This window comes from Brachyhypopomus gauderio, unplaced genomic scaffold (assembly GCF_052324685.1).
Source record: "Brachyhypopomus gauderio isolate BG-103 unplaced genomic scaffold, BGAUD_0.2 sc46, whole genome shotgun sequence".
Lineage (NCBI taxonomy): Eukaryota > Metazoa > Chordata > Actinopteri > Gymnotiformes > Hypopomidae > Brachyhypopomus > Brachyhypopomus gauderio.
Window position 1 is genome coordinate 851,970 of NW_027506872.1, and position 144,179 is coordinate 996,148.

The window sequence follows — 144,179 nt, forward strand, 5'->3', positions numbered from 1 at the left end:
CCTACACTGGCGGTGCAGATACATACGTGTGTGCCTACACTCGTACGGGGCAGATACATACGTGTGCGCCTACACTCGTACGGGGCAGATACATACGTGTGTGCCTACACTGGCGGTGCAGATACATACGTGTGTGCCTACACTCGTACGGGGCAGATACATACGTGTGTGCCTACACTCGTACGGGGCAGATACATACGTGTGTGCCTACACTCGTACGGGGCAGATACATACGTGTGTGCCTACACTCGTACGGGGCAGATACATACGTGTGTGCCTACACTGGCAGTGCAGATACATACGTGTGTGCCTACACTGGCGGGGCAGATACATACGTGTGTGCCTACACTGGCGGGGCAGATACATACGTGTGCGCCTACACTGGCAGGGCAGATACATACGTGTGAGCCTACACTCGTACGGGGCAGATACATACGTGTGTGCCTACACTGGTGGGGCAGATACATACGTGTGCACCTACACTCGTACGGGGAAGATACATACGTGTGTGCCTACACTGGCGGTGCAGATACATACATGTGTGCCTACACTGGCGGTGCAGATACATGTGTGTGTGCTTACACTGGCGGGGCAGATACATACGTGTGTGCCTACACTTGTACGGGGCAGATACATACGTGTGTGCCTACACTTGTACGGGGCAGATACATACGTGTGTGCCTACACTCGTACGGGGCAGATACATACGTGTGAGCCTACACTGGCGGTGCAGATACATACGTGTGCGCCTACACTGGCGGTGCAGATACATACGTGTGCGCCTACACTGGCGGTGCAGATACATACGTGTGTGCCTACACTGGCGGTGCAGATACATACGTGTGTGCCTACACTGGCAGGGCAGATACATACGTGTGTGCCTACACTGGCGGTGCAGATACATACGTGTGCGCCTACACTGGCGGTGCAGATACATACGTGTGCGCCTACACTGGCGGTGCAGATACATACGTGTGAGCCTACACTGGCGGTGCAGATACATACGTGTGTGCCTACACTGGCAGGGCAGATACATACGTGTGTGCCTACACTCGTACGGGGCAGATACATACGTGTGCACCTACACTTGTACGGGGCAGATACATACGTGTGTGCCTACACTTGTACGGGGCAGATACATACGTGTGTGCCTACACTGGCGGTGCAGATACATACGTGTGTGCCTACACTCGTACGGGGCAGATACATACGTGTGTGCCTACACTCGTACGGGGCAGATACATACTTGTGCGCCTACACTCGTACGGGGCAGATACATACGTGTGTGCCTACACTCGTACGGGGCAGATACATACGTGTGCGCCTACACTCGTACGGGGCAGATACATACGTGTGTGCCTACACTCGTACGGGGCAGATACATACGTGTGTGCCTACACTCGTACGGGGCAGATACATACGTGTGTGCCTACACTGGCGGTGCAGATACATACGTGTGTGCCTACACTGGCGGGGCAGATACATACGTGTGTGCCTACACTGGCGGGGCAGATACATACGTGTGCGCCTACACTGGCGGTGCAGATACATACGTGTGTGCCTACACTCGTACGGAGCAGATACATACGTGTGTGCCTACACTGGCGGGGCAGATACATACGTGTGCGCCTACACTCGTACGGGGCAGATACATACGTGTGTGCCTACACTCGTACGGGCCAGATACATACGTGTGCGCCTACACTCGTACGGGGCAGATACATACGTGTGTGCCTACACTGGCGGTGCAGATACATACGTGTGTGCCTACACTGGCGGTGCAGATACATACATGTGTGCCTACACTGGCGGTGCAGATACATACGTGTGCGCCTACACTGGCGGTGCAGATACATACGTGTGCGCCTACACTGGCGGTGCAGATACATACGTGTGAGCCTACACTGGCGGTGCAGATACATACGTGTGTGCCTACACTGGCGGGGCAGATACATACGTGTGCGCCTACACTGGCGGGGCAGATACATACGTGTGAGCCTACACTCGTACGGGGCAGATACATACGTGTGTGCCTACACTGGTGGGGCAGATACATACGTGTGCACCTACACTCGTACGGGGAAGATACATACGTGTGTGCCTACACTGGCGGTGCAGATACATACGTGTGTGCCTACACTTGTACGGGGCCGATACATACGTGTGTGCCTACACTCGTACGGGCCAGATACATACGTGTGTGCCTACACTGGCGGTGCAGATACATACGTGTGTGCCTACACTCGTACGGGGCAGATACATATGTGTGTGCCTACACTCGTACAGGCCAGATACATACGTGTGTGCCTACACTGGCGGTGCAGATACATACGTGTGTGCCTACACTTGTACGGTGCAGATACATACGTGTGTGCCTACACTGGCGGTGCAGATACATACGTGTGCGCCTACACTCGTACGGGGCAGATACATACGTGTGTGCCTACACTCGTACGGGGCAGATACATACGTGTGCGCCTACACTCGTACGGGGCAGATACATACGTGTGCGCCTACACTCGTACGGGGCAGATACATACGTGTGTGCCTACACTCGTACGGGGCAGATACATACGTGTGCGCCTACACTCGTACGGGCAGATACATACGTGTGTGCCTACACTCGTACGGGGCAGATACATACGTGTGTGCCTACACTCGTACGGGGCAGATACATACGTGTGTGCCTACACTGGCGGTGCAGATACATACGTGTGTGCCTACACTGGCGGGGCAGATACATACGTGTGTGCCTACACTGGCGGGGCAGATACATACGTGTGCGCCTACACTGGCGGTGCAGATACATACGTGTGTGCCTACACTCGTACGGAGCAGATACATACGTGTGTGCCTACACTGGTGGGGCAGATACATACGTGTGCGCCTACACTCGTACGGGGCAGATACATACGTGTGTGCCTACACTCGTACGGGCCAGATACATACGTGTGCGCCTACACTCGTACGGGGCAGATACATACGTGTGTGCCTACACTGGCGGTGCAGATACATACGTGTGTGCCTACACTGGCGGTGCAGATACATACATGTGTGCCTACACTGGCGGTGCAGATACATACGCGTGCGCCTACACTGGCGGTGCAGATACATACGTGTGAGCCTACACTGGCGGTGCAGATACATACGTGTGTGCCTACACTGGCGGTGCAGATACATACGTGTGCGCCTACACTGGCGGGGCAGATACATATGTGTGCGCCTACACTCGTACGGGGCAGATACATACGTGTGTGCCTACACTGGCGGTGCAGATACATACGTGTGTGCCTACACTCATACGGGGCAGATACATACGTGTGTGCCTACACTCGTATGGGCCAAATACATACGTGTGCGCCTACACTCGTACGGGGCAGATACATACGTGTGTGCCTACACTGGCGGTGCAGATACATACGTGTGCGCCTACACTGGCGGTGCAGATACATACGTGTGTGCCTACACTGGCGGTGCAGATACATACGTGTGTGCCTACACTGGCAGGGCAGATACATACGTGTGTGCCTACACTGGCGGTGCAGATACATACGTGTGCGCCTACACTGGCGGTGCAGATACATACGTGTGTGCCTACACTGGCAGGGCAGATACATACGTGTGTGCCTTCACTCGTACGGGGCAGATACATACGTGTGCACCTACACTTGTACGGGGCAGATACATACGTGTGTGCCTACACTTGTACGGGGCAGATACATACGTGTGCGCCTACACTCGTACGGGGCAGATACATACGTGTGTGCCTACACTCGTACGGGGCAGATACATACGTGTGTGCCTACACTGGCGGTGCAGATACATACGTGTGTGCCTACACTCGTACGGGGCAGATACATACGTGTGCGCCTACACTCGTACGGGGCAGATACATACGTGTGTGCCTACACTGGCGGTGCAGATACATACATGTGTGCCTACACTCGTACGGGGCAGTTACATACGTGTGTGCCTACACTCGTACGGGGCAGATACATACGTGTGCGCCTACACTCGTACGGGGCAGATACATACGTGTGTGCCTACACTCGTACGGGGCAGATACATACGTGTGTGTGCCTACACTCGTACGGGGCAGATACATACGTGTGTGCCTACACCGGCGGTGCAGATACATACGTGTGTGCCTACACTGGCGGGGCAGATACATACGTGTGTGCCTACACTGGCGGGGCAGATACATACGTGTGCGCCTACACTGGCGGTGCAGATACATACGTGTGTGCCTACACTCGTACGGAGCAGATACATACGTGTGTGCGTACACTGGCGGGGCAGATACATACGTGTGCGCCTACACTCGTACGGGGCAGATACATACGTGTGTGCCTACACTCGTACGGGCCAGATACATACGTGTGCGCCTACACTCGTACGGGGCAGATACATACGTGTGTGACTACACTGGCGGTGCAGATACATACGTGTGTGCCTACACTGGCGGTGCAGAAACATACGTGTGTGCCTACACTGGCGGTGCAGATACATACGTGTGTGCCTACACTGGCGGTGCAGATACATACGTGTGAGCCTACACTGGCGGTGCAGATACATACGTGTGTGCCTACACTGGCGGTGCAGATACATACGTGTGCGCCTACACTGGCGGGGCAGATACATATGTGTGTGCCTACACTGGCGGTGCAGATACATACGTGTGTGCCTACACTGGCGGTGCAGATACATACGTGTGTGCCTACACTTGTACGGGGCAGATACATACGTGTGTGCCTACACTGGCGGTGCAGATACATACGTGTGTGCCTACACTGGCGGGGCAGATACATACGTGTGTGCCTACACTGGCGGTGCAGATACATACGTGTGTGCCTACACTGGCGGTGCAGATACATACGTGTGCGCCTACACTGGCGGTGCAGATACATACGTGTGCGCCTACACTGGCGGGGCAGATACATACGTGTGTGCCTACACTTGTACGGGGCAGATACATACGTGTGTGCCTACACTTGTACGGGGCAGATACATACGTGTGTGCCTACACTGGCGGTGCAGATACATACGTGTGTGCCTACACTGGCGGTGCAGATACATATGTGTGTGCCTACACTTGTACGGTGCAAATACATACGTGTGTGCCTACACTGGCGGTGCAGATACATACGTGTGCGCCTACACTCGTACGGGGCAGATACATACATGTGTGCCTACACTCGTACGGGGCAGATACATACGTGTGCGCCTACACTCGTACGAGGCAGATACATACGTGTGTGCCTACACTGGCGGTGCAGATACATACGTGTGTGCCTACACTCGTACGGGGCAGATACATACGTGTGTGCCTACACTGGCGGGGCAGATACATACGTGTGTGCCTACACTGGCGGGGCAGATCCATACGTGTGCGCCTACACTGGCGGTGCAGATACATACGTGTGCGCCTACACTGGCGGTGCAGATACATACATGTGTGCCTACACTGGCGGTGCAGATACATACGTGCGTGCCTACACTGGCGGGGCAGATACATACGTGTGTGCCTACACTGGCGGTGCAGATACATACGTGTGTGCCGTGCCTACACTGGTGGTGCAGATACATACGTGTGCGCCTACACTGGCGGGGCAGATACATACGTGTGTGCCTACACTCGTACGGGGCAGATACATACGTGTGCGCCTACACTCGTACGAGGCAGATACATACATGTGTGCCTACACTGGCGGTGCAGATACATACGTGTGTGCCTACACTCGTACGGGGCAGATACATACGTGTGTGCCTACACTCGTACGGGCCAGATACATACGTGTGCGCCTACACTCGTACGGGGCAGATACATACGTGTGTGCCTACACTGGCGGTGCAGATACATACGTGTGCGCCTACACTGGCGGTGCAGATACATACGTGTGTGCCTACACTGGCGGGGCAGATACATACGTGTGTGCCTACACTTGTACGGGGCAGATACATACGTGTGTGCCTACACTTGTACGGGGCAGATACATACGTGTGTGTCTACACTGGCGGGGCAGATACATACGTGTGTGCCTACACTGGCGGGGCAGATACATACGTGTGCGCCTACACTGGCGGTGCAGATACATACGTGTGCGCCTACACTGGCGGTGCAGATACATACGTGTGCGCCTACACTGGCGGTGCAGATACATACGTGTGCGCCTACACTGGCGGTGCAGATACATACGTGTGTGCCTACACTGGCGGGGCAGATACATACGTGTGTGCCTACACTTGTACGGGGCAGATACATACGTGTGCGCCTACACTGGCGGTGCAGATACATACGTGTGCGCCTACACTGGCAGGGCAGATACATACGTGTGTGCCTACACTGGCGGGGCAGATACATACGTGTGTGCCTACACTTGTACGGGGCAGATACATACGTGTGTGTCTACACTGGCGGGGCAGATACATACGTGTGTGCCTACACTGGCGGGGCAGATACATACCTGTGCGCCTACACTGGCGGTGCAGATACATACGTGTGCGCCTACACTGGCGGTGCAGATACATACGTGTGCGCCTACACTGGCGGTGCAGATACATACGTGTGTGCCTACACTGGCGGGGCAGATACATACGTGTGTGCCTACACTTGTACGGGGCAGATACATACGTGTGCGCCTACACTGGCGGTGCAGATACATACGTGTGCGCCTACACTGGCAGGGCAGATACATACGTGTGTGCCTACACTGGCGGGGCAGATACATACGTGTGTGCCTACACTTGTACGGGGCAGATACATACGTGTGTGCCTACACTGGCGGTGCAGATACATACGTGTGTGCCTACACTGGCGGTGCAGATACATACGTGTGTGCCTACACTGGCGGTGCAGTTGGAACCCCGTCTGCCCTGATGTCTCCCATGACTCGGGTGCCAATTTACGGTGCCGTGAGAACACTTTCTTTCTTTCTTTTTTTCTTTCTTTCTTTCTTTCTTTCTTTCTTTTTCATTGCAATGTCGTTAAATATTTGGAAGCCTTTGGGAAAGATGCATTATTCATCCCGAATTATGTTTCATTTGGAGAAAAAGGCAGAGGCACTAAACAGCAGGTGGGGGAGGGGTGTGCCCTCCAACAAGCACAGCAGCGATTCAAAGATGCGCGAGCTGCAGCTAAACATCAGGCCGCATCGCTGTATTTGATTACTCGATTGGCTGGGAATACACAGCAAGTCTGATCTGAAAGTCATAAATAATGAAGCTGTGAGAGCACGTGGACCTGGGCGTGAGAACACAGCCACCGCCCACGAGAGCAGCGACGAACGCTGACACTGAAGATATAACCAGCAGTCCTGCACAGACAACACAAACGTATAGATACGACAACGTAACACAAACGTATAGATACGACAACGCAACACAAATGTATAGATATGACAACGCAACACAAACGTATAGACACGACAACGCAACACAAACGTATAGATACGACAACGCAACACAAACGTATAGACAATACAACACAACACAAAAGTATAGATACGACAACACAACACAAATGTATAGACAATACAACACAAAACAAAAGTATAGATACGACAACACAACACAAAAGTATAGATACAACAAAACATTGGTTGTTCAGCATCAGCTGCCCATCTGTTATACGTTTGTTGTAAAATAAGTGACATTTTAAAGTAACTGGTGGCTAGGAAGCGCTGATCCAGTAATATCCGTCAAACATCAAATATCAAGCAGCCATTGCCACGGCTGACAGTTAGTGTTGGGTCTCTGGGACGTTCACCCTGTTCACGTTCACTCATCTGACTTCTCGGGTTTTTTTTTTTGTAGAACATTGCCAAGCTGCCAACACTGTTTAGAAAACAGTTCGCACATGCTACTGAAAGCTTGACTTCAACGCTTAAATCCCGAATGGCTGGTGTAAATGTTCGTGCTTGTCGCATAACATTGTGTCTGCTATTTAAGAGTTTTGGTTGTGTTCAAATGCTGTGTAATTTGCCGTAGAGGTCTGGTGTGGTGTAAATGAGCTCAGCTCATAGGGAATGTGTTCTTTTGTGGTATTTGTGGATCTCTTCATAACCCACAACTATCTCCTCACAACCCACAACTATCTCCTCAAAACCTCCAGGTATCTCCTCACATGCCCAAACACCTACCCACTTATAGTGTTCAATGGAGTGTGCTCACTGAAGTGTGTTGAGTGGAGTGTGCTCAGTGAAGTATGCTCAGTAGAGTGTGCTCAGTGGAGTGTGTTGAGTGGAGTGTGTTGAGTGGAGTGTGTTCAGTGGAGTGTGTTCAGTGGAGTGTGTTGAGTGGGTTGTGTGCAGTGAAATGTGTTGAGTGGTGTGTGTTCAGTTGAGTGTGCTCACTGGAGTGTGTTCAGTGGAGTGTGCTCCTGATCTGATTCACCTATGAAAGATGGATGGTGTACTTTGAATCATTCACCACAGAAACAACTGCCATAAATACACAGCGCCTTTCAACCATGGTGTGCTGAAAAATTCATGGATTTAAGTCATGAATTATGACATGGCAATGTCAGTACCATGGGAGCCAATTGAAGCAGGAGCTCTCTCTCTGTATCTCTTTCTCTCTCTCTCTGTCTGTTTCTCTCTCTGTCTCTCTTTCTCTGTCTCTGTCTGTTTCTCTGTCTCTGTCTCTCTCTCTATCTCAGTGCTAGACTGTGAGCCACCACGTCCCTGTCTTGTGTGGATAGTGGTGGACACAGACAGTTCTGTGTACATCAGGAGATGGGGATGGTGCTTTTGTGTCCTGCTGTGCCACAGTCAGCTGCCAGGGACTCTGGCTTCTCCTTTAACAGTTTATGTTTGGATGTTTTCTTTGCCAGTAGGGTGTTTCTAAAGAGTATTAAAGCTCTTATTGTGAGGGGTGGAGCTCTGCTTTGTAGCCTATTGTGAGGGGGTGGGGCTCTGCTGGGGAACTTATTGTGAGGGGGCGGAGCTAGGTATAGAGGGGTGTGAGAGATGCTAATTTTTAATGTTTAAAGTACTAAATATTTGTGATATTTTGTAGTGTTCTTACCTTCTGAGAAAAGGCTGGATGAAGATTGTCCTCCCAAGTCATTTTTCCTGTACCTTGGCTTTATCCTGTGTTCTACAGTTAGCCTAGCATAGCATTCTACTGTTAGCCTAGCATAGCATTCTATTGTTAGCCTAGCATAGCATTTGCTTGATTTCTTGTAATAATAATTCAAAATTATTTGTTTCTTTCTTTATTCTTAACATCTGAGTAATGTAGATTATTTTTACTAATTTATTTGGTTCTGTTAGGGTTTACTTTGGTTTATCTCATTTTAAAACCTTTGTAGGAATTCAAGAGCTCCAGTTAAACATTAATCTCTCTCTCTCTCTCTCTCTCTCTCTCTCTCTCTCTCTGACACACTTCCTCTCTGGGAGCTGCAGAGCAGGACAAAGGCTTCTGAGCAAATGCACACACACACACACACACACACACACACACACACACAGACACACACACACACACACACACACACACACAAAGCCCAACTGTGAATAAAGAGCCTAAACTCAAAGAGGAGACCCCTATATTTTTAATCTGGCCTGAAAACCTTTCTCATCTGTACGTGGCCTACTTGGGCCATGATGGACCCACACTCCTTCCCTGCCTCTGGAGGGTGAGGAAGACCTCTACATCTTCCTCAGCAGAATGCTGGACCACTTCCTTTGCATTGGATGATTACCTGACAGAACTAGTAGGGAGGTGGGCATTTCAAACATAAGTATTTGTACAATCACCTCATCTTCAAGGTCTCTGGGGCTAACGCAGAGAAGCACGCTGACAAGCACATCTGAAAACAGAGGGAGAGGGAGAGAGGGAGGAAGTGAAAGACAGAGAGAGGATGAGGGGGTAAGAGGAAAAGAGAGAGAAGGAGATAGATAGAGAGAAAGAAGGAGTGAGAGACAGGGGAAGAGAGGAAAAGGGAGTGAGAGAGAAAGATTATAGAGATAAAGAGAGAGAGAGGAAGAAAGCAGAAGTGAGAGAGTGAGATGGATTGTGGTGGAGAGAAAGATGGGGAAGGAGAGAGCTGAAGAAGCAGCACTGTGCCTTCACTCTCAAAACCCCGTCAGCTTGCACATTCCACAGCTTGGGTTCAGGCGTTCACGTTTCACGTGTGATACGCCACACAACGTTTAACTGCAGACCAGGCGCTAACATGTATGAAGCCTGCCTTACAGCTTTGGCACATGACAAAATATATACCACAAAACTACATACCACATGCTGGCCATGGTGTGGAGCACCTCCATGCACCTGACTTCTTAAAACAATATGTCACACGTGTGCTGCACATAAGAAGCTCACGGAGACCTGGCAGGACGCAAACTGACCTGTACTGACCTCTACTGACCTCTACTGACCTCTACTGACTTGTACTGACCTGTACTGACCTCTCCCGTTACTCCCGTTACTAATAGGGTCAGCGTTTGTGGGACTGAAGACAAGAGATGATGACTCTCAGACACACAATAGCATCACAAGCAAATGCTACACCTCATAAAGGGCAGGTAGGGTTGGGGTAGGGGACAGGTACGCACACAGTCAGGTGCTCTGAAGATCTAGTTCAGACTGTATACAATGGTGCAGAAAGGAAGCCAGTAGCAGGAAGAAGCTGGCGTCTGTGTGAAGTCTGTCGGGGGTCTGCTGGGGGTCTGTCGAGGGTCACAGGAGGTGTGATGTGTGACACAGAGCCCCCTTCTCCTGACCACACACACTTGTGTTGGGTGGGAGGTGTGATGTGTGTGTGGTCAGGAGAAGGGGCCTGTATGTCAAATGTCACACCTCCTGCCCAACACACAGGCCACACACCATGCTGAGACTAATTACTGAAAATGATCCCCTCAAGACGTTGAAGACGCTCCCCTTCAGACGCTCCCCTTCAGACCAATTGCACATCCCCCTCTCACTCTGCCTCCCCCCTCTCTCCCCTCACCTCTCTCCCCACCTCTCTCTCTCTCTCCCTCACTCTCCCCACCTCTCTCTCTCCCCCCTCCCCTCTCTCTCTCCCCTCTCTCTCTTTCTCTCCCTCTCTTTCTCCTCACCTCTCTCTCCCCTCCCTCTCTCTCCCTCTCCCCCCTCTCTCTCCCTCCCCCTCTATCTTTCCATGCTGTGGTGACCTATATTCAGGTCTTGGCCAGTGTTCTGTCCGTGTTCTGACATGTTTTTCTGGGGCAGGTGTCCCGTATCTACCTGTCGCTAGTGCTTCCACCTGCCCCCACTGCTGGGGTGGTTTGAATCTGCCTCCCCTCCCCCCAACTGCTGGGGTAGGGTGGGAGGGGGGTTCAATCCCAGCTGTGCCATGTGCCATTAATGCTGGGGGTATTTGGAACACAAGTGCCCATATTCGTAGTGAGATGGCAGAAGTAGGTGGTGTCTGTCATCTCCATCTCCATTCCACCCATCTGCATGGCTGCAAGATGATTAGAGTTCTCCTGTCAGCACTGTGGTCAGCAGTGCTGCATGTTCAGTAGTTAGAACTTCTCCCAGCTTCTCTAGAGCAGGTAGAATGTGTAGAACATGTATAACAGGTAGAATATGTAGAATATGTAGAACATGTAGAACAGGTAGAATATGTAGAACAGGTAGAATATGTAGAATATGTAGAACAGGTAGAATATGTAGAACATGTAGAACAGGTAGAATATGTAGAATATGTAGAACAGGTAGAATATGTAGAACATGTAGAACAGGTAGAACATGTAGAACAGGTAGAACATGTAGAACAGGTCGAATATGTAGAACTTGTAGAACAGGTAGAACATGTAGAACAGGTCGAATATGTAGAACATGTAGAACATGTAGAATATGTAGAACATGTAGAACAGGTAGAATATGTAGAACAGGTAGAGAACAGGTAGAATAAGTAGAACATGTAGAACAGGTAGAATATGTAGAACAGGTTGAACATGTAGAACATGTAGAACAGGTAGAGAACAGGTAGAGAACGGGTAGAATAAGTAGAACATGTAGAACAGGTAGAATATGTAGAACAGGTAGAACATGTAGAACAGGCACGGACGTAATTTGGGGGGGGGGGACATGTTTTTTTCAAAAGCCGGTTTTGGTCCCCCCCAGTTTTTACGGTTAAAACCAAATATTTAAATGGCGACGAATCCATGTCCCCCCACTTTTGAAATCAAAATTACATCCATGAGAACAGGTAGAATATGTAGAACAGGTAGAGCAGATAGAGCAGGTAGAATATGTAGAACAGGTAGAATATGTAGAACATGTAGAACAGGTAGAACAGGTAAAGCAGGTAGAGCAGATAGAGCAGGTAGAATATGTAGAACATGTAGAACAGGTAGAACATGTAGAACAGGTAGAGCAGGTAGAACAGATAGAGCAGGTAGAATATGTAGAACAGGTAGAATATGTAGAACAGGTAGAGCAGGTAGAGCAGATAGAGCAGGTAGAATATGTAGAACATGTAGAACAGGTAGAGCAGATAGAGCAGGTAGAATATGTAGAACATGTAGAACAGGTAGAATTTGTAGAACATGTAGAGCAGGTAGAGCAGGTAGAACAGATAGAGGAGGTAGAAAAGGTAGAGCAGGTAGAATATGTAGAACATGTAGAACAGGTAGAATATGTAGAAGATGTAGAGCAGGTAGAGCAGGTAGAATATGTAGAACATGTAGAACATGTAGAGCAGGTAGAATATGTAGAACATGTAGAACAGGTAGAGCAGGTAGAACAGATAGAGCAGGTAGAATATGTAGAACATGTAGAACAGGTAGAGCAGGTAGAACAGATAGAGCAGGTAGAATATGTAGAACATGTAGAACAGGTAGAGCAGGTAGAACAGATAGAGCAGGTAGAATATGTAGAACATGTAGAACAGGTAGAATATGTAGAACATATAGAACAGGTAGAGCAGGTAGAACAGATAGAGCAGGTAGAATATGTAGAACATGTAGAACAGGTAGAATATGTAGAACATGTAGAACAGGTAGAGCAGGTAGAGCAGATATAGCAGGTAGAATATGTAGAACATGTAGAACAGGTAGAATATGTAGAACATGTAGAACAGGTAGAGCAGATAGAGCAGGTAGAATATGTAGAACATGTAGAATATGTGTCACGTAGGGCAACGCCCCCTCTCGTAGCTGTCACTCTGGGTTCCCTTGTGTCTGTGTCCCGTGCCTGTTTATCCCGCCCTGCTCGTTGTCTCCGTGATTCCTCGGGTGCTACCACGCCCCGTGTCATTGTTATCACCTGTTCCTTGTTTCAGTTCTATGTATTTAAGTCCCGTCATTCCCCCAGTCGAGTCATCCGTGGTTTTGCTCTATCAGTCGGTTTGTGCTTTCACGTTCGTTGTTTTTCTAGCCCTGTATTTCCCGTCATCTGTTTGTTCCTGCCTGGTCCGTGAGTCTTCCCTGTTCTCGTCTCGTCATGCCTGTTTCTTGTTCTTGTTCGGACTGCTTGCACGTTATGACCCCTGCCTGTTCTATCGACTCTGGTTTTGGTATTCCCTGTATTAAATCTCGCTCATCTCTGCATTTGTGTCCGTCTCCTCGCTCCGTGGCGCAAGCTACGTTACATAACCACGGATCTTACCAGGACACAGCGAGAGAGCGAGACTCCGGTGAGTTTAGTCGCTGTAACGAGTTGTTGGCTGCTTCCGTGCAGTTTAACTCTCATGTGTTACAGCGCGAACGAGCCGGAGACAGGAATACCCCTGGCGCTGTGGGAACACGGAAGTCTCGTCGCTCTCAGAAGAAAGCGCAGTCAGTTTCGGTTTTGGCTGGCTTTCGCGACGAGACTCCTATTGAGCGCTGGGAGTCTGCCCCGCTTGGCGAACACCACAGGCGTGAGCAACCTGTGGTGCAAGCAGCGGGCAGACGGAATGAGCGCACAGATGAGCGTTGGCTTAACCCTCGGTTTGCTCTCGATGACCACTGCGAGCTCCCGACGCCTCGGAGGAGGCGGAGCCGTCGCAGAGAGAGCAACCGAGAGGCTTCTGTGTCTGTGTGTTCTTCCAGGCTCAACCCGGACCCCGTGGAAGAAGACCTCCCTCCGCTGATCCCGGAAGCCGCTCCCCGAAGGCCCCCCAAGAATTTTTTGGGGGGGAGTACTAGCCACTCACCCCAGGAGTGGCCGGCTCGGAACCCGGAGGACGTCAGCGCGGCGGACACGCCCCCCGATGACGTCAGTGCGGCGACTCCGCCCCCCGAGGACGTCAGTGCGGCGACTCCGCCCCCCGAGGACGTCAGTGCGGCGACTCCGCCCCCCGAGGACGTCAGTGCGGCGACTCCGCCCCCCGAGGACGTCAGTGCGGCGACTCCGCCCCCCGAGGACGTCGGCTTGGCGTACACGCCCCCCGAGGACGTCGGCTTGGCGTACACGCCCCCCGAGGACGTCGGCTTGGCGTACACGCCCCCCGAGGACGTCGGCTTGGTGGCTCCGCCCCCCGAGGACGTCGGCTTGGCGTACACGCCGGTTCCTGTCCCCGCGACCCTGGAGAGGTCGTCCACGCCGGTTCCTGTCCCCGCGACCCTTGAGAGGTCGTCCACGCCGGTTCCTGTCCCCGCGACCCTGGAGAGGTCGTCCACGCCGATTCCTGTCCCCGCGACCCTGGAGAGGTCGTCCACGCCGGTTCCTGTCCCCGCGACCCTGGAGAGGTCGTCCACGCCGGTTCCTGTCCCCGCGACCCTGGAGAGGTCGCCCGCGCCGGCTCCTGTTCCCGCTGCCCGCCTGCCGGCTCCTGTTCCCGCTGCCCGCCTGCCGGCTCCTGTTCCCGCTGCCCGCCTGCCGGCTCCTGTTCCCGCTGCCCGCCTGCCGGCCCCTGTTCCCGCTGCCCGCCTGCCGGCCCCTGTTCCCGCTGCCCGCCTGCCGGCCCCTGTTCCCGCTGCCCGCCAGCGGGCCCCGCCTGTTCCCGCTGCCCGCCAGCGGGCCCCGCCTGTCCCCGCTGCCCGCCAGCGGGCCCCGCCTGTCCCCGCTGCCCGCCAGCGGGCCCCGCCTGTTCCCGCTGCCCACCAGCGGGCCCCGCCTGTCCCCGCTGCCCGCCAGCGGACCCCGCCTGTTGCCCTTGGGACTGTGCTGCCCCCTGTTGGGCATGGACTCCATGTACTGTCTGCTCCGCCCTGTGTTCCTGCTCCTGTGCCCGGGTTCCCCATGTTCCCCAGTCCTGTCCCTGGTTTTGTTTTGGTTCCTGTCCCTGTGGTTGTGTCTGTCAAGGTCTGTGTTCCTGTTCCCGTGTCTGTTTCTGGTGGTGTCGTCTCTGTCCCTGTCCCTGTGTCTGTTCCCCAAGTCATCACCCACCTTGTTCCTGTCCCAGTCTCTGTTATTCATGCTGTCTTTGCCTCCGTGTTCTCCTCTGCCCTGTCCTCTGGCCCAACTCCCGTGTCTGTCCCCTGTCCTGTCCTGTCCAGTCCTCCTCCCGTGCCTCGCCCGGTCCCTGCCTGTGTGGCCGTGCCCCGGCCCGGCTCCTGGCCCATCTCTGGTCCCCCTGTCCCTGCCGTGCCCCGGTCTCCATGCCCTGCTTTCCCCCTGTCTGTTCCTCCGGTCTGTCCTGTGTCCGCTGTCCCTGTCCTGTCTGCCCTTGCGTGCCCCAGAGTGGCACGCTTTGAGGGGGGGTTCTGTCACGTAGGGCAACGCCCCCTCTCGTAGCTGTCACTCTGGGTTCCCTTGTGTCTGTGTCCCGTGCCTGTTTATCCCGCCCTGCTCGTTGTCTCCGTGATTCCTCGGGTGCTACCACGCCCCGTGTCATTGTTATCACCTGTTCCTTGTTTCAGTTCTATGTATTTAAGTCCCGTCATTCCCCCAGTCGAGTCATCCGTGGTTTTGCTCTATCAGTCGGTTTGTGCTTTCACGTTCGTTGTTTTTCTAGCCCTGTATTTCCCGTCATCTGTTTGTTCCTGCCTGGTCCGTGAGTCTTCCCTGTTCTCGTCTCGTCATGCCTGTTTCTTGTTCTTGTTCGGACTGCTTGCACGTTATGACCCCTGCCTGTTCTATCGACTCTGGTTTTGGTATTCCCTGTATTAAATCTCGCTCATCTCTGCATTTGTGTCCATCTCCTCGCTCCGTGGCGCAAGCTACGTTACAATATGTAGAACATGTAGAACAGGTAGAATATGTAGAACAGGTAGAATATGTAGAACATGTAGAACAGGTAGAGCAGATAGAGCAGGTAGAATATGTAGAACATGTAGAGCAGGTAGAATATGTAGAACATGTAGAACAGGTAGAGCAGATAGAGCAGGTAGAATATGTAGAATATGTAGAACATGTAGAATATGTAGAACATGTAGAACAGGTAGAACATGTAGAACAGGTAGAACAGATAGAGCAGGTAGAATATGTAGAACATGTAGAACAGGTAGAGCAGGTAGAATATGTAGAACATGTAGAACAGGTAGAATATGTAGAACATATAGAACAGGTAGAGCAGGTAGAACAGGTAGAATATGTAGAACATGTAGAACAGGTAGAATATGTAGAACAGGTAGAGCAGATAGAGCAGGTAGAATATGTAGAACATGTAGAACAGGTAGAATATGTAGAACATGTAGAATAGGTAGAGCAGGTAGAGCAGATAGAGCAGGTAGAATATGTAGAACATGTAGAATATGTAGAACATGTAGAACAGGTAGAATATGTAGAACAGGTAGAATATATAGAACATGTAGAACAGGTAGAGCAGATAGAGCAGGTAGAATATGTAGAACATGTAGAGCAGGTAGAATATGTAGAACAGGTAGAGCAGGTAGAGCAGATAGAATATGTAGAACATGTAGAATATGTAGAACATGTAGAACATATAGAACAGGTAGAGCAGGTAGAACAGATAGAGCAGGTAGAATATGTAGAACATGTAGAACAGGTAGAGCAGATAGAGCAGGTAGAATATGTAGAACATGTAGAACAGGTAGAATATGTAGAACAGGTAGAGCAGATAGAGCAGGTAGAATATGTAGAACATGTAGAACAGGTAGAATATGTAGAACATGTAGAATAGGTAGAGCAGGTAGAGCAGATAGAGCAGGTAGAATATGTAGAACATGTAGAATATGTAGAACATGTAGAACAGGTAGAATATGTAGAACAGGTAGAATATATAGAACATGTAGAACAGGTAGAGCAGATAGAGCAGGTAGAATATGTAGAACATGTAGAGCAGGTAGAGCAGGTAGAATATGTAGAACAGGTAGAGCAGGTAGAGCAGATAGAATATGTAGAACATGTAGAATATGTAGAACATGTAGAACAAGTAGAGCAGGTAGAGCAGGTAGAATATGTAGAACAGGTAGAATATGTAGAACATGTAGAACAGGTAGAGCAGGTAGAACAGATAGAGCAGGTAGAACAGGTAGAATATGTAGAACATGTAGAACAGGTAGAATATGTAGAACATGTAGAACAGGTAGAACAGGTAGAACAGATAGAGCAGGTAGAACAGGTAGAATATGTAGATTATGTAGAACATGTAGAACAGGTAGAACAGGTAGAATATGTAGAACATGTAGAACAGGTAGAACAGGTAGAGCAGGTAGAGCAGGTACAACAGCTGAAACAGATGGAGTAGCATAGCCCTAGTAACACCAAGGTCACCAAGGACATTTAAGGAGCACACTGTCGCACTGTTACATTGTTACACTGTTGCATTAATATACTGTTACAATGTTATACATGTAGAACATGTAGAACAGGTAGAATATGTAGAACAGGTAGAATATGTAGAACATGTAGAACAGGTAGAGCAGATAGAGCAGGTAGAATATGTAGAACATGTAGAGCAGGTAGAATATGTAGAACATGTAGAACAGGTAGAGCAGATAGAGCAGGTAGAATATGTAGAATATGTAGAACATGTAGAATATGTAGAACATGTAGAACAGGTAGAACATGTAGAACAGGTAGAACAGATAGAGCAGGTAGAATATGTAGAACATGTAGAACAGGTAGAGCAGGTAGAGCAGGTAGAATATGTAGAACATGTAGAACAGGTAGAATATGTAGAACATGTAGAACAGGTAGAGCAGGTAGAACAGATAGAGCAGGTAGAATATGTAGAACATGTAGAACAGGTAGAGCAGATAGAGCAGGTAGAATATGTAGAACATGTAGAACAGGTAAAATATGTAGAACAGGTAGAGCAGATAGAGCAGGTAGAATATGTAGAACATGTAGAACAGGTAGAATATGTAGAACATGTAGAATAGGTAGAGCAGGTAGAGCAGATAGAGCAGGTAGAATATGTAGAACATGTAGAATATGTAGAACATGTAGAACAGGTAGAATATGTAGAACAGGTAGAATATATAGAACATGTAGAACAGGTAGAGCAGATAGAGCAGGTAGAATATGTAGAACATGTAGAGCAGGTAGAGCAGGTAGAATATGTAGAACAGGTAGAGCAGGTAGAGCAGATAGAATATGTAGAACATGTAGAATATGTAGAACATGTAGAACAAGTAGAGCAGGTAGAGCAGGTAGAATATGTAGAACAGGTAGAATATGTAGAACATGTAGAACAGGTAGAGCAGGTAGAGCAGGTAGAACAGATAGAGCAGGTAGAATATGTAGAACATGTAGAACAGGTAGAATATGTAGAACATGTAGAACAGGTAGAACAGGTAGAACAGATAGAGCAGGTAGAACAGGTAGAATATGTAGAACATGTAGAACAGGTAGAATATGTAGAACATGTAGAACAGGTAGAATATGTAGAACATGTAGAACAGGTAGAACAGGTAGAGCAGGTAGAGCAGGTACAACAGCTGAAACAGATGGAGTAGCATAGCCCTAGTAACACCAAGGTCACCAAGGACATTTAAGGAGCACACTGTCGCACTGTTACATTGTTACACTGTTGCATTAATATACTGTTACAATGTTATACATGTAGAACATGTAGAACAGGTAGAATATGTAGAACAGGTAGAATATGTAGAACAGGTAGAACAGGTAGAGCAGATAGAGCAGGTAGAATATGTAGAACATGTAGAGCAGGTAGATTATGTAGAACATGTAGAACAGGTAGAGCAGGTAGAGCAGGTAGAATATGTAGAACATGTAGAACAGGTAGAATATGTAGAACATATAGAACAGGTAGAGCAGGTAGAACAGATAGAGCAGGTAGAATATGTAGAACATGTAGAACAGGTAGAGCAGATAGAGCAGGTAGAATATGTAGAACATGTAGAACAGGTAGAATATGTAGAACAGGTAGAGCAGATAGAGCAGGTAGAATATGTAGAACATGTAGAACAGGTAGAATATGTAGAACATGTAGAATAGGTAGAGCAGGTAGAGCAGATAGAGCAGGTAGAATATGTAGAACATGTAGAATATGTAGAACATGTAGAACAGGTAGAATATGTAGAACAGGTAGAATATATAGAACATGTAGAACAGGTAGAGCAGATAGAGCAGGTAGAATATGTAGAACATGTAGAGCAGGTAGAGCAGGTAGAATATGTAGAACAGGTAGAGCAGGTAGAGCAGATAGAATATGTAGAACATGTAGAACACATATGTCAAAGTCAAGGCCCGCGGGCCAGATCCGGCCCGTGAATTGATTATCTATGGCCCCCTGGATGATATTTAATTACTATTAGAACCGGCCCGCAGGCCACAGCTGCCCGCTGGTGTTTTGCACGCACAAGCACTACATTCCCCACAATGCAACGGTAGCCCGCGAAGTCACTGCAGCGCGCACAAGTGGCGAGGGTCAGCGCGGCGAAAATAACGTAATCGCAGTGGTTTAGCTGGTGCGAGACCGTCTCGCGCGCTGTCGAATCACGAGGTCGTGCATCTCTCGAATTTTGTACTTTGCGCGCGCCGCGCCTCAGCGCAATGAACAAAGTCATGTTTGCAGGGTTCATGCACCTTTACAAGGTGGAATTCGAGCACTTGTACGTCACCTTCAAGGTCCATTTCAATATTTCCCAGCACGTTAAACTTAATTAAGTTAAATATTTATACATATACTCGAAATGATTCGAAATAATTCGCTTTTTATTCACATTATTTAATGGTGGTTTATTTTCAAAACGCCCAATCTTAACGTCTTCACGTTCTCTCATGTTTCGTCCTGGAATTACAAGAGGCTCGTATTTGTTAACGTAATAAAAGAGAACTGTTCAGTCAGATAGCTATTTGTTGTGAAATTAAGTAGTTACAATTTCAAGCATTTTCAAGTACTTTAGCTTAAATTCCAGCACTTTTCAAACCTTTATTACTTTATTCATGTTTGCTTGTTGAAAAATATTTTCACTTGAAATTACTGACAGATGCATAAGAAAATATTGCTTTATTCATTTAAGCATTAAATAATATACACTGTGTTAGGTCTTGATTCAGTAGGCTATGTGCAATCATTTTAATATGTTTTAATAAACATTGAACCAGTCCGGCCCTCGGCTTGTAACAAATTAGTTTTTTTGGCCCTCGGTGTATTTGACTTTGACATCCCTGATGTAGAATATGTAGAACATGTAGAACAAGTAGAGCAGGTAGAGCAGGTAGAATATGTAGAACAGGTAGAATATGTAGAACATGTAGAACAGGTAGAGCAGGTAGAGCAGGTAGAACAGATAGAGCAGGTAGAACAGGTAGAATATGTAGAACATGTAGAACAGGTAGAATATGTAGAACATGTAGAACAGGTAGAACAGGTAGAACAGATAGAGCAGGTAGAACAGGTAGAATATGTAGAACATGTAGAACAGGTAGAATATGTAGAACATGTAGAACAGGTAGAACAGGTAGAATATGTAGAACATGTAGAACAGGTAGAACAGGTAGAGCAGGTAGAGCAGGTACAACAGCTGAAACAGATGGAGTAGCATAGCCCTAGTAACACCAAGGTCACCAAGGACATTTAAGGAGCACACTGTCGCACTGTTACATTGTTACACTGTTGCATTAATATACTGTTACAATGTTATACAGTTATAATGTTATACAGTTACACTGTTATACTGATATACTGTTACACTACTGCACTGATATACTGTTACACTGTTACCCTGATATACTGTTATACTGTTACACTGTTACACTACTGCACTGATATACTGTTACCCTGTTACACTACTGCACTGACATACTGTTACACTGTTACTCTGATACTGTTATCCTGATACACTGTTACACTGATATACTGTTACACTGTTTTGATGATAAATATTTAAGTTGTATGTTGTAATGCTGTAAATATGTACCTGTGTGGATTATTAACCTGTTAAAAACTAAATTACCTGTGTGTATGTGTGTGCGTGTATGCGTGTGTGTGTGTGTGTGTGTGTGTGCGTGTGCGTGTGTGTGTATGCGTGTGTGTGTGTGTGTATGCTGTGTGTGTGTGTGTGTGTGTGTGTGTGTGTGTGTGTGTATGTGTGTGTGTGTGTGTGTGTGTGTGTGTGTGTGTGTGTGTGTGTGTGTGTGTGTGTGTGTGTGTGATTTAATCTGTTTTTTTTGTCTGGATTCTACCTTTTCCATCTCCATCTGCAGTCTCACTGCCGTAAACAGGAACAGAGAGCTGATCCAGGAACAGTAAACCATGAACAGAGACCTGATCCAGGAACAGTAAACCATGAACAGAGAGCTGATCCAGGAACAGTAAACCATGAACAGAGACCTGATCCAGGAACTGTAAAGATGAACAGTAAAGCAGAAACTGAAGTAATCGCATTGATGTGCGCTACAGAGACTGATCTGAGAACAGCAGGCAATTGTGGCATATATTGAGGTTCCCTTACGCTGTGTAGGCACTCTTGTGAAGTCTCACATTCATCTTCCACAGGAAGTGAGGACTGCATCATAGGAGGCCATGCATTGCATGATGGGAGGGTTGCTGCCAAACAGCAGATTATTATGCAATAATTATGCAAATAGCTGATTTTGGCAAATTGCTCTGACCACGCCTCCCAAAGGAGGTGGAGGTGGAGGGGGTGAAGCAATAGGAGGAAGAGCCGTGCTGGACCAGCGTGAATGCAGTTTGAGACCAGCAGAGAAATACTTCCTGCCTCAGATAACTACTTCCTGCCTCAGATAACTACTTCCTGCCTCAGAGAACTACTTCCTGCCTCGCTGCTGGATATTCGTACGCATGGCAGGAAGTGGGAATAAATGTATCGATTTCAGTATGAGATGATTTACTTGATTACTTAGATAAAAATTCTTTTCTGACAATTAGAACAGATCATTTCTTCTTTAAAAAAATTATTTAAAAAAATATGTAACAGCAAGACAGCATGTCACAGTTTTGGGAAGTGCGACGCTAACGTTACCAGCATTCCGTGATGTTTTTGTCCTTTCTGTGCAGGCACAAGAGAGGGCACCTTGCTGGATCTCCCATCCTCTTCCGCAGGCGTTCAGTTGGCCGCCTGTGCTGGCAGGCAGGACCCGATTCTCTGTGTGAGGGACAGAGGGCAGGGCTGGAGACGTTGTTGCCCACGCCGTTGTGCTAGCGCGCCGCGGCTCTGAGGCCGGTTGGAGCTCTTCCAGCGGGCACGCTGGGGGGGGGGGGGTGGTTGTGAAATGCCAGGCCTCCTCTGCCAGCACTGCCCTGTGCCCAGGGGCGACAACACAGGCCCGCCTCCCCGCCACACAGGCCCGCCTCCCCGCCACACAGGCCCACGTCACACTAGCGCCGCGGTGACGAGCTCCCCTGCCAGGACAGCCCAGAATGGAGACAGGACAAAGGCTGCCATGGCGAAGGGGTGGGACGTGAGGGGGAGGGGCGTGAGGGGGAGGGGCCTCGGGTTATGTATTTTTGTGTGAACTATAGCTGATCCATACATGTAGTGTAATATTTATATTTATATGATCTCAGTAGCTTTACTCAAGTTCATGACCTTTCCCGGAAGATGCTGAAAGATGCTGATGACACAGTTGTGTCTGAGAAAAACAGACTCGGTGTGTTTCACGCGGCCACCGCCTCCGCCGTCCCGGTATTACCGCATTCAGAACCAGCAGCTGCGTGTCACGGGCGCCCAGCACGAGCCGGACCCACACGTCCGGTCCACAGCACGTGCGCGCCGTCCAAACTCTAGTGCTGCGGTTCGCCTTTGAACTCGGTCCTCAAAGACCAACACGGAGGCCACGCGCGAGGTCCAGGCGCGAGGTCCACCTCGGCACAGTGCTGCTGTTCGCAGATCAGTTTGGCGCCGCTGTTAGTGCGCAGTGAATAAGGCTGATATTAACTAGGTAGAGGATTGAAGTTGTCCGGTGGTCCGGTGGTCTACCGTGATGTCGCACGTGAACGCCGCGCGCTCCGCTACGTTTATTTGCGCTTGTCCGACAGGAGCAGCACTGACATAAGTGTTACAGCCCAGTGTTACAGACCAAATAACGGACCAAATAACGGACGAATTAACGGACCAAATAACGGATGAATGCTCCATTTACGCACAGGTCGAGGTCGGCAGCACACAAACGCAGAGATCAATTAATTTCAGTTTATTGCTTTTTATCGTTTTAAGTTTATTTATGTTTTAATTGTTTAATATAGTGCTCAAGACTATGAATACTGAAATGTGCTGTTGTGTATCATTTAATTAAAACAATGTTAAAATGCAGACAAAACAAATGCGAAATGATTCGGTTTTATGGCGTTGTAAATTTAGTTTATTTTGAGTTGTTTAACGTGGACGACGAAATGTATAAATAAATGTATAATTATGATCAATATTGAGGGAAAAAAAACATTAGTTTTACACGAATATTTGTGATGTTTAAAATCAGAAACTGGTTCATTGCCTGCAGCAGATCCTAATGGCGCTTTCGTAAGAAGAAAAGCCGCAGGATTGTGTAACTATTTTTAATAAGTTCGATTAAAAAATTATCGAAATTTTATTTATATGATTTATTTTTTAAACAGTTTCTTCTGAGTTAATTGGTCTTTACGCTGTAATTGCATACCACCTTTATTTAACCGCAAAGTTTCTTTCTATATATTTTTGTGTGCGATTCAAAATATTTCCCACAAATATTACAGTGGGGAAAAATCTTTCCATTAAACCCGCGCAGAAAGCGCAAAGGAGAGTTTGTGTTTTTGAGGCGGTGTTGAACGAGTCTGTCTCCCGAAGGTGCGGAACCGCTCGGTGCTGCAGGATGTGAGCCGCGTGTTGCCCGCATGTGTGGTGCACAGTTATTAACCCGATCCTGTGTTATTACATGGTGTTATTAACCTGATCCTGTAGACATCTCGGCCCGTCCACACACCACACGCGCTACCGCAAAGATCAAACCGAGCCTGACGCGGGGAACATCTCCGGACTCAGTGCTGACCCGTCTTCATAACGGGATCAGCAGACTTATTTTATTAGGTCATGCTAATACAGATTTTAAAGAAAATATATAAAAAATTCAAAAACGTTCCGAATGTAAAAACATTATAGTATATATTATAATATTTTAGCCTTTCATAATATAATGATGAAATTATATTAATGCAAAACGAAACAAACACCGGCCTATATTTTAAATTAAAATTTCAAAATACATTTTGTCTTGAATGTATAAATTGTCTATTAATTAGTAATGCACATCAAAAACATTTAACAAAAACCTGAGCACCACGCGACTAAATGATCCTCACGTATATTATGAGAAACACGGGCGTCTTATTTTCTTTCCTGTTTCACATTTATTCTTACATTTAAATATTCTAATCGCTAATAGCGTCATTTAGCCTTAAAACACATATTTTCTAGTAGTTTTAGGAAATCAAAAAGCTTATTCCGTATTAATATAATGAATTACAATAATCTACCGGAGATCGAACAGTGGAACAATGACGGAGCGCCTCGCGCGCTGACGGGCGAGCAGGAGCTGAGCGCGTGAGCTGAGCGCGTGAGCGGAACACAGGGCGTTTGCTGCCATCATGTGGCTGGACTCGGAAGTGCTGATCGGGTGCCACACACCCCGATGGAGCAGCAGAACGGATCATGTCTGAAAACACATCCCAGTTTACAGTAGTTCTCCGTTTTCCGGAGAACTCCACGCATATACAAAATATACACATACTCTTCAGTGCTGCTTGAAGGTTTGTGAACCACCCAAACATGGTCAATGTTTTAAAAAATTTAAATAATCTTATGAAATGAACATCCAAATCTCACTGTGTAGAGCAGTCCTTCCACACAAGAGACAGGAAAATATATTTACTTTCAATATTTATTCAACAAAACGAATCACTTAGTAGCTTGAGTCTCCTCCATTGCTGCAGCAGTTGAGAGGCTGGAGACACGTCTGTCTTGCACCGCCCTTTTCAGGTCTCCACAGCATGTCTGTGTGATTGAGGTCCGGACGTTGACTGGGCCAGTCCAGAGTGGAAATCATCCTTCTCTTAAACCTTTCCTTGGTACTTTTGCTGGAGTGCTTTGGGTCATTGTCTTGTTGTATAATCCATTTCCATATTAACTTTTGTCCAAAAATGGTGCCTGTGGCCAAATAACTGATTTAGACCCATCTGTCCAGAGAATGGACGTCCAGAAAGCCTGTAGTTTGTCCAAGTGCTCTCTGGCAAAGTGTAAATGGGCAACTTAGTTCTTTCTTGAACACAGAGGCCTCCATCTAGCAGCTCTCATGAATGTCATCTCTCTGTTGATTTTTCACCCGATTGTAGACATGTATATTTATCCCAGATGCTGCCAGAGAGGTCTGCAGCTCTCTGGAGGTGATGTGTGTGTGTGTGGTGTTTGGGTGGGGCAGTCATGGTCTGGTGGTAGGGAACTAGTCTTGTGATCAGAGGGTCGTGGGTTCTATTTCCAGGCCTGAGGTCATGACTGAGGTGCCCTTGAGCAAGGCACCTAACCCCAACTGCTCCCCGGGCGCCGGGTTAGGAAGTGACAATAAAGCAGTGCTGTGTGTTAGTGTGTTAGTCAGCTTGCATAGCGTGTCCATTATTTTACAGCCAACTCTCACGCATTGAGCGTGAGACACACGCATTTGACTGTCTTCACACGCTCTCACGCCACACATCTGATATCTCACACCAAAAAAATCTAGTTTATTTACCTCTGATCCACATATATGATTCTATGAGTTACTAGTTCGCTCTGGCGCCAACCACTCCAAGTCTCCAAATCTCAGTCCAAGTGATCTTGAAAAGTTGGCAACCCTGCAAAATGTTTACTAATTACTTGTATCAGTTGTGATTACAACTGATTACTTGTAATGTTTAATAAATACAGGATTGCACAAGCATTTCCCTACCTTACAATGTAAAATTAATAATGTCAGCTATATCAAGTGTATCACAATGAAAAATATATCTTAATGACATCATTAAAACAACCCTGTTTTCATGACTAAAATTTATTTAGAAACACAATATGCTATGGGGGAATATTTCATGTCATTTTTCATTTAAGAAACACATTACTTCAGTTTCTGTTAAGAAATAATTGTGAATTTATACCCTGGTTGTCCACTAGATGTCACTGTGGCGTGTGATGATTCGAACATCTCACAAGATCTAATCATTTTCTGAATCAATTGGTTCATTGATTCAATCTCCCAAAAGGCCCACTTTTACCATCACTAGCTCTTGTAGCTCCCCAGACTGATGGGCTTTCACCACCTTCTTCCTGATGTCCTTTGATGTCTCCTTTCCTCAGGATTGTTTATCTACTTGTTTTACACCTTGGCACAACAGTGGTTTGGTTGGTTTGCTCTCCCTTTTAATCAGTGTTTCTCACATCACAGCCCAAGGATGTCTCATTTGATTGGTCTGCTTAATTGATTACTTGAGCATTCACATGTGTCACCTGAGTCTTTTACCTAATTGACTTTACCAGTGCAGCTGTGGTTCATCAACTTTTACACAAGCTCTGATTCCATGTTTCATGTAGTCTGCTGGCTACTCACACATTTCCTTCAAAACAAGTAAATGGGATTGATGAACATACACCTGACATTTCATATACAAAAACTGGCGATGATTAAATATCAACCATAGTAAAACAACAGAAAACTCTAAACTACCGGAGTTCATAAACTTATGTAACACACAACACCAGCGGCGTATATACACAGAACACACCAGCCTCTCACACACACATGCCTTTGAAAAAGTATTCACTTTATTTACAGGTTTGTCTTGTGTTCTGGATAAAAACAGTGGCTCACTAAGAAGAGATTTTCTCTCCACACACCCCGATGGAGCAGCAGAACAGTGTGTGTGTGTGTATGTATGGGTGGGTGTGTGTGTGTGTGTGTGTATGTATGGGTGGGTGTGTGTGTGTGAGTGCGTGTTCATCTTCTTAGTGACTCTCTCCCTTCTTCCCTACAACCTGAATGACACAAAACACAAAAACATGTTAACAGCTGGATACCAAACCACACACACTCACACGTGTGTACATACATACACACACCCCACACACACACACGTACATACACACACCCCACATACACACGCGTGTGTACATATACACACACACACACACACACGTGTACATACATACACACACCCCACACACACACGTGTACATACACACACCCCACATACACACACGTGTGTACATATACACACACACACACACACGTGTACATACACACCCCACATACACACGCGTGTGTACATATACACACACACACGTGTACATACACACCCCACATACACACGTGTGTACATACACTCACGCACACACATGTACATCAGGGATGTCAAAGTCAAATACACCGAGGGCCAAAAAAACTAATTTGTTACAAGCCGAGGGCCGGACTGGTTCAATGTTTATTAAAACATATTAAAATGATTGCACATAGCCTACTGAATCAAGACCTAACACAGTGTATATTATTTAATGCTTAAATGAATAAAGCAATATTTTCTTATGCATCTGTCAGTAATTTCAAGTGAAAATATTTTTCAACAAGCAAACATGAATAAAGTAATAAAGGTTTGAAAAGTGCTGGAATTTAAGCTAAAGTACTTGAAAACGCTTGAAATTGTAACTACTTAATTTCACAACAAATAGCTATCTGACTGAACAGTTCTCTTGTATTACGTTAACAAATACGAGCCTCTTGTAATTCCAGGACGAAACATGAGAGAACGTGAAGACGTTAAGATTGGGCGTTTTGAAAATAAACCACCATTAAATAATGTGAATAAAAAGCGAATTATTTCGAATCATTTCGAGTATATGTATAAATATTTAACTTAATTAAGTTTAACGTGCTGGGAAATATTGAAATGGACCTTGAAGGTGACGTACAAGTGCTCGAATTCCACCTTGTAAAGGTGCATGAACCCTGCAAACATGACTTTGTTCATTGCGCTGAGGCGCGGCGCGCGCAAAGTACAAAATTCGAGAGATGCACGACCCCGTGAATCGACAGCGCGCGAGACGGTCTCGCACGAGCTAAACCACTGCGATTACGTTATTTTCGCCGCGCTGACCCTCGCCGCTTGTGCGCGCTGCAGTGACTTCGCGGGCTACCGTTGCATTGTGGGGAATGTAGTGCTTGTGCGTGCAAAACACCAGCGGGCAGCTGTGGCCTGCGGGCTGGTTCTAATAGTAATTAAATATCATCCAGGGGGCCATAGATAATCAATTCACGGGCCGGATCTGGCCCGCGGGCCTTGACTTTGACATATGTGATGTACATACACACACCCCACATATACACGCTTGTGTACATACACTCACACACACACACATGTACATACACACACCCCACATACACACGTGTGTGTACATACACTCTCACACACACACCCCACATAACACACGCGTGTGTACATACACTCACACACACCCCCCACATAACACACGCGTGTGTACATACACTCACACACACACCCCACATAACACACGCATGTGTACATACACTCACACACCCCACATAACAGACGCATGTGTACATACACTCACACACACCCCACATAACACACGCATGTGTACATACACTCACACACACCCCCCACATAACACACGCGTGTGTACATACACTCACACACACACCCCACATAACACACGCATGTGTACATACACTCACACACACATGTACATATACACACCCCACATACACACATGTGTACACACACACACACACACCCACACATGTACATATACACACCCCACATACACACATGTGTACACACACACACACACACCCACACACATGTACATATACACACCCCACATGACACACGCGTGTGTACATACACACACACACACACACACACACACACCCCACATGACACACGCGTGTGTACATACACACACACACACACACACACACACACACACACACACACACACCCGTTTGAAGTCGTTCATGTTGGTGGCCTGCACTGGCGTGTACACACACACACACACACACACACACACACACACACACACACACACACACACCCGTTTGAAGTCGTTCATGTTGGTGGCCTGCACTGGCGTGCCTATAAAGGTCAGGTAGTTCACTTTGGTGGTCTCCTCCTCACCCAGATTTGACTTGATAAACAGCTGCAAAGACAGAATGAAACAAATGAAGAGGAACACAATACTGATGTATGCAGATGAAACACCCACGTCTAGTGTAGTACTGTACACAGTGCTGTTCAGGGTTGGGAGGTATTGACCGTATTTCGGTATACCACGGTATTTAAGAATGGTGACGGTATTGTAAAATGGTGATGATATATTAAACACGTGACGTGACGCGCCAAATCCGTACTTTAAAAAATGGGACGTTTAAGACATTTTGCACATCCTAAAAGAGCAGTGGGAGGGGCAAGCATTTGGAGCACGCTGACTGGTTATGGATTGGGGTTCTCACTGAAGCAATCTTACAGATAGAACAAGTAAGAAGGCACAATGGTGATCGTTAGCTGTGAGCTAATTTCAAAGAAAAACACCACTGCTGTAGTTTGGCAGCATTTTGGATTCGTTCCAAATGAAAAGGGAGAGCCAGCAAACCTAGATGAACTGGTGTGCAAGATCTGCCTACGAAAAGTCATTGCAAAAGATGGAAATACCTCAAATATGCATGTTCATCTTAAAACTACGCACCCTTCAATTGCCATACAGATCTCGAAATCCAAGAGCCATGTAGCAGCTGCAAGAAAAGCCCTGACTCAACTATCACAACAGACCTTAAATGGAGCTTTCGCTAAATCCACTAAATACAAAAGAGTCAGTGCACGATGGAAGGCATGCACATTAGCGGTGTCAAAATATCTCGCTAAAGAAATGGTATTATTTCATACAGACATGATAAAAAGGCTTGATTGTCAGTACGAGTTACCTGGTAGGAAATTCTTTTCTAAAACAGCAATTCCTGACTTGTACAACAAAGTTCGACAAGATGTCCAGGCGCTGATGTCGAAGGCAGACAGTTATTCGTTAACAACAGATATGTGGTCGTCAGTGAATATGACACCATACATGTCATTGACAGCCCACTTCATCACACCCGATTGGAAATTACAGTCTAAATGTCTCGAAACAACCTTTTTCCCGGAAGCTCACACCGCTACCAACATTACTGATGCGCTTGGTGAGGCGCTTAGAGAATGGCAACTGGATGAGAATAAACTCGCGGCCATAACTACGGATAACGGAGCTAACATTGTAGAGGTGTTCAAGCTCTTGCACTGGCCGTGGTTAAACTATTTCGGGCATAATCTCAACCTCACTATTGCAGCGGACTGCAAAACCAAAGGCAAAAAACAGAGCGGGCTCTTGGAGTGTGCCGTACCATCACTGCAGCCTTCTCACACATTTACATTTACGGCGTTTAGCAGATGCCCTTATCCAGAGCGACTTACATTTTTATCTCATTTTTATACAAGTGAGCAATTGAGGGTGCACAGAAAGAGAGAACTGAAAAAGAAGCAAGTGGACTTGGGCCTTCCTCAGCACAGCCTAATAACGGTAACGGGTCATTATTTACAAACCCATTCCATACTGTTGTAGTTTATCTAGGCCTATGCTGAAAAAAAATGTGTTAGTACATTCACAGATATTTTGTCTGGAGAAAAATGTGTCCAGTTCATGTGTACTCCCCATGCTTAAGCTGTGCAGCGAAGAAATGTTAGTTGCCTCAGACAACGATGTGCCGCTAACCAAAGCACCTAAAGCTGCGATCATTGTCAAGTTGGAGGACAAATACGAAAATGAAGATGTCAGAAAATTGCTGCGGAAGTGCACCTTTCTCGACCCTCGATCCCGTGATGGATATGAAGCGGACGGCACTTCTTTTGGTGAGAGGAAGAGATGTTAGCGATGAGATCGGAAGCAGCAGTGCGTGCAGTGGAAGAGTGTGAAGACATAGGGCAGGAGGAAGACACGCAGTCTGAACCGCTTAAAAAGAAAGTAAGTTTGGGCAGCCTCTTGCAGAAAACAGCGGCAGTCAGCGCACCTAACATGCAGAGGATCAAGCAGCAGCTGAGCTTTCTGCTTATTGTAGTGAGCCTGTAATTAACGGGGATGAAGACCCGCTCATTTGGTGGAAAGCAAATGAAACCCGCTTCTCAATGATGTCGAAGTTGGCCAAAAATTACTCATGTGTTTGTGCCACAAGTGTGCCATCAGAGCGGCTGTTCAGCACAGCAGGCAATATTGTTACCCCTTCTCGTAGCTTGCTCAAGCCTGACAAGGTAAACCAGTTAGTTTTCCTGGCAAAAAGCCTTGAATAAATATAAGAATATGCTCCTCTCTAGTAAAGGATAGCACAGTTTTTTTGCAGCCACCATTTAAAGAGAAATACGTCACTTAATTGTTCGTATAATCTACAATGTTAATCTGTTATCATTTTTCGTTTAATCTAAAATGATCAAATGATCTACTTTATTTGTTCATTCATCTTTTTTATTTAAAGTAAAAAATAATGCTAATGGCTTATTTTACACAAGGACGTGCTGTCTGTCATTATTCCATAAATCCATAGTGCTAATGTGTTGGTATATAACAAACCCCACCCGAGAGCGCGTGCGCACACCCGGTAATATCGTATACCGCTATTTAATTTGAAGATGTGACGGTATGACGATATGAAAAAGGTCAATACCGCCCAACCCTAGTGCTGTTACAAGATAGCTGAAAACACTGCAGTCAGTCAAGTTGCCTTTGCAATTCTTCCAGGGTATCTGCACATTTTAAAATCTCAAATTCAATGACTTTTAAGACCTTTTTAATACCTCTCACAAGAACAAATAATACTATTACTGGGGATGCAGGTGTGTTCCACATCGTTGACCGGGGGGGGTTGGCGAACGAGAATTGTTGACGTTGGTGAGGCCGTAAACTCCAACGCTAGGAATCTAGCACTAGGACCCTGGAGCGGTTATTTTCTGCATTAGCGCTAGATTCGGCAAAGTTCACATCGCGCCAGAACAACTGAACAACACACACTTATAATAATTTAATGCCTCCCCTCATAAAATTCCAGACATTTTAAGACATTTTTAGGCCTTGAATATGGAAACCTAAATTTAAGACATTTTAAGACTTTTTAAGGACCCGCGGGTACCCTGTCTTCACCACTAGGGGACAACCACAACCCTAACCCTAACGTGGGTAAAACCCTTCAAGAAGACATGAACAATCCACTTTATCAATGACACAGTGGACACAGTGGACATTGATACTAAACTATTTACATGTTAAGCCCAACTTAACAAGACAAAGTGTCCTTCAAGCTACAAACCTGCCCCTACACCTACAAACCTGCCCCTACACAGACAAACCCATTCCACGAGAGTAGAGGAGAAAGAGTAGAGGAGAGAGAGAGAGAGATAGTGTGTAGAGGAGAGAGAGTAGAGGAGAGAGTGTAGAGGAGAAAGAGTAGAGAGAGAGTAGAGTAGAGGAGAGAGAAAGAGTAGAGAGAAAGAGTAGAGGAGAGAGAGTAGGGAAGGGTGAGTAGAGGAGGGTGAGTAGAGGAGAGAGAGAATAGGGGAGAGAGAGTAGAGGAGGGAGAGAATAGAGGAGAGAGAGTAGAGGAGGGTGAGTAGAGGAGAGAGAGTAGAGGAGAGAGAGTAGAGGAGAGAGAGTAGAGGAGAGAGAGTAGAGGAGAGAGAGTAGAAGAGGGTGAGTAGAAGAGGGTGAGTAGAAGAGGGTGAGTAGAAGAGGGTGAGTAGAAGAGGGTGAGTAGAAGAGAGAGAATAGAGGAGAGAGAGAGTAGAGGAGAGAGAGAATAGAGGAGAGAGAGAGAGTAGAGGAGAGAGAGAGTAGAGGAGAGAGAGAGAGTAGAGGAGAGAGAGAGTAGAGGAGGGTGAGTAGAGGAGGGTGAGTAGAGGAGGGTGAGTAGAGGAGGGTGAGTAGAGGAGGGTGAGTAAAGGAGGGTGAGTAGAGGAGGGTGAGTAGAGGAGGGTGAGTAGAGGAGAGAGAGAATAGAGGAGAGAGAGTAGAGGAGGGTGAGTAGAGGAGAGAGAGAGTAGAGGAGAGTGAGAGGAGAGAGAGTAGAGGAGGGTGAGTAGAGGAGAGAGAGAGTAGAGGAGAGATAGAGTAGAGGAGAGAGAGAGAGAAGGAGAGAGAGAGAGGAGAGAGAGTCGAGGAGTGAGAGTAGAGGAGTGAGAGTAGAGGAGAGAGAGAAGGAGAGAGAGAGTAGAGGAGGGTGAGTAGATGAGAGAGAGAGAGAAGGAGAGAGAGTAGAGGAGTGAGAGTAGAGGAGAGAGAGGAGAGAGAGTAGAGGAGAGAGAGAAGGAGAGAGAGAAGGAGAGAGAGAGTAGAGGAGGGTGAGTAGAGGAGGATGAGTAGAGGAGACAGAGAGAGAGAAGAAGAGAGAGAGTAGAGGAGGGTGAGTAGAGGAGAGAGAGAGAGAGGAGAGAGAGAGTAGAGGAGGGTGAGTAGATGAGAGAGAGAGAGAGAGAGAAGGAGAGAGAGAGTAGAGGAGGATGAGTAGAGGAGGATGAGTAGAGGAGTGAGCACCAGCCTCACCGTTACACTGTTGACGTTCTGGAACTTGACGTAGCGGAGCGAGACCAGGCTGTCGTCCTTGTAGTCGTCCTGGGACAGCTCCAGTGTCTGTGTGGCCTCACTACGCTCGGCATCATCAAAGTCCATTGAGCGGGGCAGGTTGATGAAGATCTTTACACACTTCGGGGCTTGAGCTGGTGGGGAGGAGAGAGGGACAGAAACACAGGGAAGGAGGGATGAGGGAGAGAGATGGAGGGACAAGAGATGGAGGGATGAGAGACAGAGATGGAGGGATAAGAGAGAGATGGAGGCAGAGGGATGGAGGGAGAGATGGAGGAATAAGAGACAGATGGAGGGATGAGGAAGAGAGATGGATGGATGAGAGACAGAGATGGAGGCATGAAAGACAGATAGAGGGATGGAGGGAGAGATGGAGGGATGAGAGACAGAGATGGAGGGATGAGAGACAGAGATGGAGGGATGAGAGACAGAGATGGAGGGATGAGAGATAGAGATGGAGGGATGAGAGACAGAGATGGAGGGATGAGAGATAGAGGGATGAGAGACAGATGGAGGGAGAGGGTGAGAAGGGCAGAGTAGCAGACCTTCTATAACAGCTTTGGTTTACAAGCCCTTATGAGTTTGTACTGAGCTCTTTGCAGTAGTTAACGGGGCCTTCAGAGATTGTTTTTGATGGCTTTGTAAGATGTTTTTGGTTAGACGCTTTGTCTACAGTGCTATGAGATTAACCATGTTACTCTCACATCACAGTGGACCCAGCTCTGAACACAGGAGAAACTCACAGGCCCAGCAGAGTCACTAACACTGTGCTATGTTCTCCCATCTCAAGAGTCACTAACACTGTGCTATGTTCTCCCATTTCAAGAGTCGGCAGTCTTGGCCTGGTGGTTAGGGAACTGGTCTTGTGACCAAATGCCATAAAATGTAAAAATGTAAATGTAATGAGTCACTAACACTGTGCTGTCTTTCAGCAAGCACTTTCAAGGTCAAAGTCAAATCAAATTTATATATATATATATATATATATATATATATATATATATATATATATATATATATATATATATATATATATATTGCTTTTCACAACACATGTCACAAAGCAGCTTTGTGGGGATTAGGAAGAAACCTTGGGAGGACCAAGACTCAAAAGGGAACCCATCCTCCATTGGGCGGCCCATTAACACAAAGGTCACTTTGAAGGTCATTCTCAATTTATTCCAGCACCTTACAGCTGTAGTAAGTAAAATAATTACTTCACTTTTTTGCTAACATTTTAAACTAGCAGCTACCGGGACAAATCCTAACCACGCTAGCAAATATTTTATTTAATGGTAGATTATTTTCAATCAACAAGCTTAACGTTTTCTCATTCTCTCAACTTTTGCGCTTTAAGAGAGACGTCACCACACAGCCTTAGACTGGTCCATTCGTGTGACCAATGAGCTCCTACAAAGGAGTCTTCACAGGACAGGCCTAGCGAGGACCGGTGCGACTAGCTGTTCGATGGGAAAAAGTCTCCGCTACTATGACAGTCTCCCTGTGGTTCAACAACAATCCAATCGGTGTCTAAAACAAATATAGTGAGGGGCGCCTCCGCCCCCTCTCTGACTGGCCTTGGTCCAGATATTCCTGCAAGTGTTTGTACGTTTGAAAACGCCTGTGCTAATGTGCTACAGTCAGACAGAGAGAGGTGAGTAGCCTAGGCCCATTAAATAAACAGAGTAAATGTAGCAGCGGATGATGAGAAAAAATGAAAAGAAGATTGACAACTTCTTCGTTAAGAATGTTAAGGCCTGATTAGTCCGAAAATCATAACCAATGCTCTGACATGGAGCCATCAACCTCACAGGTTATGTCAAGCCCTAGTCCGGAGACGGCATCAAGTTCACTCCATACGATCGACTCCGTGCCAGAGCCCAATGAAATTAAAAAGGGTAAAGTATATACCAGGGGTACTCAACTGGCGGACCGCGGTCCGGATCCGGACCCGAACACAGTCCTGTCCGGACCCAATCTCATTCCTGATTAACTGGATACGGACCAAAACAAAACCGGAGCATTTATTTCAGGGCTATTGACAAAACACTCCGTCACGAGTGTTACGTTTGCCACCCCCGCTCAACAACTTACGTTCGCCACCCCCTCAACAACTTAAAATAAGCCTGCCTGGTTGACGCTTCACGAGCGGCGCGAGGGTCCGCGCGGCGAAAATGACGTAATCGCTGTGGCTCCGCGTGTGCGCGAGTGCCTCGCGCGCTGTCGGTTCGCGAGGTCGTGCACCTCTCGAATTTTGTAACTTCGCGCGCGCCGCGCTTCAGCGCAATGAACAAAGTCACTTTTTCAGGGTTCATACACCTTAATAATATGGAATTCAAGCACTTGTACGTCACTTTCAAGGTCCATTTCAATATTTCCCAGCATGTTAAACACAATTAAGTTAAATATTTATATATACTCGAAATAATTCACTTTTTATCACATTATTTAATGGTTGTTTATTTTAAAAACGCCCAATCTTCACGTCTTCACGTTCTCTCATGTTTCGTCCTGGAATTACAAGAGGCTCGTATTTGTTAACGTAATACAAGAGAACTATTCAGTCAGACAGATATTTGTTGTGAAACCAAGTAGTTACAATTTCAAGCATTTTAAAATACTTTAACCTAAATTCCAGCTCTTTTCAAACCTGAAACACATAGCAACATAAAAATTGGTCAGGTAAATGTTCATTCCCCTGTTTTGAGGGGTGTTTCTACCACACATCGTTTCGGAGAACGATGACGCTCGCGAAAGTATAAAAAATAAACGCCTCCACCGTTCGTGCAGGGTCGCGCGAGGTGGGTGGAGTCACGCGCTACAGTCACTCGCGAAAGTACCAGGCTTTACGTTCGTTTAGATTTCTCTTCGCGACGGTATCTAAATTAACAAGAAATATCAACGACACTAGTTCTAATACAGCACTTACACACACTAGTGATGAATTTTTAAACTTTTTAAATAATAAAATAGATAATATCCAACTACAGAGTCATAATACATCGCAGCCTAACCTCCAATCCAACCCCAGTAGTTTAGTTATTTGTAACTATGCATCCAAAAATATTACTGCGCTAAATGGCTTCAATCCTATATCGCAAAAAGAGCTCACAACACTGATTAATTCGTCTAAGCCTACTTTATGTATATTCGACCCAGTTCCAACCCGTCTATTTAAAGACCTACTCCCAGACATTGCAGGGCCCTTACTTAATATGATTAACTCATCCCTTAACCTAGGTTACATGCCCAAACAATTAAAATGCGCCGTAATTAGACCCTTGATTAAAAAACAATCTCGATCCGCAGATTCTAGCCAACTATAGACCCATTTCTAATCTCCCATTTATCTCTAAAATTTTAGAAAAAGCAGTTTCCAATCAGTTAAACCACTATCTCCAATCAAATAGTATCCATGAAAAGTTCCAATCAGGATTTAGACCAAACCACAGCACTGAAACAGCTTTATTCAGGGTAGTGAATGATCTACTAATATCGGCCGATAATGGGCTCGTCTCGTTCCTTATACTGTTAGATCTTAGTGCAGCTTTTGATACTGTAGACCACAACATTTTGCTGGATAGACTAGAAAACACGGTAGGTATTAAAGGAGTCGCACTCTCCTGGTTTAGATCATATTTAACTGACCGCTTCTAATGTGTAAGTGTTAATAATAAAACCTCTAAATCTGTGCAGGTTAAATATGGTGTCCCACAAGGGACAGTCCTAGGACCACTTCTATTCACACTGTACATGTTACCCTTAGGCGAGATTATGCATAAGCATGACATCAGTTTCCATTCCTACGCAGACGACACTCAGCTATATTTATCGGCAAAACCCGATGATTTAGGCGCAAACAGTAAGATTGAGAAATGTGTAGAAGAGATAAAACATTGGATGGCGTGTAACTTTCTAGCACTAAATCCCGATAAAACAGAATTAATAATAGTTGGGTCTAGGGCTGCGAGAGATAAGATACATAATGTAGCATTGAATCTACATTCTTTTACTATAACCCCCAGCGCAGAGGTAAAGAACTTAGGTGTCAAAATAGACCCAGATCTCTCGTTCGATACACATATTAATATTATAACTAGGGTAGAGTTCTTTGACTTACGCAACATTGCCAAAATTAGAAACATATTAATATTAGTGATGCAGAAAAACTAATCCATGCATTCATATCCTCTCGTTTAGATTATTGCAACAGTCTCCTAGCTGGATGTTCTGGTAAATCGATAAACAAACTCCAGCTGGTTCAGAACGCAGCAGCACGAGTTTTAACAAAAACTAAAAAGTTTTATCACATTAGTCCCGTACTATCGTCATTACACTGGCTGCCAATTAGATTCCGTATTGACTATAAAATAGTTTTATTAACATATAAAACGCTGCATGGCTTAGCTCCAGACTATCTTAGTGAACTTATTGAACAATATAACCCAGCGCGTTCACTTCGCTCGCAGGACGCAGGGTTATTAACTGTTCCTAGGATCAAAAAGATCACAGCAGGTAGAAGAGCCTTTTCTTTTAAAGCTCCACAACTGTGGAATAATCTTCCTGCCTTTTTTGGGACTCAGACACAGTCTCAATGTTTAAAACTCGACTAAAGACTTATCTGTTTAGTTTGGCCTTTGAATAATCTGTTACATATTTACCACATCACATATATTTTTTCTCAGAGGTTCACCTGGGGAGTAACACTGCAGTTGGAGCCTACAATACCAGCATCACTGCTCTGACACGGAATGAAAGCCTGGCGTTCATCAACAGACATTTACAGTGACAATATCAAAACCCAAAACTTTCATTTTTACCTTTTACTTAGTCTGATTGTGTGATTTGTGTGTGAATTGTGTATTTGTCTATATTGTGTGTAATTTGTGTGCTAACGGGCCGCCCAATGGAGGATGGGTTCCCTTTTGAGTCTTGGTTCTCCCAAGGTTTCTTCCTATTCCCCACCATCATAGGGAGTTTTTCCTCACCACTGTCGCCTTTGGCTTGCTCATTAGGGTTCTGGACCCATAGTATTGTTAACCTTGTAAATCCTGTAAAGCTGCTTTGAGACAACATGTGTTGTGAAAAGCGCTATACAAATAAACTTTGATTTGATTTGAATATCATAATTGAAAATAAAAATAATAATAATATAGTAAAATGAAAGTAGATTAGTAGATTGAATTATAAACTCTTGATCTGGGAATTATATGGTATCTTTTTATTTGTGTAATTATGCTGTCTCAAATAAAGCATTTGCTGCTCTTGGGGACCAGGACAGTAACTGGCTGGAGAAAATCATTGCTCTGGGTGCTGATGGTGCTGCTGTTAATTTGGGGAGCAAAGGGGGTGTCACAGCCCTTTTACAGCAAGAGGCAGGTGACCACATTGTGCCTTTCCACTGTATGACTCACAGGTAAGACTAGAAGATACGGTATGACTGACACTCTAAAACCACTGTGGGTTATTTTCATTTATAGAGCAGATGTATCTACATTTAAAATTTGACTAACTGTTCAGATTGGAATTGGCAATGTTGTCAGTGCAGAGGGACTATCCAATGACAGGGGGCAATTGTACGACCTTCTACATTTAATTTGGAAGACATACCATTTCAGCCCAAAATCAAGGAGAGAGCTCAGGGTCATTGGGGCTGACCTGGGGGTAAATGTGCTGATGTCCAGTGGGGTGAAGGGCACAAGGTGGCTCCCACATGTTTCAAGGGCCCTGGAGACCTTTCTTAAAGCAGGACAGTTCACTGCTGTGTACTACCATATGGACCATTTGACAGGCTCTTCTGCCAATACAGACATTGCAGGCAGAGCTACAAAGGCCAGTGCATTCTTTCAGAATTTTCCTTCATTAGAGCCACTTAAGCCATTGTTACTGATTATATTTTAGTTTTTTAGGAATTTAGTTCATCAATGTTCTATGTGAATCATGTTTACTGCTGTATGATACAGGTTAAGAAATCAATGGAAGGTATACCATTTTAATGTAGACATGTTCAGTGGCATTAGTAAGTTTAGCCTCCTACTCCAGAGGAACGAGGTCATCCTACCACAGGTAAGGAGATGAAGAGGGATGTGTACATTTGAATTGTGTTTGTAGTCATCTTCAGTTGTGTTAATAATGTTATATCTATATCTATATCTGTTATATCTATACAGGCAGTTTGCGGACTTGAAAAACTGCTAGTGACCACAGAGGCAATGGTTGCGAGACCCAAGCCTGGTCTAGTGACCACAGAGGCGATGGTTGCAAGACCCAAGCCTGGTCTAGTGACCACAGAGGCGATGGTTGCGAGACCCAAGGCTGGTTTAGTGAGCACAGAGGCGATGGTTGCGAGACCCAAGGCTGGTCTAGTGACCACAGAGGCGATGGTTGCGAGACCCAAGCCTGGTCTAGTGACCACAGAGGCGATGGTTGCGAGACCCAAGCCTGGTCTAGTGACCACAGAGGCGATGGTTGCGAGACCCAAGCCTGGTCTAGTGACCACAGAGGCGATGGTTGCGAGACCCAAGGCTGGTCTAGTGAGCACAGAGGCGATGGTTGCGAGACCCAAGGCTGGTCTAATGAGCACAGAGGCGATGGTTGCGAGACCCAAGGCTGGTCTAGTGAGCACAGAGGCGATGGTTGCGAGACCCAAGGCTGGTCTAGTGAGCACAGAGGCGATGGTTGCGAGACCCAAGGCTGGTCTAGTGACCACAGAGGCGATGGTTGCGAGACCCAAGGCTGGTCTAGTGAGCACAGAGGCGATGGTTGCGAGACCCAAGGCTGGTCTAGTGACCACAGAGGCGATGGTTGCGAGACCCAAGGCTAGGTCTAGTGACCACAGAGGCGATGGTTGCGAGACCCAAGCCTGGTCTAGTGACCACAGAGGCGATGGTTGCGAGACCCAAGCCTGGTCTAGTGAGCACAGAGGCGATGGTTGCGAGACCCAAGCCTGGTCTAGTGAGCACAGAGGCTATAGTTGCGAGACCCAAGCCAGGTCTAGTGAGCACAGAGGCGATGGTTGCGAGACCCAAGCCTGGTCTAGTGAGCACAGAGGCAATGGTTGCGAGACCCAAGCCTGGTCTAGTGACCACAGAGGCGATGGTTGTGAGACCCAAGCCTGGTCTAGTGACCACAGAGGCGATGGTTGTGAGACCCAAGCCTGGTCTAGTGACCACAGAGGCGATGGTTGCGAGACCCAAGGCTGGTCTAGTGACCACAGAGGCGATGGTTGTGAGACCCAAGCCTGGTCTAGTGACCACAGAGGCGATGGTTGTGAGACCCAAGGCTGGTCTAGTAAGCACAGAGGCGATGGTTGTGAGACCCAAGGCTGGTCTAGTGACCACAGAGGCGATGGTTGTGAGACCCAAGCCTGGTGGAAGACTGTCAGAGTTCCTGGCTGACATGAGGCTGCAGTGGAGGCAGCAGCAGGAAGAAGGTGAAATGGCAATATACAAATTCCAGGTACGTGTGGTTCTGTCTCCCATTTAAACAGGACCGTCTATTTGTACAAATATTTCTGATATTTAACTCTCAATCTATATTCATGGTTTATGCAACACACAGACAATAACACTCAAAGGAGGAGCATCAAAGTTGGCAGGAGACGGTGTTGCTGCCAGGGATCTTAAAGTAATGGATGCAACAATCAAATCCACTGTAAAACATCTGAAAGCAAGATTCAGTGGCCTCCTAGGCACGTGTAGTCACCTCTATTATAAATACAGTCATGGCCAAACGTTTTGAGAATGATACAAATATTAATTTTTACAAAGTCTACTAGGGGTGAAACGATTACTCGAGTAATTAGAGTTACTCGATTACAAAAAGTGATCGAGTAATTTTCTGTGCCTCGAAGAATCGTTTATTTTAAAATGGTATTTCGCACTGACTAATTTTAATGTAGCGCAACACGCTTACGTCACCCACGCGGCGGAGGTTTTTAGTTGAGAAGCGGGAATACGGAAGCAGCGAGGGAAAAGAGCGACAACGTACGTGAAGAAAAGGGCTATAGGAAAAGACAGAAAATGTCGAAAGTATGGGAGCATTTTAGGTTCGAAAGCAAGAACAATACAGTGACATGTATTCGGTGTAACATAGTCCTTGACTACCACAACAGCACATCTTCAATGCTGCACCATCTTGGCCGAAGACACGCAGAATGGAGCGGTGGAGCCGGGACAATGTAAATTTTATTTACAACAAATTAATGAGATTAACATTAATGTACCTTAATAACATAACGACAGCTCTGTGGAGTGCTGATTTTCAGCAATACTGTCGAATGTGTGGCTAGTTTAGTACAACGGAGACAAGTTCTTAATAACTTAATACAGGCATTATGTAACAGCGCTGTGGAGTTAAGACGATAAGACGATAAACAATAAATAAATTAAAGATAGCTGAGCTACTTTACCTTAGCAGTTACTTTAGCAGGAAAGAATATTATACTGATATACTGTAGTTTTGATACAAGAAATTCTAAGTTGAAAGTAATTGAATTAAATTTATTTACTTGTGGTATTTATTTCTATTTGCATTTACAATTTGGAAATGCATGTTGTGAATTTAAAAATATAACTTATCTAAAAAAGGAAACCGATTGGTCGTTATTAAGTGAAATGTGTTGTTTTCTCTTTTGTATTTTTAATTGCTCCTTAACCAAGCAATTCTGTTTTATCCGATTACTCGATTAATCGAATCGATTTTTCAGTACTCGATTACTGAAATGCTCGATAGCTGCAGCCCTAAAGTCTACTGCTTCAGTTTTTATAATGGCAATTTGCTTATACTCCAGAATGTTATAAAGAGTGATCAGCTTAACAGCAATTAATTGCAATGTCAATATTTGCCTAGAAAATGAACTTTATCCCCCAAAACATATTTCAACTTCATTGCAGCCCTGCCTTAAAAGGACCAGCTAACATCGTTTCAGTGATTGCTCCATTAACACAGGTGTGGGTGTTGATGAGGACAGGGCTGGAGATCAATCTGTCATGATTAAGTAAGAATGACACCACTGGACACTTTAAAAGGAGGCTGGTGCTTGGCATCATTGTTTCTCTTCTGTTAACCATGGTTATCTATAAAGAAACATGTGCAGTCATCATTGCACTGCACAAAAATGGCCTAACAGGGAAGAGTATCACATCTAGATTGCACCTCAGTCAACAATCTATCGCATCATCAAGAACTTCAAGGAGAGAGGTTCCATTGTTGCCAAAAAAGCTCCAGGGCGCCCAAGAAAGACCAGCAAGTGCCAGGACCGTCTCTTAAAAGTGTTTCAGCTGTGGGATCGGGCTACCATCAGTGCAGAGCTTGCTCAGGAATGGCAGCAGGCAGGTGTGAGTGCATCTGCACGCACTGTGAGGCGGAGACTCTTGGAGCAAGGCCTGGTCTCAAGGAGGGCAGCAAAGAAGCCACTTCTCTCCAGAAAATACATCAGGGACAGACTGATATTTTGCAAAAGGTACAGGGAGTGGACTGCTGAGGACTGGGGTAAAGCCATTTTATCTGATGAATCCCATTTCCGATTGTTTGGGACATCTGGAAAACAGCTTGTTCGGAGAAGACGAGGTGAGCGCTACCACCAGTCTTGTCTCATGCCAACTGTAAAGCATCCTGAAACCATTCATGTGTGGGGTTGCTTCTCAGCCAAGGGAATCGGCTCTCTCACAGTCTTGCCTAAAAACACAGCCATGAATAGAGAATGGTACCAGAATGTCCTCCGAGAGCAACTTCTCCCAACCATCCAAGAGCAGTTTGGTGATCAACAATGCCTTTTCCAGCATGATGGAGCACCTTGCCATAAAGCGAAGGTGATAACTAAATGGCTCAGGGAACAAAAGAGATTTTGGGTCCATGGCCTGTGTAGGTACCATGCTAAACCAGCAGGTGGCAGTACCACTGGCAACACATGGAACAAGCTTGCTTTGACGGAAGTAAGGGTGTGTCTACAGTTTAGGTGTTTAAATACCCTGAACAGCCATTCATCTCTCTCTCTCTGGTTTGACTGACATCGAGGTTAGACCTATTAAAGAGAGGCTCCGTCATTTCTTTCTCTCCGTTTTTCTTTGAGAACACGCGAACTTTGTAACGACTAACGGCAAACAGCTGAAAGTCATACTACTTCATTAACGAGCCCGAGTTACGGTGCAATCTAACCAGCAACCGATCAACGTTACCGCGATAACAGATTCACCGAACTACTTCAGTTAAGCTTGATGACGCGGCCACACGGACTGAAACAAAGGCGATCAATTCCCTGTTGTTAAACCGTGAACGAGACTCTCATTCTCAGAAGGACGATTGGACGAACACACCTGGACGTCGCTTTTTATCACTGAGGAAACCACCCAAAACCCTCAGCACGTGAGACTCTTACCGCTGGGCATAGTTTATCAAAGGGCAAAGTTACTTGAACTGTGGAGTTAACGAAGTTTTCTGTTAATACATTCCGAATGTGTTTAACTTTATTTTCATAATCCTCATTGATTTGTACACACAAAGTCCATGTTTTTATTTATCTAATTAATGAACAACTTGTAGTCTTCCCCATTTTCAGACACACCACATTAATTTTTAGTTATTAAGCCAGCTCCATTACCCTTTGTTCTGACCACGTTGGAATAAACCAGCTGAGCTCATTAACATAGTCGCGCTGCCCTACTGTTTAAAGTCGGCGCCATTTTAGTTGCTTTGTTCTCCATAGGAGAACTGAGACTACAACCCCCGCCTCCTCACACCCGCACAAGCGCGCGCGCACACTACTCTCCTCCCCTTTTTACACACACACACACACACACACACACACACACACACACACACACACACACACACACACACACACACACTAGATACCCAGTCTTCACTGTTAATATACTGATACCTGTTGATGCTGTTTGTGTTTTAGAATAGTTGGTTTTAAATAAATGTATCATTTATTTTCACCAAATTGTCTGTTGATGTCATTCAAAAGTGGTTGTTGCCAAAACCTCCAAAGAATTCATAGTTCAATCCTTCAGATACCAAACCATTAAATACCCTTAGTTGATAACTAAACTTGTGGTTCTGGTATAATTAGAATACGAGACTGATTCTAAATTAATGAGACTGATTAATAATTAAGGTAAAACAAATTATATCTACTTTAAAGGATTAGTAGGTGAAACCCCTACATAATTGGTGCCCCGTGTGAGGGAGATTTCTGGCTCAACCATATTTGTTTGATATCAACCATATTTTCATATCACAGGCTTTCAAGCCATTAGAATAGGACCATCTCCAAATTCGCCAGAAGAGGGCGACAGAGCGCTTCCCAAGTCTTCCTATAGAGGAAAGCTAGTACTTGGTAACTACAGTTTGGTGATAGTGTTCTAATTTGATTACCATTTGGTTACTATTCACATTCATTGAGCAATCAACTGAAGATCAGTATATTTATTTTACTCATTTAATTTCTGATTACTTCAATAGTAATTCAGTTGCTTTAATTTGTGTGGCATCCCACTGATTTCCCCTGTACTGCAGAAGTATTAGGATAATTATTTAGCACAGTTATCAGACTTCACTGTCTTTGTATAACTTCACTGTTGCAGTCTTTGGTCCAGTGTGCTAGTGTTTAGTTTCAGAGACCATAATCACCTTTGGCACAATTCTTTTTACCCCAGTTTCAATTTGGCTTGTCCACCTAGGTAATTACCCTTTTTACCTGCCCAGACACAAGGTCCTGGCACAATAGCTAAGCCAGATTGTACTGAAGCTGACTTGATTTTGTCCCTTTTTTTGAGCTAGTCTATAAGTACATTTAGACTAACCATGACTTTTCTAAAACAGAATACTTGTCAATCTTTGCTTCAGATGCTTGAACCAGGTAGGAAGGATGTTGACAAACCTCTAAAGGACTACTTTGAGGAGACCCCTACCGTTCCAGATGTAGTTTTTAAAATGTTCCTTCTATGTCAGCAGCAGGCTCGCTTAGAAGTAGAGGCACTACGCAAGGAAAATAGACTCCTCAAACAGGATAATGCTAAGCTCAGTTCTGAGGTTGAGAGCCTTCGCCACAACCTCCAACTGACCACTCATGCGCTGAATGACGTGCTCACCGTAAGTGAACGTCACACGGGCTTAACAGAAACTGCCCGCCTCCAAAGGGAGAGTGAGCTTGCTCGTGCGAGAGCGCAAGATTTCCTTGCAACTAGATCTGGCACCTCTAGACCTTCTTTATTAGTTACAGTAGAAAGCCAATATAGTCAGCACTCCACAGGTGATGATGCACCTGTCGTACATCCTAAGGCCCCGGCTCCAGTCCCCATGAGTCTTAGGTTAGATGTAACTAGTTCTTCCTCAGAGTATCCATATGATACTACTGACGGTTCAGCTTCTGAAGCTCAAAGTGAAGCCTCTGTGGAGAATCACCCTCCTAGAGCAGATGCCCCGTCTGCATCCTCTTGCTACGAGTCAGCAGAGCCCTCTTACTCGTCCTTAGCTTCTGCCCCCTTACTCTTGAGTAACAAAGAGAGTAATATTAATCCTGCTATGTATTTTGGCCTTCCTTATTCTCTGCATGATGTCCAGACCAGGGACATCCCGTCAGGTACAGCAGCTAGGAAGCCTTACTTAAAAGCTGAGCATCATTCCACTGACCCACGCACAGGCTGGGAGAGTGACGTACATGTTCCAGCTTCTTCCTCAAGGAGAAATGCAGGTATTTCTCAACTTGAGATGCGCAAAGGCTCACTGTTGCCCCCTATGGACAGAGACCAGGAAGGTAGAAAGCATGCTGGTGACCATTATCCTCCGCATGATGTCCAGACCAGGGACATCTCATTAGGTACCACAGTTAGGAAGCCTTGTATGAACGCTGAGCATCATTCCACTGACCCACGCACAGGCTGGCACAGTGACGTACATGCTCCAGCTATTTTCTCAAGAGGAAGTGCAGAAATTTCCCAACTTGAGATGCACAAAGGCTCACTGTTGCCCCCTATAGACACAGAGCAGGACGGCAGAAGGCATGCTGATGTACACCACTGGCAGAACGTACAGACAAGGGACGTCTCACCAGGTAGAGCAGATAACAGTCCTTACCTAAACGCTGAGCATCATTCCACTGACCCACGCACAGGCTGGCACAGTGACGTACATGCTACAGCTTTTTTCTCAAGGAGAAATACAGATATTTCTCAACTTGAGATGCATAAAGGCTCATTACTGCCACCTAGGCACAGAGAGACAGGAGGCAGTAGGCATCATATTGACCAAGAGTTACAACACTTGGACAGGGAAGGTCCACCTTCCTATTCTAATAAACATGTCCTTGAACATTTCCCTCGTTTAAAGCTGTTAGATTCACTAGCCAAGGACATGGAGCCATTTGACCCAGCAAGTTCAAACTACCATGTTGAAGACTACCTCAAAGAAATTGAGCGTAGCCTCTCGGACTTGCCTTATGCAACAGAACGAGAGAAAGTGAAGCTAATTTGGAAAACCACCTCTAGATCAGTTTACACGTTCATAGAGTCACAGCCGTTTTCCATTAGGGACAGTTACACTCAGCTTTGTAAAGCCCTCGCTGAGGAGTATTCCACTTTCTTTGACGAAGCTTCAGCATTCATGTCGGTCATTAAAATTAAGCACAAGCGTTCAGAGCATCCCAGAGATTACTTTAATCGCTTGAAACAAACATTTTTCCAGGGAAGAAATGGACCAGGTCTCACAGAAGACCGAACCTTCAAATCCCTATTTTTGCACAATCTCCACCCTTGTGTGAGAACCCATGTCACACTTTTAGCACGCCAAGGTGACCTGTCGATGCGTGAGATCAGAAAGACCACGCAGACAGTTTGGGAGACTGTTGTGCAGCCCAGTATGCTTGAAGGAGACTCCAAAAGGCTCCAAGATCCTCCCTATGTTTTCCCTGTAGATTCAGACACTGTTCTTTCTGCAAGCCCCTCTCACTACTCTCATCACAGGGACAGAGCCAAGAGGTGGAAAGAGAGGCAGAACCAGTGGAAGGGGGGGACAGCCATAGATAAGGATCAGTTAGTGGACCTCCAGCCTGAGCCAGGAGGAGGTAGAACTGACTTTATATGAAGTTACATGTAAACCTTCAGCCTGTAAACATGTAGCTATGTTTCCAGATCTCTAACCCTTTAAAGGGAGATGTTCCTGGCATCATCTCCGCCCACATCTCTGCATTTTCAATGCAGTAGGTTGTCTACTAAGGGGGGTGTACCCGGCGTTACCTCCTAACTGCTATACTACATTTTACCCCTCACACATCTTGTACTCTCTTCTCTACCAGCATAGCAAGAGCTGTTAAGTTTTGAGACGCTATATGGCAGTCCAGCTTTGTCTAACAAGACTAGTGAAACCGTTTCTCAAATGTGCACAGAATATAGGAAAGCGCATCCGCTACCACTGTGATGCAGACTTGGCGAATAAGTCTGGCATAAAGTGCATAACTATTCGTCAGAACCACTAGAGTTGTTTTTGCATGATGACAGCTCCTGATGCTCAAGTCTACACTTAGCAATAGCAGCATTAGAAATGCATTTTGGTTGTTTAAATACTTCACTGTCACAAGATAGGATGAGGCATTACACCTCAGTTAAACCCCCATTTACATTTTACAATTTACAATTACCTTTAGATCCCACAAGGAACCACACTCTAACTAGACATTAACCCAAATGTCCGTCGTGGTCCAACGAGATCCTTCACTTTAAACATTGTTAGGTTTGTTCCAGCCAACAGACTAACACCAACATGTGCTAACTCCACACCTTTCTCCATGCCTGATGTACTTCCTCTCCTCCATCAAAGGCATTTAACCCTGCATGTGACCTTGTTTTCTTTGTATAAAGCCAAGAGAAATCTAAGCCATGCATTATTCTTTCATTGTTTTTCTTGATTTGGTTAACCTTAGTTACTGTTCAAGAACTGCCCAGTAGTGAACGTGTTGCCCAGATGTGTGTCTACAGCATCTCCCAGCCATCTCATGGATCATGCTATGAGCAGGATGGACAACTTGACTCATGGAATTGATCACCTCCCAGTGGATGCTACAAGGAACATGGACTGCATGGATAACCTTTTGTGCTCTTCAGGACTGTGACGTCAGCCCCAGTCTGAAGACCAAGGGGGGAATGTAGGTACCATGCTAAACCAGCAGGTGGCAGTACCACTGGCAACACATGGAACAAGCTTGCTTTGACGGAAGTAAGGGTGTGTCTACAGTTCAGGTGTTTAAATACTCTGAACAGCCATTCATCTCTCTCTCTCTGGTTTGACTGACATCGAGGTTAGACCTATTAAAGAGAGGCTCCGTCATTTCTTTCTCTCCGTTTTTCTTTGAGAACACGCGAACTTTGTAACGACTAACGGCAAACAGCTGAAAGTCATACTACTTCATTAACGAGCCCGAGTTACGGTGCAATCTAACCAGCAACCGATCAACGTTACCGCGATAACAGATTCACCGAACTACTTCAGTTAAGCTTGATGACGCGGCCACACGGACTGAAACAAAGGCGATCAATTCCCTGTTGTTAAACCGTGAACGAGACTCTCATTCTCAGAAGGACGATTGGACGAACACACCTGGACGTCGCTTTTTATCAACGAGGAAACCACCCAAAACCCTCAGCACGTGAGACTCTTACCGCTGGGCATAGTTTATCAAAGGGCAAAGTTACTTGAACTGTGGAGTTAACTAAGTTTTCTGTTAATACATTCCGAATGTGTTTAACTTTATTTTCATAATCCTCATTGATTTGTACACACAAAGTCCATGTTTTTATTTATCTAATTAATGAACAACTTGTAGTCTTCCCCATTTTCAGACACACCACATTAATTTTTAGTTATTAAGCCAGCTCCATTACCCTTTGTTCTGACCACGTTGGAATAAACCAGCTGAGCTCATTAACATAGTCGCGCTGCCCTACTGTTTAAAGTCGGCGCCATTTTAGTTGCTTTGTTCTCCATAGGAGATCTGAGACTACAACCCCCGCCTCCTCACAAGCGCGCGCGCACACTACTCTCCTCCCTCCCCTTTTTACACACACACACACTAGATACCCAGTCTTCACTGTTAATATACTGATACCTGTTGATGCTGTTTGTGTTTTAGAATAGTTGGTTTTAAATAAATGTATCATTTATTTTCACCAAATTGTCTGTTGATGTCATTCAAAAGTGGTTGTTGCCAAAACCTCCAAAGAATTCATAGTTAAATCCTTCAGATACCAAACCATTAATTACCCTTAGTTGATAACTAAACTTGTGGTTCTGGTATAATTAGAATATGAGACTGATTCTAAATTAATGAGACTGATTAATAATTAAGGTAAAACAAATTATATCTACTTTAAAGGATAAGTAGGTGAAACCCCTACACCTGGAAACTCCCCAGATCTTAATCCCATTGAGAACTTGTGGTCAATCATGAAGAGACTGGTGGACAAACAAAAACCTACAAATTCTGACAAAATGCAAGCATTGATTGTGCAAGAATGGACTGCTATCAGTCAGGATTTGGTCCAGAAGTTGATTGAGAGCATGCCACGGAGAATTGCAGAGGTCCTGAAGAAGGGTCAATACTGCAAATATTGACTTGCTGCATTAACTCATTCTAACTGTCAATAAAAGCTTTTGTTACTCATAATATGATTGCAATTATATTTCTGTATGTGATAAAAACATCTGACAAACACACAACAACCAGAGGGCAGCAGATCATGTGAAAATATAATATTTGTGTCATTCTCAAAACTTTTGGCCATGACTGTTACAACAATATTATGTGTTCTGGTGGTAGATCTTTTGTTCATGTGAACACTGATTAGCTGTGTAATCCACATCATTTTCAGAAATGGTGTAAACACCAAGCTTGCAAAAGAAGAGTTTGTAGGCTTGAAGCAGTTAATTTCCAGGATGTTCAAAGACAAGACCTACCTCAGCCTTTGGGAGCTCATGTTGACCAGAGAGCCGTACTGCTCAGAGTACAAGGTCACTTTTTGTTAATGTTCTTTCTTAAGATTGTGTCAGTTTCGCTATCTAACACACATTGCTTAAATACAGTCCCTGACATAAGTTCTGTCGCTTATACATGTTGTGGAAACAAAAGCTTATAACCTGACTTTAAATTCATCGATTGGTTTTAGAAATGACTCATATGAAAGCTGAAACCCTCCCAAAAGAGATTTAATTTACGAAAATAAATTTGCTTTACTGCAGAAATATTGATCATTTAATGAACACAGAAAGGTTTTGGCAAGACAAACGCTGTCGCCTTGTCATATAATGCACCCAATCCTAGTTTACAGCCTCACCTGTGCTCACTAATTGATTGGTTAATTAGTGGGTGTGTATAAAAAGAACTCCAGCACCCCAGACCTTCACTTGCACTGCAACTTGACCTCTGACAACATGCCAAAAAGCCTTGATTATCAAGATGCTGAAGACCAAATCCACTGCAGAGGTGGCTGGCACCTTTAATGTGTCTCAGCGTCAAGTACAAAGAATTAAAAAAAGATTTGAAGAGACTGGAGATGTTTTTGACAAGCCCAGGTCCAGCAGACCCCACAAGACAACAGCTCAGGAGGAACGTTTGTTGGTAAGAAAATCCAAAGCCAGTTCCTCTGCAGCAGAGCTCCACCAGGCCTGGTCACCTTAAGTCCCTGTGTCAACTAGAACAGTTTGTAGGATTCTGTCTCGAAATGGCCTCCATGGTCGAATCAGTGCCCAGAAGTCAGCACTAAACAAAAGGCCCACAGCCTGCTAAACGGATGGACGCTGGAAAAGTGGCAGAAGGTGGATTTCTCAGATGAATCTTCAGTTGAATTACACCACAGCCATATTTTCGTAAATTAAATCTCATTTGGGAGGGTTTCAGCTTTCATACGAGTCATTTCTAAAACCAATCGATGAATTTAAAGTCAGGTTATAAACCTGACAGGTGTTGCCAAATATTATGGAGCTCGTAAGGTGACGTCATGTAAAAAATATAATAACGCGTGGCCACGACTTACTAACGCATGCGAACGACTTACTAACGCGTGCGAACAAGATAATTAAGTATTACTTTATATAAAGCCAGGTTTACCTTCCTTGGGCAGTCAGTTCGCGAACATCCCTGGGATCTGCTTGCTTTGCTGTGAAAAAATAAACTTTGTTGCCGCGTGTGAAAGGCGACGTTAATATCTCGTTCCCACGCGTTAATAAGTCGTGGCCACGCGTTATTTATTTATTTTTTACATGATGTCACCTTACGGGCTCCGTAAAATATAGTAAAATCCATAAAATTTTTTTTTTTGACTGTCATGTCAATGGATTCAATGTAAACGCAATCCGTAAACGCAAGAAGCCGCTTTCGCCATTCCAGATGGCTCAGTCAAAACCATTACGTCTTAATGAACCAATACATACATCAGTGGCGAAAATTATTGTAAAAATACCAGGTTTACGTGTTTTTATTTTCTAACATGAGCTAAAGCACAGGGTAGACTCAAACGACAAGCGTTTACAACTTCATCTTCAACCTTTTCAGCCCTGGTGCGAATGTGATCCTCACACGTCCCTGGATTCACCAGTTACAACTACAGACACACTAGAAAAAAATCTTGTTTCTTATTTTATGTCACCGTTAACTACACGGGGTTGACGCGAACTTAAATAGGTAGATAGATGGGCCTATTATCACAAGAGCTTGTGGTTAGATCTGACAGTGTTCAACGCTGTAGCGAACGGCAGTAACTTTGTTTTACCGCAAAATATGAAAACGATTGAAACCATTAATAACCCAATTAAATACACCCAATTAAAAATGTACGATCTGGTAAATGTAGTGGTAAATGTACGATGTGGTAAATGTAGTGGTAAATGTACGATCTGGTAAATGTAGTGGTAAATGTACGCTCTTCTGACTTGTCCGCGGTGTAGCACTAGGTCCTGCTTCTTGTCCCGCTTAGCAGTAAATGAATAACATGAATGAAGAACGTTCGTATGAAGCTATTTGGCCTCTATGAAGGTTCTGGGCGGAAACTGCTGGCCACTGTCATTGAAATAGCCAATTTCGGAAGTACTCTGTTTGCTAATTAAGTCAATATGATAATTAAAATATAATCTCCCGACCCCCCCCCCCCCCCCCCCCCAAACAAAAAACTCATCAGATCTACACGATTCATGTAGGTCACCCTTTTCAACTTCAAAACGGCGAATTTCGCCGAAAGGTGACAGATTTTCATGCCTGTGTAAATGTCTTGAATGTATTTTTCCCCAGAACATCTTGCACCTTGTACACATTATGCTGGTCCTCCCTGTCTCAGCTGCAGTTTGTGAAAGAGGGTTCGCTGCACAGAAGAGGATCCAGTCAGACACTAGAGCATCCCTTCATTCAGACACAGTGGAAGACCTCATAAGAATCAGCGTAGGTCGGGGGTCAGCAACCCGTGGCTCTAGAGCAGCATGCGGCTCTTTGGCCCTGCCCTAGCGGCTCCCTGGAGCTTTTTCAAAAATGTTTGAAAATGTAAAAAGATGGGGGAGAGAAATATATTTTTTGTTTTAATATAGTTTTTGTAGGAGACAAACATGACACCAACATTTTTAACGTTTTCCAATGCCGTAAGAATGTGTAGAATATAATCAATGCTCAGTGATCACGACTTCCTCCCAGAATGACATACCAGCTGTTTTCATCCATCAGATTTTTGTTTTTTCATCCCTTCTTTGCTCATTGTTTCTGTTCGTGTAGGGGGTGTATATAATTATGGTATATAATTATGTAATTTAAATTTTGCTTATGATCATTATAACAATTATTATTTTATTTTTCTTGTTTATTATATTTTATTATTATTATTTTATTATTATTACATTTTATTTATTTTTTGTGTTATCTTATTTTCTATCTTTGAGTGGGTAGGGGGACGGGAATTATATTTTAAGGTTGGTGTACAAGGGTTGAATGTTTGATATTGGTCATTTCCCTCTGTAGAGGCCACCCCTTGATATATTTTCATTTTAACGTTTAAATAACGTTAATATAATAATATAAACATACGAGTACAAAAAATGTGTAGAATAAATTAAATTAAATTTCAACATTTATGTCAACGAAGATTTGCACCATAGCCTGCGACACACGTTTCTATTAGCAGGTCGAGATGAGGCAGGTGGCTGTTGGAAACACACCGGCGCGTAACTTCACAGTCGTGTTTGCAGGGTTCATACACCTTTATAAGGTGGAATTAAAATACTTGTACGGCACTTTCAAGGTCCATTTCAATAATTCCCAGCAAGTTAAACTTAATTAAGTTAAATATTTATTAGTGGTGGGCCGTTATCGGCGTTAACGGCGTTTGTTAATTTGACACTCTTATCGGGCGATATAAAAATTATCGCTGTTAATCTATTCTTAAAGTTGGGTTGGGAACTGGGTCAAAATAGGTAAGCAAAGTGATGACTTTCACCTTGATAGTTTAGCTCGGGTGTATTCCTAACCAAATTGCACAGTAGGGGGCGAGAACGAGTTTTCAAACCTGTGAATTACAAATCGCACATGTTCTTACATGAATGCAGCCACGAAGTCGCCAGGTTAGCTTAATGGAAAATTCATTTTTAGGAAGCTTCCTAATGGAGACATTGACAAGACTAAAGTTGTTTGCACCTTATGCAACGCGGAATTAGTTTATTGTAGGAGTTCTACCAGTTTGAAGTACCATTTAAACACAAAGCACTGATGCAGCCCAGGGGAAGAGTCACCGCCGCCGAAAACAGGTTAAATGTTGGCTTACATTTCAAATCTCATGTTTGGCTGAATAAACATGTTATCAACCCCTTTTAATGTACAGTATGTAGGCTTACAAATTCATGTTTAACTGAATAAACCGTTGAACACGAGTAGCCTACATTTTATTGAGCATGTTTTTTTTTTTCAAGTATCAAAGTAGAACAGCTTTCTCAAACAGTCATTGATGCATTTTGGAAACAGGAGATGAGCCCCTGGTCTAACGCACCCTCTGTATTAAGAAACCCTATCTCAAAAACTGACTTTTAGTCATTACTTGGGTAGCACGCATATGAGCCATTTTAATCTAGATTAATCTAGATTAATTTCAAGATTTCAGTGAGATTAATCTAGATAAAAAAATTAATCTATGCCTACCCCTAATATTTATACATATACTCGTAATGATTCGAAATAATGCGCTTTTTCGTCACATTATTTAATGGTGGTTTACTTTCAAAACGCCCAATCTTAACGTCTTCACGTTCTCTCATGTTTCGTCCTGGAATTACAAGAGGCTCGTATTTGTTAACGTAATACAAGAGAACTGTTCAGTCAGACAGATATTTGTTGTGAAACGAAGTAGTTACAATTTCAAGCATTTTCAAGTACTTTAGCCTAAATTCCAGCAATTTTCAAAGCTGAAACACAATGCAACATTAAAATTCGTCAGGTAAATGTTCCTTCCTCTGTTTTTGAGGGGTGTTTCTGTATACTACCACATATCGTTTCGGACAACACTGCAAAGAATGTGATGCGCCAAGTTTAAACGCCTCCACCGTTCGCGGAGGTTCACGCGAGGTGTGCGGAGTCGCACGCTACGGTCACTCGCGAAAATATCTTAATCTTAAAACTAAAATGTTGCCCTCCATGTATGAAGACACTAAAGAAATAGTTTTTAAATAAATTTTGTAGGATAGAGTTTAGTTTGTTAAGACTATTATTTGTTCTATTATTTTGTAAATTTAGAGAATCGTGACACTACTACAGAATACACTGCAGGGAGAATAAACATTTAATCATGAATGCTCATTATGTATTTGTAGCTAACTTAGCCATTTTGATAGTAGGCTAATATAGATACATACAGCATGTGTTGCCTTCATTATAAGGCTTATATAAGGCTTTTAGTTTTTTGCGGCTCCAGACATATTTGTTTTTTGGTCCAATACAGCTCTTTCAACATTTTGGGTTGCCGACCCCTGCACAGGAGTTGGCCATCCGAGGGGCATGTTACTGCAATGGAGGATAATCAATCAGACACTGAGCCATGAGATGTTCACTTTGAAGCCCTTAAAACACTTAATTTAGATTTCATTTATATTGAGATGTTTTCAGTTTAAACTTCAGCTCAATGAAGCACTTTAAGCGCCAACACTTTTTCAGTAAGTTACATTTCTTGTAGCATTGTTCTTCAAATAAAGAACTTTATGTTCACCAAATTGTTTGTTAATTATTTACAAGTCAATATTGTCTATATGGACAGCAAAAAAAAAAAAAGTGAAACCGGTAAAACTGCGGTATTAAATGTGATGCAGTTGAAAAATTTGGGTGCACCTAACTTTTGTGCTGGTGCACCTAAGAAAAAAAGTTATGCGCACCAGTGCAAAAAGTTAGTCTAGAGCCCTGAGCGGTCATGAACAAGCTTGATCAGCCAGACCTTTACATGAAGGATGATACAGTCTAGCCAAGAGCCGTTCAGTAACGTCATCTAGTGATCTATTTAGTCAGATATCTATTAATTTTCAAGCATTTTCAAGCACTTTAGCCAAAATTCCAACACTTTTCAAATCTGCAAAATGCAACATTAAAATTAAAGAATTTTTACGAATACTTATAAACCCTGACGTCACCCGTATGAACCTTGACGTCACCCTTACAAGTGCCAAACTCTACCCACTCACAGAAGCTGCAGGAACAGTCTTACTGAAGTCAGAGGCCTACAGGAGAAGATCAGCCTTACCCAAGTCTGAGACCTGCAACTTCATAGAGAAGAGCTTCACAGGCTGAGTGAAGGCCATGGTGATGAGGAGCTGAGGAGACACACACACACGCACGCACACGCACGCACGCGCACACACGCACGCGCACACGCACAAACAGGTGGAGAAAGAGGATCAGACTTCACACACACACCTGCAGATAACATGAAACACAAAGTACACTCTGCCGGAGTTCTGCAGCACAGCCAGTCTGTCTCCCAGACCCCATTACCCTTATTTTCACCTGCAGGGGTGATAGTGGGAAAAATTCCTGAGCCTGACATTTTTTTGAGCGGGGGGGTGGGGGGTAGGGTGTTGTGGAAGTGTACCATATTTTTAATATTTAATAATTAATCTTTAAATTAATTAATAATAAATAAGTCAGGTACTCATTATGGTGAAATAAAAAAAACAAATTTCTATTAATATTCTGAGAAAATGCTGTAACCTAAAGATTCTGTTAACACAATTAGACACAATATGTTAAAAACAGGCATGATTAATTATTTATTCATTACTGTTAGTAAATCAAAGGATACCAGACAACTCAAAGAATTATGCAAATAAAGTTTAAAATAATTACAAGTATTATGATTATAGTTAGTTTTAATATATAAAATATTTAATAAATATTTTGTGTTGGATTATTAGGACATACATTTTGTGCTTTTGTTCATGTATTACACCTTACGCCGTAAGGCGGCCATGATGAACCAGATCGTCTGACCACCTGTACCGGCTCAAAAAAAACACTTTCTTATAATTAAACTTCATCAGAATAAAGATAAAATACTGAATTTATCTTGTATCTACCTCTGAAGTTCTTCCGATGTCTGAAATACAGGCGGTCCCCGGGTTACGACGTCAATCCGTCGTAAATCGATTTTCGGTGTAAATCGGAACATACGTATATTCTGTACGTAAATAACGTACTATACGCAGTTATCCTATCCTAAAGCTAGCCTTTTGGCAAATACCTTTATCCGTAGCTTCATTTAACTAAGGCTAAAAGCCTATCCTGATGCCGCGCACACCAAACACCAAATTCCGTTTACGACGCAGAACCACTTGGGTCCAAACGAGGCTTTATATGGTAAATGGGAGATGTGTAGTAACCACGGAAAATCGTAACTCGTGGACCACCTGTATGATGATTATGTCGATTGAATCGGAGCAATAATGTCTTCGGCACGACCAAACAAGTTGAAAACATAAACTGACCAAAACAAACTGGACTTAAGGCAGGAGGGAGGTAGCTTTTTTACGTAATGTCCGAAAATCAGAAGGCGGGATGACCCGCAAGTCAATCAAATGACACCGCCGTCATCCATCCAGCGCTGATGAGCGCCAGTGAGAGGATCATATTTCATCCTCAAAACAGATAGCACGCGCGCGCATGTGGTTTATTATTATGATTTGACGGATTTCCCCCCCAAAAAATTAAAATGACGGAAATCATGGTGACGGAGAACTTTAACTCATGCACTAAGCAAACCTTTTTTTTTTCTCGCGTATATGTCGGTACGCCGGAATTCCGGCGTGGTGCCTGAAAACTATCAGGCCTGCACCTGGACTTCCAACGGGCCGTGGCCAGCCCAAAGAGTGTTGCCATGAGAACGGCCTTCTGAGATGTGCGTGGCCGTGCCAACATGAACCAGCCATTAACGTCACCAGAGTGATCGCTGCCATACTGATGATGTCACAGGCATGAAGATGATGGCACTGTCATCCAGTAACTTAGTTGATACAGCGTTAACGAGTTTTCATTTAACTAGGTTATGCTTTAATTGCATGACATTTATCATGATGAAGTGATGGGCCTTCTTCACTCAAGAAATCTCTCTTGGTTTCATTTATAAATATACGAGGCGAGATGCACTACGCATTACTAAAAAGTTGTGCTGTCAATTCCAGGTGCCGCGATTAAAAGTCCTCACCAGGATTTTGCTCAGGCTTCCTGGATTGTGTTGATTCCACTAATTTTACCTGGATTGCTAATTAGGAAATCTAGCAAGCTTGAGCAAAATCCTGGCGAGGACTTTTAATCGCAGCACCTGGAATTGACATCACTACTAAAAAGCTGATGAGCCAATCAGGATGTGCAGAGATGCCAGTTAAAATGTCATCAGGCTGTATAGGCTGAGCTAAATGAAGTGAAAGCCTGTGACGGGACTGGCCAAGCAGGAGGCTCCGCCCCCACTGTGATCCAGTGACGTGTTTGGCTGAAGGGCGGGTCGTGTGTGTGTAGCAACTCACCTGTTCATCGCAGTCTGACTCCAGGTAAGTAGAGTCCTTGCTCAGGCAGTTGTCGAACCCACATTCATCACTTTCATTAAGACACTCGCATCCGGCTTTATTCACAAACGGCATCAGGTCCATCTACACACACACACACACACACACAGCCACACAGGAAGCCACTGTGAGTTTTAATCAGATATAGTGCCTTATCACTAGTGTGCAGGCAGAACTCTCTCCATGAGTCCGTTAGGCGTGTGCAGGTGACACACAGGCAGGTCTGAGTTACAGCTGGTGTTACCCTAGATACCCCAGCGCGGTGATACCCCAGGCGCGGTGATACCCCAGCGCGGTGATACCCCAGGCGTGGTGATACCCCAGGCGTGGTGATACCCCAGTGCGGTGATACCCCAGTGCGGTGATACCCCAGTGCGGTGATACCCCAGCGCGGTGATACCCCAGGCGTGGTGATACCCCAGGCGTGGTGATACCCCAGGCGTGGTGATACCCCAGCGTGTTGATACCCCAGTGCGGTGATACCCCAGCGTGTTGATTCCCCAGGCGTGGTGATACCCCAGCGTGGTGATACCCCAGGCGTGGTGATACCCCAGCCGTGGTGATACCCCAGCCGTGGTGATACCCCAGCGTGCCCACTGCACACACACTCACATATCCTCTGGGAATGTCCGAGTCCTCGCCACTCCCGGGATCATTCTCCACGTGCTGTCTGATCTTGTCCTCCAGGCCCGCTGCGTCCGCACCCTGGTACTGATCCACTCGGACCTTGTTCCGGAAGAACAGGAACGTGGGCGTGGCCGAAATGTTGTTGGCCGCCGCTGTTCCCTGAGGGGGCAGAGAGGGTGGGGGGCGTGAGGTGGGGGGCGTGAGGTGGGGCTGAAATGGCCCGTGTCTACTGTCTGCTTCAGATGGACATGAACCTCTGCCTCAAGTGAAGCCTCATCAAGAAACACAGTTACTTTGTCTTTAATGAATATTTCTGTGTGGTGGAGATCAACACAACATGACTGAATCTATACATGATCTATATTTCTAGATAGATACCCCAACCCCAACCCTGTGTGGTCGAGATCAACACAACATGACTGAATCTATATATGATCTATATTTCTAGATACCCCAACCCTAACCCTGTGTGGCTGAGATCAACACAACATGACTGAATCTATATATGATCTATATTTCTAGATAGATACCCCAACCCTAACCCTGTGTGGCTGAGATCAACACAACATGACTGAATCTATATATTATCTATATTTCTAGATAGATACCCCAACCCTAACCCTGTGTGGTCGAGATAAACACAACATGACTGAATCTATATATGATCTATATGTCTAGATAGATACCCCAACCCTAACCCTGTGTGGTCGAGATCAACACAACATGACTGAATCTATATATGATCTATATGTCTAGATAAATACCCCAACCCCATGTGGTCAAGATAAACCCAACATGACTGAATCTATATATGATCTATATTTCTAGATAGATACCCCAAACCTAACCCTGTGTGGCTGAGATCAACACAACATGACTGAATCTATATATGATCTATATGTCTAGATAGATACCCCAACCCTAACCCTGTGTGGTCGAGATCAACACAACATGACTGAATCTATATATGATCTATATGTCTAGATAAATACCCCAACCCCATGTGGTCAAGATAAACCCAACATGACTGAATCTATATATGATCTATATTTCTAGATAGATACCCCAAACCTAACCCTGTGTGGCTGAGATCAACACAACATGACTGAATCTATATAGATTATCTATATGTCTAGATAGATACCCCAACCCTAACCCTGTGTGGTCGAGATCAACACAACATGACTGAAGCTATATATGATCTATATGTCTAGATAAATACCCCAACCCTGTGTGGTCGAGATCAACACAACATGACTGAAGCTATATATGATCTATATGTCTAGATAGATACCCCAACCCTGTGTGGCTGAGATCAACACAACATGACTGAATCTATATAGATTATCTATATGTCTAGATAGATACCCCAACCCTAACCCTGTGTGGTCGAGATCAACACAACATGACTGAATCTATATATGATCTATATGTCTAGATAAATACCCCAACCCTGTGTGGTCGAGATCAACACAACATGACTGAAGCTATATATGATCTATATGTCTAGATAAATACTCCAACCCTGTGTGGTCGAGATCAACACAACATGACTGAAGCTATATATGATCGATATGTCTAGATAGATACCCCAACCCTGTGTGGCTGAGATCAACACAACATGACTGAATCTATATAGATTATCTATATGTCTAGATAGATACCCCAACCCTAACCCTGTGTGGTCGAGATCAACACAACATGACTGAATCTATATATGATCTATATGTCTAGATAAATACCCCAACCCTGTGTGGTCGAGATCAACACAACATGACTGAAGCTATATATGATCTATATGTCTAGATAGATACCCCAACCCTAACCCTGTGTGGCTGAGATCAACTCAACATGACTGAATCTATATATGATCTATATTTCTAGATAGATACCCCAACCCTAACCCTGTGTGGCTGAGATCAACACAACATGACTGAATCTATATATGATCTATATTTCTAGATAGATACCCCAACCCTAACCCTGGGTGGTCGAGATCAACACAACATGACTGAATCTATATATGATCTATATTTCTAGATAGATACCCCAACCCTAACCCTGTGTGGTCGAGATCAACACAACATGACTGAATCTATACATGATCTATATTTCTGGATAGATACCCCAACCCTAACCCTGTGTGGTCGAGATCAACACAACATGACTGAATCTATATATGATCTATATTTCTAGATACCCCAACCCTAACCCTGTGTGGCTGAGATCAACACAACATGACAATCTATATATGATCTATATTTCTAGATAGATACCCCAACCCTAACCCTGTGTGGCTGAGATCAACACAACATGACTGAATCTATATATGATCTATATTTCTAGATAGATACCCCAACCCTAACCCTGTGTGGTCGAGATCAACACAACATGACTGAATCTATATATGATCTATATGTCTAGATAGATACCCCAACCCTAACCCTGTGTGGCTGAGATCAACACAACATGACTGAATCTATATATGATCTATATTTCTAGATAGATACCCCAACCCTAACCCTGTGTGGTCGAGATCAACACAACATGACTGAATCTATATATGATCTATATGTCTAGATAGATACCCCAACCCTAACCCTGTGTGGTCGAGATCAACACAACATGACTGAAGCTATATATGATCGATATGTCTAGATAGATACCCCAACCCTGTGTGGCTGAGATCAACACAACATGACTGAATCTATATAGATTATCTATATGTCTAGATAGATACCCCAACCCTAACCCTGTGTGGTCGAGATCAACACAACATGACTGAATCTATATATGATCTATATGTCTAGATAAATACCCCAACCCTGTGTGGTCGAGATCAACACAACATGACTGAAGCTATATATGATCTATATGTCTAGATAGATACCCCAACCCTAACCCTGTGTGGCTGAGATCAACTCAACATGACTGAATCTATATATGATCTATATTTCTAGATAGATACCCCAACCCTAACCCTGTGTGGCTGAGATCAACACAACATGACTGAATCTATATATGATCTATATTTCTAGATAGATACCCCAACCCTAACCCTGGGTGGTAGAGATCAACACAACATGACTGAATCTATATATGATCTATATTTCTAGATAGATACCCCAACCCTAACCCTGTGTGGTCGAGATCAACACAACATGACTGAATCTATACATGATCTATATTTCTGGATAGATACCCCAACCCTAACCCTGTGTGGTCGAGATCAACACAACATGACTGAATCTATATATGATCTATATTTCTAGATACCCCAACCCTAACCCTGTGTGGCTGAGATCAACACAACATGACAATCTATATATGATCTATATTTCTAGATAGATACCCCAACCCTAACCCTGTGTGGCTGAGATCAACACAACATGACTGAATCTATATATGATCTATATTTCTAGATAGATACCCCAACCCTAACCCTGTGTGGTCGAGATCAACACAACATGACTGAATCTATATATGATCTATATGTCTAGATAGATACCCCAACCCTAACCCTGTGTGGCTGAGATCAACACAACATGACTGAATCTATATATGATCTATATTTCTAGATAGATACCCCAACCCTAACCCTGTGTGGTCGAGATCAACACAACATGACTGAATCTATATATGATCTATATGTCTAGATAGATACCCCAACCCTAACCCTGTGTGGTCGAGATCAACACAACATGACTGAAGCTATATATGATCGATATGTCTAGATAGATACCCCAACCCTGTGTGGCTGAGATCAACACAAGATGACTGAATCTATATAGATTATCTATATGTCTAGATAGATACCCCAACCCTAACCCTGTGTGGTCGAGATCAACACAACATGACTGAATCTATATATGATCTATATGTCTAGATAAATACCCCAACCCTGTGTGGTCGAGATCAACACAACATGACTGAAGCTATATATGATCTATATGTCTAGATAGATACCCCAACCCTAACCCTGTGTGGCTGAGATCAACTCAACATGACTGAATCTATATATGATCTATATTTCTAGATAGATACCCCAACCCTAACCCTGTGTGGCTGAGATCAACACAACATGACTGAATCTATATATGATCTATATTTCTAGATAGATACCCCAACCCTAACCCTGTGTGGTCGAGATCAACACAACATGACTGAATCTATATATGATCTATATTTCTAGATAGATACCCCAACCCTAACCCTGTGTGGTCGAGATCAACACAACATGACTGAATCTATACATGATCTATATTTCTGGATAGATACCCCAACCCTAACCCTGTGTGGTCGAGATCAACACAACATGACTGAATCTATATATGATCTATATTTCTAGATACCCCAACCCTAACCCTGTGTGGCTGAGATCAACACAACATGACAATCTATATATGATCTATATTTCTAGATAGATACCCCAACCCTAACCCTGTGTGGCTGAGATCAACACAACATGACTGAATCTATATATGATCTATATTTCTAGATAGATACCCCAAGCCTAACCCTGTGTGGTCGAGATCAACACAACATGACTGAATCTATATATGATCTATATGTCTAGATAGATACCCCAACCCTAACCCTGTGTGGCTGAGATCAACACAACATGACTGAATCTATATATGATCTATATTTCTAGATAGATACCCCAACCCTGTGTGGTCCATCAGTGGTATCTGGTGTCGAGTCCCTCACCTGACACACATGGACATCAACTTCGAGGAAGACCACTTGCGGGTAGCGGCTGCTCAGCATGTTGAAGGCCGGCGCTATTCTCACACACGGGCGGCACCTGTTCACACACACAGCGGACAGTGAGACTCCGGGGCGACCCGCCAGCGCGGAGGTGCACGGTTATCTTACCCCGCCATGGTGAACTTCACCACGGTCAGTCTGGAGCCGGCGCCCGCCAGCTCGGCCTGGAACTCCGGGTCGGTCGCGATCACCTTCACCCCGACCATGATGAGACTGCTGGAGGTTCAGCCCGCGGACGGCGTCGCTGCTGCGGAATTATCGCGGAAATATCGCAGAAATGTCGCCGGTGTGTCGCGGGTGTGTGACGGTAACGGCACGACGCTGCTGCTCCACTCACGCGCTTCCTCGTACGGCCCTGGCGACGTCACACACGCCGACCAATCAGAACCCGAGACGTGCGACGTGTCACGGGGGAAATACCTGAAAGCGTGAGCAAGATGTCGCAAATGACAACAAAAGTGAAACAAGAATGTCGTAAATGCGGCTGGACGGGCTGGTTAGTCAGACCTCATGTAACCGTGACATACGAGAATTATACTGTTTTAAACGGGATGCATCGGGTCTAGTATATTTTAAACATAATAAATGTATTGTATAATAAATCATTATTAAAAGTAAAAAATAACAGCAAGTACAAACAAATGGATAAATATAACGACTAATGAATAATAAAGAAATGTACAATGTAGAAATGTGTGTGCGGGCAGTACGGTAAACGAGTAAATTAACTGATGGACTTTGGCGCCTCCTTGTGGATATTTTTCTACTACTCTTTGCAAGAGACTGCAGAAATGTTTTCATTTAATTAACGGAATTAACGGATAGTTTACGTTACCGTTGATGTTTGGTCTTAATAGTTCGTTGTCCAAGAAAATATGGCATCACTTCAGACTTGGCCTTTCATAACGACTTTACTATTGAATTCACAGGCCATGGTAAACGTGCAGGTTACTAATGATGGTAGGTTCACAGATAAAAACGGCATTTATCTAAACCATGGAGCACTATAGTCAGTTCACTACAAGCTTTACGTCTGATTAATATTAAACTATTTCAGACAGCAGACAAAGTCCTGATATGGGTGTGCATGTGCTCAGATAGCTGTCATACCTGTGACAGGGGTCTCAGCTACAGAATAGTGTTTTATTTTGTGGCTATAAATGGGAAACAATAATTTGATCTTCATTTGAGTTCATCACTCTGGTTATTTGTTTTTGTTTATTTGGTAAAAGATGCCAAAACCTGAATGACTCTGTCAAAAATCCCAAACAGCATCAACTTGATGAGTCAAACACGCTAACAAATGTTGCTGCTTCTAAGGGGAGAGTATTAGATGTACGTTCATCCCACCATGGCCAGACCAGGTTATTGGGCTCACACAACTCCATACCATTCATTTAAAGTTCAGACTGTTTTGTTTATTATGAACAGAAAACACCCTCCTCCAGTATTATGATGAAATGCCTCTGAAGTACAAGATGCTTTTTGAGATCGCCATCTACATAGAGACGGCACTCTTCTGTTTTGTGTTGCTCTATGGTTTTCTTCATTTACTCTACTGTGAAATAGCAAGTCCACAAAACTCACCTGTCAGTGAACCAGTAAAGACGTAATAGATGACTGCAGTGAATCTGTCCCTCAGTAATATAATTACAGGTGACTGTCTCTCAGTAAAGTCATTAAAGATGACTGTCTCTGATTTTGCATTGTGCATTGTGCAATGCATTGTGAAGTATTAAAAGAACATCAGTCGGTTTTGAAGATTGCGGGAGGCTGGACTCCTACAGTGTGTGACAGGCATCCTTCAGGACTCTGATGTGTAGGGAGTCATCAGGACAGCCCTGTCAAACAAGACAAACATTCGGCAATCATATTCCAGTAGCCAAATTATGTAGTGGTAATTTTGCAAAGACCAGAACTACAATAACAGTTAATAAACCACATGTAGCACATCCCTGAGTTGAGTTCTATGTGTGCAGTTTAATAGCTTATAACTACATTATTAATGTGAATGCTGTGAATCTTATTCCACTTCAGCTATACAACAGGTGGAAGAATTTGGCCATACAGACTCAGAAAGAGGAAGAGGAGAAGGAAGATGAAGAAGAAGAAGAGGTGGAAACAGAAGCCAATGACATGGACACTCCGAGCAAAAGCTACGATGACCAGAGTGTGGTCCGTTTCCATGTCTATGGGGTTCCTCTCCAGCTGCACGTTAGTGTGTGTCTTCCCACCACAGAACCTCCTCACTGTTTCTGACTATGGGAGTTTAATTGGCCTAAAATGTACCTGGTTACACACACACACACACACACACACACACACACACACACACACACACACACACACACACACACACACACACACACACACACTGTTTGTTCAAATGGGTTGTTTAACCTCAGATATGTTTCTGAATAACTTAATGAGTAGGCTATTGCTCTGTAGATCTTACAGTAAAGGTCTTGAAATTGGAGTGTGTAAGAGGGACCTTTACGGGACCATTACTGAATTGTTGATGATCAGTAGTCAGCAGGTTAACAGCTTTATTCACTGTATCTGTGATACTCTCTGTCCTGTTTCTGTATGTTACCTGGTCAAACAGGTCAAACTGGGTGCTAACACCATCACCTGGTTCCCATGGGAACACACATTCTGTCATACCGATAAATATTTAAGTTGCTTGACTAACAGCAGGCGTTACCCTGCCTGTCTGTGTGGACTTCTTGAGGCTATAGAGATGTGACGTGTGAATATTTGGCTATGTTCCTTGACTTACCCTACCACTTATCCAGAGGTTATTTCAAATCTCAATGTTTGTATTTATTGTAAGAGTTAGCGCTTTTTGGAAGTTGATTATATGTTTGAACTTTTTCATTTTAAATTTCAAAATCTCATTTTCATATTTTGCTATATTAAATATATTAAATATTTTCATTTTCATATTTAACTGTTAAAAATTATTTACGAATAGCATGATGAGGTTATAATACAACTAAATAACAATATTAAAATTCACATTTCAACTTAGATTACGGTGAAGTCAGAGCCCTATACGTCTCTCTATACGGCTCTGGGTGAAGTTATTGCTGATAAAGGTCACATGTTTGATCCGCCTTCAATCGGGACGCTGCAGGACTCTACAGCCACGGAAGAGGTGGCGTCCAATCCCTGACGACCTTACTGTAAATCCCGCCTCCGAGTTTCAAACCTCACCAATCAACGGCTGGAACTTACATTTTCAGGCAAATAGTCCAATCCCGAAGCGTTACGTGGCGGACAGCCGAGCTGGACATGCGCACTTCCATTCATGGAGTGAGGGGCTGGTGCCGGCAGCTGGACGCTGAGTAACGCGGCTGGTCCACACACACACGCGGGGACTCGTTCACACTAGACGTGGTGCGGAGATGGCGGACCAAGTGACGACCACCGCAGACAAACTCTCTCTGCGTACGTGTGTCCTTTAGCGCCGTCACCGCGGCGACTGCGCGGCGCCTTGCGTCAGATCCAATGAAAGACATGGATTAGCATTAGCCTAGCATTCGCCTACCATTAACTTAACGTTAGCATTAGCATTAACATTAGCCTAGCATGGCGGCGGTGTGGGCGCAGCTCCTGTTGTAATTACTCGTATAGTCGGAGATGTCGGTTCAGTGTTTCATTCACTATCGAGGTCGTTACGGAGATCTGCGACAGGTCTGTGTAGCGCCGCAAGAGCCTGGAGCGCCAGTTAGCTTAGCATAGCGCCAGTTAGCATAGCATAGCGCTGTCATTAGCCCGCTAGCGTGGAACTCCACGCGGGGTACGGGACGGTTTAATGCGGGTACGGGTCGGTTTTATGCGGGTACGGGCCGGTTTTATGCGGGTACGGGTCGGTTTAATGCGGGTGCGGGCCGGTTTTATGCGGGTACGGGCCGGTTTTATGCGGGTACGGGCCGGTTTCATGCAGGTTTCAGAGCTCAGACACTGAGTGTTGTCTCCTTTGACAGGCGAGGTGTTCGTGTCTGACAAACACGGCAGTGATGAAGGCGGTGACGGGACGGAGCTGCACCCCTTCAAAACGCCCCTCAAGGTAATCCTGCTCACTGGTGGCGTGTCCAAACCTCCCGGGAGCTGCTTTATAACCCCATTTACCTGCATTATCCATCAGTAACCTGATGATGGCCATCTAGTAGCTCATGTGGTTATAGGTTAGTTTTGCAGTTTGTGCTTGTGGAGTTTGGAGTATATTGATTCCTAATAAGGTCTTGTGTTGTGGATGAGAGCTGCACTGATCATGGTTTTATCGTCACATTATGTTGCAGGCACTGCTCTTTGCTGGTAAAGAGCCGTACCCAACTATCTACGTGGACTCCCAGAAAGAGGGAGAGGTGGGTGTAGGGACTGTGTTTGAAATCAAGTGTGTTCATGTACTGTCATTGCCATCACACTTCTAGTCTGTGTACAGGATCAGTGTTCTTTCTCTCTCCCTGTCAGAGGTGGGCAGTGATCTCCAAAACCCAGATGAAGAATACCAAAAAACTCTTCCACAGGGAACAGCAGAAGTCTGATGCTAAAGACAAGAAGGAGGTTTGTTCCAGAGGAAATGTGTGATGCAAGCGTTGTAGTATGTATAGTGTATTGTGTTGTAGTGTTGTAGGTGTCTCTGGAAAGCGAGGCGTCACTACGTGTGCGTTGCTAACAGTCTTCCTCATCTTCCTCATCTGCTCATGGACAGACAGAAGATGCAGAGAGGAGAGAGAAGAATCTGGAGGATGCCAAGAAGATCGTAATTGAGAACGACCCCAGCCTGCCTGAACCCCAGACAGTAAGACCACCCTGATGGGCTGGTGTTGTGTGTTATTGAGAACGTCCCCACCCTGCCTGAATCACACCCTGATAAGACCACCCTGATGGGCTGCTGTTGTGTGGGTGGTGTTGGGGCTGTGGGGTGTTGTGAGGGTGGTGTTGGGGCTGAGGGGTGTTGTGTGGGTGGTGTTGGTGTTGGGACTGAGGGGTGTTGTGTGGGTGGTGTTGGGGCTGACAGGCTGGTTTTCTGTGTCAGGCTAAGATTCACCAGCTGGAGGCTTTTAGGGGAAAGAGAGTGAAGGTGTTCGGCTGGGTCCACAGGTTACGCCGCCAAGGTACGTAAACACACACACACACACACACACACACACTGGACCACGGCTCAGGGTTTCCATATGGCAGAAGTACTTCTCAATGATTGAAATGATTCCTGTGTGTGTGATAGGGAAGAATCTCCTGTTCATCGTGTTGAGAGATGGAACAGGATTCCTGCAGTGTGTCCTCACTGATAAACTGGTACGTAACATTGATTTAATCCATGATTTAATCCATGATTTAATCCACGCTCTGCACTGGGAGCGATGCAGTTCAGTTGGGGTTAGGTGCCTTGCTCAAGGGCAACTCAGTCATGGCTTCAGGCCTGGGAATCGAACCCACGACCCTCCGGTCACAAGATCAGTTCCCTACCACCAGGCCATGACTGCCTCTGGGCAATCTAGTCAATATCCCAAACAGTTGTAGATCATAAAATCCAGACCAGATGCACTGTGCGTGTTAAAGGAGTGTTGTGTACTTGGTGTGTGTCTGCGTGTGTAAGTGCTATAACGGCCTGGTGCCATCTGCAGAGGTGTGTGTGTGTGTGTGTGTGTGTGTGTGTGTGTGTGTGTTTGGTTTAACCGTGTCTGTGTTCTTATTCCAGTGTCAGTGCTATAACGGCCTGGTGCTGTCCACAGAGAGCACAGTGGCTCTGTACGGTACCATCAAACCCGTGCCCAAGGGGAAGCAGGTAAACACTTACTGAGTGAGTGGGTGACAGTTAATGAGTGTGTGTGATTGATGGTGTGTGTGTGTGTCATGATGGTGTGTGTGTGTCATGATGGTGTGTGTGTGTCATGATTGTGTGTGTGTCATGATTGTGTGTGTGTGTCATGATTGTGTGTGTGTGTCATGATGGTGTGTGTGTGTCATGATGGTGTGTGTGTGTCATGATGGTGTGTGTGTGTCATGATGGTGTGTGTGTGTCATGATGGTGTGTGTGTGTCATGATGGTGTGTGTGTGTGTGTCATGATGGTGTGTGTGTGTGTGTCATGATGGTGTGTGTGTGTGTGTCATGATGGTGTGTGTGTGTGTGTCATGATGGTGTGTGTGTGTGTGTCATGATGGTGTGTGTGTGTGTGTCATGATGGTGTGTGTGTGTGTGTCATGATGGTGTGTGTGTGTGTGTCATGATGGTGTGTGTGTGTGTGTCATGATGGTGTGTGTGTGTATCTTATGATGGTGTGTGTGTGTATCTTATGATGGTGTGTGTGTGTATCTTATGATGGTGTGTGTGTGTATCTTATAATTGTGGTGTGTGTATCTTATAATTGTGGTGTGTGTATCTTATAATGGTGGTGTGTGTATCTTATAATGGTGGTGTGTGTGTGTATCTTATAATGGTTGTGTGTGTGTGTATGTGTGCAGGCCCCTGGTGGACACGAGCTGCTCTGTGATTTCTGGGAGCTAATTGGTCTGGCGCCAGCAGGGGGCGCTGACAACCTGGTGAACGAGGAGTCTGAGGTGGACGTGCAGCTGAACAACAGACACATGATGATCCGTGGGGAGAACGTCTCCAAGATCCTGCGTGTGCGCTCCACCGTCACGCAGTGCTTCAGGGAGCACTTCTTCAGCCGCGGCTACTACGAGGTCAGGGTTGGGGTCAGAGGTCAGGCCCGTCAGAACTGTATCACACACTAACCATAAAGACACCTGACCTCCACTTACATACTGCACACACACGTTATAAACCACAGCAGGGTGGAAACAAACAGCACTAATCAAATGAAAGACCAGCCTGTGTGCTGGCTGTGATTGGCTGAGTAGAGGCTGTGATGGGCTGTGTGGTTCCTGAGTGGTGGCTGCTATGGTCTGTGATTGGCTGTGTGGTGGGTGAAAGTGCCCGTCTGTGTGTGGTGTACAGATCACTCCGCCCACGCTGGTGCAGACGCAGGTGGAGGGCGGCTCCACCCTCTTCAGCCTGAACTACTTTGGGGAGGAGGCGTATCTGACCCAGTCCTCCCAGCTCTACCTGGAGACCTGCATCCCCGCGCTGGGAGACACCTTCTGTATCGCCCAGTCATACCGCGCTGAGCAGTCCCGCACACGCAGACACCTGTCTGAGTGAGTCTCACACACACACACACACACACACCTTCTGTATCGCCCAGTCATACCGCGCTGAGCAGTCCTGCACACGCAGACACCTGTCTGAGTGAGTCTCACACACACCTGTCACACACATACACACATTAACGTGTCTGTGCTCTCCCAGGTACACACACACACATTAACGTCTCTGTGCTCTCCCAGGTACACACACACACATTAACGTGTCTGTGCTCTCCCAGGTACACACACACACATTAACTTGTCTGTGCTCTCCCAGGTACACACACACACATTAACTTGTCTGTGCTCTCCCAGGTACACACACACACACACACACACATTAACGTGTCTGTGCTCTCCCAGGTACACACACACACATTAACGTGTCTGTGCTCTCCCAGGTACACACACACACATTAACGTGTCTGTGCTCTCCCAGGTACACACACATTAACTTGTCTGTGCTCTCCCAGGTACACACACACACACATTAACGTGTCTGTGCTCTCCCAGGTACACACACATTAACTTGTCTGTGCTCTCCCAGGTACACACACACACACATTAACGTGTCTGTGCTCTCCCAGGTACACACACACACACACACACACACACACACACACACACACACACACATTAACGTGTCTGTGCTCTCCCAGGTACACACACACACACACACATTAATGTGTCTGTGCTCTCCCAGGTACACACACACACACACACACACACACACACACACACACACACATTAACGTGTCTGTGCTCTCCCAGGTACACACACACACACACACATTAATGTGTCTGTGCTCTCCCAGGTACACACACACACACACACACACACACACATTAACGTGTCTGTGCTCTCCCAGGTACACACACATTAACTTGTCTGTGCTCTCCCAGGTACACACACACACACATTAACGTGTCTGTGCTCTCCCAGGTACACACACACACACACACACACACACATTAACGTGTCTGTGCTCTCCCAGGTACACACACACACACACACACACACACACACATTAACGTGTCTGTGCTCTCCCAGGTACACACACACACACACACACACACACACACATTAACGTGTCTGTGCTCTCCCAGGTACACACACACACACACACACACACACACACACACACATTAACGTGTCTGTGCTCTCCCAGGTACACACACACACACACACACACACACACACACACACACACACACACACTAACGTGTCTGTGCTCTCCCAGGTACACACACACACATTAACGTGTCTGTGCTCTCCCAGGTACACACACACACATTAACGTGTCTGTGCTCTCCCAGGTACACACACACACACACACACACACACACACACACACACACACTAACGTGTCTGTGCTCTCCCAGGTACACACACACACACACACACACACACACACACACACACACACACACACACACACACACACTAACGTGTCTGTGCTCTCCCAGGTACACACACATCGAGGCGGAGTGTCCCTTCATGTCCTTCGAGGACCTGCTGTCGAGGTTGGAGGACTTGGTGTGTGACGTGGTGGAGCGCGTCCTCAAGTCTCCGGCCGCACCGCTGCTCTACGACCTCAACCCCGTATGACCTACGACCTCTTAGTCACTTAACTACCAAATGCGCTGTGAGGGTGATTCACACAGACCACTTTGTGCTGTAGGCTGACGGGTGGTGTTACAACACCAGCAGAGGTGCTGGTCCCTCTGGGGGGACAGGGTGCGGTCCTGCAGGGACAGACAGAGAACGTCTTCGTCCCTGTGTCTCATGTTAGTGATGGTGGCTTCAGACCAGACGCTGACCAGAGCCGCTTGTGTTGTAGAACTTCATGCCCCCCAAGAGGCCGTTCAGGAGGATGAACTACACAGACGCCATCGAGTGGCTGAAGGAGCACGACGTGAAGAAGGATGATGGGACCTACTACCAATTTGGGGAGGTTTGTGTTGTTCACCCTGCCCCCACTGGGGCAGAACACCCTGCCCTGTTAACCTGCCCCCACTGGGGCAGAACACCCTGCCCTGTTAACCTGCCCCCCACTGGCTGTGGGTGAGTGTGGGCCCACTGCCAGTCTGGTGCAACCACAGTATATTGTTTTGGTGAAGTGTTCGCATGTTTAGTTGGTTTTAAAGAATTGGCTCTTGTCTGCTTTCTGTGTGTGTGCGTTTCATGTTCCTGTAGGATATCCCAGAAGCCCCTGAGAGGCTGATGACTGACTCCATTAATGAGACCATCTTGTTGTGCCGCTTTCCTGCTGAGATCAAGTCCTTCTACATGCAGCGTTGCCCTGATGACCGACGCCTCACCGAGTCGGTGCGTAAGACGCTGGAATAGTGTGTGTGACGCGAGTGTTGCGCGCCGGAGACGCTCGTGTCTGTTACTGTTAATGAGGGGTATGAGGAGTGTGGCTCCCTTTCATACCATCTGTCTCTGTCACTTCTCCCTCCATCCCCCCCCCCTCTCTCTGTCTCTGTCTCTCTCTCTCTCTGTCTCTCTCTCTCGTGTGTGTGTGTGTGTGTGTGTGTGTGTGTGTGTGTGTGTGTGTGTGTGTGTGTGTGTGTAGGTTGACGTGCTGATGCCCAACGTCGGGGAGATTGTGGGCGGGTCCATGCGTATCTGGGATGCTGAGGAACTCCTGGAGGGCTACAAGAGAGAAGGCATTGACCCCACCCCCTACTACTGGTACACTGACCAGGTATGTGCAGGTGTAGCACTGCCCCGTAATACTGGTACACTGACCAGGTATGTGCAGGTATAGCCCTGCCCACTACTACTGGTACTCTGACCAGGTATGTGCAGGTATAGCCCTGCCCACTACTACTGGTACACTGACCAGGTATGTGCAGGTATAGCCCTGCCCACTACTACTGGTACACTGACCAGGTATGTGCAGGTGTAGCCCTGCCCCGTAATACTGCTACACTGACCAGGTATGTGCCGGTATAGCCCTGCCCACTACTACTGGTACACTGACCGGGGGCGTCATGTACGAACGGTGCGTACGCACAAAAACATTGCGTGCGCTGTGTTTCACGGAAACGGGTAGATGTACTAAATGTGATATGAACGTAAGAAATTGCTTACACCCACAACACTTTCACTTTCATTTCTAATGTGTTTGTCAATTAGCGACACTTAAAGTTGATGCATTGAAATTACATCGCATACATTGTAATAAAGCCCGTATTTGTGTAAAATAAAGTAGAAAATTAAACAGTAAATTAATCAGACAATTTCATTGCCTTACTGAAATAATCATTCAACGTGTTTCCACTTAGCCTAGATTATATAAACATGCATTAAATGTTGTGCTGGAGTTCTTGGGAGATGGCAGCGTTGGCATTACTGGAAGATATTGATGATGGCCGAATTCGCCGAGAGCGCGTTTTCTGTGACCATTATAATTTTTTTGGCCCATGATGATGAGTGGCTTATAAGCCGTTTCAGATTTCCAAGAACTGTCCTCTTGTGTTGAGTTGGGTCCAGTTTTGGAGAGAGAAACGCGAGGAGTCGCACATTGCCAGCGACAACGCTCGGCTTCCTGGCGACTGGCTCGTTTCAAAGAGAACTGGCAGACCGGTTGGGGAGATCCCAGTCATCTTTGAGCTGGGCCATGCCAGCTGTTTTGTATGGGATCATCTGCATGTCAGCTAGTTATATAAAGTTCCCATACGAAGCGGTTGACCAGGCAAACATTAAAGCGCAATTTGCAGCAATAGCCAGTTTCCCTAATGTAATCCGAGCGATCGACTGCACATTTCTATAAAGGCACCATCTGAGTAGGAATTTGCATATGTGAATAGAAACCACTTTAATTCCATAAACGTGCAAATAATCTGTGATGCAAAAATGTACCTTACTAATGTAGTGGCACGTTGGCCTGGATCAACCCAATGATTCGTACATCCTTACAAACAGCATGGTTGGGATAAGATTACAAGCTAGCAGAGTGCGTAATGGGTAGTTTCTTGGTAAGCAACAAATTTAAAGCATTTCAAAAAAAGCATTTGACATTTCCAGCTTAGAATAATTCATTTTAAACATGGGTAATTGTTAAATTACTTAGGAAACAGTGGCTACACGCTCACAAGCTGCGGCCTCGGTGGTTTATACTTTCGCGAGTGACTGTAGCGCGTGACTCCGCACACCTCACGCGCAGTGATGGCTAAGTTACCTTGAAAAAGTAATCCGATTACTGATTACTGATTACTCCTTTAAAAAGTAACTTGGTTACGTTACTGATTACTTGATTTTAAAAGTAACTACGTTAGATTACAAGTTACTTTAGTAGTTACATTCAGCAGCAAAATAAAATTTTCCAATACTCACTTTATTGGAAGTGCATTTTTAACAGTAACAATTGAAGCAGGTTCGGTAACCAAGGCAGAAACTGCTTAATCCAAAAATCCAGAGGAGGGAAACTTTATTGATAACGCAACCCTGGCGCGCGCAGGCCCCGCCCCCTCAGCGTCACTTAAAGGGCAAGACTCGCCGTGAGGAGTAGTAGTCGCTACAGTATCTCCTGACATTACGTTTGTGTAGCTGCGCGGTATTATTTGTAAATGTAAACATAATACAAGCGAATTGTTCAGTCAGACAGCTTGTGAAACGAAATACCATAAAAATTTCAAGCATTTTAAAGTAGGCTACATTAGTCAAAATTCCAGCACTTTTCAAACCTGAAACACAAAGCAACATTAAAATTGGTCAGGTAAATGTTCCTTCCCCTGTTTTTGAGGGGCATTTCTTTATACTACCACATATCGTTACAGGAGGACACTGTAAAAAATGACTTGTAAAACGTGCTCGTGCTCTCACAGGGTCGCGCGCAGCGTGCGGAGTCGAGCGCTACGGTCAGAGGCAAAAGTATAACTGAGCCAAGAAGAAAGTAAAAATATATATTTTTACTAGGGAAAATAAAAACAGTAACGCACAGTTATTTGGATAAGTAACTTTAATCTGATTACTGGACTGGAAATAGTAACGCGTTATATTACTCGTTACCGAAAAAAGTGGTAAGATTAGAGTAACGCGTTACTAAGTAACGCGTTACCGACATCACTGCTCACGCGAACCCCGCGAACGGCGGAAGCGTTTATACAGGTACTTAAACTCCGCGTTCTTTGCAGTGTTGTCCGAAACGATATGTGGTAGTATAAAGAAACACCCCTCGAAAACAGGAAGGAACATTTACCTGACGAATTTTAATGTTGCTTTGTGTTTCAGGTTGAAAATGTACTTGAAAATGCTTGAAATTGTTATTACTTCGTTTCACAACAAATGGCTGTCTGACTGAACAGTTCTCTTGTATTACGTTAACAAATGCGAGCCTCTTGTATTTCCAGGACAAAACATGAAGGAGAACGTGAAGACGTTAATATTGGGCATTTTGAAAATAAACAACCATTAAATAATGTGATAAAAAAGCAAATTATTTCGAATTTCGACTATATGTATAAATATTTAACTTAATTAAGTGCTGGGAAATATTGTATATTTAGTGCAATAGTGCACTTTCAGTGTCACTCATTAAAATCAGTTTAGAAAGAAAGCGTTGTAGACCCCCCCCCCCCCCCCCCCCCCCACCCCCCTTTTTTTTGGATGGAATATCGTGATAAAAAATCGAAATCGTGATTTTATGCAAAAAATCGTGGTTATTTTATTTCCATATCGCCCACCCCTGGCGCAGCCTAACCCAGGTGCCATACAAGCAAGGCAACAAATCATAGCTACAATATAAAAAGATAAGAGACAGTCCCACAACATTTAAGGCTTCACACAAGCTGTCCCACTCAGACCTTTTGCGCTTTGCTGAATTTCATTCAGGAGCATCTCCACTTTCACATTCAGTGAAATTCCTCCTCTTTCCCCGTTTAGACATGGTTTGTGATAGATCAGAGAGGAAACTTCTCCGGTGCAGGGCAAATTTAAATGAATTTGCATATTTATAGGGGGGTGTGTCACAGGATGTGTCAGCCACTCCTGTGTGCGCTCAATTTCACGTTGATGTTGAGAAATGCTTGCGTGGATTCTGGTGTACGCATGGTTTGATATATCTGGATTTTTTTTTTGCGTACGCCAATTTCTGGATTTGTACATACGCCATTTTTAGTAAGAAATCCACGTACATGAGGCCCCGGGTATGTGTATGTGTAGGTGTAGCCCCGCCCACTACTACTGGTACACTCACCAGGTATGTGCAGGTGAAGTATTCTGACTAGCTGTGTCAGGTTAAAGGAACTCTGTGTGTGTGTGTGTGTGTGTGTGTGTGTGATGACCTCCTGAGTGGAGGGTGTGTGTGTGCGAGTGCGTGTGCATATATCTGTACCGTATTTTACGGACTACGGCACACCGTATTATAAGGCGCAGTCTGAATTACAGGCTCTATTTCTGTACGGCAATGTATTATTCTGTACGGCACCGTATTATAAGGCACATGCTAAAATATACGTCTACAAGAAAAGTAAAGGACGCAAAACAGTGATTTTTAATTGAAGTTTACATTACTACTTGACAAAACACACAAACACATTATTTTTACTCACTCTTCTCCCACAAATCCATCAAAGTCCTCATCCTCTGTGTCTGAATTAAAAAGCTGTGCAATTTTTCTAACGAGCAGTCCGGGTTCCCGCTCATCAATGTCTGAGTCAGTCTCATCGCCAAGCGGCTGTTCAGCAATGATGCCGGCTTTCGCGAAAGCTCGGACAACAGTTACATCAGAAATCTTAGCCCAGGCATCCACAATCCATTCACAAACGGTGGCGTAACTTGCCCGCCGCTGCCTCCCAGTTTTAGTAAATGTGTGTTTGCCGTCTATCATCCATTGCTCTCAGGCCGCTCACAACTTCACTTTAAAGCTCCGAATTAATTTTTTTTACATGGCTTTTAATGTTGTCTGTGAGATGAGCGCGCATGGAGTCACAGATCAGCAGGGACGGTGATGTGTGGAAAAAAACCACCCGGTCTCTTTACATACACCTCTCTCAGCCACTCTCCCATTTTCTCCTCGTCCATCCAGCCCTTTTGGTTAGCCTTAACTATTATTCCGGCTGGAAACTTTTCTTTCGGCAGCGTCTTCCTTTTGAAAATTACCATAGGCGGTAGTTTCTGTCCATTACCTTGACAGCCAAGAACAATGGTGAACGCCGATTTCTCATGCCCCGTGGTGCGTATCGATACCGTGCTAGTCCCCTTTTTCTCCAAAGTATGGTTCACGGGGATGTCGAAAGTGAGGGTGACCTCGTCCATGTTGATGTGGCTGGGTTCGATCTTTTTCTCCGTAATCCTTTTACGACAGTATGTACGGAAAATGGCCAGCTGTTCTTCGTAATCTGCTGGCAGTCGCTGTGCCACAGTAGTCCTTGCGCGGATAGAAAGATGACGCCGTTTCATAAAACGAAACACCAAGAAGGCCCTCCTTGAAAATCGTCTAGCTTCATGTCTTGTGCTATCGTTGTTGCCTTTAGTCGAATAGTGACTGTTGAGATGCTTCTCCCAGCCGCTCTTTGTTCAGATATCCATTGCTCAACTGTGGCCACCTCGCATTGTTACCACGAAAACTCTGTCTCGACTTCTTTACTTGATGCAGTTCATTTTCTTGTTTTCTCCATTTTCGAACCATAGATTCAATTATGCCAAATTGTTTCGCAGCTGCTCTATTCCCATTTACAGCCACAAGCCACATAACTGATAGCCTGTAGCTTGAACTGTGCCTCGGAAGCGTGTCTCTTCACTGGTGCCATATTCAAGGGTTGTTGAAAAACAAATGTTGTTTTGCAGCATACCTGTAGGTAAGCCTAAGTACCGGTACTGTGTATTACGTAGTAATCTCTAATTGGTTTACGTGCGAAACACGCGTAAACCAATCCGAGAATACTACGGTATGTTAGTGTTAGTGTTCTCTGATTGGTTTATGTGCGGTACTCGGTACACGTATAAGGCGCACCATATTAAAAGGCGCACATCTGATTTCTGTGGAAATTTTAGGCTTTTAGGTGCGCCTTATAGTCCGGAAAATAAGGTAATGTGTTGTTGGTGTGTGTGTTCCAGAGGAAGTACGGGACGTGTCCTCATGGAGGTTATGGTCTGGGTCTGGAGAGATTCCTCACGTGGCTACTCAACCGTAACCACATCCGTGATGTGTGTCTCTACCCACGCTTCATCCAGCGCTGCCGGCCATGAAACACACACACACACACACAATCTCTCCTGCATCGTCCGATCTCCCTGCACTGCTAGACTACCACAAGTGAGCCAGATTACTGAAGTCACAGCTGCCCATGTTAATAAACCACAGTATGAAATTACATTATAATGTATCTTAATACTTAATACTGTATGATCTTAATACTAAGATGATTTCTGTGCAGTAATAAACGTGATGATTGTGTCCATGTGCTATTCTGACTAATTCCTCTAGAGGTCAGTGTGTTCTCAGAAAACCCATGAGGTGGCACTCTTTGACAAGGAGAACCCCACTACCAGTTCTGGTGGGCAGAAAGGCCACCCATAATCCACACAGGTTCATACCCACGTGATGGGGAAGCACAGTCCTTGAAAGTTTGTGAATCTGAAAAAATAAGTTAAAGGCCCTGGAAAGTTTTTGAAAACAGGCATGAAAGATTTTAAGAAAGTCTGCAAAGTGATTCCTTTAGCATTGGTTCAATTAATCAAAAATGTCATTTTATATTCAGAGTTGACTGTTTCGATGCCCATGTTAAAAGTGAATGACTAACTTCAAGTGCAATAAGATTATCACTGATGGTATGAGACAAAATATATAATGGAGAATCTTTCAAGAAACATCCTAATACAAATTATAAAACCACAATGGCTTGTCGACTTACTTTTTGTAAGTCAGAAGATGAATTCCAGGAGCATTTGTTTTTTCATGTCAATATTCAAAGTTTTTGCATGGACACTAGAAACTAGATTCATCTCAAACTTGTTTTCCGCATAAAGTAAAATGGTATCAAAAGAAAAAAATTTAAGTTCAGATTTCTCTGATACCATAAATGTAGTCGTACTTTTAGCAAAATACCACATTCACTACAGTAAATGGAGTGGTTAAAAGCCTTCTTTTCTCTTTATGAATTAAATTCGTATTACTCTTCATTAAGTAGATTTAAAAACTTGGAAAATGCTAGAATATTCTCACACCAGATTTCTCTAGAAATCTATAGTTCTAATCTCATTATATGGCTTTGCTCCTCTGTTTTATGTATGTACTGTATGTGTATATGCATATATGTGTATTATTGTTATTTGTCTACTGTCAACGTGTAATTTTTTTGCCAGCACAAGTTTGGTCATTCTCCTGTAGAGAAATTCGTTCGTTCAGCACTGAAAGCTAGTGTTTCCTGTATGTAGTTAACGTATGTGTTCTCACAGGTGCATTGCTAAATTGCTAGTCATGTTGAGTGTGAATGAAGTTTTTGTTGGATCAGCGCTTAATATAATGCACAGAAAATTTCAGGATGCATGGCTTGCGGGCCAACCGCCCCCACACCGGAGCACCAAGCCGGGCCCCGGAACCCCAAGGTCCCCCCCCCCCCCGGAGGGGAGCAGCCGGGAGAGGACCGGGCACGACACACACCAGACCCAGAACCAGCCGTCCCCACACATACACTCTTACTTACATTCACCCCCATATATACACCCCTACATACCTGCACACTACCCCTTATATACACCCTTACTATGTATACATCTACACTCATCCTTATACACATACACCCAAACTCACCCTCATATGTAGACCCTCACATATATACACCTACACACACGTACATTCACCTCAACATAAATTCCTCCACACATTCACCCACAACCATATACACTCTTGCGGACATATATACACCCCCCCAAACACGTACTCATTCATCTACCTATACAAAAAGAGACAAGGACAAAGACACACATTCATCCAAACTAACACCCTCCGCGCGGGAGCAAATGGCTGGACCAGCAAGGATCGGTAGCAGTTCCAGGATGCCACCAGCCCTGCGCTAGAGACCCGCGCTAGCGACCCACCCCCGCTCTGGCAGGGAGCAGGAAACGAAGGCCTTCCCACCCCTCCACCCCCAGTGCTGTGTAGGTGTTGGTGTATATGCATGTATGGTAGTGTGTGATACTATGGTGTAGTTAAAATTGACAGTGGGCGTGGTTTAAATCAGCCCTGGGTGTTTTACCAAATTTTTTAGAGAAATCTGCAGGTAAAGAATCTGAGGAGCTGAAGTAGTCATTATCCTCACAGCCCACTTTGTGGATAATGTAATCTCATAGTGCTCTACGTCTTACAGCATAGGTCAGCTGTGTGACTGCTCTATATCTTACAGCAGGGGTCAGCTGTGTGACTGCTCTAGGTCTTACAGCGGGGGTCAGCTGTGTGACTGCTCTAGGTCTTACAGCAGGGGTCTGTATTTTTATATAATTTAATTTATATAATTAAATTTTTAAGTAGTTGCAAGTTGTGGAACCTTGCCAATTTTATTTATTTTACTACAGTTTTATTAGTTTAATGTAGTGTTTGGATAACTGAGCAGTTCAAGTTATTGTGTTGTGTTTGTACAAGTTAAAAAAATGTGTGCAACAATAAATAACAGACATGTCTTGGATTTACCTTTGTGTGTTTACATTATTGCAATATGTTGATAAAACCTTTAAAATTATAATATCTTTATAAATGTACTCTGCTTTCATGCCAGCAGACCAGAGTAGCTCGTTTTGAATCGAGAATCGTTTTTGAATCGAATCGTTGGGATTCCCAAAGATTCACAGCCCTATTTAGAATAGATTTTAAGGTTCTAGTCATGGTTTTTAAATGTCTTCATGGTCTTGCTTCTCTTTACCTCAATGAAATGATGGTTAGATATGTTCCAGTCAGGTCTCTCAGCAGTGATGTCAGTAACGCGTTACTTAGTCACGCGTTACTCTAATCTTACCACTTTTTTCGGTAACGAGTAATATAACGCGCTACTATTTCCAGTCCAGTAATCAGATTAAAGTTACTTATCCAAGTAACTGTGCGTTACTATTTTTATTTTCTCAAGTAAAAATATATATTTTTGCTTTCTTCTTGGCTCAGTTCTACTTTTGCGTCTGACCGTAGCGCTCGACTCCGCACGCTGCGCGCGACCCCGTGAGAGCGCGAGCACGTTTTACAAGTCATTTTTTGCAGTGTCCTCCCGTAACAATGTGTGGTAGTATAAAGAAACACCCCTCAAAAACAGGGGAAGGAACATTTACCTGAAGAACTTTAATGTTGCTTTGTGTTCCACGTTTGAAAAGTGCTGGAATTTTGACTAACGTCGCCTACTTTAAAATGCTTGAAATTGTAATGGTATTTCGTTTCACAAGCTGTCTGACTGAACAGACAGACCGGGGGGGGGGGGGGGGGGGGGGGGGGGCGACTGCGCGCGCCAGGGTTGCGTTATCAATAAAGTTTCCCTCCTCGGGATTTTTGGATTAAGCAGTTTCTGCCTCGGTTACCGAACCTGCTTCAATACATTGTTACTGTTAAAAATGCACTTCCAATAAAGTGAGTATTGGAAAATTTTATTTTGCTGCTGAATGTAACTACTAAAGTAACTTGTAATCTAACGTAGTTACTTTTAAAATCAAGTAATATGTAACGTAACTAAGTTACTTTTAAAAGGAGTAATCAGTAATCCAATTACTTTCTCAAGGTAACTTAGCCATCACTGTCTCTCAGGTCTTCAAACAGTAATCTACCGATTAAAGACTGGCGAGGGGGCTTTTAGCCACTATGGCCCAAAGCTCTGGAACTCTTCCTGAAGAGCTCAGAAGCATTTTATCCCTGCACAGCTTCAAGAAGAATCTCAAAACCTTCCTGTTTAGATCTGCTTTTAAGAAAGTTAAGAAACTCTCCATCTTATTTACTTTATTACATTATGTTGTCTATCATTTTATAATTTGTCACTTTATTTCATTATTTTATTTATTTCCTTTTTATCTTTAATTTTTAATATTTAATTAAAATTTTAATATTTGCTTTCTTTTAATGTTTCTTTTTTATTTATTCTGTAAATCACTTTGAGTTGCATGTATGTATGAAAGCTGCTATACAAATAAAGATTATTATTATTATTATTATTATTACCAATATGTGTCATGTTGACTGGACCCTGCAGGAGTGTAAAACAGGGACTACTCAGTAAACATCTGGTTCAGAGGCACTTCACTTCACATTTGACATTGTACATTTTCATGCCAGCAAGATATCTCTTAGTCAAATACCTGAAACCAAGTAATTTTTTTAAACAGACAGCTAATGTATGCGAAATCACATTCTGTGGACAGATTACAAACTCAGCTTTGAAATATGAATTGTAGAGGCAACTGCGCATTAACATTGTACATTTTCAAGCCAGCTGATCAAAGGAACATCCTTGCCTCAAAAGACCTAAAGTTTACCCCATTTTAATGCCATCTCTGGTAGCTCAACGTGTTGAGCCACATGCTCCCAATTAGAAGCAATGGGCATGAGCTACAGGGGTTCAAATCCCATGTCCACCTGATTTTCCCAGCAAGATATCTCTTAGTCAAATACCTGAAACCAACAATTTTTTTTACCAGACATCTAATGCATGCGAAATCACATTCTGTGGACAGATGACAAACTCAGCTTTGAAAAATAAATTGTAGAGGCAACTGCGCATTGACATTGTACATTTTCAAGCCAGGTGATCAAAGGAACAACCTTGCCTCAAAAGACCTAAAGTTTACCCCATGTTCCTGTCATCTCTGGTAGCTCAACACGTTGAGCCACATGCTCCCAATTAAAGCAAAGGGCAGGAGCTACAGGGGTTCAAATCCCATGTCCACCTTATTTTCCCAGCAAGATATCTCTTAGTCAAATACCTGAAATCAAGTAATTTTTTTTACCAGACAGCTAATGTATGCGAAATCACATTCTGTGGACAGATGACAAACTCAGCTTTGAAAAATAAATTGTAGAGGCAACTGCGCATTGACATTGTACATTTTCAAGCCAGGTGATCAAGGAACATCCTTGCCTCAAAAGACCTAAAGTTTATACTATGTTCATGTCATCTCTGGTAGCTCAACGTGTTGAGCCGCATGCTCCCAATTAAAGCAAAGGGCAGGAGAGACTGGGGTTCAAATCCCACATTCTCCTTTTTCCCAGCAAGATATCTCATAGTCAAATACCTGAAACCGAGTAATTTTTTTTACCAGACAGCTAATGTATGCGAAATCACATTCTGTGGACAGATGACAAACTCAGCTTTGAAAAATAAATTGTAGAGGCAACTGCGCATTGACATTGTACATTTTCAAGCCAGGTGATCAAAGGAACAACCTTGCCTCAAAAGACCTAAAGTTTATCCCATGTTCATGTCATCTCTGGTAGCTCAACGTGTTGAGCCGCATGCTCCCAATTAAAGCAAAGGGCTGGAGCAACAGGGGTTCAAATCCCACATTCTCCTTTTTCCCAGCAAGATATCTCTTAGTCAAATACCTGAAATCAAGTAATTTTTTTTACCAGACAGCTAATGTATGCGAAATCACATTCTGTGGACAGATGACAAACTCAGCTTTGAAACATAAATTGTAGAGGAAACTGCGCATTGACATTGTACATTTTCAAGCCAGGTGATCAAAGGAACATCCTTGCCTCAAAAGACCTAAAGTTTACCCCATGTTAATGCCATCTCTGGTAGCTCAACGTGTTGAGCCACATGCTCCCAATTAAAGCAAAGGGCAGGAGAGACTGGTGTTCAAATCCCATGTCCACCTTATTTTCCCAGCAAGATATCTCTTAGTCAAATACCTGAAACCAAGAAATTTTTTTTACCAGACAGCTAATGTATGCGAAATCACATTCTGTGGACAGATGACAAACTCAGCTTTGAAAAATAAATTGTAGAGGCAACTGCGCATTGACATTGTACATTTTCAAGCCAGGTGATCAAAGGAACATCCTTGCCTCAAAAGACCTAAAGTTTATACTATGTTCTTGTCATCTCTGGTAGCTCAACGTGTTGAGCTGCATGCTCCCAATTAAAGCAAAGGGCAGGAGAGACTGGGGTTCAAATCCCACATTCTCCTTTTTCCCAGCAAGATATCTCTTAGTCAAATACCTGAAACCGAGTAATTTTTTTTACCAGACAGCTAATGTATGCGAAATCACATTCTGTGGACAGATGACAAACTCAGCTTTGAAAAATAAATTGTAGAGGCAACTGCGCATTGACATTGTACATTTTCAAGCCAGGTGATCAAAGGAACAACCTTGCCTCAAAAGACCTAAAGTTTACCCCATGTTCCTGTCATCTCTGGTAGCTCAACACGTTGAGCCACATGCTCCCAATTAAAGCAAAGGGCAGGAGCTACAGGGGTTCAAATCCCATGTCCACCTTATTTTCCCAGCAAGATATCTCTTAGTCAAATACCTGAAATCAAGTAATTTTTTTTACCAGACAACTAATGTATGCGAAATCACATTCTGTGGACAGATGACAAACTCAGCTTTGAAAAATAAATTGTAGAGGCAACTGCGCATTGACATTGTACATTTTCAAGCCAGGTGATCAAAGGAACATCCTTGCCTCAAAAGACCTAAAGTTTATACTATGTTCATGTCATCTCTGGTAGCTCAACGTGTTGAGCCGCATGCTCCCAATTAAAGCAAAGGGCAGGAGAGACTGGGGTTCAAATCCCACATTCTCCTTTTTCCCAGCAAGATATCTCATAGTCAAATACCTGAAACCGAGTAATTTTTTTTACCAGACAGCTAATGTATGCAAAATCACATTCTGTGGACAGATGACAAACTCAGCTTTGAAAAATAAATTGTAGAGGCAACTGCGCATTGACATTGTACATTTTCAAGCCAGGTGATCAAAGGAACAACCTTGCCTCAAAAGACCTAAAGTTTATCCCATTTTCATGTCATCTCTGGTAGCTCAACGTGTTGAGCCGCATGCTCCCAATTAAAGCAAAGGGCTGGAGCAACAGGGGTTCAAATCCCACATTCTCCTTTTTCCCAGCAAGATATCTCTTAGTCAAATACCTGAAATCAAGTAATTTTTTTTACCAGACAGCTAATGTATGCGAAATCACATTCTGTGGAAAGATGACAAACTCAGCTTTGAAACATAAATTGTAGAGGAAACTGCGCATTGACATTGTACATTTTCAAGCCAGGTGATCAAAGGAACATCCTTGCCTCAAAAGACCTAAAGTTTACCCCATTTTAATGCCATCTCTGGTAGCTCAACGTGTTGAGCCACATGCTCCCAATTAGAAGCAATGGGCATGAGCTACAGGGGTTCAAATCCCACATTCTCCTTTTTCCCAGCAAGATATCTCATAGTCAAATACCTGAAACCGAGTAATTTTTTTTACCAGACAGCTAATGTATGCGAAATCACATTCTGTGGACAGATGACAAACTCAGCTTTGAAAAATAAATTGTAGAGGCAACTGCGCATTGACATTGTACATTTTCAAGCCAGGTGATCAAAGGAACAACCTTGCCTCAAAAGACCTAAAGTTTACCCAATGTTCCTGACATCTCTGGTAGCTCAACGTGTTGAGCCACATGCTCCCAATTAGAAGCAATGGGCATGAGCTACAGGGGTTCAAATCCCATGTCCACCTGATTTTCCCAGCAAGATATATCTTAGTCAAATACCTGAAACCAAGTAATTTTTTTTACCAGACATCTAATGCATGCGAAATCACATTATGTGGACAGATGACAAATTCAGCTTTGAAAAATAAATTGTAGAGGCAACTGCGCATTGACATTGTACATTTTCAAGCCAGGTGATCAAAGGAACAACCTTGCCTCAAAAGACCTAAAGTTTAGCCCATGTTCATGTCATCTCTGGTAGCTGAGCTGCATGCTCCCAATTAAAGCAAAGGGCTGGAGTGACAGGGGTTCAAATCCCATGTCCACCTTATTTTCCCAGCAAGATATCTCTTAGTCAAATACCTGAAACCAAGTAATTTTTTTTTACCAGACAGCTAATGTATGCGAAATCACATTCTGTGGACAGATGAAAAACTCAGCTTTGAAAAATAAATTGTAGAGGCAACTGCGCATTGACATTGTACATTTTCAAGCCAGGTGATCAAAGGAACAACCTTGCCTCAAAAGACCTAAAGTTTATCCCATGTTCATGTCATCTCTGGTAGCTCAACGTATTGAGCCACATGCTCCCAATTAAAGCAAAGGGCTGGAGCGACAGGGGTTCAAATCCCACATTCTCCTTTTTCCCAGCAAGATATCTCTTAGTCAAATACCTGAAATCAAGTAATTTTTTTTACCAGACAGCTAATGTATGCGAAATCACATTCTGTGGACAGATGACAAACTCAGCTTTGAAAAATAAATTGTAGAGGCAACTGCGCATTGACATTGTACATTTTCAAGCCAGGTGATCAAAGGAACATCCTTGCCTCAAAAGACCTAAAGTTTATACTATGTTCATGTCATCTCTGGTAGCTCAACGTGTTGAGCCGCATGCTCCCAATTAAAGCAAAGGGCAGGAGAGACTGGTGTTCAAATCCCACATTCTCCTTTTTCCCAGCAAGATATCTCTTAGTCAAATACCTGAAACCGAGTAATTTTTTTTACCAGACAGCTAATGTATGCGAAATCACATTCTGTGGACAGATGACAAACTCAGCTTTGAAAAATAAATTGTAGAGGCAACTGCGCATTGACATTGTACATTTTCAAGCCAGGTGATCAAAGGAACAACCTTGCCTCAAAAGACCTAAAGTTTACCCCATGTTCCTGTCATCTCTGGTAGCTCAACACGTTGAGCCACATGCTCCCAATTAAAGCAAAGGGCAGGAGAGACTGTGGTTCAAATCCCATGTCCACCTTATTTTCCCAGCAAGATATCTCTTAGTCAAATACCTGAAATCAAGTAATTTTTTTAAACAGACAGCTAATGCATGCGAAATCACATTCTGTGGACAGATTACAAACTCAGCTTTGAAATATGAATTGTAGAGGCAACTGCGCATTAACATTGTACATTTTCAAGCCAGCTGATCAAAGGAACATCCTTGCCTCAAAAGACCTAAAGATTACTCCATGTTCATGTCATCTCTGGTAGCTCAATGTGTTGAGCCACATGCTACCTATTAGAAACAAAGGGCAAGAGGTTCATGGGTTCAAATCTCAAGTCCACCTTTTTTCCCAGCAAGATATCTCTTAGTCAAATACCTGAAACCAAGTAATTTTTTTTACCAGACAGCTAATGTATGCGAAATCACATTCTGTGGACAGATGACAAACTCAGCTTTGAAAAATAAATTGTAGAGGCAACTGCGCATTGACATTGTACATTTTCAAGCCAGGTGATCAAAGGAACAACCTTGCCTCAAAAGACCTAAAGTTTACCCCATGTTCCTGTTATCTCTGGTAGCTCAACACGTTGAGCCGCATGCTCCCAATTAAAGCAAAGGGCAGTAGCTACAGGGGTTCAAATCCCATGTCCACCTTATTTTCCCAGCAAGATATCTCTTAGTCAAATACCTGAAACCAAGTAATTTTTTTTTTACCAGACAGCTAATGCATGCGAAATCACATTCTGTGGACAGATGACAAACTCAGCTTTGAAAAATAAATTGTAGAGGCAACTGCGCATTGACATCGTACATTTTCAAGCCAGGTGATCAAAGGAACATCCTTGCCTCAAAAGACCTAAAGTTTACCCCATGTTCATGTCATCTCTGGTAGCTCAACATGATGAGCCACATGCTCCCAATTAAAGCAAAGGACAGGAGAGACTGGGGTTCAAATCCCATGTCCACCTTATTTTCCCAGCAAGATATCTCTTAGTCAAATACCTGAAATCAAGTAATTTTTTTTACCAGACAGCTAATGTATGCGAAATCACATTCTGTGGACAGATGACAAACTCAGCTTTGAAAAATAAATTGTAGAGGCAACTGCGCATTGACATTGTACATTTTCAAGCCAGGTGATCAAAGGAACATCCTTGCCTCAAAAGACCTAAAGTTTATACTATGTTCATGTCATCTCTGGTAGCTCAATTTTTTGAGCCGCATGCTCCCAATTAAAGCAAAAGGCAGGAGAGACTGGGGTTCAAATCCCACATTCTCCTTTTTCCCAGCAAGATATCTCTTAGTCAAATACCTGAAACCGAGTAATTTTTTTTACCAGACAGCTAATGTATGCGAAATCACATTCTGTGGACAGATGACAAACTCAGCTTTGAAAAATAAATTGTAGAGGCAACTGCGCATTGACATTGTACATTTTCAAGCCAGGTGATCAAAGGAACAACCTTGCCTCAAAAGACCTAAAGTTTACCCCATGTTCCTGTCATCTCTGGTAGCTCAACACGTTGAGCCACATGCTCCCAATTAAAGCAAAGGGCAGGAGAGACTGTGGTTCAAATCCCATGTCCACCTTATTTTCCCAGCAAGATATCTCTTAGTCAAATACCTGAATTCAAGTAATTTTTTTAAACAGACAGCTAATGTATGTGAAATCACATTCTGTGGACAGATTACAAACTCAGCTTTGAAATATGAATTGTAGAGGCAACTGCGCATTAACATTGTACATTTTCAAGCCAGCTGATCAAAGGAACATCCTTGCCTCAAAAGACCTAAAGATTACTCCATGTTCATGTCATCTCTGGTAGCTCAATGTGTTGAGCCACATGCTACCTATTAGAAACAAAGGGCAAGAGGTTCATGGGTTCAAATCTCAAGTCCACCTTTTTTCCCAGCAAGATATCTCTTAGTCAAATACCTGAAACCAAGTAATTTTTTTTACCAGACAGCTAATGTATGCGAAATCACATTCTGTGGACAGATGACAAACTCAGCTTTGAAAAATAAATTGTAGAGGCAACTGCGCATTGACATTGTACATTTTCAAGCCAGGTGATCAAAGGAACATCCTTGCCTCAAAAGACCTAAAGTTTACCCCATTTTAATGCCATCTCTGGTAGCTCAACGTGTTGAGCCACATGCTCCCAATTAGAAGCAATGGGCATGAGCTACAGGGGTTCAAATCCCACATTCTCCTTTTTCCCAGCAAGATATCTCATAGTCAAATACCTGAAACCGAGTAATTTTTTTTACCAGACAGCTAATGTATGCGAAATCACATTCTGTGGACAGATGACAAACTCAGCTTTGAAAAATAAATTGTAGAGGCAACTGCGCATTGACATTGTACATTTTCAAGCCAGGTGATCAAAGGAACAACCTTGCCTCAAAAGACCTAAAGTTTACCCCATGTTCCTGTCATCTCTGGTAGCTCAACGTGTTGAGCCACATGCTCCCAATTAGAAGCAATGGGCATGAGCTACAGGGGTTCAAATCCCATGTCCACCTGATTTTCCCAGCAAGATATATCTTAGTCAAATACCTGAAACCAAGTAATTTTTTTTACCAGACATCTAATGCATGCGAAATCACATTATGTGGACAGATGACAAATTCAGCTTTGAAAAATAAATTGTAGAGGCAACTGCGCATTGACATTGTACATTTTCAAGCCAGGTGATCAAAGGAACAACCTTGCCTCAAAAGACCTAAAGTTTAGCCCATGTTCATGTCATCTCTGGTAGCTGAGCTGCATGCTCCCAATTAAAGCAAAGGGCTGGAGTGACAGGGGTTCAAATCCCATGTCCACCTTATTTTCCCAGCAAGATATCTCTTAGTCAAATACCTGAAACCAAGTAATTTTTTTTTACCAGACAGCTAATGTATGCGAAATCACATTCTGTGGACAGATGAAAAACTCAGCTTTGAAAAATAAATTGTAGAGGCAACTGCGCATTGACATTGTACATTTTCAAGCCAGGTGATCAAAGGAACAACCTTGCCTCAAAAGACCTAAAGTTTATCCCATGTTCATGTCATCTCTGGTAGCTCAACGTATTGAGCCGCATGCTCCCAATTAAAGCAAAGGGCTGGAGCGACAGGGGTTCAAATCCCACATTCTCCTTTTTCCCAGCAAGATATCTCTTAGTCAAATACCTGAAATCAAGTAATTTTTTTTACCAGACAGCTAATGTATGCGAAATCACATTCTGTGGACAGATGACAAACTCAGCTTTGAAAAATAAATTGTAGAGGCAACTGCGCATTGACATTGTACATTTTCAAGCCAGGTGATCAAAGGAACATCCTTGCCTCAAAAGACCTAAAGTTTATACTATGTTCATGTCATCTCTGGTAGCTCAACGTGTTGAGCCGCATGCTCCCAATTAAAGCAAAGGGCAGGAGAGACTGGTGTTCAAATCCCACATTCTCCTTTTTCCCAGCAAGATATCTCTTAGTCAAATACCTGAAACCGAGTAATTTTTTTTACCAGACAGCTAATGTATGCGAAATCACATTCTGTGGACAGATGACAAACTCAGCTTTGAAAAATAAATTGTAGAGGCAACTGCGCATTGACATTGTACATTTTCAAGCCAGGTGATCAAAGGAACAACCTTGCCTCAAAAGACCTAAAGTTTACCCCATGTTCCTGTCATCTCTGGTAGCTCAACACGTTGAGCCACATGCTCCCAATTAAAGCAAAGGGCAGGAGAGACTGTGGTTCAAATCCCATGTCCACCTTATTTTCCCAGCAAGATATCTCTTAGTCAAATACCTGAAATCAAGTAATTTTTTTAAACAGACAGCTAATGCATGCGAAATCACATTCTGTGGAGAGATTACAAACTCAGCTTTGAAATATGAATTGTAGAGGCAACTGCGCATTAACATTGTACATTTTCAAGCCAGCTGATCAAAGGAACATCCTTGCCTCAAAAGACCTAAAGATTACTCCATGTTCATGTCATCTCTGGTAGCTCAATGTGTTGAGCCACATGCTACCTATTAGAAACAAAGGGCAAGAGGTTCATGGGTTCAAATCTCAAGTCCACCTTTTTTCCCAGCAAGATATCTCTTAGTCAAATACCTGAAACCAAGTAATTTTTTTTACCAGACAGCTAATGTATGCGAAATCACATTCTGTGGACAGATGACAAACTCAGCTTTGAAAAATAAATTGTAGAGGCAACTGCGCATTGACATTGTACATTTTCAAGCCAGGTGATCAAAGGAACAACCTTGCCTCAAAAGACCTAAAGTTTACCCCATGTTCCTGTCATCTCTGGTAGCTCAACACGTTGAGCCGCATGCTCCCAATTAAAGCAAAGGGCAGTAGCTACAGGGGTTCAAATCCCATGTCCACCTTATTTTCCCAGCAAGATATCTCTTAGTCAAATACCTGAAACCAAGTAATTTTTTTTTTACCAGACAGCTAATGCATGCGAAATCACATTCTGTGGACAGATGACAAACTCAGCTTTGAAAAATAAATTGTAGAGGCAACTGCGCATTGACATCGTACATTTTCAAGCCAGGTGATCAAAGGAACATCCTTGCCTCAAAAGACCTAAAGTTTACCCCATGTTCATGTCATCTCTGGTAGCTCAACATGATGAGCCACATGCTCCCAATTAAAGCAAAGGACAGGAGAGACTGGGGTTCAAATCCCATGTCCACCTTATTTTCCCAGCAAGATATCTCTTAGTCAAATACCTGAAATCAAGTAATTTTTTTTACCAGACAGCTAATGTATGCGAAATCACATTCTGTGGACAGATGACAAACTCAGCTTTGAAAAATAAATTGTAGAGGCAACTGCGCATTGACATTGTACATTTTCAAGCCAGGTGATCAAAGGAACATCCTTGCCTCAAAAGACCTAAAGTTTATACTATGTTCATGTCATCTCTGGTAGCTCAACGTTTTGAGCCGCATGCTCCCAATTAAAGCAAAAGGCAGGAGAGACTGGGGTTCAAATCCCACATTCTCCTTTTTCCCAGCAAGATATCTCTTAGTCAAATACCTGAAACCGAGTAATTTTTTTTACCAGACAGCTAATGTATGCGAAATCACATTCTGTGGACAGATGACAAACTCAGCTTTGAAAAATAAATTGTAGAGGCAACTGCGCATTGACATTGTACATTTTCAAGCCAGGTGATCAAAGGAACAACCTTGCCTCAAAAGACCTAAAGTTTACCCCATGTTCCTGTCATCTCTGGTAGCTCAACACGTTGAGCCACATGCTCCCAATTAAAGCAAAGGGCAGGAGAGACTGTGGTTCAAATCCCATGTCCACCTTATTTTCCCAGCAAGATATCTCTTAGTCAAATACCTGAATTCAAGTAATTTTTTTAAACAGACAGCTAATGTATGTGAAATCACATTCTGTGGACAGATTACAAACTCAGCTTTGAAATATGAATTGTAGAGGCAACTGCGCATTAACATTGTACATTTTCAAGCCAGCTGATCAAAGGAACATCCTTGCCTCAAAAGACCTAAAGATTACTCCATGTTCATGTCATCTCTGGTAGCCCAATGTGTTGAGCCACATGCTACCTATTAGAAACAAAGGGCAAGAGGTTCATGGGTTCAAATCTCAAGTCCACCTTTTTTCCCAGCAAGATATCTCTTAGTCAAATACCTGAAACCGAGTAATTTTTTTTACCAGACAGCTAATGTATGCGAAATCACATTCTGTGGACAGATGACAAACTCAGCTTTGAAAAATAAATTGTAGAGGCAACTGCGCATTGACATTGTACATTTTCAAGCCAGGTGATCAAAGGAACATCCTTGCCTCAAAAGATCTAAAGTTTACCCCATGTTCATGTCATCTCTGGTAGCTCAAGGTGTTGAGCCACATGCTCCCAATTAAAGCAAAGGGCAGGAGAGACTGTGGTTCAAATTCCATGTCCACCTAATTTTCCCAGCAAGATATCTCTTAGTCAAATACCTGAAACCGAGTAATTTTTTTACCAGACAGCTAATGTATGCGAAATCACATTCTGTGGACAGATGACAAACTCAGCTTTGAAAAATAAATTGTAGAGGCAACTGCGCATTGACATTGTACATTTTCAAGACAGGTGATCAAAGGAACATCCTTGCCTCAAAAGACCTAAAGTTTACCCCATGTTCATGTCATCTCTGGTAGCTCAACATGATGTGCCACATGCTCCCAATTAAAGCAAAGGGCAGGAGAGACTGGGGTTCAAATCCCATGTCCACCTTATTTTCCCAGCAAGATATCTCTTAGTCAAATACCTGAAACCAAGTAATTTTTTTTTACCAGACAGCTAATGCATGCGAAATCACATTCTGTGGACAGATGACAAACTCAGCTTTGAAAAATAAATTGTAGAGGCAACTGCGCATTGACATTGTACATTTTCAAGCCAGGTGATCAAAGGAACAACCTTGCCTCAAAAGACCTAAAATTTACCGCATGTTCATGTCATCTCTGGTAGCTCAACGTGTTGAGCCACATGCTCCCAATTAAAGCACAGGGCAGGAGACACTGGGGTTCAAATCCCATGTCCACCTTATTTTCCCAGCAAGATATCTCTTAGTCAAATACCTGAAACCAAGTAATTTTTTTTACCAGACAGCTAATGTATGCGAAATCACATTCTGTGGACAGATGACAAACTCAGCTTTGAAAAATAAATTGTAGAGGCAACTGCGCATTGACATTGTACATTTTCAAGCCAGGTGATCAAAGGAACATCCTTGCCTCAAAAGACCTAAAGTTTACCCCATGTTCATGTCATCTCTGGTAGCTCAACGTGTTGAGCCGCATGCTCCCAATTAAAGCAAAGGGCTGGAGCAACAGGGGTTCAAATCCCACATTCTCCTTTTTCCCAGCAAGATATCTCTTAGTCAAATACCTGAAATCAAGTAATTTTTTTTACCAGACAGCTAATGTATGCGAAATCACATTCTGTGGACAGATGACAAACTCAGCTTTGAAAAATAAATTGTAGAGGCAACTGCGCATTGACATTGTACATTTTCAAGCCAGGTGATCAAAGGAACAACCTTGCCTCAAAAGACCTAAAGTTTACCCCATGTTCATGTCATCTCTGGTAGCTCAACGTGTTGAGCCACATGCTCCCAATTAAAGCAGAGGGCAGGAGACACTGGGGTTCAAATCCCATGTCCACCTTATTTTCCCAGCAAGATATCTCTTAGTCAAATACCTGAAACCAAGTAATTTTTTTTTACCAGACAGCTAATGCATGCGAAATCACATTCTGTGGACAGATGACAAACTCAGCTTTGAAAAATAAATTGTAGAGGCAACTGCGCATTGACATTGTACATTTTCAAGCCAGGTGATCAAAGGAACAACCTTGCCTCAAAAGACCTAAAGTTTATCCCATGTTCATGTCATCTCTGGTAGCTCAACGTGTTGAGCCGCTTGCTCCCAATTAAAGCAAAGGGCTGGAGCGACAGGGGTTCAAATCCCACATTCTCCTTTTTCCCAGCAAGATATCTCTTAGTCAAATACCTGAAATCAAGTAATTTTTTTTACCAGACAGCTAATGTATGCAAAATCACATTCTGTGGACAGATGACAAACTCAGCTTTGAAACATAAATTGTAGAGGAAACTGCGCATTGACATTGTACATTTTCAAGCCAGGTGATCAAAGGAACAACCTTGCCTCAAAAGACCTAAAGTTTACCCCATGTTCATGTCATCTCTGGTAGCTCAACACGTTGAGCCACATGCTCCCAATTAAAGCAAAGGGCAGGAGAGACTGTGGTTCAAATCCCACATTCTCCTTTTTCCCAGCAAGATATCTCTTAGTCAAATACCTGAAACCGAGTAATTTTTTTTACCAGACAGCTAATGTATGCGAAATCACATTCTGTGGACAGATGACAAACTCAGCTTTGAAAAATAAATTGTAGAGGCAACTGCGCATTGACATTGTACATTTTCAAGCCAGGTGATCAAAGGAACAACCTTGCCTCAAAAGACCTAAAGTTTATCCCATGTTCACGTCATCTCTGGTAGCTCAACGTGTTGAGCTGCATGCTCCCAATTAAAGCAAAGGGCTGGAGCGACAGGGGTTCAAATCTAATGTCCACCTTATTTTCCCAGCAAGATATCTCTTAGTCAAATACCTGAAACCAAGTAATTTTTTTTTACCAGACAGCTAATGCATGCGAAATCACATTCTGTGGACAGATGACAAACTCAGCTTTGAAAAATAAATTGTAGAGGCAACTGCGCATTGACATTGTAGATTTTCAAGCCAGGTGATCAAAGGAACATCCTTGCCTCAAAAGATCTAAAGTTTACCCCATGTTCATGTCATCTCTGGTAGCTCAAGGTGTTGAGCCACATGCTCCCAATTAAAGCAAAGGGCAGGAGCGACAGGGGTTCAAATCCCATGTCCACCTTATTTTCCCAGCAAGATATCTCTTAGTCAAATACCTGAAACCAAGTAATTTTTTTTTACCAGACAGTTAATGCATGCGAAATCACATTCTGTGGACAGATGACAAACTCAGCTTTGAAAAATAAATTGTAGAGGAAACTGCGCATTGACATTGTACATTTTCAAGCCAGGTGATCAAAGGAACAACCTTGCCTCAAAAGACCCAAAGTTTATACTATGTTCATGTCATCTCTGGTAGCTCAACGTGTTGAGCCGCATGCTCCCAATTAAAGCAAAGGGCAGGAGAGACTGGGGTTCAAATCCCACATTCTCCTTTTTCCCAGCAAGATATCTCTTAGTCAAATACCTGAAATCAAGTAATTTTTTTTTACCAGACAGCTAATGCATGCGAAATCACATTCTGTGGACAGATGACAAACTCAGTGTCGTGTTGCTTAAAATAAACAGTCTTTGGTTCCTGTTTTATGCTTGTTTTATTAACACGTGTGCACGTAACTACTGATCGCCATTATCGTTCATCTCGTTCTCCCGCTCTCGCGTTCTCGCGATAACTCCAAAACATCAACTATACTACATATTCCTCCCTTGTTTAGAACAAAAGTCTATCTGTAACTAACAAACATATTTTCTTATACAGCTCAACACATCATATTTTTCCAAAAATCTCCAATCAAACAAGACATTATTATTAATTTTTTTTTTTTATGTCTCTCTATATCTGATGGGCTTTCTAATAACACGGCCCTTCCTGGTAGTAATGACCTCAGGAACAGCTAGTTCAGTTTCAGGTGGGGTCTCATCTACTGGAGCAGTCTCAGCAATAGGCGTATCCTCTGTGTCATTATTAGTTTGAGTGTGGTGTGCCAAAGGATGTTCAAAAGTGTCAAAGTCCATTACCACCGGTGTATGTCGAAGATGTTTGACATTTCGGATCACTTTTGATCCATCCTCTGTGTTGACCAGTTCAAAAGAGTTGTCTGCTGTGTTTCTCAGTAGTACATAGCGAATATCTTTGTACGTGGGATCCAACTTTCCATTCTCCAGACTGGCAATGTAGACCACGTCACCAACTTTAAAGTTGTGTTCCTTTGCCCTGTTGGTCTGGTCAGCATACTGTTTCATTTTAGTTTTATATTTATCGTGATGGATTCTGACATCTGCTTCTCTTTCCTGTTCTTTTGGATTTTCTCTTTTCTTCTCCAGGATAGGACACTTTGTGCGGATGTCTCGTCCAAACATGAGCATGGCTGGTGTTTCTCCTGATGCTCTGTGTGGTGTAGAGCGATATGCCATTAGGATCTTTGGAAGTTCCTCTTGCCATGTTTTTCCTTCACACTTGGTTGCTCTGAAGGCTTTCTTCAAGTATCTGTGAAATCTTTCAATTTTTCCGTTGCTTTTTGGGTAATACGGTGATGCTCTGATGTGCTTAATGCCACTTGACTTAAGAAACAACTCAAAAAACTGTCCTACAAACTGCTTTCCATTGTCAGTAACAGCCTCTAACGGATAACCAAACCTAGCAAATATTTTTGTCAGCTCTGTGATCACAGTGGCTGAAGAGATATCTGAAATAACTACGGCCTCTGGAAAGGACGTAAAGTAGTCTATCACAGTTAGCACATACTTGTTTTGGATAGGACCCACTAGATCAATACCTATCTTGGTCCATGGTCTTGGTGGTAGCTCCAGTGGTTGAAGAGGTTGATCTTCATGTAGTTGTTGGTTAAGCACACAGGCGGGGCAGTTTCTAATTAGTCTTTCTACATCTAGGTCCATATTTGGCCAGTAGAATTTGCTTCTTAGATATTGTTTTGTGCGGACCACCCCTTGGTGAGTCTCATGTGCAATCCTAAGTGCTTGTTTTATCATTGTTTTTGGTAGTATTATTCTGTGTCCCCTCAGCACAAGTCCATCATATGTGCACAACTCTCCAGAGCATCTGTTGTAAGGCTGAAGTTCCTCTGGAACAGGATTCGGCCATTTTCCTGTCTCCACAATCGTCTTTAGTTGTTTCAGAGTGTCATCCTCTGTCATTTTCTGTTTGATGTCCTCAAGATTCATGGCTTGTACCTCATTCATTGTCACTGACAACACTCTGTCCACATAAGTGTCCACATACTCATTGTACTCTGTCTCTGGTAAAGGGAGTCGTGAGAGTGAATCTGCTACATTAGACTTTCCACCAATATGCTCTATCTTGTAATCATATGGTTGTAGTCTCAAGCTAAGTCTTTGTATTTGTGGTGGTAACAGCGTTGCTTTCTCTGGGTTAAACATATAAATGAGGGGTTTGTGGTCTGTTTGTAAAGTAAACTTGGCCCCCCATAAGTACGTTCTAAAATGTTCCACAGCCCATACACATCCCAAAGCCTCACGTTCTATCTGAGAATAGCGACGTTCTGTTGGGGTCAGTGAACGACTTGCGTACGCTACTGGCTTGTTCTGTCCATCTGATTGGGTCTGTAATAAAACTGCACCTAGTCCTACTGAACTCGCATCACTAATGACGACTGTAGGAGCATTTAGTTTAAAGTAAGCCAGACATGGCTCACTTACCAGAGCTTCTTTCATTGCTTTGAATGATCTCTCTGTTTCACTTGTCCAGTCCCATGCTTGTCCTTTTCTAGTTAGCTTCCGTAGTGGTTCTGATAAGTCTGCATAATTTGGTATAAACTTCATTAGAAATCCACAGGTGCCTAGGAATGAGCGGAGTAACTGGACATTTTCAGGTCTTGGTGCTTTGCGGATGGCTTCTACCTTTCTCAGGTCGGGTTTAATTCCTTCTGCAGTGATCACATGCCCAAGTATCTCAATTTGTTGTAGACCGAAGATACACTTGTTTCTATTGAGGGTTAAACCTCTGTCCTTGAATCGTTGAAAGACTTGTCTCAGTCTCTGTTCAAGCTGCTCTTCATTCTCACCGAAGATCACAACGTCATCCATATAACAGACAGTGCCAGGCATTCCACATAACATCGAGTCCATAGCCTTCTGATAGGCTTCAGGTGCGCTCGATAATCCAAATGGAACTTTTCTGAAGCGATAGCACCCTCTGTGTGTGATGAATGTCGTTAGAGGTCTGGATTCTGGGGCTAAGTCACACTGCCAAAACCCTTTCCGTGCATCCAGTTTAGCAAACACTTTTGCTCCCTGCACTGCTTGTAAGATGCTGTCCACCGTTGGCACTGGATGCCTCTCCCTGATCACGGCTTTATTCACTTCTCTAAGGTCTATGCATAGCCTCACTTCTTTTGTATCTTTCTTAGGTACAATCAGGATATTAGAAATCCATTCTGATCCTTCATTCACTTCTTCTATGATACCTTGATCAAGCATCCTGTCTAGCTCCTGGTTTACAGCTTCCATCATGGGATAAGGGACTCTCCTTAAACCCTGTGCTACAGGTGGGATTTTGGCATCCACTGTGACCTTGTGACTATAACCTTTAATCTGACCTAGTCCTTTGAAGATCAGCGAGTACTCTTTAACAAGTTCCTCAAATCTATCTGTATGCCATACTGTGTTAATTTTTTCTCCAGTGTTAAGTATATTTAATTCAAAGCTTGTTTTTCTGCCCAGCAGTGCTTCTACATTTCCTTCTATCACATATATATCATCTTTGACTACTTTATCTTTCCACGTCATTTCTGCTTCAAAGTATCCAACACATTTAAGTGGAGTGGTTTGAGCATAGGCATAAAATTTTTTTTTAGTTGGTTTCAGCTTTGTTCTAGTGGACATTGTTCTTTTATACAGGTCTTGTCCTATAAAGTTTCTTCCACTTCCTGTATCTATGACCATTTTCAGCCATTGTCCATTAACCTTGACTCTTTCAGTACCTTCAGGATCCACTGCGTGGATGAATTCATCAGAATCTGAATCCTCCTGTAGTACTGCTCTCACAGGTTTTCCTGACTTTGTCTTTTCTTTATCCTTATATCTGTCTTTACTTTTGTCACCGTTGTTTTCTGGCTGTACTTTCTTTTTCTTTTTAAAGCACATACGTGCGTAATGTCCCGTTTTCTGACAGTAAAGACAGGTCGCTGACTTGGCTCCACATTCATCTGCTGTGTGAGTGTTCATTCCACATCTGTGACACTGGGTGTCGCTGTTGGCTTGCTCTTGGCTGCTCTTTCCTCCTCGACCAGTTCTGGGTTTCCGTCCGCGGTCAGTACGTGCACCTTTCCTAGTAAAATGAACCTGGTTGTCCCTTGCTCTGTGAGCAACACTCTCTGTGAAAAGTTTGGATTCTGTCTGTGCTGCTTCAAAAGCTCTTGCAGTTGACAATGCTTTATCTAAACTCAGCCCCTCCTCCTGCAACAATTTGTGTCGCAGTTTTTTCATGGCACATTTTTCCACTATCTGATCCCTTAGCATGTCGTTCTCCAGCGTGCCAAAATCACACGACTTTGCTAGTTCTCTTAATGCATTTACAAAAGCATCTATTGACTCATCGGGGCACTGAGCTCTCTGTCTAAACTTGTGTCTTTCTAAGACGACGTTCTTTCGTGGAGTAAAATATGTGTCTAGAGCAGCAACAGTCTGTGCATATGTACCTTTATCTCCAGGTAGATTAGCAAAAATTCTCTGCGTAGGCGCTCCTATGCAATGCAAGAGAGTGGCTCTCCTTACCAAATCCTGCGCGTTAATAGTTCCACTGGCAACTTCGAAAAAGCTATAAGAGTCCTTCCATAGGTTATACTCGGTAAATAAATCAGACGCACCCAGGTTCAGTGGGACGGGCGGAACCAGTTGAGCGTAGCCGGGTCCTGGCGCAGCGCGTGCTGCTCCTTGCTGTAGCTCGTCATCCGACATTTTCTTTTTAATTTATCGGTATTCCTATAATGCCTGGTACTCCTACTTTGCCTGTGGGTTCCTGGCAGATCGGGTCCTCGTCGCCAAATGTCGTGTTGCTTAAAATAAACAGTCTTTGGTTCCTGTTTTATGCTTGTTTTATTAACACGTGTGCACGTAACTACTGATCGCCATTATCGTTCATCTCGTTCTCCCGCTCTCGCGTTCTCGCGATAACTCCAAAACATCAACTATACTACACTCAGCTTTGAAAAATAAATTGTAGAGGCAACTGCGCATTGACATTGTAGATTTTCAAGCCAGGTGATCAAAGGAACATCCTTGCCTCAAAAGACCTAAAGTTTACCCCATGTTCATGTCATCTCTGGTAGCTCAACACGTTGAGCCACATGCTCTCAATTAAAGCAAAGGGCAGGAGGGACTGGGGTTCAAATCCCATGTCCACCTTATTTTCCCAGCAAGATATCTCTTAGTCAAATACCTGAATACAAGTAATTTTTTTTACCAGACAGCTAATGTATGCGAAATCACATTCTGTGGACAGATGACAAACTCAGCTTTGAAAAATAAATTGTAGAGGCAACTGCGTATTGACATTGTACATTTTCAAGCCAGGTGATCAAAGGAACAACCTTGCCTCAAAAGACCTAAAGTTTACCCCATGTTCATGTCATCTCTGGTAGCTCAAGGTGTTGAGCCACATGCTCCCAATTAAAGCAAAGGGCAGGAGAGACTGGGGTTCAAATCCCATGTCCACCTTATTTTCCCAGCAAGATATCTCTTAGTCAAATACCTGAAACCAAGTAATTTTTTTTACCAGACAGCTAATGTATGCGAAATCACATTCTGTGGACAGATGACAAACTCAGCTTTGAAAAATAAATTGTAGAGGAAACTGCGCATTGACATTGTACATTTTCAAGCCAAGTGATCAAAGGAACAACCTTGCCTCAAAAGACCCAAAGTTTATACTATGTTCATGTCATCTCTGGTAGCTCAACGTGTTGAGCCGCATGCTCCCAATTAAAGCAAAGGGCAGGAGAGACTGGGGTTCAAATCCCACAATCTCCTTTTTCCCAGCAAGATATCTCTTAGTCAAATACCTGAAATCAAGTAATTTTTTTTTACCAGACAGCTAATGCATGCGAAATCACATTCTGTGGACAGATGACAAACTCAGCTTTGAAAAATAAATTGTAGAGGCAACTGCGCATTGACATTGTACATTTTCAAGCCAGGTGATCAAAGGAACTACCTTGCCTCAAAAGACCTAAAGTTTACCCCATGTTCCTGTCATCTCTGGTAGCTCAACACGTTGAGCCACATGCTCCCAATTAAAGCAAAGGGCAGGAGATACTGGGGTTCAAATCCCATGTCCACCTTATTTTCCCAGCAAGATATCTCTTAGTCAAATACCTGAAATCAAGTAATTTTTTTTTACCAGACAGCTAATGCATGCGAAATCACATTCTGTGGACAGATGACAAACTCAGCTTTGAAAAATAAATTGTAGAGGCAACTGCGCATTGACATTGTACATTTTCAAGCCAGGTGATCAAAGGAACATCCTTGCCTCAAAAGACCTAAAGTTTACCCCATGTTCATGTCATCTCTGGTAGCTCAACACGTTGAGCCACATGCTCCCAATTAAAGCAAAGGGCAGGAGGGACTGGGGTTCAAATCCCATGTCCACCTTATTTTCCCAGCAAGATATCTCTTAGTCAAATACCTGAATCCAAGTAATTTTTTTTACCAGACAGCTAATGTATGCGAAATCACATTCTGTGGACGGATGACAAACTCAGCTTTGAAAAATAAATTGTAGAGGCAACTGCGCATTGACATTGTACATTTTCAAGCCAGGTGATCAAAGGAACATCCTTGCCTCAAAAGACCTAAAGTTTACCCCATGTTCATGTCATCTCTGGTAGCTCAACACGTTGAGCCACATGCTCCCAATTAAAGCAAAGGGCAGGAGGGACTGGGGTTCAAATCCCATGTCCACCTTATTTTCCCAGCAAGATATCTCTTAGTCAAATACCTGAATCCAAGTAATTTTTTTTACCAGACAGCTAATGTATGCGAAATCACATTATGTGGACAGATGACAAATTCAGCTTTGAAAAATAAATTGTAGAGGCAACTGCGCATTGACATTGTACATTTTCAAGCCAGGTGATCAAAGGAACTACCTTGCCTCAAAAGACCTAAAGTTTACCCCATGTTCATGTCATCTCTGGTAGCTCAACACGTTGAGCCACATGCTCCCAATTAAAGCAAAGGGCAGGAGATACTGGGGTTCAAATCCCATGTCCACCTTATTTTCCCAGCAAGATATCTCTTTGTCAAATACCTGAAATCAAGTAATTTTTTTTACCAGACAGCTAATGTATGCAAAATCACATTCTGTGGACAGATGACAAACTCAGCTTTGAAACATAAATTGTAGAGGAAACTGCGCATTGACATTGTACATTTTCAAGCCAGGTGATCAAAGGAACAACCTTGCCTCAAAAGACCCAAAGTTTATACTATGTTCATGTCATCTCTGGTAGCTCAACGTGTTGAGCCGCATGCTCCCAATTAAAGCAAAGGGCAGGAGGGACTGGGGTTCAAATCCCATGTCCACCTTATTTTCCCAGCAAGATATCTCTTAGTCAAATACCTGAATCCAAGTAATTTTTTTACCAGACAGCTAATGTATGCGAAATCACATTCTGTGGACAGATGACAAACTCAGCTTTGAAAAATAAATTGTAGAGGCAACTGCGCATTGACATTGTACATTTTCAAGCCAGGTGATCAAAGGAACAACCTTGCCTCAAAAGACCCAAAGTTTACCCCATGTTCATGTCATCTCTGGTAGCCCAACACGTTGAGCCACATGCTCCCAATTAAAGCAAAGGGCAGGAGATACTGGGGTTCAAATCCCACATTCTCCTTTTTCCCAGCAAGATATCTCTTAGTCACATACCTGAAATCAAGTAATTTTTTTTACCAGACAGCTAATATATGCAAAATCACATTCTGTGGACAGATGACAAACTCAGCTTTGAAAAATAAATTGTAGAGGCAACTGCGCATTGACATTGTACATTTTCAAGCCAGGTGATCAAAGGAACATCCTTGCCTCAAAAGACCTAAAGTTTACCCCATGTTCATGTCATCTCTGGTAGCTCAACACGTTGAGCCACATGCTCCCAATTAAAGCAAAGGGCAGGAGAGACTGGGGTTCAAATCCCATGTCCACCTTATTTTCCCAGCAAGATATCTCTTAGTCAAATACCTAAATCCAAGTAATTTTTTTTACCAGACAGCTAATGCATGCGAAATCACATTCTGTGGACAGATGACAAACTCAGCTTTGAAAAATAAATTGTAGAGGCAACTGCGCATTGACATTGTAAATTTTCAAGCCAGGTGATCAAAGGAACAACCTTGCCTCAAAAGACCCAAAGTTTATACTATGTTCATGTCATCTCTGGTAGCTCAACGTGTTGAGCCGCATGCTCCCAATTAAAGCAAAGGGCAGGAGGGACTGGGGTTCAAATTCCATGTCCACCTTATTTTCCCAGCAAGATATCTCTTAGTCAAATACCTGAATCCAAGTAATTTTTTTACCAGACAGCTAATGTATGCGAAATCACATTCTGTGGACAGATGACAAACTCAGCTTTGAAAAATAAATTGTAGAGGCAACTGCGCATTGACATTGTACATTTTCAAGCCAGGTGATCAAAGGAACAACCTTGCCTCAAAAGACCCAAAGTTTACCCCATGTTCATGTCATCTCTGGTAGCCCAACACGTTGAGCCACATGCTCCCAATTAAAGCAAAGGGCAGGAGATACTGGGGTTCAAATCCCACATTCTCCTTTTTCCCAGCAAGATATCTCTTAGTCACATACCTGAAATCAAGTAATTTTTTTTACCAGACAGCTAATATATGCAAAATCACATTCTGTGGACAGATGACAAACTCAGCTTTGAAAAATAAATTGTAGAGGCAACTGCGCATTGACATTGTACATTTTCAAGCCAGGTGATCAAAGGAACATCCTTGCCTCAAAAGACCTAAAGTTTACCCCATGTTCATGTCATCTCTGGTAGCTCAACACGTTGAGCCACATGCTCCCAATTAAAGCAAAGGGCAGGAGGGACTGGGGTTCAAATCCCATGTCCACCTTATTTTCCCAGCAAGATATCTCTTAGTCAAATACCTAAATCCAAGTAATTTTTTTTACCAGACAGCTAATGCATGCGAAATCACATTCTGTGGACAGATGACAAACTCAGCTTTGAAAAATAAATTGTAGAGGCAACTGCGCATTGACATTGTAAATTTTCAAGCCAGGTGATCAAAGGAACAACCTTGCCTCAAAAGACCCAAAGTTTATACTATTTTCATGTCATCTCTGGTAGCTCAACGTGTTGAGCCGCATGCTCCCAATTAAAGCAAAGGGCAGGAGAGACTGGGGTTCAAATCCCACATTCTCCTTTTTCCCAGCAAGATATCTCTTAGTCAAATACCTGAAATCAAGTAATTTTTTTTACCAGACAGCTAATGTATGCGAAATCACATTCTGTGGACAGATGACAAACTCAGCTTTGAAAAATAAATTGTAGAGGCAACTGCGCATTGACATCGTACATTTTCAAGCCAGGTGATCAAAGGAACATCCTTGCCTCAAAAGACCTAAAGTTTACCCCATGTTCATGTCATCTCTGGTAGCTCAACATGATATGCCACATGCTCCCAATTAAAGCAAAGGGCAGGAGACACTGGGGTTCAAATCCCATGTCCACCTTATTTTCCCAGCAAGATATCTCTTAGTCAAATACCTGAAATCAAGTAATTTTTTTTACCAGACAGCTAATGTATGCGAAATCACATTCTGTGGACAGATGACAAACTCAGCTTTGAAAAATAAATTGTAGAGGCAACTGCGCATTGACATCGTACATTTTCAAGCCAGGTGATCAAAGGAACATCCTTGCCTCAAAAGACCTAAAATTTACCCCATGTTCATGTCATCTCTGGTAGCTCAACATGATATGCCACATGCTCCCAATTAAAGCAAAGGGCAGGAGAGACTGGGGTTCAAATCCCATGTCCACCTTATTTTCCCAGCAAGATATCTCTTAGTCAAATACCTGAAACCAAGTAATTTTTTTTTACCAGACAGCTAATGCATGCGAAATCACATTCTGTGGACAGATGACAAACTCAGCTTTGAAAAATAAATTGTAGAGGCAACTGCGCATTGACATTGTACATTTTCAAGCCAGGTGATCAAAGGAACAACCTTGCCTCAAAAGACCTAAAGTTTACCCCATGTTCATGTCATCTCTGGTAGCTCAACGTGTTGAGCCACATGCTCCCAATTAAAGCAGAGGGCAGGAGACACTGGGGTTCAAATCCCATGTCCACCTTATTTTCCCAGCAAGATATCTCTTAGTCAAATACCTGAAACCAAGTAATTTTTTTTACCAGACAGCTAATGTATGCGAAATCACATTCTGTGGACAGATGACAAACTCAGCTTTGAAAAATAAATTGTAGAGGCAACTGCGCATTGACATTGTACATTTTCAAGCCAGGTGATCAAAGGAACATCCTTGCCTCAAAAGACCTAAAGTTTACCCCATGTTCATGTCATCTCTGGTAGCTCAACGTGTTGAGCCGCATGCTCCCAATTAAAGCAAAGGGCTGGAGCAACAGGGGTTCAAATCCCACATTCTCCTTTTTCCCAGCAAGATATCTCTTAGTCAAATACCTGAAATCAAGTAATTTTTTTTACCAGACAGCTAATGTATGCGAAATCACATTCTGTGGACAGATGACAAACTCAGCTTTGAAAAATAAATTGTAGAGGCAACTGCGCATTGACATCGTACATTTTCAAGCCAGGTGATCAAAGGAACATCCTTGCCTCAAAAGACCTAAAGTTTACCCCATGTTCATGTCATCTCTGGTAGCTCAACATGATATGCCACATGCTCCCAATTAAAGCAAAGGGCAGGAGAGACTGGGGTTCAAATCCCATGTCCACCTTATTTTCCCAGCAAGATATCTCTTAGTCAAATACCTGAAATCAAGTAATTTTTTTTACCAGACAGCTAATGTATGCGAAATCACATTCTGTGGACAGATGACAAACTCAGCTTTGAAAAATAAATTGTAGAGGCAACTGCGCATTGACATTGTAGATTTTCAAGCCAGGTGATCAAAGGAACATCCTTGCCTCAAAAGATCTAAAGTTTACCCCATGTTCATGTCATTTCTGGTAGCTCAAGGTGTTGAGCCACATGCTCCCAATTAAAGCAAAGGGCAGGAGAGACTGGGGTTCAAATCCCATGTCCACCTCATTTTCCCAGCAAGATATCTCTTAGTCAAATACCTGAAACCGAGTAATTTTTTTTACCAGACAGCTAATGTATGCGAAATCACATTCTGTGGACAGATGACAAACTCAGCTTTGAAAAATAAATTGTCAGTCCCACCAGGATTTCGCGGGCCTTTTTTGTGATTGTTGCGGGCTAAAATGTTTTTCAAAAAAATTGCGATGGAAGTTGCGGTGTGTTTTTGCTTTTTTGTGAGTACATTACAATAGGGAGTAAATGTTGTATGGTTTCCTCTATTTAGTAGTACATTTTAATTATCTATTTACCTATTTATTCAGGGTTGCCAACTTTTCAAATGAACATCCTTTCCTCAAAAGACCTAAAGTTTACCTCATGTTCATGTCATCTCTGGTGGTTCCCAATTTGAAACAAAGGGCAGGAGTTTCAGGGGTTCAAAATTGAATGTCAAAAATGCAATTGTTCTAATGAAGTAACAGAAAACACATTTTAGCATGTTTACTCTCTCTTTTGAATTCAAGCAGTTTTATTTTCTGTTAGATGTAGACTGTCAACTTATAAATTTAAAATGCAGAAATACTGACTGAATATAGCTAAAATGGCAACTGTAACAGCAAAGGCAACATGAACATGACCTTAATTATATTTGTTATATAAAACTAGAAAGTCTGTCAAAATGATTCTTTAAATACACCAAATCATTCCTAAATTCCCAAATATGTAAAATTATTCCCAAATATATTAAAACAACAACAAAAAAAAACAGCTTATTTTCGACAAATAACTAATTTCCCTTTGCCTTCATGTCTTCAATCTTGTTCTTTGTTTCTTCATTGATGTGGGCTGCACATTTTTTTGCAAATGCAGCCAAGGTCTCCTTTGTTGATATAGCAGCAAGACTTTCATAGGCTTTGGGATCAACAATCGCAAGTTCTGCAATTGCCGCAGTGAAAGCCATTGTTCACCGGTCAACATTATGGCGGTTGAATGCTTCAGTCATGGTGCGTACCCTCTGAAAACTCTTGAGCACCTTGCGGTATCGAATGCTGACCTCCTCGGGACTTTGAGCTGGAAAAAAAACATTATTAATAAAAGTAACAAAGTCATCAAATGTAGTACACTGCACTTGATTTGTTAACCAAACAACGTTTAATGTTGCTATGTCTGATGAGCTTTAAGGTCAGCAGACGAGGTGTGGAATTTTTTGTGAAAATTTGTAATTCCTCACTGCTTTCTTTAAACCCTGCACTTTTCCTTTTAAAAAGGTGGTCACATGGAATGTTGGGGATTACTTACACTGTAAAAATATCCTAATTGTATGGAAAATAACTGTAAATATTTCAATGTAGTTTAACATTTTTTTCCAATTGTATACAAAACTTTGTCATTTGACAAAATATCTTTTAAGTATTATGATAATAATTACAAGTTACACGCTTTTCTCTTTTTTTAACAGAAAAATACAGAATTATTTATACGGTATTGTTCTGCTTTCTTAAATTACATACAGATTCATTTACAATTACAGCAATTATCTGCAATTAAACATTCGGTTGGTTATATGAAGGTTCATGTCTGTAAGAACAAAAAAGTTTTTTTCTCTGTTATTTTAATCAAAATCTTATTAACTTGTATTATCTAATGTCTTTTGGCGATGTGTTTAGTTGTTTGGCACTGCTGGTTTAAACATGATCTTCAATGTCAGAAATTAATGGGGTTTTCATAGTTATAGCTTACATGTAGCAATACTCGTATTTTGATTGTTAGGTGTCCTCGTAATTCAGAGGATCCATTGATGTTAAGGAGAAAAATGTACACAGATCAAAACATATAGTGTCCGGACAAATTAATTTGCCACAGAACGTAATGGTAATTGATTTGACGAAGAAAAAAAAAACCATTTATGCAATTAAAAATCATGATTATGCTCATTTTTATGATGACTAGAGAATGAAGAGTGATTCCTAATGTCAGTTTAGACATTAGATTTTTACATTGGCATGTCTAAAGTATGTAACAGTAGTAATGGCTGGAGGAGATTTCTGTTGATTGTTCCATCTCTATTGATGTCAGTTCTCATTTTAGTTCTTGTGCAGTCAATGGCAATAGAAAATGGCAGTTTGTTTGGGTGCTGGAGTTTTAAAAGAAACATTTCTAAACACTGGGTTTATACTTGAACATAACCAAGGAAATAACTGGTAACACACTGAGAGACAGATGAACTGATATACTGGTAGACGTACATTGTAATGGAACAGGCTTTTAAGTCTAATTTGCTAGGAACGTCGCCGACTATTCTATCGCTAATGATTACTGTAATAGCCACTCATAAAATTTTGAATATTGTACCGTCAGCCAATGGGCAGCATTGAGGGGTGGAGTCTACAGATTTCCCAGCAGGCCCCACGGTGAGTCCCCCCCTGTTTCCCTGGATGTGTGTTGTATGTGCGTTAGTGTTCCCCCTCCCTTTAGTGTGTTGCTTATAAAATAACAGTTCACTAACATTGGTGTCATGGCTCATTCTTGTCCTTCTGACTCGAAGCCGTTACAACATGTAATGAATATGAACAGACTTAAAACTGCAGTATTGTTTGTCAAACCTTTCCAGATTATTGGAGAAAATCCTATGCAATTAAAGTTCATCTTGCAGCTGGATTGTAATAATTAATTGTAATTGTAATAATTCAGTTAAAAGTTGTAAAACAATAATATTTCTCTGCAAAAATATTAGTGCTGTCACTTTTTTTAAAGTGCTTTATTTTTATTTTATTAGATTTATTCATTTTATTATAAACAAATTAAAACTTATGCACAAAAGAAGAAAGAATACAATTCACAAATAAAATGAAAGGCAGCAGAAAGAAAAAAATCTTATAATATCATAATATTAATCATAATAATTCAGGGAAAAGTGATAAAATAACGATATTTCTCTGCAAAAATATTAGTGCTGTCACTATTAAAAGTGCTAAATCATAATAATCCAGAAAAAATCTGTAAAATAATGGTATTTCTCTGCAGAATGTTTTATTGAATTTTTCTGTAAATTTATAGTTTTTCCACTTAATTTAAATCAGGGTTTTTTTACTTTAAAATTAAAGTTTTTGTTTGGCAGCCGCTGCTGCCAGTAATTTTTTTAGGACTTTTTTTTTTTTACAGTGTAGACCAGTAGACCAGGGCTATTCAACTATATTTATCTGCGGGCCAGACTTGTAATTCCAGGATGAAACATGAGAGAACATGAAGACGTTAAGATTGGGCGTTTTGAAAATAAATCAGCATTAAATAATGTGATTAAAAGCGAATTATTTTGAATCATTTCGAGTATATGTATAAATAATTAACTTATTTAAGTTTATTGTGCTGGGAAATATTGAACTGGACCTTGAAAGTGACGTACAAGTGCTTTAATTCCACCTTGTAAAGGTGTATGAACCCTGCACACGACTTTGTTCATTGCGCTGAGGCGCGACACGCACAAAGTTACAAAACTCAAGAGGTGCACAACCTCGCGAATCGACAGCGCGCGAGGCCCTTGCGCACGGGCGGAGCCACAGTGATTACGTCATTTTCGCAGCGCAGTCCCTCGCGCCGCTCCAAGTATAAACCAGGCTTTAATTTTTTTCCGCAGGGAGACGGGCCGCGGGCCGGATCAAGTTCATCCGCCAGTTGAATAGCCCTGACTTAGACCATTGACAGCTTTTATGAGTACTTTAGCTTTTTAACCATGGAGTATATAAATTACATCAAATTAATAGCCACGTAATCTGACTGGTTGAGAAATGTTCTACTATTTTAGCTGTATTAACTGTATCACTCCACTAAACAGTGGCTTGGCATGATGCTGAAGCCAACCAGCACATTGTTTAAACTCATTTTGATCACAAACAGAAAATACATTTAATGTTTAATTTGACCTACAGCCAACTTGGTCAGATTCTGAATAAGAGTGTGATTGCACTTCTACATTGAATTTGTTATTTACAAAATACTTATTTTCCACCATAATTTACAAATAAATTCTTTAAAAATCCTACAATGTGATTTCCTGGATTTTGTCTCTCTCTTTTTGTCTCTCATAGTTGAAGTGTACCTATGATGAAAATTACAGACCTCTTTTGAGGAAAACTAAATACTTTTTTGCCCCACTGTACTTTGACTAAAAAGTAGCAGCAAGTCAGTCATACAGTAAATGTTAAACAGTCTGACAATTAAACAATGTTTAGCACAGTTAATCAGAACACTTCACTAATGGCGCATTTCCACACGGGCCTGCTTGGCGCGGTACAGTTCGATACGGATCTATTCGCAACGGAGCGGTATGGTCGCGTTGTATTTCCATTACAATGGTGGACCACCACAATGTGGGTTGAGTCGCTGTTGGCGCACGGGTTGTAGTGTCGCAAATTTGTATGCGACCACAACACCGTACAACAATGGACGAGATGGCGATGCATCCTGTGACGCATCCTGTGACGACACTCCCTGGCCAATCAGTGTCATGCTGTTCCTCCACGTCACAGAGTTTTCCGCTTTGGAACGGTTAGAACCTCGAGCGAGTAGGTACGAAAAAAGTACCTGAAGGTATCGGCAAACTTGTACCTGGTACTAATGGAAACACTCACAAACCTTCGTGAATCGAACCGTACCGCGCCAAGCAGGCCCGTGTGGAAATGCGCCATTAGATACATGATAGCTAATGCTAACTACTATTCTGTTCACCACAGTGACTAAAACTCAGCTGAACCGCTGTTACAAGGTTTACTAACCGGAGAACTGATAATGAAACCTGTGTCTTAGAGTTAGATAGATGATCACTATGCAGTACACTGTGTTGCTGTTACACCCATTACTATGAGCAATTCAGTCAGGACAAGTCTTTTAACTTACCTCTAGCATGAAAGTGTTTTGCTACTTTGTTCATGTGCTTCTTCTTTTTTTTGGCCTTTTTGTAAGCCTTGTCAGATTTCGAAGAGTCACTGATTCCAGGTGAACCAGATGATTCAGATGAAGAATCGTCTACACTGACTTTGATGTCCTTATTTACAGGATCAGGAATCATACTGTTGTGATTTGGGGTTTTTTGCTTAGCAATTAACACATGCTTTGTTTATTCTTTTAACATTATTCTTTTAACATAATGCAGTATTCTTTTAACATCATACAGAAATAAAATGTAACCACTGTTTAATGTAGAAGTAAAATGTGACCATTGTCTAAGATGTGTCCGAGCGGTGAACCCTGGGGGGAGGATGTTGAGCAAACCACACTGTAATGTCCGTACTTGTCTTACGAGACATAAGAAGACGACGACTCCGTATTGGCTTTTACACCGCGCGCTTTATTACTACAGACTCCCTTACCGTACAGCGTTTTCCCCAGAACCCCTTGCAGCGCTCCCATCTCTTAAAGTAACAGTATTCCAGTCTACTGTATGCCATACATTACATCTCCCCTTCTTAAAAGAGAATACATAAATGTGGAAACATAACTTTTGAACCATCACTATTAACGTTTAACTTTGTTCCGTCACAACCTGTGAATCAATGGTAACTGAAACCCTTTCCTATAATCACCAACCTTTCAGTCCATCATCATCATCATCATCTCCCCCCCAACATATGGTGCTATGCAAGAAATAGCAAAGTAAACTCAAGTATTTCTAACACGCAAGATTATAGATTAAGTTTAGCAACTGGCTTGCTCACTCTGCCAGAACGAGTGACCTTAGACCCCGGCGCAAGAGTCTCATAAAGCGGTGTCGCAGTTTCCTTGGTCAACTCAATGTCCATGTCCAATACTGGAGTGGCTGCCTCTGAACCTCCCCTGTCTGGGGAGAGATGGCTGGGATTCACCAGCAGGTGGCACCTGTTTCTTCTAAAGCGGTCTCCTCGTGCTGTCTCCACTATGTAAGATCTAGGAGTGGAGCACGTGCCTTGGACAACAGCAGGAGTTTTCCATTGTTTCTGTCCATCCAGTTTCATAAGCACTGAGTCCCCCGAGTTCAGTAATGGCAAGCTTCTTACTCCATTGCGCCGGTTGTAGTAGTATGCTTGCCTTTGTTTGGCCGAGTCATCGGCTTGTTGGATTTTGTCCATGTTGGGCCAGTCCGGTTTCAGATTATCCTGCAGGGTGGGCAAAGTCGTCCTGATCTTCCTGCCCATTAACAGTTCGGCTGGACTAACTCCCGTAGAAGAGTTGGGTGTGGCCTTGTATGTCATCAGAGCAAGGAGGGGATCGTCCTGACGTAGGATGGTCTTTGCAATCTGAACAGCTCTCTCTGCATGGCCATTGCTTTGAGGGAAATGGGGACTTGAAGTGATGTGAGCAAAGTCATAGTCCTTACAAAACTTCCTCATCTCAGCAGAGACCAGCTGTGGACCATTATCACTCACTAACACCTCTGGAATTCCATAGCGTGCGAAGGTTGTCTTTAACCTGGAGACAACCTGGCTGCTAGTAACAGTGGGTAAATGTAAGACCTCTAAGAATCTAGAAAAGTAATCAGAAATAACCAGGTAATTCTGCTTCTTAAACTCACACAGGTCTACTGCTACTTTTTGCCATGGCCTCGATGGTAGCTCAGTTGGAAGTAAAGGCTCCTTCTTGTGCATGTTCCTATTTTCTACACAAAACGAGCACTGCTGCACTTTGTTAATGATGTCCTGTCTCATGTTTGGCCACCAAACTGACTGTAGTGCTCTCTCTCTACATTTGGTTAGACCTTGGTGCCCATCATGGATTCTCTCCAGTATCTCTTTTCTCATTCCTTCAGGAATAACTATACGGCACCCTCTTACCACTAAGCCATCTAGCTCAGATAGTTCTCCTCTGACCTGGTAAAAATCCCTTGCCGACTCTGGGACTTTGTCTATGTACTCAGGCCACCCTGACCTAATAAAGCTGCAAACGATCTGGAGCTGTGGATCAGTAGCTGTGCTGAGCTTTATCTCTCTGATCCTCTGTGGTGTGGCCGGCACCTGACTTAGGACAGTATCTATGTGTGCAGCTACCTCATCTTGAAAAGTTCTGTCGTCATAAGCCTGTTCTGGGCCTCTGGACAGAGCATCTGCCACTGCTAGGGTTTTGCCTGGTGCAAACTCAGCTACTCCACTAAACCGCATGAGCCTCATTAACAGTCTCTGACACCTAACAGGAACGTCGTCCAAGTCTTTACTGTTAATAAGAGGAACTAGGGGCTTGTGGTCGGTTATCATTCTGAAGTTGTCAAGTCCAAACAGGTATTTTTCAAATCTTTCGCACGCCCAGACGCTGGCCAGGCACTCTTTTTCGATTTGAGCATACCTGGTTTCTGCGTCGTTCAGTCGCCTCGACGCATAGGCTACAGGTTTCCACTGTTCCCCGTGCTGCTGGAGAAGGACAGCTCCCAACCCGTAGCTGCTGGCATTGGCTGACACGGCAGTGGGTTTTTCCACGTCGTAGAACGCCAGAACCGGGGCTGTGGCCATCAGGGTTTTGAGCTGTTGAAAAGCCATCTGTTGTGCGGGTTCCCACAGCCACTCCACCCTGCCTTTTAGAAGTGCATAGAGTGGCTCACCCACCGTGGACAGCTCAGGGACATACTTAGCCAGATAGTTCACCATCCCCAAGAACCTTTTCAGTTCGGTGACGTTTTGTGGCTGCGGAAAGTTCTCTATCCCTGCTACCTTGTCTGGGTCAGGCCGGACGCCTTCCTTGTCGATGATGTGGCCCAGGAACCGGACCTGGTTCTGCCTAAATTTGCACTTGTTTTCGTTCAACTTGAGCCCTGCTGCCTCGATGACTTTCAGGGCCTTTGTTAGGCGCTCGTCGTGAATTCCCTTGTTTTCTCCATGAATAAGGATATCATCCATGAACAGCTCTACCCCTTCCAATCCCGCTAGAGTCTCAACCATTTTTCTTTGGAAAATCTCAGGCGCACTTGTGATCCCGAATGGAAGGCGCCGGAAGGCGTACCTTACAAACGGGGTGATAAAGGTGGTGAGCTTTTTACTGTCCTCATGTAAGGGTATCTGGTAAAAACCACTAGCTGCATCCAGTGTAGTGAATACAGTTGACCCTGTGAGTCTAGGCAGTATTTCCTCAACAGTAGGCAGCACATACTTTTCACGTTTCACTGCTCGATTAAGCCTTCGGAGATCTGCACAGCAGCGAACCTCCTGTCTGTTGGGTTTCAGCACCGGCACCATGGCTGCGCACCATTCCGTTGGCTTAGTCACCTTTTCGATGATGCCTTCGCTTTCCATTCGGTGTAGCTCTTTCTTTACGTAGGACAATTTCCACTGGCTCTGTATTCAGCAGTCCGCCTGACTTGAAAACGGCACTGACCTCATTTACCCTTTTCACGAGGCCCATGTCTACGGCTTCAGGAAGGCCTAGGAGACAGCTGACTCTTCCTCTCATGACATAAACTTTGAAGGAGTATTGCTTCTCTTTGTACTTAGTAAAAGCTCGAAACAGCCCCATACAGCTGAGATGACCTCCTGGGCTAATAAAGCTGGTGTCGGGCGGGCTAAGATTTATTTTAGGCGTCAGCCTTTTAAAAGTGTTAAGGTTGATGACTGTGGCATCTGCCCCTGTGTCTATTTTAAAGGTGATTGGAACCTTGTTCACCACTAGGTTAACTGTCCAGTCCTCCCGACTGCAGGTCTTTCTACTTATTTCCCCTAGGAAGTATGTCTGTTCCACCTCCTCCGTGACTTCTCTCACTTGTTTTGAGCGACATGCACGCTCCCAATGTCCTTGCTTGTGACACTTATTACACTTGCTCTTGAGTGCAGGACATCTTTTCATATCCGTGTGTCCAGGCTTACCACATCTCCCACAGGCTTCAGCTTTATAGCTCCCCTGGCGGCTGCTACCACCCTGCCGCTGCCCTTGCCTCTCTCTTCTGTCTGATGGCGGACTTCTGCGATGACGTAGCGAGTTTACATTCGCATGTTGAGCCTCTGGCGGGTTAGACTGAAGACTAACCTGCTTAGTAATCTCCTCCGCCTGTCGCACCTGATCAATAACTTCGGCCAATGTCAAGTCTGCTTTGAGTTGAAACTTACGAGACAGGTCTTTATCCAGGATGCCCACGACCAGGCGGTCTCTGATATGCTCGTCGCGCTTGTCCCCAAACTCGCAGTGTTCAGCCAGCTCGTACAGCGCGCGTATATACTGCTCCGCGGTCTCCCCGAGCAGTTGGCCGCGTTGGTAAAAACATGCTCGTTCGTGTATAACATTACGGCGGGGAATAAAGTAATCGTCAAACTTTTTGAGAACCAAGTCAAAGTTCTTCTCTTCCTCTTCACTAGCGAAATCGAACGAGCTGAATATCTTTTCGGCTTCGCTCCCCATGGAGTAAATGAGAGAACTTACTTGTATTTCTCCATTGTCCTTATTTAGCTTAGTTGCTAACCGATAGCGCGAAAATCTCTGTTTCCACTCCGGCCAATCCGCAGGCCGATCAAACTTGAATTCGCTCGGTGGATTAAACTTCGCCATGACGTAACTTTCCTTTATACTCGAACAACTTTAACTTCTGACACCAGAAGTAGAGTAGAGTGAGATCTAAAAAGCAGAAGGCGTAGGCCTGATTGTGCCGACGTTGGGGAAATATGAATTTACAGCATCTTCATGAATGTTGGCCTCTTGCCGGCCTATCAGTCCATACACAGGAATCATATGTCCATGTTGGGATTGCAGAGAAGAAAGAGAAGTATTGTATGCTTGAAGAACAACACCATGTAAGGTATAGAAGAAGATCTAAGCGTTTGGGGGCGGAGAAATCATATATAAAGACGGCATGCTCAAACACTTGTTGGGTCTCTCTGATGTAAAATGTTAGAATGTGAGATCCCCAGAGATATCTCTGTTTTAATAAAGGCCTTTTTGTTATTGCTATAATTTTGGTATGGTGGTTCCTGCTATCTCCTTCCCATCAAACGAACACGCTGGGCTAAGGTGGTAGGTAGAAGTTTAAAGCCCCCAACAATACCTATGTACAGACATATGACATTCATTTAAATGTTTAGCCATTTTGCAAAAACTGTAAATGCTCAGAAAACAAGTGATTTGTAAGTATTTAAGTGCAATCTAAAAGGATTCTGAATTTATATAACTTAAATGTGTCATTTCAATCACACTTCTTTTCATAAAAAAGTTGATTACATAAAAAAAAACATTGAAAATGTACTACAAATGTTCTTGGTGCATTTAATGCTAACAACTGACCCAATACATTTCCAAACAACTTTAAGAACAACAGTATTGCAACTGTTTACCAAAAGTTTTAAATAGCTCTTTGTTGACTCTGTTGAACTGGCTGTGCATTTCCAGCACAGTTGCAGAGGCATTGAGCCAACGATCTACATATATTATTTCATTATTATACCATATTATACCACAAAAATATAATTAGGCAAATGTTTATTGTAAAAATTTATGACATATATGAAATTAAATTACTTTTCTAATAGAAAAATAATACTAGACAGACCAGGATTCAGCTAGAATGGCCATAGCAGTTTTGACGGTCTGAAATAAGTATGAGAATATAAAATTGTCACGTTGAGGACACCAGCCCCTCCCTTTTGGGCGTGTGTTTACGTCGTCTACGTCTCCTAGTCTGCGTCTGTGGATCTCTGTGGGTGCGGTTATGTCTTGTGATCATCTGTCTCACCTGTGGCTCGTCTCATAATCACGTGGGACTTATGTGGTTTGTCTACTTAATGTGTGTTCGCGCAGTGTCCTGTGCTCGTCGTTGTCAGAGTCTACATCAGGGATGGGCAACTGGCGGCCCTCGTCCTCACTCAGTGCAGCCCGCAACTAGATCAATAATCTAACCCGCGGGCCGTATGTTTGACATGCCTGCTCTACAGTCTGTCTGACTGCTGTATTAGAGAGGAAGGCTGTGCTGCTCTGTGTTCAGCTCTGAGGTCAAACCCCTCATCACACCTGAAAGAACTGAATCTGAACTACAATAAACCAGGAGACTCAGGAGTGAAGCAGCTCTCTGCTCTACTGGAGGATCCACACTGTACACTGGAGAAACTGGAGTGAGTTACTGACTTACTGACTCTTTACACACACACACATGCACCCACACACACACACACACACACATACACACACAGGATCCACACTACACTGGAAACCCTACAGTGAGTGTTTACACTGATGAGTTTGTGTATAGAGTGTGATGAGTGTGTGTTCATGTCTGATTCTGTCCTATTCTCTGTCTTACAGTATCTGACCACATCAGTGGAGACACTGAAGTTGATCTGACCTGATCTGATTATCATATACAGAGAAGAGGACGACCACACACACACACACACACACACACACACACACACACACACACACACACACACACACACACAAACACATGATTGTGATGATATTTTTATACTTTTGTTTTATGTTCTCCAAGTTCATAACCATCAACACTGTGAGAGGTGGAATAAGTGGAATTATCATAATATGAAAGTGAACCAGGAACTGTGTGTGTGAAGATAATGTTGTGTATTTTACTGCAATCTTCAATAAAATGTAGTTTGAAGGTAATAAATATATATGAATTAAACATGTAATGCCCCGTGTAGACCATAATTTAACCTTTAATACAGGTATTGTCATCAGTTCATCCATACACACTTTATCATTTCAATGTTTCTTTTGTCCACAAATCACCTGATGAAAATAACTGTACATGTAGGTATGTTTTAGACTCCTACATCATTAGATTATTATGAATGAATGAGTGTGTGTGTGTGTGTTTAGATAACTGTACATGTAGGTGTGTTTTTAGACTCCTACATCATTAGATTATTATGAATGAATGTGTGTGTGTGTGTGTGTGTGTTTAGATAACTGTACATGTATGTATGTTTTTAGACTCCTACATCATTAGATTATTATGAATGAATGTGTGTGTGTGTGTGTGTGTGTGTTTAGATAACTGTACATGTAGGTGTGTTTTTAGACTCCTACATCATTAGATTATTATGAATGAATGTGTGTGTGTAGATAACTGTACATGTAGGTATGTTTTTAGACTCCTACATCATTAGATTATTATGAATGAATGAATGTGTGTGTGTGTGTGTGTTTAGATAACTGTACATGTAGGTGTGTTTTTAGACTCCTACATCATTAGATTATTATGCTCCTTCTTTAATTTAATCACGTGACCTACAACAGGGAAAACATTTACAAATTAAAAGTTCTGAAGCTGCTGTAAATTATGTAGAAAATGACTGTTCATCTGATTCTGTTCATCTGCCGCCATCTAGTGGTCAAAGGGGGCACAGCGCTCTGTTCGCTCTGGGCTATTGAGCAACAGGTGTTTGTTTGGGAACTTGAACAAGGAAGAGTTAAAGAAATGTGTCCTAAATAAAGTACTGAACTACGTATTATTAATGGTTACAGATGTCAGTTATGCTGTTTATGAAATAAACAAACTGCAGGGTATCTGCACATTGTTAAATCTCAAATTCAATGACTTTGTCGTGCTTCGATCCTCTTTCACCTAGCACAGCATGCTCGTTGATTGCAAGATAAAACATTACCAGTCTTGTCTTTATCCTTTTATTAAATGTATACAAAAATTCAGAGCGCTCTGGAGAGAACACACACAAGCCTGTCTACTCTACCCTATGGCTCTGTGCGCAGGTCTCTGCCTGACACATTTTCCTCCTGTTCTATTATAGTGTGGCCTGGGTATAAGCCCCCCCGTTTCTTTTGGACTTTCCCTAACCTAGCCTGTTAGACAAAGGCTGATTGTCTAAGACATTCACAATCCGCTGAGCTCATCTTGTTTTTTCCCTAAATCTTACAATGACTTTTGCCAATTATGATTTTCACAGACTTAATAGTGGTTCCATACATAGGAGTTGCACGTAGATCACATACGTTAAACATACAGATGTTTCCTTACTAAGAGTGGGAGAGAGGCCTTCGCTTCCTGGTCCTGTCAAACTGATATACGTTCTTATTCTTCTTCTTAAGCATCCTGTTCTTTTAGAAAACGACAGGCATTTGGAATATGGGACAGAGCATACAGGCCTTTTCTCAGACACACTTGATAATTAGCTATTTGATTAATACTATACTGTAAGCAAAACATAAAGTGATTAATATCAGAAGTTTAATTAATACTTTAAGACTGGTCAAATTATATATGGATTATGATAAGCTGCTTGATCAATACTGTAATGTAAACAATATATGAAGGGATTAAAATGTAAATCTCAACAATTCCCCCTTTTTGATCTCTAAATAGATCAAACTTTAGGTTAATCCAAAACTACCTTCTCATCTTCTGACTCCAACAATGACATCATACCCAATCATCTTTGTGGATCCTCCTTCTCAATCTTACTGCTGATTAAGCTTCCCACTAAGCTTCTTCTACATTGGAATATACCAACATCCACATGTAATCATAATAGCCTAAAATATACCCACAGAAGTTAACACAGACATAATAAGACCTTTATATTTTCCAAATTGTCCTTCCAACCAGTCAGTAACCAAATATTGTCTCCTGCATATCCTGTAGTTAATTCAATTATCTGCTGTCGGTTCCATTTAGTATAATGTGATCGGATGCCTTATATAATTTCTGATGTATTAGCTTCGAGTGTTGGTCCCGGTGTTGGGACAGGTCTTAATAAGGCCTGAGGTGTCTGAGCCCGATTGGCCCACTCCTATGAACTAGTGTCTTTATATAATACTGGTCTCCAAGCCAGTCTTGACACTCTTGCCCCGTTAAAATCCCATATGGTCCACTTCTCACGTACTGCCCCCTGGTACACATCTGAGCTTCGGCTCTTAAAGGCCAAAGGGCGACAACTCGAGCGATTGTGTCGCAAAACTGGTTTGTCCATTCACAGGGACATGTACAAGGACCACATGATTCATTATAAGGATTCTTTATCTCGAGCTAAATCTGACTACTATAATGGTTTAATTGTTTCTATGAAAGGTGACACTAGATCACTGTATGCACTTTATAACAAAACTGTTCAAGGCCCGGACTCCATTCCACCGCATCTCTGTACTACCACCTTGTGTAATTCTCTAATGTCATTTTTCAATGAGAAAATAGAGACTATCTATAAATCTTTTAGAGCTCAGCCGGTAACTGTAACTGTTCTTGAACCACCCAACTCTCCCCAACCGTCTCCTACATTTCCTAGATTAGTGTCCGACTCCTCTCTTTCTCCAACTCATTTGTCATCTTTCTCTCTTCCTTCTATTTCGGAACTCTCTAATCTCATCTCTAAAGCTAAGCAATCCACCTGCACACTGGACCCTCTTATTACTGCTATCATTCCCTCCTCTCTCACGACTGGGATTGTACCAACAGCTTTTAAAACTGCAGCTATTACCCCGATTTTGAAAAAACCTGGTGCTGATCCGACTGATTTTAATAACTTACGCCCTATCTCCAATCTGCCATTTCTGTCAAAAATACTGGAGAAAGTAGTTTCAAGAACACCATCCTTCCATCACATCACTCCTGTTCTGCACCAGCTACACTGGCTCCCAGTTACACAACGCATACACTACAAAATCCTTCTCCTCACTTTCAAAGCAATTCATAATCTCGCACCTCCATATATATTAGACCTTATTAACATCACCTCTCACTCTCGATCACTGAGATCGTCTGCTTCTACACACCTGTCTGTCCCCATTACACACCTCAGCACCATGGGCGGTCGGGCGTTCAGTAGCTCCGCCCCTAGATTGTGGAATGCTCTTCCCCCAGACTTGAGAAACTCTCAATCAATCATACATTTTAAGTCAGGTCTCAAAACTCATCTTTTTAAATCTGCTTATAACTGCTGATCTCTATGGTCTGTTCATTCATTTATTCATTTTTATTGTTATATCTTATTTTATTTTATTATCTGCCGCTTTTACTCTATTATTTCTGTTTTTTGCTTCATGTAAGGTGACCTTGAGTGCCAGAAAGGCACCGTTAAATAAAATGTATTATTATTATTATTACTCCTATTACTAGATATACGGCACGCGACCTGTGCTGGGGATGTGCTAGTACTACAGATGAAACATCCCAATTAGTAACTAGTTTTTTGGTAGGATGTGCGTCTCTCTGAGAAAATAATGCTAACCCTTGAACTTTATACTTGCTAAATGACCGTTCCAGCCGGCCAGTAGTAGGATTGTCAACTCCTGAAGCTTTATGTGAAACTCTCCAAGCAAACTCAAATTATGCAGTTTCCATTAAAACAATATTGGCTTTGACCCACCATAGACCCACATAGACAGGGGGCAGTCCCCTGTAAGATCCTGGTGACCCACCATGCTGTTAAATACTAACAATCACACTGCTACTACTTTCAATAAAAATACAAAAACATATAGTCAAATAAACAATGTTACACAAGGCCTGTAAAACAACATTAGAAAATATTACTAAAAATCCAAATACATCACAAAACTTTTACTCCATCTCTGCCAGCGTCATCTATTCTTCTGCCCGCGTTGGAGGTGAGGATAGACTGTCCTCCTGATGTACCTCTGCTCTCGGGTAAATTATTCTGACCCGTTGCTTGAGAGCTCCGTATCTCGGCGCGCTGGTTCTGATGCTCAGCACCGGCTGAGGTTGTACCACGTTTCTCCTTTGCCCTTCAGTAGGACGGAGTGTGATGTTCCCTTCAGTGACCTCGACTGGACTGGTCCACCTGGGCTCTGACCACTTCCTTTGATGACCTTGAGCCGGACCCATTTGGTGACGGGCAGGTCTGCTCATGATGTTGGTTCTGACTCCTCTCCTTGTATCTGGACAGAATAAGCTTCACAAATTGCTTTTTAGTACATTGTAACCTTCTTTGTACGACCCCGAGTGTACCTATCCGGTTTCGCAAGCGCATTGGGGGACCCCCGAAAACTTCTCACTGTCATGAGCTCAAACGGAGTGAATCCTGCAACAAAATTCACTGAAGATCTTCTGGCCAACCATACAAATACATTTGTGCACATACCTTTACCTTTATACTTACCATTTATAATTTTCACTTTAACCTGAGATTGAGAATGATAAACCAACCCATATTTGTGTCTCAAACCCAAATTTTGTTCCACAAATTTTAGCTCCTAGCTAGTGAAGTGCATCCCATTATCTGAGCACACTTAATTTAGTAACCAATGGTGCAGTATCCAGTAATTTTATCAACATTTTGCAGACTGACTTAAAGTCCTCTGCCCTGGTGGAAATGCTTCTACCCAACCTGAGAATTTATCCACAACCTCTAACAAATACCTTAATCCTGTATTTGTATTAACATATCCATGTAGTCAATCTGAATTTCTTCTCCTACATCCATTGCATATATAATCTTACATATGTGTATTTCCTTACACTATTCTCTGCTGCTGTAACAATGCAAATTTCCTCACTGAGTGATTAACAAAGAATTATCATATCATATCTTATCTCCTGTGGTCCAGGGAACTTGCCTAGACCTGGTCTTAAAGCATGACAGCTGTTATGCACATTGCAAATATCACATTTCTCTGTCCAGTCTGCTATTACGTCAGTATAGGTGCCATCAGTAACTAAAATTTTCCTTCATTTATTTTTACCCACGTGCTACCCAGTGTGCCTCAGTTCACACTGGTTTGATCAATTGACTCTGTACCCCGTTTGGTCCTTCCCAGACTTCCTTATCTCTTACCATCTTTGTTCAACAATGCCATTTTATTTTATTTTATTTTATTTCATTAATTAATTAATTTATTTAATTTTTTCTCTGGGGTAGATTTTTCCTGTAGTTTAAGTAGCTCTGGGTCCTGTGGTAGAAGAGATCACTCCTCGTCTGCCCTGCAAACCATCTGATGGGCTCCTGTGACACAACCTGCTTGCCTGTGTCTCTCAGCTCGCCCCCCTTTTGATATCCTGTAACTGTGTGTGTGCGACTTCTGCTTCATGCTGTGTGCAGTCTAACAGGAAGTTGACTTCCTCTCCCCCTTTTCCTGAAATCACATTCAGGACTGTGTTTCAGAAACTTCTAAGAATGGTATGTTTTAATCAGCAACTGCCAAGTCCACGGCCTGTGCCAATGCCTGTTTTAGTTTAATGTATTGTCTTTCTCTGTAGTGGCGAAATACTATAAATTTAATAAACTAGGTATTGAAAGATTTAAATTAGCTCACTCTTCAGAAAGTTAGTTGTTACCCAATGCCTTGCTGTACTCTGTAAAAAATTATTTTTGACTTTGTAAATATAATTAAGTTAATTTAAGTACTATCTAAAAGAATAATATATTCCCGGCTGGGGACTTAAGAATCTCACATAAAATTATATACAATACTTTGTGTTTCTTTATAATAGTTTGTCTTCAAATGCATTTGTATATTTTAGTCTAAATAGCAAAGTAAACCATAAACATTTTGTAGTTAAATACACTGAAATTATGAGTAAACATTACTTAAATATATACTTTGTTAAATTTACTTGCTGTTTCTACGTGGAAAAACTTTCCTAAGTTTTATTTATTTTTTATTATTATTATTATTTTTATTTATTTATTTTTTTTTTTAGTCAACCATAGGCTACTCAAAATTTTTCAGTGTACTGTCTCTCCTTATCATGCTTACCTACTCCTTTCCCATGTGACCCGTGTGTGAAGCTAATGAGATGTGTGGAGTGGCTGAATCTCCCATCATATACCAGCACTGCTGGGCATGTCTCAGCTTTGCAGGGGTTGCAGCACCCCCAGGCCCCAGTAGCTGTTCCTCAAATTCCTCCCCATGAATTGGATCCCCTGCTGTGTCATAAAACAATATAACATGAAGTGGGTCGGGTGGCAGGACATTCAATCAAAGTGATCCGGCTTCCAGGAAATGAACTGGGAGTGGACGCCCCTCGCGGCTCATGAGTGAGGCTTCAGGAAACCCCTGTAGATAGCAACCGTGGAGGCCAGTCTGTGGACATCAGGTGTCTGCTGTCTGTGAACAGTGCATTTGTAATGTCTCTTCCACAGGTTAACAGGTGAAGTCTTTGATCTCAGGAACCTGTGTTTAGTGGCCTGCTTGCCGCATTGTACAGTCATTAGAACAGTTCTGTGCAGACTTTGATATTCTCCAGCCAGAAATGATAGTCTTTGAGTACCGCCAGTGAGGGACAACATAGGGTTTGCCGTAGCTTTGCTGTGCGAGTTCTCATCAGGGCCCCGCCATTGCCCTGGTGCTGCTGAAGGGTTTGGTGCTGGACCTCTGACCTCTGGCCCTCCTTCATCCTACGGTTCTGTGGGGACTCTTTTTCGCCCAATGACTCTCCTGAACAGAAAGAGAACATCCACCCCACCTGCCACAACGAAGTTGCCAGGATCACTGTGACCTTCCTTGCCCCTTCCCAAAACCCCTTCTTCTAAAATTTAGGTTAGACCCAAACTGTTGATACTACTGCATAAAATAATACACTTAGGGGACATATTGAGGTCTCTGGGGCGGACCCCCGCTCTGAGGGCTGTTGTAGTGCAACAACATGCTCAGAGACATTTCATCTCTGCCCAGCTTCAAGAAGAGTCTCAAAACCTTCCTGTTTAAATCTGCTTTTAATTAAGAAACTCCAACTCTGTTCTAATTGCCATCTTATTTACTTTATTGCAATATTTTCTAGTATTTTATAATTTGTCACTTTATTACATTATTTTATTAGGTTTGATTCCTTTTTATCTTTAATTTCTTTTAACATTTTCTTTTTGTCTTTAATCCCTTTTAATATTTCTTTTTTTATTATTATTTATTTATTCTATAAAACACTTAAGAGTTGCATGTATGCATGAAAGGTGCTATACAAATACAGATTATTATTAATTGTTCCCTAGTCACTTTAACTGGCATCAGGTTCCTCATATTGAACTGACAACTCACAGACCCATTCCAAAAATTAGAAAAACATGGAAACATTGATTAATATCCAAAAAACTACTTTCATGGATTATATATTCAGGGCCCGCAGTGTAAACGATTTCAAGTATTTATTTTTATTTTTTGTTTATTTATTATTATAATTACCCCTCCTCTAAGTCTCCCAGAGCCAAGCTCTTTCCTGCTGACAGCTTGTCCAGTTTAACTAGCCAGCCTCCTCCCTCACTGAGAGGGGGAAGTTGGTCAGACAGGGCAGTGACGTCAGTCAATGGCAGAGACTAATATTCACCAAGGCCAGTGGGCCTGTGCACAAATGGCATGTTTAAAACTTCCTATAATTTTGATTCACTTTTCCTAGATCTAGTGCCCTGGTACGGGCCTACAGACTCATCAACTCAGAACACTCTAGTGCAAAGTGCTGGAGTGAGAGAAGCTGTTCTGTGACATTACGTCATTCTTCTCTGGCTTCTATAAGTTCCTCTGCTAGGGAAACACTTCCTGACTTCAAACCATTGCCCCCATTGTTTCTCTCTCCGACATGTTACCTTTACTCTCTTCACTTACCCCTGTGTGTGTGCTATATATAACTAACTCCATCCAAGTCCCTTCTAAAACGCAGTTATCACTTTTTACCCCACGGCACGAGTTCCCTTTTTCTAGCCTTAAGTATTAATATCTAGTATCAAGGGGCGGCTCGCGCTTTTTAAACTCAACGACGTCGGTTTTATCTATTAGTACAGTTTCTACTATTACATTAATTCCTGAATAAATTCCTTTTGCTGCACGTTTATGTGTCTCAGATCTAAATCTTTTTAAATCGTTTGATAATTTTGCGAGTTAAACGTGCGCACTTTTAACCAGTCGGTCTATTTTCCGAAGATGTAACGATTCTCGGTTAGGAGGCGGATGCAAATACACGAATGAAATGTAACTTTTAGAGCGGCGGGAATGCTTGTCTAAGCACACTGTCCTCACGCGACAGGTGCACGCGCGGCGAGGCACTTTTTCTCAAGACGTCCAACTAAGATTGATTACTTTTACTAAATACAGAGGAAGGACAAAACCAAGGCATAACGTACACACAAACCAATCTACAAAAAACAATCCTCATTTCAACACCCACTTACAATTCTAAAACTAGAACACCTCAGACAAAGAACAGACTATACTATTTGTTTAACAACGAAGGAAGAAATTGAACAGATGACTCAGCCAATATATAGATGGGATACAGAGAAACCACTAACATTTAACAGGACAAACCCAACTAATCAACACAATAAACGACACACGCACTAATTGACAACCAGACTTGATTTATGATCCCTAAGGTGTAGTCTGAGACCAAAACAAACTACAACGTAGACGAAAAGAACTCATACGAACGCCAGACCAACGAATGAAAACACTTAACCAAACACAATATGTGAACCTCAAAGGTATAATCAGACTAGGGGAAGGCCTGAAACGTAGACAACGCTCAAACAATGACAATATATGAATAAAATAGACTTAATTTATACACGAAACATGAGGGAATGGCAATAACATGACAACACTACACAAACCGGGCATGAAATAATTCACACAGTACAACTACATAAACTGATGAAGGGAAACTTAAACCAACGCACATAATCAAGTACACAAATCAATCAACTTAGATGCATAGACATCACATTAACAGAGAACGATACCGGAGTCGCAAGGACTCATTGGAAGCAGCGCTGTCCCCCATTGGACCGACGCCTCAATATAAAAATATACAACACTAATAGTTGAAATTAGCCATAATCTCCGAACCGTCAGAACACATATTTCAACGCTACGGTTATACTTAAACTATGATCATGTATGCCAGACACCTGCTCTAGTGCTATATGAACCGATAAGAATATATTTGTGTTAACTAAATAAGTTACATACACTGAAAGCTGACAACATTGCAAACACTCATTTTAAGAAACACTCATTTCAAAACTCATACATTTGGGCTGCAGCGGGGTGATAACGAAAGGTTCTTCAATCAATATGCACAACCAGAACAACTCTTCATGCGCACTGTGCAGTGGTCCGATTCAAACAGGCCCCACCCCTACCAATCATAAACTTAACATATTCAGTTATCTTTTACTTACTACATAATCATTGCAATGCCTATTTCAGCTCAATATTGATAACAACTAGTTATATTTAGTAATGGCAATATATATATATATTTTTTTTATAAAACATGAAATAATAATTAATGATTACTAAAATAATTAATTAAAACCAAACCTGGGTGTACAGTGCACGGTCCTAACTTGGTCACCCATACTTTTTAATGTCGCATAACAGCCAGCCACTTCTTATGATTTTCTTCAATAGTATAAATCACTTTACTGGTCATATTCATCTGTTCCTCTAAAGTATTTAATTCTACGTCAAACTGTTTGTATGACTTCTGCATTTCCTCACATGTTGATAAAAAACACAGATACTCACCTGAAGTTTTAAATATAGAATAAGAGTTCTGTTCTGACACCACGAGGTTTTACCACCCTCAATCAATTCAGGTTATTTGTCCGGCTTTTTGCTTTGTCCAAATTAAGTCTATTTATGGATTCCTCCGGTCCAAAGGTCAACTCAAAACCTAGCTCGCGGGGACTCGAACCCCTGCGTATCCCAATCGTCTCGTCAAACGAAAGGTTCGGTTCGCCAAACCACGGAAATAAAGCAACTTAAGCCGGTAGGGACTCAAACCCTTTTTACCTTAGGGACTGAAACCCTATTCCTTGGTTACAACTTTTTAACCATATACTTTTACCTTTTTAGACAAAAGACTGGATTTAATTTAGAATCATCCAAGTACTGTCAGTTCACCACAATTTGGTTAAAATTCAATTTTGCAGATTTAGTGTTTAACTGGCTCTGCCTTACCACTGTTCTTGTGCCGGCACGGACGAACTGACAGTCATTAGATGAGAAAAAAGTTCCAAAATATCCTGCAATCACGTCGGGGTCACCAATTGTCGTGCTTCGATCCTCTTTCACCTAGCACAGCATGCTCGTTGATTGCAAGATAAAACATTACCAGTCTTGTCTTTATCCTTTTATTAAATGTATACAAAAATTCAGAGCGCTCTGGAGAGAACACACACAAGCCTGTCTACTCTACCCTATGGCTCTGTGCGCAGGTCTCTGCCTGACACATTTTCCTCCTGTTCTATTATAGTGTGGCCTGGGTATAAGCCCCCCCGTTTCTTTTGGACTTTCCCTAACCTAGCCTGTTAGACAAAGGCTGATTGTCTAAGACATTCACAATCCGCTGAGCTCATCTTGTTTTTTCCCTAAATCTTACAATGACTTTTGCCAATTATGATTTTCACAGACTTAATAGTGGTTCCATACATAGGAGTTGCACGTAGATCACATACGTTAAACATACAGATGTTTCCTTACTAAGAGTGGGAGAGAGGCCTTCGCTTCCTGGTCCTGTCAAACTGATATACGTTCTTATTCTTCTTCTTAAGCATCCTGTTCTTTTAGAAAACGACAGGCATTTGGAATATGGGACAGAGCATACAGGCCTTTTCTCAGACACACTTGATAATTAGCTATTTGATTAATACTATACTGTAAGCAAAACATAAAGTGATTAATATCAGAAGTTTAATTAATACTTTAAGACTGGTCAAATTATATATGGATTATGATAAGCTGCTTGATCAATACTGTAATGTAAACAATATATGAAGGGATTAAAATGTAAATCTCAACAACTTTTAAGACCTTTTTAATACCTCTCACAAGAAAAAATAATACTATTACCGGGGATGCAGGTGTGTTCCATATCGTAGACGGGGGGAGGGCGGGTGGCGGCGAAATAGAATTGTTGACCGGGGGGGGGGGGGGGGGGGGGGGGGGGGGTTGGGGTTGGCGAACGAAAATTGTTGACGTTGTTGAGGCCGTATACTCCAACGCTAGGAATCTAGCACTAGGACCCTGGAGCGGTTATTTTCTGCATTAGCGCTAGATTCGGCAAAGTTCACATCGCGCCAGAACAACTGAACAACACACACTTATAATAATTTAATGCCTCCCCTCATAAAATTCCAGACATTTTAAGACATTTTTAGGCCTTGAATATGGAAAACTAAATTTAAGACATTTTAAGACTTTTTAAGGACCCGCGGGTACCCTGAAACTGTCTCACTTGTCCTTATTGTTCACCCAAAGGTACAAAGTGAACTTCATTTCACAGGTGTAGAAAAAGGTCCCTAGACATCAGAGGGTCTTTAAACAGCTCAAAGCACAGCTCAAGACACAGCTCAAAACACAGCTAAAGCAGCTCGTAACACAGATTTAAACTCAGCTTTGAACACAGCTTAAAACACAGCTTTAAAGACAGCTCAAAACAGCTTTAGACACAGCTCTAAGCACAGCTCAAAGCAGTTTCAATACACTGTTGATGGCCTCATAAAAAAAATCGAGATGTGAGAACAGAATTCTCCACAATCTGTAGCCAATAACAGATATAAACTTTTAAAACAGCAGACTCTGTATTGTGGAAGGGTCTAAAACCAGACTGAACAACCTCAAAAATACTGTGATATCACGCATAAACTGTCACGGTGAGTCGGCCCGGACGCCACCAGAGGGCACCCCAAGCGACCCGCACACACACCAACACGCCCACCATCTCACAGCACACACCCTCACATCGCAGGACACTCCCACGCTCCCAATCACCTGTGTTCTGACACCTGTTTCTCGTTAGGCTTTCCCCTTATATTCCCACAGGTCACTCCTTCCAGCGCTGCTCATTCACCTGCCACAGTGCCTCGCTACGTGGAAGAGTCCCTGCTAAACTACAAGAGCTTTACTTCAGTGATCGCCTTTCTGTTTCTGTTATTTTTTGCCTTTGAGTCTTTTCGTTATATTATTCTATGGAGAATAAACCGGAGCATCCTTCACCTCTGCCTCCTGCTGCCTCTGTCCCAGCATCACATAAACTAGATATAGAAATATTTTCTAAAACTTTAGTGTGAAATGGCAGTCTAGAAATTGGCCTATAAGTTCAGAAGGGCAGAGGAACCTAAATGAGATTTATTAAGTAATAGCTGCACATATAGCATGTTCTAGACCACTTGAACAGCACCTAAGACTAAGACTGATGTCAATAATCTCCAGAACAGAAGGCCCAGCACACTCAAACATTTACTTCACAAGACGAGGGGGAACAACTTCAGAACAACAATCTGACAAATTAATATGACCAATCACGTCTCTTAATAATAAGAAAGACACAGACTAAAACTGGTTCAACGCATCAGAGCGTGAGACCACAGTAGACAATGAAGAGGAGGAGCTACAGTAGACGACCCCATACAGGAATGAAGAGGAGGAGCTACAGTAGACGACCCCATACAGGGATGAAGAGGAGGAGCTACAGTAGACGACCCCAAACAGGGATGAAGAGGAGGAGCTACAGTAGATGACCCCATACAGGGATGAAGAGGAGGAGCTACAGTAGACGACCCCATACGAGATGCATCCAATAGGCCCTTTTCACAACAAAGCGGAAATACGTCACCGCCGGGTAAAACAAGTTCCGGTACTCGCAGAAGATAGTTGTTGTCAATTCACCTCAGCATGGAGCGTGTGTTTACTTCATCCCTGTCGTCGCTGCCGAGACTGAATTTTAAATACGTTTCCAGTATCGTTGGAGAACATTCAACAACGAACGGTTCCAAGTTAAATAGAGGCTACAAATTGTTTGTAGAATAATTTATTCAGTTATACCAGGGTAAGCTAACACCAGCTAGCACTAGCTAGGTAACTAACTATTATTTAAGGTATAGCTAGTTCCATTAGTCATCCTACGGAGTGGTAAAACAGTCTATATTATTATGTTATATATTATATTACATATTATATTGACAGCTTTAGTTAACAATATCTAGCTAGGTTAAGCTGGGCGTACACTGTGCGATTTTTGGCCCATTTTCAGCCGATTTTTCACTCGTGCGACTATTTTTGCGATTGGGCCGAGTTTCGACTCAATCGCGTGTCGTGCATCGTATAGTTTACACAGGTAAACGAGGAGCGATTCACACCTCACGACCAACTCCCGATCAGAAATCGCAGCGTCGCAAGAATATCAAACATGTTTGAAATTCAAATCGCTCCTCGTGAGAGTATCACACTGTTGAAGCAGCTCCACGAGCCGACTCTTCCTGCGATTTAGTCGTACAGTTTGAGCTGGAGCTGAGTACACCATTTAAGATATCGTACAGTGTACGCCCGGCTTTAGCAAGCCAAGGGACGTCAGCTATTGATTGTTTGGTTTACATCAGTATCAATAAAGTTCATGACACACACCAAGTTATTACGTGTTATTGTTTATTCAGTGTCCAATATAGTCGACAGCAAAGTGATGGTCAGAGCTGGATGCTACCGAGCAGAGCTGGATGCTAGCGGATCACAGCTAGTTTCAGAGCCGTTTCAGTGGAACAGTTGCTGTCCGCATTTGAAAGAGCAAACTCTCGACTAGTAGATGTTCGTGGTGTACTGCCAGCCGAGAGCTTGCTCTTTTCTAGCTAGAAGCTATCGGATCACGGCTAGAAGCTAGCGAACCGGGGCTAGAAGCTATCGGATCGGGGCTAGAAGCTAGCGAACCGGGGCTAGAAGCTAGCGAACCGGGGCTAAAAGCTAGCGAACCGGGGCTAAAAGCTAGCGGACCGGAGCTAGATGCTAGCGAACCGGGGCTAGATGCTAGCGAACCGGGGCTAGATGCTAGCGGGTCACAGCTAGATGCTAGCGGGTCACAGCTAGATGCTAGCGGACGTACGTGTACTCCCAGCCGAGAGCTTGATCTTTCAAACGCGGACAGCAACTGTTCCACTGAAACCGGCTGGGAACAGTAACAGTACTGGGAACAGTAACAGTACAGGGGACAGTAACAGTACTGGGAACAGTAACAGTACTGGGAACAGTAACAGTACAGGGGACAGTAACAGTACTGGGAACAGTAACAGTACTGGGACAGTAACAGTACTGGGGACAGTAACAGTTCTGGGAACAGTAACAGGGAACAGCACCAACTTTTAGCCGCGAGCTTCCTGCTTTGTAGTCTGCAGCAGTGAAATGCTGGCTACACACAAAGATGCTCCGTATCACAAAGTTTTCCCCTTCATCCCTCCTAATTGCACAAACCCATTTTCTTTTCTGCTCGTCATCAGCCGGAAAACCGTAGAAACTGAGATACGACTGTTTTTGCTTCGAGATCGAGCACCCTGGTGCACTGCAAAAGCTCTTGTTTTTTTTTTTTTTTTTTTTTCAGTACAAGTGCTTTAATTCCACCTTGTATAGGTGTATAAACCCTTTTTTTTTTTTTTTTTTTTTTTATTTTATTTTATTTCGGACTGTTTGTTGATAAGATAGAAAGAAATAGCACAAATAGCACACTTGAGAGAGAAAAAAAAGACAAAAATCAGTTCTACACACAATAGTCTTACTACACAGTCCAAAGAAATTGCTAACTTATGAACAGAAAAGAGAAGAAAATGCTAGGGGGGATCAAGACTATAAGAAAACATTAAAAGCAGTACATTCCTCAATAGTTCGAAGTGCCTTTTGTTTGTCTGAGTCTTTGATTGTCCGAATGTGTTGCTTGATCTCATTGTGAAAAGCAATAAAATGTGGTTTCCTTCCAGAGTATTTGCAACAATGAATATGATATTTTGACATTAACAACAGAAGGTTTATCAAGTAGTCAAGAGTTTTTTCTCTGTGTACAATTTTTAACAAGACCAAAAAGTACTGCATTCCACGATAAGACAAAGTTTTTTTCTATGTTACTGTCAACAAAATCACACATTTCTTGCCAAAATACATTAACAAATGGGCAATACCAAAACAGGTGAACAACAGTTTCAGGACATGTATCACAAAAGCTACAGTTAGTTTCTATATCATTCTTGAATCTGTATTTTATAAAAGATTTAGTAGGATAGATCTTATGGATAATTTTAAAAGAGATTTCTTTAACTTTATTTGTAATCAGATATCTATTTGGGAGAAGCCAGACCTTTTTCCATGGTATCCCATCCACAAACCCATTCCAGTATGAAATGACATCCGGTTGTATTGTGCGGTTATCTAGAAATAAAATGTACTTATAGCTCTGTTATTTTTTTGCTGACCAGATAGACAAATTTTCCCTACAGGCGACTCTGCTGGAGATAAACAGGTGAGGTCATAATTGTCAAGCCTCTTCTGGCCCTTAAAAAGCATACATACGCCAGATGGGATGGCTCCAAATACCTTGGCATAGTCTCCAGAGTTACAGGAATATAAAATTTTCTAAGAAATTCTTCATAGGTGAGCAAAAGGCCTTCACTATTGAATAGCTGGTCAACCCATATGATGTTGTTCTGAAACCACTGTTCCAAAAAAAGAGATTTCTGTTTATATAAGATGTCTTTGTTATTCCAAATCAGAAATTTGTGGGGAGAGAAATTATGCTTGTAGATGAGGGACCATGAGAGAAAGGCCTGGCGATAAAAAGCTGATATCTTAACAGGGATTTTATCAATGTTAAAATTACAAACAAGAAAAAAGTCAATACCACCCAGCTTAGATAATATATGGAAAGGAATAATATTCCAAATCGAAGTGGGGTTTCTGAAGATTTGCTTTAACCTATTAACTTTGAATGTATTGTTCAAAGAATAAAAATCCAGGATATCAAGACCACCATTTTCACATGCATTCATGACAACTGATTTCCTCAAATAGTGATTCCGATTTTTCCAGACAAAGTTAAAGAGCATTTTCTCTATTTTTTTTAGGGTCTCATCAGTGAGATGCAGAGTCAAGGCTGCATATATTAGCCGAGATATTCCTTCTGCTTTGCTGAGTAAAACTCTTCCTCTCAATGATAAATCTCGTAAGAGCCACAGATTTAATTTATTTTGGATTTTCTGTATAATTGGGTTGAAATTTGCGGTGCTTCTTTTGTTTTGATCTTTTATTATTGAGATTCCCAAGTATTGCACTTCCTCCTTTACGGGAATGCGATACAGTTCAGGTTTTGTACAGTTTTTGATAGCCATAAGTTCACATTTATGAAGATTGAGGCACAAACCAGATGCCTTTGAAAAGTCCTGAATTATATTAATGGCTACAGGGATCTGGCCCTCATTTCTCAAAAAGAGTGTTGTGTCATCTGCAAGCTGAGTTAAAATTAGTTCTCTGCCAAGGAGGGAGATGCCTTCCACAGCACTATTTCTGATATGATATGCCATAAGCTGTGCCACCAACAGAAAGAGGTAAGGGGAGGCAGGACAGCCCTGTCTTATACCTCTAGAGATATCCAATCTGGGGGATGTGCCATTTGGTAATTTAATAGAGCTACTGCTGTTCTTATAAAGTGTCTTTATAGCAGAAGAAAAGTAAGTACCAAAGCCAAATTTATGCAAAGACTGTAAGATAAACTGGTGTTCCACTGTGTCAAAGGCCTTATAGAAGTCTAAGAACAGAATAAATCCATCATCATCTAGAATATCAGACAGTGGTGGACGAAGTACAGCAATTATGTACTTGAGTAAAAGTACAGTTACCTTGCATTGAATATTACTCAAGTAAAAGTAAAAGTATTCACCTCAATTTTTTACTTGAGTAGAAGTACAAAAGTATCTGCCTTCAAAAATACTTAAGTACTAAAAGTAAAAGTAAAAACATTTTTTTTATCTTAGCGTCACATCAAAACCCCTAGGCCTAATCGATCAACAGGTGAACAGGAAACAAACCCTTGCCTTACATTTGCCTAGCAAACACAAAATACACAAAACTAGCCTATATTATCCTCACGACATTCATTTCCAAACTTTATCCATATTAATAATTCACACTAGAAAGGTGGACAAGTGGACAAACCGTTTAATATGAAAACATAATTCACCACCAAACAGAACAATAATTTCGAACCGGTCACTTCAGTGCTAGCTTGGGGGACTTTTTCTGAGGTTCTATTGTCCACCACATGGCGGGACAGGGAAGCTAGAAGCTACTGAACTCATAATATTAAACTTGGCCGAATAATTCATATAATAATAATAATCAGGGTTTCCAACTCTCACACAATGAGCGTGAGACACACGCATTGACTGTCCTTACCAGAGACCGTCTTCACTCGCTCACACGACATACATCCGATTTCTCACACTGAAAAAAAATCCAGTTTATTTATCTCCGATCTACATATATGATTCAATGAGTTAGGCCTACTAGTTCGCTCTGGCGCCAACCACTGGCGATCGATCGATCGCGATATAATACTTAATTTGTGTCCAACAATTTACACTCGCCGCCACCCCACCAACATTTTACACACATGCCGCCGCCCCGCCACCCAACCCTGATAATAATAATTTTTATAATAATTTTTATAATTTTGCTTCGCTCATATTTGCTTGCCTTCGCCTCCCTCATAGGAATGAATTGCGAAGTTCGCTTCGCTTGGCCAAATTCGCGTGTACGTGTCCCCGGCTTTAACGTTTGATGTGGGAGTCTCCTGTGTTAAACTGGCGTTTAGCATCTCCACAGATTGCAATGTGGGTACTAGCACACTGCTTTGGATAAAAGCATCTGTTAAATGTAGTGTACTTCAATGTGATATAATTAACCGGGGTATATAAACCTACTCATCTAATGGCGAACTTACTTCGATGTGTTTTTTCAAATTTGACGGCGAGTTCATAAATGATGACAGCGATGTGTTCTTCGCAATGCAGAGGAGGAACACGAATAATTTTTCTTTTCGAGGAATTCAAACAATTGGGCTAAATAAGGTCAGGGGTGTTGGGGGAAGCCATCTGTTGCAGCCATGTCAGATCCTCAGCCAATTAGCGTACAACTCTTAATCTCTTACTGAGCGCTGATTGGTTATAGTCTGTGACACGGTACACTTTGACCTGTCGGTATTTTATTAAGCGTTGATTTAAAAATGAAAAAGGAACTAGATGTTTCTGTAAATGTAACGAAGTGAAAAGTTAAAATTTTCGCTTTGAAATGTAGTGAAGTAAAAGTATAAAGTCTCACCAAATAAAAGTACTTGAGTAAAGTACAGATACATGGAAATGTTACTTAAGTACAGTAACGAATACTTAGTTACTGTCCACCACTGATATGAGAGTAATCTATAATGTCCATAACTAGCCTAATATTGTTTGTTATGTGTCTTTTAGACATAAAGCCTGACTGTGTTTCTTCAATTATTGAGCCCAGTACCATTTTCAGTCTTCTAGCAAAAATTAAAGCAAATACTTTATAGTCGTTATTAAGTAGTGATATTGGGTGCCAATTATCAATCAAGGAAGTGTCTTTATTGGATTTGGGAAGTAGTGTTGTTAGACCTTGCGTCATGGTTGGGGGAAGTTGTTCATTTTCTATACCAGGTATCACCAAATGGCGGACCGCGGTCCGGATCCGGACCCGAACGCCGTCCTGTCCGGACCCAATTACATTCCTGATTAACTGGATACGGACCCAAATGCCAAAAAAATTTTAACGGGAGACTATATTTTAAACCGGAGACGAGTGTTACATTCACCACCCATTTGAGTGTTACGTTGCCCCCCCCCGCTCAACAACTTTAGTTCGCCCACCCCGCTCAACAACTTTCGTTTGCCACCGCGGACCCGGACCTAAGGTCTGAGCTATCTGCCAAAAATGGACCGCGGAAAGATTTAATTGATTACCCCTGTTCTATACTTTCCAAAAAGACCTCAAAGAGAAAGGGAGCCAGATCCTCTGTGAAAGATTTGTAGAATTCTGAGACCAGCCCATCAGTTCCAGGTGACTTATTATTTTTTAGTTGATTGATTGCATCTATAACCTCTTGAAGTCTAATAGGACCGTCACACAGCGCCATCTCATCATCTGAGATGTTTTTAGCTGTTATGGAGTTCAGAAAGGCATCAGCCGACCTCTGGCAAAATTTGGAACTGTATAATTCTGCATAAAATTGACTACAGTATATGGATATTATTTTATGATCATCTGTAAGCACCCCATTCACGTTTAGCTTATTGAGACTGTTAACCTTGGAGTGATGTTTCTCTAAATTGAAAAAGTAGTGAGAGTTTTGTTCACCTTCCTCCAGCCATCTTGCTCTAGATCTGACAAAGGCCCCTTTAGCTTTCAGAGTATACAGTTCATCTAATTTAGTTTTCAAAATAGAAAATTCTAGTCTTTCACCCTCTGATAGTGTATCTGGGGTTTTACCAGACATACAGGTGATCCTTGATACCACATTCAACTCCTCAATTTTCCTGGATTTGGCTAAATCACTGCTGAATTTTCTGAAGAAAATACCAAGCTCAAACTTCAAAAGCTCCCAGTTAATGCCAAATTGTACCTCTTTCCTAGCTTTAAACCAAAAGTGTGAAATCATACGCAACACCTCTCTCTTTACCACCTCATTAGTTAGTACTGAGCTGTTAAGTTTCCAATATCCTGAATGGGGGGCACCTAATTGAGAGACAGATAATTTAATTTTAATATATATAGCCTTATGATCTGTGAGGGGAGTGGGGTGTATGTCCACCTCAATGTCATTCTTGTTAAAACCCTGGGAAATTAACCAAAAATCAATTCTAGATTGCTTGGACCCTGTTTTATTGCTCCATGTAAAGGCAATTTTATTAGGGTATTTTACTCTCCATATGTCTTCAAGATTAAATTTATCCATGAATGCAGTGAAATTTGTATTTGTTCTATTTGCTGACCTTGAAGGCCATTTATCAATGGAACTATCAAGCACAATATTAAAGTCGCCTCCTAACAGTAACTTAGCATTTGGAAATTTGGATAAACAGCTTAGCAATAGATCCTCTATAGATGTAATAAGATTGTTATTATCCTGTCTTGAATTGTACCCATACATGTTGCATATTATGTATATTTGGTCGTTACATTGTATGGTTTGGCAAATGAAATGACCAGCAGGGTCACACACAGTACATAAAACATCCCCACTGAACCTGTTCTTTAATGTAGTGACCCCAGCTGAATGCTCTGTGCCATGAGAGAGCCAAATGGAGTTACCCCACTGCGATCTCCAGTAGTTGATATCATTTGGCACAGAGTGTGATTCTTGTAGATAGACAAGGTCTGTTCTGAACTGCTTGGCAGAAAGAAATAAAGCTTTGCGCTTAACATTGTTACGCAAACCCCTAGCATTAAGAGATATTAAAGATAGACTTAACAGAATTGAACAATAGTAAACAAAGAGAAAACTTCAAGTAAACTTTAAGTAGTTTGAATGTGCAACGTTGAGATCAGCACCAAAATTCTATATTACAATAAACAGTCAAAGTGCTTGAACATTAACTTCAGCAAAGCCCTTTTTATTTTCCTTTTGAGTTCCTTAAATTTATAATAATGCTCCAAACAGTTAAATATGTATACCGAGATTGCCCATTTAAGAAAACACGGCTCTAATGTGGATAGAATAAACAGTGTTAACAATTTCTAATCCCCACTCATTATTAAAAGGATAATATATATGTATTTTTTATTTTTATTTTTAATGGCAGTTAACTATTCTCCAGGCAGATGAATCTAAGAACTAAATGAGCCCGAGAAAGTTGGATAAACAGCTGCCAAACTTCTTTAGGAAAAGTAGTTTCTCTCCACCTCTACAGCCGTATCTCTGAGCCGTTGATAAAACCTCTTCCCCCAACAAAGTAGGCTGTCTTCCCTTCCCCTCGTGCTTTCTTAATCTTGGGCCACAGTTTTTGTCTGTGCTCCCTTTCTTCCATGGTCAGGTCCTCCGTGAAGCGCAGACCTCTTGACTGTAGAAAGGCATTGTTCTTCGCTGCTTTCCATAGTTCCTCCCTGTACCGCCGGGACACAAACCTGACGATAACACAACGCGCCCTCGGGTTATCATACCGCCTTTTCCCCAGCCGATGAGCTACATCTATGGCGTCGAGAAGTTTCTCTTTCTCAGATGGAAGCACATGTTGACATATGCTGATGACTTCCGCACGTACGTTTTCCTTTTCATCCTCTGGAAGTCCCTGCAGCCTCAGGTTCCACCGCCTGCCATAGCTTTACAGGTCAGCGATGCGTGTAAGGCATTTCGAAGCTGACGCCTCATTCCTCTCCACTCGCTTTTCAATTAGAGTCATTTTTTCGTTCATCACTTTTAACTCGGTGCGAAGGGCGTCCACCAAGCTCTCGAGTGCGTCGCTTCTGGAGTTGATCAGGTTTGATAATGTGAGGACAGCATTGTCAGAGCCAAAGATGTCTGTGTCACGGGATTTGAACAGAGTGGGTTTCTTGGCAGGAGGAGGCTTACTTGGGGTGATCACCAGCGGCGGGAAGTCCTCTTCATTCGGCGAAAGCATCATGCAGTCCGTGCTGCCATTATAGTCGTGGTCACTAGCTGCGATGCTAACTTGGTTTTGTTTCTCACCGCAGACGTCACCTTTTCTGGCTGACTTGGGCATTTTTAAGGCTCCAAAGGTTGTCAGACTTAGTTCAATTAGGAGTTTATTTTGAAAAAGCTTTGCTTACACAGGTGGAAAATGTATATTAAAGTTTGGTGCTGAGCGCTCAACATACTATGTGTTATCACGCTGCCATCTTGGCCCGCTCTCCTAGGTGTATCGCAAAAGCTCTTGTTATTGGACTCTGCCATTGTTTAATGTGTAACGGAAGTAACTTTACCCTGCAACGAGAGCTTCCGGAAGAAAAAATGCGGAAGTGTGAAAAGGGCCTATTGCACAGCCGGAGAGCCAACCGCAGTTCTAGACCTGCAGATTTAGACCTGCAGTTCTAGACGTGCAGTAGTTTTAGACATGCGCCACCTAGCGGCTCGGAATGTAAGGTAATATTCAGATACTGTTCTGGTATGTCGCGGGAGAACGATGAAGAACGATGTTTGTAAGCAACAATAATATATAATAGATATATGATAATGTCTGAAGGTAATTTTTGTGTTATCGTAACGTTTATGTCATGAAGGATGAATCTGGCTAGCGTTAGTGTGTCTTGGTTCGTTGGTTCTGGCTACCTTTATGGCTGCTTGGCAGCTAGTTTGACTAAATTTGAAACAGCTTAAAGGAAGGGAATTAGCACTAACTACGCTAGTAGTAAGCAAGCTAAAGTAGCTTTTTTTTTACGGTTCATGATTTAACGTAAATGTCACAATTTCATAACATGTATGTTTAACATTGTAGTTATATGAGACATAAATAATTTTATTAAAGCATTTCAATTATTAAAATGATTGGAACAAACCTGTAGAAGCTAGAAATACACCTTTTAAATCAACTAGTTTCATCTAAAGTAACCCAGCACACCTACATTCTGCAAATGTATATGTATGTATATGTATATTAATGTATCTGTTTATATATATATATATATATATATATATATATATATATATATATATATATATATATATATATATATATATATATATATATAAACAGATACATTAATGAAGTGTAACACCAGATAGAATTAATGAGCTTTTTTAAAGTAATGTAAGAATTATTTTTTGGCCTTTTATGTTTTAGAATCACATTACAATTCAGGGAGAAGCATCCTTGCCAAACCTGGCAAAATGTGTGTCCTGCTGCAGTAATTATCACTGCCCTTTTTGTGCACCATCTGTGTTCAAGCCAGCACGCCTGGACAAACTTGAGACACATCTGGCTGGGCACTTGAATAGAGCTGTCCGACATGAAGGTAAACTTTCTACATGCTAGAGGGAAGTATAATGATTCAGTTATTGGTAAATAACTGCTTAAAACATGACATCATAATTTATTTAGATTTTTAATAAATTTATTTGTTAGGTGTAGCTTTTGAAAGTCCTAACCTACTGTGTGCTCTTATACATTTATTTGATTATTTTAGGTTTTATTATTCACAGATGTGGCTTGGAATGCAGAACAGAGCTACATTACCACTGTTTGTACTGTTCCACTACAATTTTACGGAGAACAGATTTTACGAAACATTTGCTTTTATGCAAAGAAAGCAAAAAACTGCCAATTCAGAAGTCCACCTCATCCAAGACAACCAGTGCACCTTCCATTGGTAATGCACTAATCTCTGCAGCTTTGGAGTCTACTTCCACTACCACCAATGTGTCTGCCTTTGAAAGAACCACACATAGCATAAAAGGACCAACCTCGGAAGCCTTAGAGTTCCAATCCAGCACAAAGGTCAGTGTTGCTGCTTCAAGGGAAGTTGCTTTCATAAGTAGTGTCGCCAATTATGTGATCAATGAGTCCTTATCCACCACGAGCATGAACGTATCAGCCTCGTTGGAAGCAATGTCTGTCAATACATTGCCCACATCTGCAGCCTCTGAGATGACATCTTCTAACAAGGCCATAATAAGTCCAACAAGCACGCCAGAGACCATAACCAAGATCCACGTTGGTACTACAGTGTCGTCAGCACCGAGTTCTACAGATGTAGCCATCCAGTGTGCTAAAAGAGTACGTTTGAGAGAGGTGGTCAAGAAAAGATGCCCAGTTTGCAACAGATTAATGAATAAGTGCAATATTCAAAGGCACATTGATCGGAAACACACAGACAGGACTGCATTGCACATTGATGATAAACATCATCTTGACAGTCAGTGCATTGATGCAGCAAATGGTATTTATGCTGTATTAAAAACCTTCAAGGGACACAGTATTCCTGTTCACTGTCAATGCAAGACATGGGGTGAGAATCATAGGGTGTCATGTGAGTCAAGTGCATGTGAAGTAAACATGATTTTGGCACACAGGAGTGGGCTAATTGGATATCAGTGCAAGCATCTTCGATCTGTTTTTTATTCCACTTCCACAGCCAAAACAGTGTCACTAACAAGTGAGGTACTTTCTGAGATGGTTAAACAAAAATGGCTCAGTGAGGAAAAAAAAAAGCCTGCCTCACACGGCAGGATCTTGCCTGTAGCAACAAAGTTCCCCTGTCAGTAGAGACTATTGGCATTCCACAATCCAAAAAATGCATTTCAGTATATGAACCAACAGTATCTTACTACAGCCGTCTGGGACGTGTCATTGTTGTTTATGACACAAAACTGAATTCCTGGCATTGTCCATGTGCTAAAAACAGAGGATCATGCATTCACAAATACATTGCAAAATGGCACCTATTTGAGACTCAACGCAAGTTATTCCGTACTGTCCGCAGTACAGAAGAAGTGGTAGTCCCAAGCACAGACAAAGAGCAGAGGACTTCAGGTGACATGAATAGGTGCAAT

At 43.1% G+C, this 144,179-nt stretch overlaps 2 protein-coding genes and 1 long non-coding RNA gene across 3 annotated transcripts in view; 2 read left to right on the forward strand and 1 right to left on the reverse strand.

Annotated features, from left to right (window-relative positions):
* Positions 1-27,034: 27,034 nt before the first annotated feature.
* Positions 27,035-64,718, reverse strand: txnl1 (thioredoxin-like 1). Its single transcript, XM_076986346.1, has 8 exons — positions 64,464-64,718; positions 64,296-64,392; positions 59,571-59,744; positions 58,920-59,042; positions 56,645-56,714; positions 33,858-34,030; positions 29,340-29,444; positions 27,035-27,266 (listed from the first exon to the last, which is right to left on the reverse strand). Exons 1-8 carry the CDS (start codon positions 64,559-64,561, stop codon positions 27,237-27,239), a joined length of 870 nt encoding a protein of 289 aa, XP_076842461.1. The 5' UTR covers positions 64,562-64,718; the 3' UTR covers positions 27,035-27,236.
* A 2,930-nt stretch (positions 64,719-67,648) lies between these two features.
* nars1 (asparaginyl-tRNA synthetase 1) lies at positions 67,649-79,919 on the forward strand. Its single transcript, XM_076986347.1, has 15 exons — positions 67,649-67,805; positions 68,345-68,427; positions 68,660-68,725; positions 68,832-68,924; positions 69,073-69,162; positions 69,400-69,478; positions 69,589-69,659; positions 70,063-70,149; positions 70,828-71,049; positions 71,324-71,523; positions 72,979-73,114; positions 73,353-73,466; positions 73,709-73,840; positions 74,091-74,222; positions 79,580-79,919. The coding sequence occupies exons 1-15, from the start codon at positions 67,763-67,765 to the stop codon at positions 79,709-79,711; spliced, it is 1,680 nt and encodes a 559-aa protein (XP_076842462.1). The 5' UTR covers positions 67,649-67,762; the 3' UTR covers positions 79,712-79,919.
* Positions 79,920-141,814: 61,895 nt separating this feature from the next.
* LOC143487078 (uncharacterized) overlaps positions 141,815-144,179 on the forward strand; it is a 5,594-nt gene continuing 3,229 nt past the window's right edge. The window contains exons 1-3 of the long non-coding RNA XR_013123898.1: positions 141,815-141,829; positions 142,471-142,642; positions 142,814-143,124. This is a non-coding gene — a long non-coding RNA (uncharacterized LOC143487078). The remainder of the gene's footprint in view (positions 141,830-142,470; positions 142,643-142,813; positions 143,125-144,179) is intronic.

What these genes read in the sequence shown, in the direction of transcription:
- txnl1 (XM_076986346.1), bottom strand. Translation starts at nt 64,561, where the DNA reads ATGGTCGGGGTGAAGGTGATCGCGACCGACCCGGAGTTCCAGGCCGAG. An exon ending in GTGAAGTTCACCATGGCGGG is followed by an intron (nt 64,393 to 64,463) that starts GTAAGATAACCG and finishes GTGTGTGAACAG; the next exon opens with GTGCCGCCCGTGTGTGAGAA. An exon ending in AGTCAGACTGCGATGAACAG is followed by an intron (nt 56,715 to 58,919) that starts GTGAGTTGCTAC and finishes GTGTCTCCTCAG; the next exon opens with CTCCTCATCACCATGGCCTT.
- nars1 (XM_076986347.1), top strand. Translation starts at nt 67,763, where the DNA reads ATGGCGGACCAAGTGACGACCACCGCAGACAAACTCTCTCTGC. An exon ending in CCACAGGTTACGCCGCCAAG is followed by an intron (nt 69,479 to 69,588) that starts GTACGTAAACAC and finishes TGTGTGTGATAG; the next exon opens with GGAAGAATCTCCTGTTCATC. An exon ending in TGCTCTACGACCTCAACCCC is followed by an intron (nt 73,115 to 73,352) that starts GTATGACCTACG and finishes CTTGTGTTGTAG; the next exon opens with AACTTCATGCCCCCCAAGAG.